This window comes from Diadema antillarum, unplaced genomic scaffold (genome assembly GCF_040938485.1).
Source record: "Diadema antillarum isolate AM-2024a unplaced genomic scaffold, OU_Dant_1.0 scf00000014, whole genome shotgun sequence".
Taxonomy (NCBI): domain Eukaryota; kingdom Metazoa; phylum Echinodermata; class Echinoidea; order Diadematoida; family Diadematidae; genus Diadema; species Diadema antillarum.
Window position 1 is genome coordinate 2,428,516 of NW_027270903.1, and position 123,535 is coordinate 2,552,050.

General features: G+C 38.5%; 2 protein-coding genes across 2 annotated transcripts in view; one reads left to right on the forward strand and one right to left on the reverse strand.

The window, feature by feature from the left end:
- Window positions 1-3,992, forward strand: part of LOC139721846 (thiol S-methyltransferase TMT1A-like) — a 6,770-nt gene extending 2,778 nt beyond the window's left edge. Inside the window, exon 2 of the mRNA XM_071633168.1 lies at window positions 3,756-3,992. Within this exon, the coding sequence (XP_071489269.1) occupies window positions 3,756-3,992 (237 nt within the window). The remainder of the gene's footprint in view (window positions 1-3,755) is intronic.
- Window positions 3,993-30,628: 26,636 nt separating this feature from the next.
- On the reverse strand, window positions 30,629-108,449 carry LOC139723317 (alpha-N-acetylgalactosaminide alpha-2,6-sialyltransferase 5-like). Its single transcript, XM_071634580.1, has 6 exons — window positions 108,206-108,449; window positions 87,956-88,079; window positions 63,818-64,225; window positions 57,785-58,206; window positions 41,134-41,241; window positions 30,629-33,269 (listed from the first exon to the last, which is right to left on the reverse strand). Exons 2-6 carry the CDS (start codon window positions 87,989-87,991, stop codon window positions 32,945-32,947), a joined length of 1,299 nt encoding a protein of 432 aa, XP_071490681.1. The 5' UTR covers window positions 87,992-88,079; window positions 108,206-108,449; the 3' UTR covers window positions 30,629-32,944.
- Window positions 108,450-123,535: the final 15,086 nt, after the last annotated feature.

Genomic DNA, 123,535 nt, shown 5'->3' on the forward strand with positions numbered 1-123,535 from the left:
CCTACGAAACCCCTTACCATTCTCCCTCTGTGATTGGTGCATCAGCCAGTGTAATTGGAAATTAACTGTGAATGAACAAGTGTCATGAAATTACATTATGTACGTATCATAAAATTTTAGTATTCCTCAGCGACTGTTGTTAAGGACCGAGTCTTCTTTTTATCTGAAGCTCGTGAGTGCCACCCCCCCCCCCCCCCCCCCCGAGAAGACGACAATTTCTCATCTTCTTAATTTTGTGTCTGATTTCCTTCTTGCTTTAAAGGGAAGTTGAGTGGCAATTTATGTATTGCAGGTTCATGGGAGACTTGCAAGGCCACAACATCATTGTGTCATCTAACTTATGATCCTAGAGTCATGAAAACATTAGATTCTGAAAAATCTAAAATGACAATGTGTAGATCTGTTAATTTTATGCCACATTGCAATGAAACCTTTGTCATGTGGGTTGTCTATGTTGTTGCTCAGGTAATAGCTGGTTGGATAAGGAATCTAAACTTTCTGGACTGTGAAATGAATCAAGTCTTGGCAGGCAACAAGAATGATGAAGTTTTTGTGTGACAGTATTCAGTGAATGCTCTCAATAATACATGATTCTTATTTTTCACATCATTCATAGATTGCTGAATTGGGTTCAGTTCAACACAATGTGGTCGGCTAATAGAATTTGGCAGCTTTTTGGTTCACAAAAAAGTGAAGATCAATATAATTGTTCTCAGATTATCAGGCTGGTTGCATTTGTAAAAATGCATCCAGTAAATTTGCACATACATGTACATGGAGTGTTTGTCTGACTGCAGAGATGAAATGCTGCAGGTATCATAAAAAAAAAGAGGAAAATTTAGACAGGAGTTAAAGTCTATGTAGTAGTCTCTGTCAACAGGCTCTTCATTGATTATCATTAATGTACATTGTGATGGTCTATGAAGAAGGGAAAAAAAAAAACACATTGCATCTTAACAGTCAGCAAAACTTAGGAACCAGGTACCAAGCAAGGGTACTGATGGCAGTCTGTGCATACATTTTACATGTAGTCTGCATAAATAGCCATGATATGGAAAATTCACACAATGAGTAGCTATATAGACAGAGACTCCAACTCTCCCGTTTTCGACGGGAGATCTCCCGCCGAAAATCAATTTTTGCAAAATCTCTCGTTCTCCCGCTTGAGAGTTAATTTCTCCAGCCCTGGCTCTTTGTCTCCTGTTGGAAAGGATTTCTCACTTATTTCTATCGTATGTCACGTATGTTGAAAAAATAAGCCTTAGATAGCACCAGAGAGCATCTAGAACCCTGGGGATTTCATGCTTCGCACACATCAACTTGGAATCTCCCGTTTGCTAGGGCTTTCAGGCGGGAGAATCTCCAGAGCAGAAGGTGCTTTGGGTTGGAGTCTCTGTATAGATGCTGAGCCATTCTTTTAGCAAATCACATCAGAGCCACAGAAGAAGTGAGAGTCTGAGACATTATGAAAGTTTAAACAAGATATGGAACTGCACTATGAAGAGGTCTGATTTGTAGCAAAGAAAAGTCCAGCTTTAATGATTTAGTTTTTAAAAACAGTAATTTTCTGTGTTGTTTGAAGGTTTGCATGGTGAAGTAAATGAGGAAGAAAGATTTGCGGTGACACCATGTGTATGTAGTCCTTAATCGGATCGCTGTTTGGCAGAAGAGCCTAGAAAGAGGAGAAACGAAGAGGGAAGCGACATATGGGGGTTGTGAGGAGGGCAGAAAGTGAAGAGTGGGAGACAGTAATGGGCTAGAGGTTGAAGTTGCACTAGTGGACACGGTAGAGAAAGGAACACAGAGAGTGGTAAGGAAGAATAGTGTGAGAATCAAGTAGGATGTTCGGACATCGTTAGAAGGGGAAAGATGAAATAGAAGGGAAGAGGAAGAGGAAGGAGTTGAATGTTGGAGAATCATGGAGATAGGAGAGAGCAGTAAAGATTCATCAAACCAAGAGAAGAAAAACGAAGTCGGCGAACAGTGTGACTATGGAATGCGGAATCAATGGAGAAAGGACGATTTTCTGTTGTCTTCGAAATCATATGTGAACACCATAATCTAAGTGAGGGTAATTTGCATCAAGTTAGCCATGACTTCAGTGGGCAAGTCTGATTTATGGATTTATGCCCCCCCCCCCCCCCCCCGATGTTGTAACAACCAGTTCATGTGTGCCCACAAAATACTGATGTCAATACTTGTGAACGCACTGTGAATGGCATGCATTGGTTATTTCTTTTATCTTTTATAATATTGTTTATGATCTTTCTGTTTAAATGGATTGAGGGAATGCGGCAGTATTGTTGTGTGGATACAACGATTTGTTTCAAAGTTTAGGAATTTAAGTTTTGATGCCACCATTGCTGGATGAGGAGATCATCAGATTTCATGACGTCAGATATGGGCAACATTATAGAAAAGACATGAAGAGATTTCAATTTTCATTTTTATGGCGTGATGTGAAAGCAATTTTTTTTCAGAAAACATTGCAAATTATATTACCCTTAAAATTGCAGTATCAAGAGGAGGGAAAGTGTACTTTTCATGAAAAAATAGAACTTTGCAAAATTCTCTGTGCATTTTCTTCCTATCATTGTCCTTGCATGACATCACAAACTGGTTTCTCTGCATTTTCTTTCTATTGATGCCTGTGCACGACATCACAAACTGTTTTAGTTTTCTCATCCAATGACAGGGGCACCAAAACTTTTAAAATTCGTAAGTTTTGAATGGATTGCCGATTTTTCTCAAACTTCACAAATGTACAGTTGGCAGCAGAATTATTCAACCCCCTTGCATTATGGATGCTCTGGCAAACTGAATATTTAACATTAATTACTATTACTAAATCATACAAATGGTGAACAGAAAGCTTATTACAAATGCTAAACCCGATCAATAATCTTTGATTTGCATATTTATTAGAAGGATAGTTAGAAACTTTGATCATTCATGCATGAAGAGATACGGTCCAGTGAGCACATTATGATCATTTTAGACCTTTCTGTGATCACTGAAGCATGACTTGTTATGGTCTGATGATCACAATTAATTTGTTTTGTTTTTATGGATTTTAAATAATATCTTGCCATTCTGTACACAACTCTTAGCATTTCAATGGGTTATATTCATTTTGACATGACTTAAACTTTGAATTATTAATATCATGGCTAAACCTCTGTACAAACTCTATGGTGGCAACTTTTACTAGAAATTAGTTCATTTAAATATTTTTGTACAATGAAAAATACCAATTGAAGTATTAAGAATCCTAAATCAAATTCAGTCATATTGTGTCAATTATCAAAACATTTAGTGAACAAACCATGTTCAATGAAGTATTTCACGTTTCGCTTTGGTGATTACCGAAAGGACTGAAAATGACCACAAATGTGCTCACTTGACCATATTTCTTTATGCATGAATGCTCAAAGTTTGTAACTAGAATGCAGATCAAAGGCTACTGATCTGTTATTTACTTGTAACAAACTATCTGATCACCGTTTGATGATTTAGTAATAATCTACCGTTATAATGTAATTCATTATGCCAGAGTGTTCAAAATACAAGAAAGGGGTTGAATAATTTTGCTACCAACTGTATTTTACTAAATTTGCTGCATTGACTGATGTCAATCCACAAATGTGTGGGATTCATTTCCTTTTAGATACATGCATTGCACATGTTGCAAACTGGTCTGTTGTGATTACAGTAGATGTAAACACTTTTTCCAATCTTGTTTGCTCCAATCTCAGGGTGGCAGGTTCTACTTCATTGACCACACCGCGTCCGACCCCGGTGACCTCTGGTGTCGTTTCATGCAAGCGGTCATGGGATCCTACGTGCAGTTTGTCGCCCACTGCTCTCTCACCCGAAAGCCCTGGATTGCCATCGACCGGGTAGGATTCTCCAAGGTGTGCTACACTAGGCAGAAAATCAAGGCCCTTCCAGCTATCTTCAAATATCACGTCTATGGCTACGCAGTGAAATAGTGCCCCCTCGGCAACCTCTGGCATGAAATCGTCATTAGGGCAATTGCAGGTGACTGAGCAGTACATTGTGAGGGCGATATTTTATGACCCTGCAACAACGAGGGCAGCAGACATCAGTTCTTCATCTGCATCACTTGAATATTTTTGGTTTACTGCCTGTGCTGTGTAGTTTTATGAGTGCCATGTCAATTCATTAATACAAGAAGTGGCCTGAAGGCATTCTCAATGCAAGCAAAATGTACAACTCTTAGCAAATCAGAATAGAAAGTGCACATGGGTCAAATTTTTTTTTTTTTTTTTCAGTGTAGTAAAAAGATGCCATCCCCTCTGACTGAAATATGTGGTGCTTTTGCTTTCAATGCATATAGTCTTTTGTAAAGAGATATTTTAATTTTTTTTTGTTCTTTCTTTTTAAAGAATACATTGATGCTATTGGGTATGATACAAAGCTAAAATGCAAGATTTTGAATTTTTTTTTCTTCACAAGTTAGTGTTTGTTATATAATTTGTCATTGATCTTGATAATGCGGGTGATATGACAGCTCCTGAACAGTTTCCTGTCAGTATGTATACTGCCCTCTTCCACTTCATGTAAAATGCCAGGTGTCTATCTGGGCCCTCCCACCTGAGATTTAAGTCCACTAATCCAACCACAAAGAGGATTAAAATGTGATTAAAGTTGTAAGCCTCACAGGTTGAATAGGATAAGACCTTCAGACAGTAAAGAAACCTTGTTTGTACCTCTTTGTTCCACTACAGTGGTTTGGTCCTGATTTACTGGGAAATCCTGTTCCCTTTGTCCACACTAGATGGCAGCACACTTTGTAGGGCTTGATTCCAGTGCTCTCTGCTGAGTGATTGGCAGGGTGTTCTGATTAACGAGTAGTGTGGCAAAATTAGCATCATGTTCCTCTCAAAGCAATCAGCTCCAGTGGCGGCTGAGAAACCAGACACCAGCAGGAATTAAACAGGAGCATGTCGGTGAATGCGCAACATGAAATGAAATTGCACACTGACCCGACATGTACCCTTCAACGCGATGACAAGATGTCTTGCGTGGAATCCATTTGATACTTCCGAAATGAAGCACAGCCATGCTGCTGTCCTGTATTTCCAGCAAATCCAGGGTCTGGTTTTGACAAAGCACTTGACAGCAAGTGTGCCTTGCAACATTAATTTTGGAGGCAACAAGATGACAGCTGAGAGACAACAAAATGGCTTTTGGTAGTTTTGGTCATTGCCATGGCAACCACAGTCATTTTAGATAACAGCAACTGCAAGCCCCTGGATAAAGAGTGGCTTAGGGTGAATTATGCAAACCAACTGGTTATATCGTGATTACTTCAAGGAAATGGATTAAAAGTTCCTGAATACATGAGTTGAAAGAATTCACTTATTCCTGCCATCACATATGATTTACCAGCAAACAGTTTAAAAATCGATAGATTACTGTTTTGTTTATTCATGTAAAAGAGAAAGAAAAGGGGAAATTGGGCACTTGTGAGGCTATGACATCTCTACATGTCATTTGCATAAGTGGTCTTTAATTGTGTCACTGTGTATGAAAAAAAGATGAACATGAAACTAATTTCAACTTATTCATGCAAAAATGTTACTTCAATTGCTCAGGTAAGGGTGTGTATACAAATGTATGTATTCGTTTTCACCTAGCTTTCAGAGAACATTACAAGCTATTGCAATGCTTTTTAATCACAGGAAACTGATGGCTAAAGTGTTGTCCCTAGCTGTAGAGCCTCATATTGCCTACCTACCTACTGTGTAATGCAGTAATGAACATGGGCTATGAGACACAGGAGTTCATTGATTATCATACCAGGTATGGGTACTACCGTACCTGTTCAGATTATTAAGAATACAATTAGCCTTGAAGTGTATTAAGGTAAATGCAAATAAAAGTTACATATTAATGTCATTACATGTTGTAATGCTTTGAGCTACACAGTGAATCTATTATGATGATGATTATTATCACACCTACTGTCTTTGTTATTGTTATAATTATACTACTACTACTACTACTACGAATTGGATCATCATCATCATCATTATTAATATTGTGCATTTGGAAACTATACATGAGGTATGTCATCAGTGTATTACATTTTTAAAGGGGAGAAAATGTGTCTGTACTTGGCAAAGTTCAGCACAACTTTAGGCATAAGCAAAAGAGACTAGTGAAACAAATTACTCATACCAATAGCCTATAGATGTATTACGACTGCACGCCCCCAAACGTGTGTGTCACACGCCGCACTCTTTGACAGCGCTCCAGATCAAGCAGAAATACATGTGTGACCAGATTTGCCAGTATCAAATGACTGATGCCATCAACGGGGGAACACTTAATGAAGATTACTCTCTTTTCAAGGTTAATTGCATACTCAGAGAGCTCAATCTTGTAGTCTGGTAATTTTGACACATGTTCCTCGGTATACTGCACCGGCGTATGCCTACATAGAAGCGACAATGTTCCATCAAATCGTGACTGCAATCAAAGCATTTCTTTGAGCTATTAGAAAGGTTTTTGTTGAAAGGAAGACTGGAATATTAATTTAACCTGGTGGCCTATGTATTAAGTCTATGGGGATTTCAGAATTCAGAATGGAGTGGGTTAAAATCACCAACTTGAATCCACTTGACATGATATAGTTGCAATGTCTGTCTAGATAATGAGGTATTTAGCCTTGCTGGATACATTATGTTTATTAAAATCTGCAAAAACATGTTTTGACTTTGTCATTATCCAGTTATGCTGGCAATTGCAAGTGTACCATTTGAACATGGAATTAAAACTGAATTGTACCCTATGGATTTTCAGTAACAGGAGTCTTTTTTTTTTCCTGATGTATTCTTGATACACTTTACACATGCCAAAAACTTGCATTGCAATATACCCTGGTAATGAAATTATGTGATATTATGTGTTTATATGTCTTACCATTAATGCAGATATCTTGCTAACTACAACTTTCACAGTGTATGTACTTTTCTTTCATTCTGTCTTTATATATTATGACAATCAGTCATAGTGAGAAAGTTTTAATTTGCCTTCATTATAAGGGAACATTTGTTTTCACATCTCAAAATGTATACACAGAGACCTTGTTTGCTGGGTTGTTATAAAAAAAACAAAAACACCCAAAACCCCAAAAACCTTGAGCATCAATGCAATACTTGTCATAGACACCATCGCTCCCAAGTAGTGTTGATATATTATTATTATTTTTTTTTTTAACTTCCTTTATCATATTATCCTTGTAATGTTTTATCGTGAAAGTGTAACCAATGCGATCTATTTTTCTGTTGTGTATTTGTGGTTCCCTTGCTCAATACACGCTCAATATCAGTGACAAAGATTTGTGCAAGAGTATCTTGTGTATTCCTACATGCATTGTTGTGTATCTCAGACTATCGCAAGCATAATTATCTTTTGTTCTGGTGTTCCTACAAAATTAATCTGAGTGTGTTACAAGATTATCTTGTTGATTCCTACAAATCTCAGAGCATCATTCAAATGTCTTGTTTGCTGCGACAAATCTCAGAGCATTAGAAGAATATCTTGTGTATTCCTACAAATCTCAGAGTATTACAAGTATATCTTGTGTATTCCTACATATCTCAGAGTACTGTAGAATGAGGAATGTTAGCGTGCATTTTGATTTCGCGAATTTTGCGAGGGGCAAGATTCACAAAATCAAAATGCACGTGAAAGTTCTTGTCTTCACCATATGCATTGAATGTTAGAGGCAATTTGCAAAAATGTCATGCCGCAAAAAAGGTTGTCGGCTCCAATTCGCGAAAATTTCATGCTGCGAAAATATCGTGATTTACAGTATTGCAGTTTAATATCTTGTCCATATTCATACAAATCTCAGAGTGTTCCTGTAAAACAAGGAATGTTCACATGCATTTTAATTTCGCGAATTTCACAAGGGCCAAGATTTACGGATTTAAAATGCACACAAAAGATCTTGTCTACACTACATATGCATTGAATGTTAGAGGCAACTCATGAAAATTTCATGCTGCAAATAAGGCCGTTGGCTCCCATTCACAAAAATGTCACAAAAATATTGTATTTTACAGTATTTCCTCATCAAATGCAAATATTATCTCAGTCTGGGTTAAGTGCATTTTCTACTATAGTTTTTAATTAGCTTTCACTAATTATGACAGTATTCACTTTTGTCATTCCATAACTACATTTGTATGTCCGATTTATGATGCAACACGATAACCTCTCATTTTGTACATTTTAGTGTGCCTTCAAATTTCTTCTTGTATTTGCGTGCTGTATTTCAAGTCCTGGAGACTTTCAAGCTTTACATGGAGAGGTTTCAGATTTACACAGGAATTTGTTTTGTACACGAGTGTAGAAACATTTTTCATGCAAATCTTGTTAAGTTTGCAAGCTTGAGAGCAAACTTTTAGTTCTTATTCCTCAGACAATATTTTGCAAATCACTGTTGGCCAACCCCTGGCAGAGGCATTTTCCAATCGAAGTTGGGGTCAGCCTGAATAGGTGACCTCTAATACCCCTTTCATAAACTCAATAATGCGGATAATATCCACATCATTTGGTCGTAAAATCGGAGCGGGGGAAGAATTATCCGCTTTTTTTCGACCCTTCTATTAGCTGCGTAATAGCAGCATCGGGACCAGATTTGGAGTTTATATTTGTGAACGCACAAATAATGCAGATAATTGCCGGGGTGCGGTCAAAACGTCACCTGTCTTTCCCGCAGGAGGGACGTGTGTAGTCACCATGACGATTATCCGCCATTTCAGGACGGGCGCTCGTAAAAATAATGCGGATAATTTTCAGAGTTTGTGAACGCATTTTTTATTGAAATGTCCGCATTATTCTTAGGCGGATAATTGGAGGATGAGTTTATGAAAGGGGTACAAAACATGAGTCATGAAATATGGTCAAACCTGCCTTAGCGGCCACCTGCCTATAGCAGCCACCTACCATATATAGCCATTGAACCCCCCCCCCCCCCCACCCCCGAAAAGTGAAGTTGGAGGCCTTGTATGTAGCAGCCACCTGTCAAATGCAGCAAGCAGCCACCAATTTTTTATCCCACGGTAGATTTAACCTGTGTATGATAGCGGCCACAAATCCATATGGATCTGTAGCCGAGTCGATAATGCAGCATGCTTTTATTCAGCATGTTTTTCGTCTTGTAGCTGTGTTGGTCATAACTATGTATGGCGAAGAGTTCAAAGATTGCCACTGCTTCACTCTACCCCCATGCAGGCACAGTACTGCATGCATGAAAAGCTTGCTCGTTGTATGCACACTCGTATGCAATAACAGCATTGATCAATGCGTGAAACACATGCATATTTACTGTTACATGTAAGTGCGCATAATACATGTATGTGGTACATGTGAAATGTCAGAGAACTTGTCTTTACAGGCCACCTGTCTACAATGGTCACTCTTTTTGTCTCCCTTGCGTGGCTGCTATGCAGGGCTGCACACTAACCCATTATTTCTACTCAAATACAACACAAGACACAACAGTGCATAAAACATTTATGCCTAGTACAGTGGTAGTTACAAGTTATGCTCATTTTTTATGCCTCCGCCACGAAGTGGTGCCGGAGGCATTATGTTTTCGGGTTGTCCGTCCGTCCGTCCGTCCTTCCGTCCTTCCGTCCGTCCTTCCGTCCGTCCGTCCGTCCTTCCGTCCGTCTGTAATGAATTTTGTGGACAGGGTAACTACCAAAACCTTTTGAGGTATCCTAATGAAACTTGGCATGTATGTGTATTAGGGGGTGAAGTTGTGCCTATCAACTTTTGGGTGCACATGCTCAAGGTCAAAGGTCAAAAGGTCAAGGTCAAATGCTCAAAATTTTACAATTTCCCCCATATCTATGCAATGCCTGAAGATATTTTCTTGAAACTTAGTGTATACATGTACTACCCAATTAAGATTCTCTGGTGAAAGTTTGGGGTCATGAGGTCAAAAGGTCAAGTAAAATGTTAAAATTTCACTTTTTTCTCTGTATCTTGGAAATTGTTCAAGGTATCTTCATGGAACATAGTGTATATGCATCTACTGACTGGCAGTGGTTATCTAGGGAATTTAGGGTTCATGGGGTCAAAGGTCAGGGGTCAAAGGTCAAGGGCAATACTTCAAAATCGTACTATTTTCCTTATATTTATGCAATGCCAGCAGGATATTTTTTTTTTTGACTTGATGTATGCATGTCTAACCCAATAGAGATTCTCTGGGATTTTTTTTTTGCCAAGAAGGTCAAAGGTCAAAAGGTCAAACATCAAGTGAAAGTGCTGAACTTACTTTTTTCTCCATATCTCGGAAGTGGCTCAAGTTATCTTGAAACTTAGTACATGCTGAATTTATGTATGTTCTGCCTGACAGTGCTTCTCTTATAAATCAAAGGCCAGATGAAAATGATAACAATTTACTGTTCAATACAGAAATTGCGCTTTTTATGCCTCTGCCACGAAGTGGTGCCGGAGGCATTATGTTTTCGGGTAGTCCGTCCGTACGTACGTCCGTACGTACGTCTGTACGTCCGTACGTCCGTACGTCCGTCCGCTTTCGTTTACGCGATAACTTGAGTAATATTGACTTGAATTCTACCAAACTTGGTCCAAGTATAAAGTATGATGGGGCAATTAGTTGATCTGATTTTGGGTGAAATCCGCCAAAGGTCAAGGTCAAAGGTCAAGGTCAAATCATGAAATTGTATCCGTTTACGCGATAACTCAAGACTGGATCAAGCAAATTTCACCAAACCGTGTCGGAGGATGGTGTATGATGGAACAATTACTTGATTAGTTTTTTAGTGAAATCGAACTGAGGTCAAAGGTCAAAGATCAAGGTCAAATCCTGAAATTTATCTGTTTACGTGATAACTCAAAACTGGATGAAGCAGCTTTCACCAAACTTGGTCCAAGGATGATGTATGATGGGACAATTAGCCGAGTAGATTTTAGTCACATTGGCAAGAGGTCAAAGGCCAAAAGGTCAAGGTCAAATGCTAAAAATGTTGCTATTTCCCCACTATCTATGCAATGCCCTAAGGTATTTTCTTGAAACTTGGTGTAGACATGTACTACTGCATAGAGATTCTCCAGAGAGTTTCATGTCATAAGATCAAAGGTCAAAAGGTCAAAGGTTAGGTGAAAATGTTGTAATATCACTTTCCTCACAAATGGTTCAATGTATCTTCATGGAACTTGGTACATACGCATGTACTGACTGGCAGAGATTATCTAGGGAATTTAGGGTTCATAGGTCAATAATCATGGGGTCAAAGGTCAAGGTCAACTCCTCAATATTTTACTATTTCCCTCATACACTAGTATATGAAATGCTTGCATTATTAGTTTTCAAACTTAATATATATACATGCATTACCGAATGGAGATTCTCCAGGAAATTTCCAGCCAGAATGTCAAAGGTGAAGGGTCAAAGGCCAGATTTCGATGCCCCCCCCCCCAAAAAAAAAAAAAAAAAAAATCTATTTTGTACTGTAATTACACTCTTTCTTCATACCTTGGAAATTACTCAATGCATAAACTTATAAAAGGGTCTGTCAGAATTCAAGTAAAAATTCTTAATTCCCCAAATATGTGTACCTGCACTCTTTGACAATTATAGCAAACCCAGTTCAAGGAAAATGAACATTCAAGTCATTTCTGACAAACCTGTCATATTTCTTTTTTTTTTTGCCAGTTATGTGAAACTGTCATGGATCACACATTGTGAAGACATTGTACTATACCCCTATTGGGAGAATCATGCATTATGGCGGAGGCATCAGTCGCCATAGCGACATTTCTAGTTTGTTATATATTTCAACCTGCCAGAAAGAATGATTGTCGGTTTGCCCAAGCTTTCGGAGCCGATTAGCCCTTGGTGTACAGTTGGTTCACGTGCTTGGAATCAAAATAAAGTGGCGAGCAGTGTGTTTTTGTAAATAGGAAAAGCTCTTATGTTATTAGAGATATAAATTAATTACAGCTGTATATCAATCACATGATAGGTTTTTCCCATGTATTACACATTTCTTTTCAGCCCTGTTGCAAACAAACTGTGATATGCCAAAGTCCCCTACCAGTCCATTGTGTCAACAGTATTAAAGGAGACCTCCAAATGATTTTTAGACTTTTGCATTTGAACATCTATAAATTGGTTATATATACTGGGCACAGAGTTTTGAATTGTGTAGTGATTGGGATGAGGAAAAAGAATGTCATCTAAATTCATAACAAATCACAATGAACAAGAATGCATGATTGGGTACTGAAGGAAGTAGAACACTGAAGAGAGCACACAAAAATTCTACACAGTTGCAGAGACTCCAACCCCAAGCACCTTCTGATCTGGAGATTCTCCCGCCTGAAACCCTTAGCAAACGGGAGACTCCAACTTGATGTGTGCGAAGCGCGAAATTCCCAGGGTTCTAGATTCTCTCTGGTGCTATCTAAGGCTTATTTTTTCAACATACGGTAGAAATAAGTAAGAAATCCTTTCCAACGGGAGACAATGAGCCAGGGCGGGAGAAATTAAATCTCAAGCGGGAGAACGGGAGATTTTGCAAAAATGGGTTTTCTGCGGGAGATCTCCCGTCGAAAACGGGAGAGTTGGAGTCTCTGCAGTTGAACTTGTTAAGCAAGTGGTATTGTAGTAGAATTGCTTTGCTGCATTTACTGGAATGTGTGAACCTCTTATGTCATCATTCTTGTTCAGTGTATTTTATTTTTGATTTTTTTTGGTTGTTAATTGTTTCTTTTTTTTTTCAGAGTATTGGTTTATCAGCTCAAAGACCTCAAATTCCACAAATCTGTACAATTAGGCACTATCGATTTTTGTACTGCCTGATGTGAAATTGTATAAATTGTCTGAAATGCCCCTTTTCTGTGTTTGTCAGTGTTGTGCGTCTGCCATACAGTGACACAGTGGCATTTGTATTAGATGATTCCATTAATTATGAAACATTAAAGCTTCTGCAGGTAACAACACACATCACAGAGTTAGGTATGTGTATGATATCACAAGCTTTCAATGGTGGTTCAAAAATATGCACATGCATAGGGTAACAGAATTTGTCATCTGGTGGTATTAAAATTCTTGGCTTTTTAGATGTATTTTGAAGAAACAAGGAATTTGGTGAAGCCTAGAGATTGATTCTTTTCATTCACTGCATTACAGAACTGCTTTCTTTTTTTTTTCTTTTTTGCTCTTTTTCCACTTGTGTATGTAAAAAAATAAGAATGAAAGATATGCAGTGGTTTCTGTTGCTGTGGAAGGGTAGGGAGGTTGGATAGATACCCACCTCCCTTGGAAGAGGAGGGTCACATGTATTTGAGTACAATGGTGTACAGATTTGTAATTAGCCATTGAGCTACATTATGGATTTACTGGGAAACGTTTCTTTGTGCAGCTACTGTGTTACTTAGCCATTGAAGTGTACTTTTCATAATACTGTATACGCTCTTATTTTCGCGTACAGATATTTTCGCGAATGACGAGGCCATAGACATTTTCACAAGATATTGTTTTCGTGAATATTCGAGACGCTTAGGCCGACGCTTACGTTAATGCACTATTAAAAGGGCGCATGGAGACATTTTCGTGTGTTGTTAAATATGCGATCCAACTGTGATTCGCAAAATTCGCGAAAATAACAGCTTATACAGTATAGACGGATAATTGTGTGTGTCGTGACATAAAGATTGATAATGTATTGCTTTGCAGTTCTGCAAGAGTGAAAATTTGGATGCGATAACTTTTTTGTTTTTTGGTTTTTGGTGGGGTAAAGATGAATTTCCCACATATTTAGTTGTGTGGACGGTCATGACCATGGAGGGATCACTTTAAGCATCTCACCGCTACCACAGTGATTAAGGTCCTTGGCATTGCATACTACAATGAAATGTAACAAGTCCACATTAAAAATCATGCGTAAATTATGTAAATGTTCAGCCTCAGAGACGTCAACTCTCCTGCTTAGAGGCCATTTTAGCAATTTCCCCTGCACTCCTGGTTTCGCTGTATTTCTTTTGCTTAAAATGAGGCTTTCTCATGCTCAAGTTCTGTATTTTGTCATATCATGTTAAAAAATACATGTAAGGTTAAGATAGCACCAGAGAGCATCTGTAACCATGGACAGAAAAATCTGTCTTTCCAGAGGAGTCTTTTTCTAGCTAGTTTTTTTGACATTTACGGCTCTCCTCTGTAAAGGAGGGGATTCCAGTGAAGCCAGATGTAGTCTCCATGGAACATATCCCCGACGACAAGATACAGACCGATCTTTCGGTCAACTACATGTATAACCTGATCTTCCAGAATACAAGTGACGCACAGTTCTGAGTGCGTCAGTCGGAATTGTGTGCATAAGGTAACTATGGAATGCTTAACCCATGAGGCGAAGCCGAGTGGGTTTAGGCTAAATTCCATAGTTACCGCATGCACACTTTATTCCGCCTGAGGCATGAAAAGACATGTGTGTCATCTGTGTTATAGAATGGGTAATTTTCTTGCCAAAAACCCATTTTTCTATCGTGTTACCCAATTACAAATTTACTTGATGCATTTCCTTTTGGCTTGCCATAAACGAGAGCCCGAAAACCATGCATCAGTTTTTACTGGACACATGGCTTTTCTTCAGAACCATGCATCCCGTAAAAACTGATGCATGATTGTTTTAGCCAATAGGCGTCTCGTACTGAGTGCGCGAACTCTTGCTTAGTGCGCGAACCTTTGTTACAAGTGCGTGTACTCTTACTACAAGTGCGCGATAACATGTTTACCACTGTGACTCCGCGTGCGGCCAGTACGAAATCAACACATAGCTCTCGACCAATGAGATCGCAGGATTCCCGCTACCCATTCTATAACGGACCCTAGACCCTAATCGCAAGGGACATTTTGCTCTATTGATGTGCGCTGTGCGCAAATAATATTGTGCGCTGTGCGCAGCGCACATATGCATGTTCAGAGTCTCCAGTTTGCTAAGGGGCAAGAGAATCTCCGATTTAAGGCATGGTTAGGGTTGGAGTCTTTGTAGCTTATAACCCGAAACCTAGCAGTGAAATATATGTGCATAACTTAAGCTCACGTTCAAGCAAAAAATTGAACACTTGTATTTTTGCACTAGTTCTGTGTTATACAAAAAACATGAAAATTTCCACAAAAAAAAAAACCACAACGCTTTACAGTATTTGAGTTTGGATTGGTCTGTTTGCTTGATGTGTGCATGCATAAAACAGCAGTCTGCTATGCAGTGGTGTAACTTCGCTCTCCAAAACGACTCAGCTCTAGTGTAGTAGTGTGTTCGTGTCAAGTGGCTGAGAACAATCATTGTGAATTGCTGATGTGTTGTTATGTATGCACACTGGATTGCATTTTGGATTATGAATTTGTACAGTAGGAATTGGCTTCCCCCTATCATACACTAGACATGTTGTGCTGATCGAGCTATGCGTTATTCATCCCCATTAATCATTAATGTGCTGGCCCAGCCTTCCTCACCCTTAGATTATGCCGTGAAGAGAGCCCATGAAGAAGACCTCTCTATATCCATATTTTGCGACAAGATTTGCAATCGTGGCTGTACATTGTACATACACACTGTAGTTGCAGTTACCATAGAAATGGCAGTACAGCTGGCTGACCGTTGCCCAGCTCACAGGTTGAAAGCTGCAGTAACTATGTGTTGCCATGGCTGTAAATATCTGAAGAGTGTTATCGTAAAATGAGCTAACTCCATTCTTGTTAAGTTGAGATATTTGTGATTAAAGGTACTTAAAAAACAAAGAAGATATGGGATATTTTTATTCATAACTTGTAGAATATTCCTTGTTATGTTTCAAGTGACATATTACAGGAAATGTTTTATTTTGCTCTATCAGATGATGGACTTGCTTTGAAATGTTTAAAAATGGTGCTTAGCCCATTTTGCAATAAAACCCTTCACATATGCACAAACTACACAGTGCTGGGTGGACATTTTGAGAGGTGGAAGACACGTACTGTAAAAGTGGAAATTTTTGCGGTGTTGTAATTTTCGCGCATTTTGCGCAACCAAAAACTAGCGCGAAAATAAAAGCACGCGAATATTTTGGCTTGCCATTATGTTCCTGTGCGTGATGTCTTGATTCCGCGGAATGAAAAACGCGCGAAACTCTTCTTACCGGGCCAAGCGTGAAAAATTAGTCGCGCGAAAATATCCACTTTTACAGTAGTCCAGTGAGTTGATCCAAGGGAGAACTTCCGCAGAATGTCAACTTGCATAAGTAAAGCAGAACTTCTAACTCTTCCAAGGCCTCTCTCTAACCTCACTGCTTGATCTCATACTTTAAAGGGATTATGTAGGTTTGGTTTAGATGGGACTTCAGGTTTCCAACTTTTTTGTGAGATAATGAGAGATTTTATGAACTCTGAAAGAGCATAATAATTCTAAGAGGCTCTAATTCAAAGTTCATGTGATAAAAATTGGATTTGAAATGGTCAAGATATCCAAAAGCGACAAGGTCCTATGATAAAGGGTGGGTCCCACCTTTTATTAGGATCATTTTGCTTTATTTTGTTTGTGGATATCTCAGCCCTTTCAAAATTGATTTTCATCAAGTAAACTTTTAATTCCTCTTGAATTGTGTGCTCTTTCATATTTCATAAGAGGTTTGTCATTATCTAACAACAACAGCAATAACAAAAAATTCTGAAAGCTGAAGCCCCAACTTAACTGAAATTACAGTGTGTCAAGAAGGTATGGTCTATACCTACATGAGTGGATTAAGGTCATGATGTTTGATTCAGTAAATATATCAAGAGATTTGCTATCTAGGGGGAAATAGAAAGTAAACATACGACCCTGTGTAGTATACAATCATGCTTCATTTGGAATGCCAAACCATTTCCATTCCTGTAGGAATGGGGAATTTGTGTGTCTGTACTGCTTATGCCAAAGCTAGCGTAACGAGTAGGATTAGTTTTAAGGAAAAAAATTGTAGTTATTGGTAGGCTTGTGTCTGTTATTGTATATTTTGTCCAATGTGATTGTGCAAGCTGATTGGGTCTACCATGGACTCGTGTTGATGATGTTTTGAATAAAAAAAAAAGGAAAATTGAAACTGCAATGTTGGCATTCACTTGTTGCCTTTAGTATGTGTGAGCATGTGTATTAACTGATGGTATAGTATTGGTTGAGGTGATGATTCAGCTTTTAACGTTTTGGAAGATACTTAGAAACCATTCTATGACATGTTGAAGAGACCTATTAAAAGTTACAATTTCATGAATATTGTTTTTTCAAATGGCTGAGATATCCCCCCCCCCCCAAAAAAAAAGTAAAATGAAGTGATCCTGCATGATAAAAGGGGGTCCCACTCTTTATAAGGATTGCTTTGTTTTGGATATCTCGGCAATTTCAAAACCAATTTTCATCTAATAAGCTTTGAATTCCTCTTTAGAATTATATGCTCTTTTATATTTCATAAGACGTTCTCATTATCTAAAAAAAGAAAAAGTTGGAAACCTTAAGCCCCATCTAAGCCAAAACTATACCACACCTTTAACCATCTGTGACCTTTGAATGCTGATTGGCAAAGGAAAGCCTCATAGCATTGTATTATACTGTCCAAAGTCCCTGGCACAGAAAGGGTTAAGATATACTGTAAAACATGATATATTCACGGCATGAATTTTTCGCGAATTGGAGCCGACAGCCTTTTTCGTGGCATGAAATTTTCGCGAAATGCCACTGGCGTTTAATGCGTATAGTATAAACAAGGACTTTCACGTGCATTTTAATTTCGCGAATCTTGGCGCTCGCGAAATTTGCAAAATTAAAATGCACGCGAAAATTCCTCGTTTTACAGAAGATACAGTAATCACACAATTGGACTACTGTTAACCTCACAGACTTGTACCTTAATGTCAGAAAGGTCAAAAATTACTTATCTTCAGAGCAAAATAAAAGTGAATATTTTTTCTTGTTTGTATATTCTCTCCTTGAAATATATTCAATATTTGGTTATCTCATTGGGAAATTCTGAGCCCCATCTAAAGTGAACAAAAGTGATTTCTAATTAAGAACATCAATTTAGTGCGTCGAATGAGTTGAAGCAAATTGGACATACTTGTACAAGGAGAGAGAAGTTTGTTCAAAGTTATATATATGTATATATATATATATATATATGTGTATAAATGTATATATATTATATGTGTGTGTGTATATATATATAACCAAAAAACGGTTTCATGCTGTCAATACCAACGGTTTATTTTAAATCACTTGACAAAGGGCAGGGAGCTTGAATATTTGTGTCGAAAATAAACTGTGGGTATTGACAGCATGATACCTTTCTTGGTTCTGTTTTTGATTATTATTGTACCAACACGGGGACTACAAATTACTCAACATACAGTGTAATTTATGGAGAGAGAGAGAAAAAAAAAATTATATATAATGGTGTGGATTAACTACTGGTTGATGGTTGGCCATATCACTATCATGTAACTAATGCAGTGAGGATGGAAATATTGCGGAGAGTTACATCAATGTCAAGTAACTAATACCATAAAATTTGACTGGTGGCTAATGTGGCTAGAATGAAATATGTACAAAAGGAGACCTCCGGATGATTTTCAGACTTACATGTGAACAACTATAATCAGTCATCCTGAGTACAGAGTTTCACAATTTATAGTATTTGGGATGAGGAATAAGAATGTTTTCAAAATTTATAACAAATTGCAATGAACAAGGATGATGACATGGCAGCCTCACCATAAGAATGCATGAGTTCGGGCTCAAGGAAGCAGAGCAAAAGAAGGCGGCATGCATAGATTTTACACCGGTGAACTTGTTATAAGCAAGCGGTATTGTAATGGAATTACACCGTTACATTTCTGAAATACATGTATGAGGCTCCTATGTCATCAACATTGTTCAATGTAATCTGTTTAAGATATTTCGGAGTATTGGTTTCTCTGCTCAAGGTCCACAATAAATTCCACAAATCTATACATGTAGTTGTCGATGTATGTACTACATGATGTGAAATTATGAAAATCATCTCGAGTGCCCCTTTAATGTAGACCAATACAACATATATTGCCTCATCTAACGTAATATTAAACTTGATGGTCCTTTTGGAGTTACATCTTCTCCCCTGGACAATATTTTCTTTTAGCACTGCAGGCTTTAACAAATTCTCGGGGGGGGGGGGGGGGGGGGGGGGGAGGGGGATATAATTCTTGTGGCAACATCAAGTACATGTATATTACACCTCTAAAAAGGTAATGCATGTATCTGAATACTATTTACATATCTTATGACCCCCCCCCCAAAAAAAAAAAAAAAAACACCCAATGATAAACATCAGCTTTCAACTCGTATTGTAGAATTCATATCATCAGAATCATGTACAAATACAAAAAATTATATAACACCTAGATAGATCCTTGTCATTTGATTGGTTGTTTGCTATTGATCATTTGGCCCATTTTGTTATTATGTCATCATTCATGCAATTGTGGCTCCATCTACTGTGCTATCTTGGATCCATACGATTTGCTCCATTGCACATTAGCCGAGGGCCCGGCACACTACGCATATAAAACGCTTGTGTTTGCAGTTTGTATGCGACAGCGCGCTAGCGTAAAGCGCTCAGTGAGCACTCTCTCGCTCGATCTCAGATCCCGCAGCTTCTCTCTTGTTTCTAAATTCATAAAACATCAAATGACAAGGATCTCTTTTAGGTGTTATATAAAACAAATAATAAATGTTTTTCATTCGTGCAATGGACAGAATATTTCACTCGGTGAAAGATGAAATTATTGATCCCTTCAACTCGGCTTCACCTCGGTGAATGGATCATTTCATCTTTCACCTCATGAAATATTCTGTCCATTGCACTGTAAACATTCATTATTTGTATACTATATATATATATATATATATATATCCCTGAAATGTGTCAAGGTATTCAAGAACTGAGGACCTCCTTTGTGAATGCGCTCAAACACACACACTCAATCACACACACTATCTGCCAACCATGTCACTCAACTAATAAATAATAACACACGAAGATCCATGTGTACAGATACATTATTTACCTTTTTTTTTTTATTCAAATCATGGCTGAATATGTTTTCACTCCCGTCAAGTCCATAATAAACAACAAAGCTTTATTTGTAACATTTACATTGTGTCCTTTCTAGTATGACCAGTAGTTTAATTACAAATATTCTAGTGCATGTCGAAATGAACGACATCTAAAACTTGTCAAAAACGGAAAGAGTATAAAATGTACTTAAGCATTTGTACGTGAACACTAGTCAAACGAATCTTTGTGGATCTGATCTGAAATGAAAAGTGTGAGAAAATGTCATAAGCACATGTTTTCTTGGTGTGGTAATTTTGCGCTAGGTGATACCAATGCAAAAATCAAAACATGCAAATACGTATTTACGCTTACTATGAAATTTGTTGTGAACATCCAATCTTACGTAAACTGTGTCGCAAGTCAGCAATGTGAATAAATGTAAACTTCATCTTTCTACACTGAGTGCCAAAAAAAAAAAAATCAACTGCATAAAAATGTCTCACACAGCTCTTTGTCATGACACTTTCATGTGAAGTCAATCGAAGACTTGGACTGTTTTATCCAAAAGTAATCTTGAGATTGGAAATGAAGGGGGTAGCGGGGTCAGAAGTCATACATATTACACAACTCATATATGGTGTAATACACGCAATGAAACAAATTGGGTAACACTTCATTCTGTTTCCGCAAATTCTCTGCAAAGAGGGGCAAATCATCATCAAAGACCTTCTGTCTCTAATGTTTTTGTTTTGAACTAACTGGAACCTGCACTCTGGAAATACATGTTTGCTTCTGTACAAGGCTATCACTACACTGATGAACAAAGAAATGAATAAAATGGTCAGCTGTTTCACCACATTTTATGGAAAAGCAATAAGATCACTGTCCCTTCTTGATAAATTAAATTTTCCTCCAAGAGCAAAACAACACAAAATATTTCAGCCTTTCCAAAATACAAAATAGCTTACTCCATAAATATACAAATTGCATTCATTTGAAATTCAAGGGCTAAGAACAAAACTACAACACCGAATGAAAAGGAACATTGTGGTTGAATAAGACAATCCACACTGCCACTGGTCTGATAGAGTAATGCACATTTTCAACTGCAGACGATGCTATGAAAAGTAGGGCATAGTCGTGCAAGTCGTTCACTGCAGTTATAGACAAAAAAAAAAATAATAATGTTGATACACTTCACCTTCCAAATCAATCATATGTTAAAACCTTGTCTCTGAGACAGAGGATGTTAGTCTACATTACAGACCAAATGACATTTTTACCAACTGCCATGGAAATTAAAACTACTGTGAACAGAGAGAGAAGAAGGGGAGTATTCATACTGCAGTGAAGGAAACAAAATAAACAGAGCAGGTGAAGTACCACATACACAAACCATGATAGATGTGTCACAATAATAATACTGTGATATTGTGGGAAACGGCAGTATTGGGTCTGGAATATGAGACCAAGCAACACTCGCATATCAGCAGCACATACAAGACAACTATTATGTGAGCAACAGAGCTGCATGCAAGCACACATTTACACATATAGATGCAAAGCTGCATGTACAAACGCAGGTGGGTTTTCTTCAATTACCAAGCTTACCATACACCACAGCATCTCTGATATAATGATTCACACATACAAACATACACCAAGGCTCGACAGAAATCCGTTTGTCTGGTAGCCCCTTTGGGCCACTAAGAACTATAAATCTGAAATTTTTGTGGCCCGAACAAGATATGTAGTGGTCTGAAATAAAAGCAAAAGCAACAATCCATTTTGAATCTTAGATGCTTGATTGTGCCACTAAATGAGAAATCTGGTTGCCCGACACCCATTTTAGTGGCCCCGGGCCACAACTAATGTTGAGCCCTGCATACACATACAGTCTCATAACACTTTTTTTTTTTTTTTTTTTTAAACCAGGAATGTGTCGAGACTCTGCATGACATTTTCAGTATCAAATTATATACAGATAATATGTAGGCTTGATAGTATGCCGACTACTGCCTTTACATGGTGTAAACTGGCTAAGAGTCAAGTGGTGGTTACAGGGTTGAAGAGTAGAGGAATATTAAACAAATGACATGTGTCTCCACCATTATCAGTCAGCAAGCACTTTCATTACACATTGCCAAAGCCCTGGCACAATAAAAGGATGGTACAGCTTCGGTTGAGATGGGGATATAGATCTTAACTTTTTTGCAAGACAGTTAGAAACCACTTACATGAAATATTAAAGAGCAAACAATTTTAAGAGGAATTAAAAGCTTGTTTGATTAAAGTCAGTTTTGAAATGGCCAAGATATCAACAACAACAAAAAAACCAACAAAGTAAAACAAGGTGGTCCTAATAAAAGGTGGGTCCCACCTTTATCAGGACCACCTTTGTTTTTGGATATCTCAGCCATTTCAAAACTGATTTTCAGCAAATAAGTTTTTAATTCCTCTTAGATTGTATACTCTTTAATATTTCGTATAAGTGGTTTCTAACTACCTTCCCAAAAGTTAGAACCTGAATCCCCATCTTACCAAAAACTGCATAATCCCCTTAATGTCATCACGTTAGATAGGCCAGCAGGGTAATAAAAAAAAGAAGAAAAGAAAACATTTTTCTTGTACAAAGCCAGATAAATTTTGCATGACCCTGGATGTGATATCTGCTGAAATCTCAAACTCAATCTTTGGTGTCGGTTGAAGGAATTATTACTTAAACACTCATGCTTCATGTTTCAGTCTCCCGCAAAGGCAATGGCATGCTATAAAATGCCGCTGCCACTTTGGGGAGATTGCTCATGCTACATGAAAGAAAACTAAGCAAAAATCTTTACTTTTTTCAAAGATTTGTTTCATAAAGTCAATAGCTGTAGGCACCAGTTCATCGATACACTTTTCCACTTAAATATGAGTACCAAATACTGGTAAATACTGCTTCACAAAACAAACTTGATACTTGGCGAATGTGTGTGCCAAAATAACCCAAAATGCAAAACATCATGGAAGTAAATGATTTTGTTTTTCTGTTTTTTAAGTGCTGATTATTCAACAGAAGATAACATTAAGAATACAGACTGACTGACAGGGAAAGTTTGTCATACGTTTTAACAGGTAAATTTCGCCTGGTACTGTAACACAAGGAATGTTCATGTGCATTTTCATTTCGCAAGAGCAAAGATTCGCGAAATTAAAATGAACGCGAAAGTTCCTGTCTACGCTATATGCATTAAATGTTAGAAGCAACTCGCGAAAATTTTATGTCGCGAAAAAGGCTGTTGGCTCCAATTTGAGAAAAATTTCATGCCACGGAAATATTGTATTTTGCAGTATATCATTCTGGACAGGTTCAGGAGTGAGTTCTTTAGAGGATATGACAGAGCATCATTACATACTAAATATTTTGGACAAATTACCGAGCATTTGTATGGGATTCTATTCCATGACAACATTGTGTCCATGAGGAGATTCATGTACAATCACGGGTCTCCTAGAAATTTAAATCACTATTTGCCACAGAAATGATTTCTAAATGGTGAAAATTAAAAAGAAAGCTTAAAAATTCACATATAATCTCATTGACATGGTATCAGTGGGTCAGCTCTATGGAAATCAGTTCACAATGTCATATGCCGACTTCATGCAATCGCAGGACTTGGGAGGATTAACAAAGCGAGTTTGTTTTTCGATTCAGGGATGATTTGTCCACTGTCTTCCTGCCCACACTAACAGAGTGAGAAGGAAAAAGATCACATTAACCATTCCCTCTGATATAACCTCCTTACAGTGTCCTATTTTTGAATAATGGATACATAAATACATACAATACACTGATGATACATTTAGACACAAAAACATGCACATAATAATAAGTGATACAAGAGAGAGTGTAAATAAAATCACATTCAGTTCATCAAATGAAGACATGTAGACACATCTTCATCATCATTGGGTTAATTCCTCCTTCCTGCAAACTCCCTTCCCACTAATAATGATGAGAATTTCCACCAACCCTGAATGAAATATTAATATATATCAGTGAATCTAAGTATACATTATCATGCAATCTGGACCATGCACAGAAGTGTACCTTATCATCACGCTCAACATAAAGCCCTGGTACATTGTAGGGGACAATAGCTATTTTGAGCCATATGGTTATATTCTTTTGACTGGTTGCATAAGACAATGTCATAATTTCTTTTGACCTTTAGTGTACGAGCAGAGCTCATATAATAAATGGCCACAGACCAGAAACTTGATATACTGTACATCAACATAGTTTAGAGTAAATGGAGTTGGTCCGATAATTTTTTTTTTTTCAAAAGTCACATGACTTATGGATAATTTACTGGATTTCATACCAGGGATATTGTGATTTGGCTGTTTATCATACTGCGCTTCATCTTCGACGACCAGTACTCATTAACTCATTAAAATTAACAAAGTCCACTTCCAGAGCATCCAGCACTCTGCTGTACAACAGGCCTCTTTTCCCTCGCTTCAACACAACTCCTAAGAGATGCAGGGCGAACCCGGTCTGAGGCAGGACACTCTTGTGAACATGCAATGATACAGTGCTGGCAATCCATCTCTAAACATGTCTAGCAGATTGCATATTACCAGAATTTTCCTTTCTTGGGTGATAAAGTTATAGGAGTCTGGGAAATCACAAATATTTAATACAGCAGAAGCAAGGATGTAGCATCTGTCTGCCTGTACGGGGTACCTACCAACATTTCGATTCTGTCTTGGCCCATGGAATTATACTGCTCATGTTTACCAGATTACATAATAGTACTATTCGAACCAGCACAGATCACATTGGCATCATATCATAGCCTGCAAAGACAACAACTTCGCTGAATAAATATGAACACATTTTGTTTGTCTCTTATCTGCTTCACACTGCGGGGTCGCAAAATGTTTTCAAGTCTAGCCTATCATACGACTCCATGATGCACAGATGTTTTCTTTCAAATCATTCGATTAATGGTATCATTTTGTACAGCACTTTGCAATAAATAGCAGGATGGATGATCGAGAAGAAATATTACGCACTTACATTGTACATTTGCAATTATTAGAGGTTGAGATTACGATACAGATACAGGGAATGTGGTTATAACAGCTGTAAGACGATATAAATACAGAGTATTGGGTAGTAATACATGACAATTTTTACACATACAATGAAAACATTACAGCCACTGTGACCAGACAGAAAAGAGTGAACAAGTAATATGGCAAACATACACCAAAGTGAAAGTGTTTCTTGCACACAGGTGTCTCACCTATGTATGCAAGTGTTGTGAATTGGCATAATGATCCTAAAAAAGCTCAAACATCTTTAACTGGAAAGGAAAAGGAAATTTCAGTGACTGCTAACAAGATTGTGACATTCTCGACTAGTTTGACGTAATCCAATACGACATAAGCAATCATTTGCTTGTTATCTTTAATCCATGCACATTGCAGTATGAGATATTATGTCTGCTCGATAAAAAGTCATTTCAGTTTCTTTTGTTTTGTAAGCTTTTTGTAAGCTTTCTTATTCCAGAATAGCTCTTGCATGGCTTCTTCAACTTTTATATAATTATGTAGACATGGCCACACTTTTCAATGGTTGGCAGGAGTAGCTTCATAAATCTACATTATAACGATGGTCACTTTACTATGTGTAACTGGTATCTTGCAACACACATCTCAAAAATGATGCGTAGATCAAAAATTTGTTGATACCCGACATTCGCTTGGCAAAGTATAAGTACATTTGGTATTCACAATTGGCTGGACTTTCCTCAGGAGTGTATGATTTTGTTTGCTTGCTTTTAATAATTTTGAACAAATGCAGCAAAGGATCTTGCAATACAGAGTGTACATCATGCAATGTATTTACAGATACAATATGTTGATGCATTATGAGCGATTCATACAATTTTAGAAAAAAAAAAATGTGTCTTCTTTAAATTTCACCATGCCTGTAAACACATGTGTATGTACGTATGTGTGTTGCACATGAATGTAAGTAATGCAAGCAGAGGAAACATAACGCATTGTTACAAAATGCCACTGTCACTGTATACACTGTTTAGGATGTTTAACCCTAAAAAGGCCGGGGGGGGGGGGTTGAATCAACCCCCCCTCGACGTTTTTCGCGACTACTCCGCCGCGCGAAATTTTTTGACCGCGCCGTTCGCTGACTTTTTACTTTCAAGTCTCGCGCATCAAGTCTTTGCGAAAATCGTGCATACCGTTACGACGCTGCATGACGTTTTATACATGCCTGTCAGACCGAAAATGGCTCAAAAACGTGATTTTGTGTATAAAGTCTATGCAAATGGAGTTTTCTCTTCTTATTCATAAAGATATGATTATTTTCACTTTTATAGGCTGAAACTAATCAATTTTAGCATAATCATGCTTGATATAGGTTCTGTCATAAATTTTGCGAAAAAAAAAATAAAACAGAAGGTCGAAAAAACAAGGAAATACATAAGAAATTCATAAAATAGAATACATAAGAAATTGATTTGGATACCAAATTTTTTTTTCAAGTACATTGTTAGGAATGCTGCACAGAATGTCTTCACCAAAAATTAGGATTCTAGGAGCTTTAATTTCTGATTTAGAGCAAAATGTATGATTTTATGCATATATTAGCATAATTAATTATTATGACAAAAATTTCCATTTCTTTTTGTATAGCTTGGTAGATTACGCCGCAGGTAATACACGTGCCAAATTTCATGGCGATTGCGCAATCGATGGCCGAGATCTCAGGGGGGGGGGGGGTTGAATCAACCCCTCCCCGGCCACAGAACACCCAAAAAAGCCCGGCCTGGTTAGGGTTAAATGAAAGAGACACCTTCCAGCAAAACACATCATGATGTCTTTCCACCGGTAATAGAGATTTAAGATAGTGCATCCAAAATATTGAAAGCAAAGCTGCGTGCAGATGAGGCATGGTGACATTTAAATGTGGTTCCCTATAGAGATGCCCAGAATTGGTGAGCTTGAGTTGGGGGTTCTCTTTGCAGACATCAAGCAAATGAGCACAACTTAAAAACAAAAGAACAAATTTTACTTTTACAATACAGGTTGCAGGATATGAGCTGACATGACGAGTTACCACTGACCATAACTGTTGACAGAATTTACTTCGGGAGTACACGTGAGTAGGAAAATTTTTGAGAGGACTGATACAAGAGTACTGCACAGCTCCACAGCTGCGATGAAACATAACGTGCAAGCTAGCTCACGCTGACATAAATTCCATAGGCCCAAATGTCATATCTTCATATCACATTAAACAGGACATGAAGATAAAATGTATCAACAAGTTTACCTTCATATTACTATGATGGCCATGCGAATTACATTTACAGACAGTTTGGCCAAAAAATCATGATGTCCTTCCCCCATAAACTCTCTTCTTGAAACAGTGTATAGAGCAGGCCTGTGTGCTGGAAGTATCTACGCCTGACATGTTGCTGACTATAGAGGGCTCTGTTTCCCACACCAGGGTACAACTAACACGAGCCCCCTCTGCTGTTCTCTCTTCCCAATGACGCATGGCTGGCTGAAGTCAGGAATGTGGTTGTGCAGAAGAGGTATGAGGAAACTGAACTGCCCTCAAATTAACAGATCATTTATAACCCTCCCCCCCCCCCCAACAAATGGAAAGACAATGAAAGAAAAAACAAAACACACAAACAAATCTCAGTAATGACCACCTTTGTTCTAGAACTGGAGCACAACATATTTATCAGACACAGTACTACAAAAGCCTCTCTCCCCAACTCGCCCCACTGGGCAACTTCTGTTCAATGCATGTGACGGGTAAGCGTCTCTGTGGCTAATCTGTACAAAACGCAGTGTTTGTTGAAACAGGCAAATTGGTTTGTCGGCCTTGTTGAACAAAAAGTACAGTATAACGGATGGTGATTATGACAAATTGTCCTTGTAACATACAAAACATCGAGGCCTACCATACACTGCTTGAATGTTCTGTCTGTACTGCTATTAGGAATGAGAGGATTAGAAAGTTACAGGTAATTCGCTATATATGCAACTTTCTATGCTTGGATAAACACTGGTTCCGAAGAACACAAAACCAGCATGTATTCCCTTCCGGATAATGAATCTGGCCTTCTTTAGGAACATTAAGTTTCAAAAGAATGATAGCATAGTGCATACACATACAAAAAGGACAAGAACTGGATATTAAAGTGTCACACGTAAACTATAAACATAATATCACATGTACACAAAGCAGTCTTTAATGAGGGTAAGAAAAGGTTGTTGATTTAGTCTCGAGAGACATATATACATTTTCAGAGTGGGTGATAATAATATCAAATCCTGTGGCTAATAAGATAGCAGAAATAGATTTCTTTAGGTGTGCAACTGTCAGGTCAACCATTTCCTGGTATCATTCAAACTACTGATCCAGCACACTGTTTTACGCAAACGTTTTACGCAACAGGCCCCTGATGTCTTCTGCTGGCTCTGTCCCACATGCAATGCCAATATCATATCTTATCCCCAAGGATGATGATCCTATTCAGATTCTTCTTCTATTTCAAATATGGGTTTAACTGCGTACGCTTCTATTAGCTGGAAAACAATGCATATCAACGCCTGCATTAACCCTAACAGTGCCTTGCTCGACAATTGATACACATGCCGGAGTACTTCCTTTGCCTATTGGTACAGATGTCTGGAAATGAACTGTCAATAAATAGAGATTACCTAATCACCTTAATCCCTTTTCTGTCACTTCATAAGGCCTTCCTCCTCAACAGAGGCACATTGCTATACCTCTGTGGGCTTACAAACTAGGTCAACTAACTACAACTACATCAACTTTGGGCGGATGAGTAAATGCTGATGAAAAAGGCTGGCACACACTATAAAGCTAAGTACCTGGAACACAGGGTTAAGAGGCAGAGAGTTTTCCACTCGCGTATTTGAATTTTGATTTTTTTTTTTCTTTTACGCTGATACAGTACATGATGACATCGTGTAAGCCGAGGTGAAAAAAAGGACCATGTTACAAAAAGGCAGCATGCATTTCTTCCGATACCCTCAAACCATGTTGTGTCATATAATTTCGCTTCTGTTGAAGCTACCCAATTGTACATTATGCTCACATTTGGAAAGCTGTGTCAGTACGCTTACTTTTAATGGATATTACGCCCCTGGTCAAACTTTACATCCCTAGAAGTTCACTGTCATTCAGCAAAGGACAGCATTTTGGAAACAGAGTGGGATATTCCACAACCAATTGCGAAATTTAGTCTTTAGCCAGCGGTTCTTTGAAATGAAATACTACCACTATATACTGATATTTGAAGTACACATCCTTGTAAATTCACCTACCAGTCGGTCTACTTCTTACATCTACTCAATATTTGAACACCTGTACTCGAGATGACACATTTTTACTCATCTGCAGACTATCTACATTTATGACTTTCTGACTTTCTAACTACTGGCCTCTGAAGACAAAGTCTAATTTGCAAATCACTTTTCACCCACAAAATCTAAGTCTACAAAATGACAGTAATCAAGAAACGTTTTGCCTGAATCTAAAATGTCACTATATTTCACTCAAACTGCTGGTTACGACTGTTTCCCACGTATATGTGCAAAGATCCCTTATTTACAACAAGTATTACAAAGTTCATTACAAATGTCATTCTGCATCATCCATGTCATATGATTCGCCACTCCATTTCTGAAGAAGAAAATGATTCTTCTGTTTTCAATATTACCATTTCACCAATGCACAAAAGCGTCTCTTTTTTTCTTCATTTTTTAAAATGTTGGTATTATCTTGATTTAGAATCATGCTTATGGTATTACAAAGCTAATGTGACCAAATGTGAAAGTGCTTTTATACAGCCTGAGAATCCAAAGTTGGCAAACTATAGATCAGTGGTTTTAGGCATCAGTCATGCTAAGTATATGTAAGTTGTGATACTTTTTATAGAACCCAAATAGCGTATGAAATCTCTGAATGTGCAAAAAATAAAAAAAAAGGAGAAAAAAAGAAAAGAAAATGGAGTGAGCTGTTGCACGACGTAAACTCTGTGGTTGACAATTGAAAAAATAGAACCATTAATTGGATCACATAACACACCTTTCCCCCAAATTTGTGTTTGGCAAAGTAAAGGAAGAAAAACAATGCAACCTCCAATGTATTTTCCTAAAGGTGCAATGCTGATCTGTTCTAGGTGACTATGAATACCTTGAATATTTTCTAGAATATTCTCTTTTTCTCTTGAAAAGGTCTGTAGTTACAGAGTATGTATCTCACTTCTCCTGCCCCCCCCCCCCAAAAAAAAAGAATGGCTACCATCACACATGGGTTTTCACATAATGTGATGCATACCTTGATACAAAATACATGTACTTACAATCACAAAAACATACATGATAGGTTTATTTAGTCAACTACCACTTAGAACACGACATAGTCATAGAGAGAGAGAGAGAGAGAAAGAAAGAGAGAGAGAGAGAGAGAGAGAGAGAGAGAGAAGGAGACAGTGAGAATATACGGAGTTCTAATACCTGTATAACAAGAATATATATCTTGGCATTAAAACTTGGCAAGTAATCTTATATGTGTCTCCCTCGACACCTGCTTTCCTCCTGCCTGTGCCTATTGAAAAAAAAAATAACATTGGCAAACGTAACAAAATTCTACCACATTCCTATGACAATGAAACAATCCCTTTACTCTTCACTCTTCCTAGGAATCTGCCCAATGAACATCTCCTTTACATTCACTGACACAAAGCCCTCCTTCCTCAAATGTGCCCCCTAAATCTGAATTCAATACCAACCTCAACTTCCAACATTCAATGTGAATCAGGCAATTTTCTCAGCTAGCAGCTTTTAACAAATTAATGCTATCGTGTACCGTACATAGGAAAAAAAAAAAAAAGTTGAATTATTCACATCGGCATGTACTTGGTACGGTGCGCATTCCATGGATTGGAATGTTAACATCTCTGTGGATATCTGAAAAGACTCGGGAACCACTGAAGTGGCCGTCATGGTCTTTGATACACACAGCAATCTTACAATACAAGCGAGGCATCATGCCCATGCCCTAAATATATGTGCTGGCAGACAAGTTTGTTGATGATTTTGCACCCGGCAAAGAAGGAGAGCAGCACCACCATCCTATGTTGCCAACGTTGCTGCAACTGTTGCTACAACTGTTGCTTTGATCCGAGTCTTCAAAGTTTTCCAGCTTCTGGCTACCTTGCTTCCCCACAAACTTAGGGGACATGACTGACTTGTATTATGCTCTGAAAACTAAACAGGAAAATGGACAAAATATTGACTTCCGAAACACAGAGCCTCAAAATGTGCCTTTAATGTGACACAACCTTACTGAAGGATTTTACTGGAAGTGAAAAAGGTTTGAGATCTTTATACAATCTCTTGAAATTCATTACATCATATACATATATTCTTAGAAGAAATTTATACAATTCTTTGAAATGCTTTCAATCTGTACAATTACTTCAAATCATGTGGACAGCATCAACAGCATAATGAATATGGTGCTTTTTCATCAATTTTTTTTTTATGTTTCTTTTAAAAAACAAGACCCATAGTTTATTGCTTGTGCAGACTTCAGTTGATGTATGTCGGCATCAAATTTACAAGGAAGTGCACACTTTACCTACATCCATGACAGTATCAGCCATTTCCTTTAAGAATTTTTTTTATCCCCCCCATAAGGTGTCAATGTCAGAACTATCGGCTCTTAAATGTCTTGTTTCTGACATACAAGACCACAAAGTTGTGAATTGGAGTTACCGACTTCTCAATATCTGGGTCTCCGTTGCAACATCACAAATCGATTAATCCCGTGAAAGGAGTGGGTCTGTCCCGGGGGACTGAGGGAAATGCTCACTGTGCTTCTGGAGTGGAAGATATTGTACCCATTTCCCTTCCTCCCCGAAACGACGACAATTTTGGCATGCTAGAAGCCTGGAGAGCTCTGAACAGCACATACATTGGCAGGGCAGAGACTATTTTCTTCAGCACCTACACGACTACACACACGGCAACATCTCATCAAAGCATATCATATTCATTGCTCTCTCACTGATTTACACATATATGTATATACAAAAAAAAAATCCAACAACAATCACTGAACGCTGTCCATTATCTACAGCTGCACGGATCTGTGACGCTGATCCTTATCTATGCCGTGCTACGCTTCCCCCTCCCTCCCTTTCCCTTAAGTATTGAAAGCTTCGTTGCTGGAACTCCCTTCTCTGCGGACAGAGGATGCTTCCCCGCCCCACACATCGCCCTCTTCTCACGCCGCTCCTCCTGGTTGGCAGTTGCACGCAACAGATGGCTAGGGCTGAAGTTGACGTCCACGCTCGTCGCCGCGTTGCACGGACAGCAGACCACAGCATGTCAACCTGGACGGATAGCTCCTGCAGCGAGGGGTGAATATCATCATCCTTGTTTTTTTTTCCCCCGCCATATTCTTCTCTCATCTCTGTCCCTCAACCCAGGCTGGCTCAAAGCAGCAGGTGCCGCGAACACACGATGGGTTGACCATCTTCCCACGTGCACGCTTCCAAATATGCACGCTATATTTCATACCATGACACTTTGCAAACACGCATTGCTTTCCACAGTGTTGTTCACTTAGATTCGCTGTGTCATCGTGGTGCTGGCACAACTGAATTTGTTAAAAAGTTACAATTCAACACACAAAATGAGAAAGATACCATCGGCGATAGAATTCTGAACGGGACCTATCTACTGTGAATCACTTGCGTCAATGCACCAAGGGGTAGAAAATTCCGGCAAAGTGGAAGTAGAGCTTCCACAGGGGATGTCTCGAAAAGAGTCGGTTGTTGGCTATGTGATAGCGCAATAGGAATGGAGTCCGCAACGTGTCGCTGACACTGTACGGCCTAGGTGTCCACTGGGGATGGTGGAAGTGGATGTTGTAGATGTGCGACCAGCGGGCGAAGACGGCCTTCTCCGTGATGAAGAGGTGGCCGCTGGACAGCCGGACTTCGCTGGTGTGGTAGTAGGAGCACTCCGGCTTGGAGAGTGGGTCGTAGTAGTGGTAAGGCACCTTTTCTAATGGGTGATCCCTGAAGGAGATGGTGGTGAAATGGGGTAAGAGAAAGAAAAGATTAAAAGCTACGATTAATTCCACACTGTTTGGAAACAAAAATACATTCGATAGTCTGGACTAGTGGTCTGAAATCATCTCCCAAATGCTTTGCAGCATTAGGGTTATCAATGAGAAGATTAAAGAAACATTTGCTCTTTCCAGAGCTCGTACTGAATACACCACATGCTATCAAACCAGTCACTTTTATGTGCATGAAACTTCTGTAAATTCTTTCGAGGAGCCAAGATTCGCAAAAGTAAAATGTGTGCCAAAGTTTTTGTCTATACAGCAAACTGAATGCAAGCGGCAATTCGTGAAAGTTTCATGCCACGAAAACAGCTATCTGCGTTAATTTGCAAACGCTTCATGCCACAAATGTTCTGGCTTTACGGTATCTATCATCATGCTTCCATTTTCATAAATTTCACAGGTAATTTGATATTCAGTTGATCTTTTAAGAACGGGTATTGAATAAACCACATACATGCATTATATGTCAACATGTTTTGTTAGTTTCATATTCCAAAGAAGTCAACTGATACGTATTAATAGAAATTAAGACCGTGCCAAAATAAATTGTGCCTTCCATTAAACACAAATGCCAAGCACCTGAAAAACAACTCCAAAGCAGGAAATCACTAACTGTTGCTTCTTGAAAAGCAATTTAACATTTATTCTCTGTCTTACATGCGTATGCTGTGTGGTTTTAATTTCCGTATTCTGCCACTGGTGAAATTGTCTCCCATGTCTTGGTTTGGGAAATATCACGATCATTCAATAAATGGAGTACACAATATTCCATGACAAGTTGTATGTCATTAGCTGAGAACCAGCGGAGTATTCAATATTGTTAAAAACCTTAAAGTTTTCAATTAATTCCACCAAAATCAAAATTGGGATTCCCCCCCACTCCATAATATGCAGAACAAAGTATGTCTCTTCATGGACAATACAAACATCGTGACCAGGCATGCATTAACAGTCAATCTTGATTACGAATGTTCTTTATGCTTGATTTTACACTCATGGGAAAGTATTGGTAAGGTGGATTCCTTATACTCCGTTTTTCCAATGCTTGTGGCCACATAAATTCATAAATATGTGGGGGTGCATACACCACAGCTGCTATCAGCCTTCATATCTCATTTCACACGTGTGCAGTAAAAGAAGTCCTCACGAGCACTCTTGCCATTTGGGAGACGTCCCAAGAATGTCAAAAACTGAAAGACCAGACGCCGTGATTGCAGAGTAAATTATAGAGGGACCATCATAATGTCAACAAATATTCCCTTATCAGTACCACCCACACAGTCCCCTTCTATTAGGATATGATGAAGACAGGGTAAATATGGCTAGAGCAGTTGGCAAAGGTAGATGCAGAGAAAAAGAGACAGAGAAATTTAATAAATACTTTATATGATTTATAAGAGTGTGTGTATCGTATATATGGCTACATATATATCTTTCATGTACATATATGTACAGGACTTGACACTTTAACATTTCTCTCAGGTGGGCCGTTTGGGTCACTGAAATCTTTGAATTTGAAATTATGGTGCCTCCCCCTCCCCCCCCCCCCCAAAAAAAAAGAATTATGTAGTGGTCCAAAATAAAAGGAAATACAAAATCTAATATGGACTTTTCAGTTGCCAAACGGGCCACAAAAAAATAACCTCTTTACAAATTTGGTAGCCCGACATGAATTTTTAGTGGCCGCGGTCCATCAGGCCACTGCTAATGATGAGCCCTGATAGATTTGTTGAGAGAGAGAGAGAGTAAGACTGCAAGAAATATGATATTCTTAAGTAGGAAACTTGACGGCTCATTGCTACTCGAAATTACCCAAGTAATCCACAATCCACAATGGCAGGTTGATGCAGTAGGGTGCACAGTACAATGTACAACTACGGTGTTGGCTTAATATTGAGATGACCTTAAATATCTATGACGGCACTTGTGGCCTACATGAATAATGAGCATACGGTATTAGGCTGAATCACAATACAGCCTTGCATTTTTATGTTCATGCATAGAATATCAAAGTAATCCACGCTTTCCTCTCAGTGCCAGTCTAGCCTGACAATGTGTTTACTGTCTTAAAGCATACATGGGATCTAAACGTCGGCCATCGAGCAAATACCAAAGTCCAGAACGGATATCTTTCGCTCATGCATAAATAAGTAACATGATTTTCAAATAAAGCAACAACAAAAATATGCAAAGGCCGACCCAACCCATGGCTGGTACACAACCTCTATTATATGCATATGATTCATACATCCCGCTATAGCTTTAACATAGCCTGAATGCATGAATACATTTACTCTGTACTGCACTATCATGCCATAACACAGTGATAATCATTTTCCAACTATTCTCTCATAGAAATATTATATTTGAACTGTGATATGTCATTTCATTTCATTTATTGTCACCTTGCTATGCAAGCAATCATAATGCAATAAAGTGACAATTTGCTAAATTTTCCAAGCAGTTTTCTGAAAACTACACTTGTGCTCTATCATTGTGCAATTCAAAATTCACCAGGAAGGAGAGATTATTGTGTGTGAAATGTAAGTGGAAGGGAAAGCAAAGTTTTACTAAACTTTGTACTTTTTTTATAGGCAAATGCCCGCATTATTACCATGGTACACACAACTTCAAATATGTACAATATCATTAAGGTTTTGACCCAAGGGGTCATATAAAGCAGTACCTGCAATACTGCATCATTCCTACTGTGACACTTTGTTCTCATACCATTCTCTTCTTCCATAACTTGCTGAACACTGATTTTAATAGACGCTGCAAGGAGGTACTGTAAGCGCCGAATATTTTGCAAGGTTTTTATTTTCGCGAATTTCGTGAGTCAGGTGCTATGCGCGAAATTGAAGACACGCGAAAATATCGATCAGATCCCGATGTGGATGTGACGTACGCGTGTACACTTCTCCATTCAGCACGGGACTCCACGATCGAGAATTTAACCACTCGCAAAATCGTCGGGAAATCCAGATTCGTGAAAATTTAGACTCGCGAAATATATGGCGTATACAGTACTAGGCGAGCTAGTACCTGTTAGTACCTCTTCACAGTAGATCACACTAAACTGAAAGTTCCAAGCTGATGACAATTCTCACAAACCATGACTAATATATATATGCAAATCCAGAGTCCACATTTGATGAGGGGAATATTATTTGCACGAAAATATTATCTGCATTACTGACCTTATCATGGAGATTTCGAATAACAGCACAGTTTCTATAGACAGCAAACACTTGACAAGACCCGAACCAATGGAATTTAATTTAATTCTTCTTTGATGGTCAATAGTCTCGGAAAAAAATAATTCCAAGAGCTATAAATCATAGGTTTATTACATGGCAAACAAACTGTGCCATATCTTCAAGCTGCACCTTGAACAGTGACGGACTTGGAGTTTTTCTAGTCTTTGTAAGTTCTGTTCAGTTTTTTTATTCAGTTCATCTTCCTTCTCCATTTGCAACAAAGAACTGGTACCTCATTTGCTGAAAATATTTGAGCAAAGTTGAATGGCACTGTATGACTAAATCACCTCTAACACTTCACTGTTGCATTATATCTCAAAATATCTGCCATTTACATTGTACCTACTGCAATGCTATGTGATAACGATATGTACCAGGTATATACAGTACGGCAGAAATATATTCCGAAAAATTTGATCCTCTGGTAAATATGCAAAGTATGCTCTATTTATCGTTGTCATGGGTTTCCTCTTCTCTTGTATCTACCGCTAGTTTTCTACCCTCCTGTAAAGCCAGAAATTTTCATGTGCGCGTTAGTTTGGCAAATAACATGAGCCAAGATTCACAAAATTAAAATGCATGCTAATGTTCTTGTCTCCACTGCATGCATAGAATGCCAGTGGCAATCTGCAAAATTTTCATGCCGCGAAAAAGGCTGTCAGCACCAATTCGCAAAAATTTCATGAAGTGAAAATATCTTGCTATAAAGTATCTCTCTTTCATTTTGTTTCAAGCACACTCAAGATACAATTGACAATAAAATATGAGTGATCAGTTTGCAAATACCCATATGTAATATGGGACATTTTTGGTGCATTATGCACTGACTACGCACATCTCCTTACAACATGTTCTGGAAGCCAATCTAACTTTCGTGGAATGCTCTCGCTAACGGTCACATCTACTGGTATTTTGAGCTCGAATTTGACATTTTGGGGGCTCTTGCGATGCCAGAAGTCATCATCTTCTCATCTTGTTGAGGGTTGGAAAATATTACGTGGAGATCTTGTGAGAGCAGGGAGGACACTGTTAAAGCCCAGAGCCCAGATGCAATCGCCCTTGATGCTCTCATTTTGTGTCTGGTACACAGAGCACAGGGTTTCCACTACCTCTGATCAGAAAACATTCCCAAGGTTGGCTGTGGGATGGCAGACATCCCTGACAGAAGCTGGCTCCTCCCACATCACTTCTCTGTGTGAATAAAGATGGGAGGTTGACTCTGTGTGCGTGCTTGCCATGTGGTGGCCAGCCATGTGTTCGGGATGCCAGCCATGTGTTCGGGATGCCAGGGAGGCATTACTGGTGTGCGATATTACGATACTGGTGGTATTCGTGGCAGAGGCATCACTGGTGTGTAATACAACAGGGTGTTCAGACGCAAACAATTTATACGTCTGAACGCTGACTAACGAAATGATGTATAACAAAATGACAGTCAGAGCATCGTTTCGAACTAGAACTCGATAACGAATCAGCATTCCATCATGTTCATAGGTGTCTGAACGTACGTGTATGGTGACCATAGAACGGTATAACTAGGCGGGGCTTAATGTGAGCGAGGACGAAAGATGACCCTATTCCTCTCACTAGTGGCGACATCATGACCATAACAACATGCGCAGAGGAAAACTGTGCATCTATATGACGTTTTCCAGAATGGTTGAGATTAGCGTTTGAAAGGTCTGTCACCTGTACGATGATTCTTTATACAACGTTTCGTTATCAAGTTTTGGTATAAACTGGCTTACATCTGAACAGAGAATAAGGATACTGATAGCATTAGTGGCAAACACATGCCAGAGAATGCACCACCAAGGAACAGAGGGGCCTCCTCTTTGGGTAATGATTGTGTGGGTTCCACCATTTGAAACGGAGGAATGAGAGAAGAAAAGTGAAACACTTTTCTGTATGTTTGCTATGGCTTCCTCAGCAAAGCAAATATGTGGATAAATCACGCAAGGGTAACTCATAGCAATTTGGTTCACACAACAGTCCTAATCTCAAAGACTAAAGTGTGTATCTCATTGGCTTGAGACTGGGTGACGACCTGATGGTGACTCCAGTCTCACTGATCCTGAAGTGGAGGCAGAGACATCTCTGCGATGTCCCCTGGAGCCTAGCTTGGGGTCCATTTCACAGGAAGATCTTATGAGAGACATTTTGCTCATAAGACACAATTTACAAGAGACATCATGAAATGGATTTCACTTCTCTCTGAAAGCCTCTCACGGCTACATAAGAGTGACTTTGGCCATTTTTGAGATTTATGTAAAGACTTTTATGTCATGACTTCATGAAACAAACCCCTGGTCTCTGGGGAGTTGTGTGAGAATGGAACATATTCATTTTTTTTTTCAGAGACTTTTTCCAGCCTCCCAGATGCTCTTTGAGACATCTCCGCGACATCTCTAGTCGCGACCAAGTCAAGAGATGGTAGTTGCCTGTGAAATGATGCATGAATTCAAGTACCTCCATAAAAACACACATATTTTTTTTTCCCCTGGCAGAAACGCAAAGGTATTATGAGTACAAATAATACATACACTGTACAACATCTTACACTCATGAGAATTTCTGATGTTGGTTTCTGGTTTTGATATTTATTAGCTTTTATTTTTTTAATTTTTTTATTTATTTATTTATTTTTTTTTTTTTGGGGGGGGAAGGGGAATGGGTAGGGATTTAGATGGAGCAGGGAAGGAAAGAGGGTGTACGTACACTGTATGTATTGGGTGGTTTTTTTGCGGGGGGGGGGTGGGGTGGGATGGGGCTAGAAGCTGCTGGGCTGGGAGACAAGAAGAATAGGGAGATGGGGAGGATATGAGGATGTAATCAAGTAGCTGGGGTGATTATATCAGGCTACATTTGCGTAAATGTCACACTGCCACATCAAACGAAGAGCACAAATGAGTCACTCTTAAGATCCTGCCCGCATATCTAATCACGTTTAACACAGATACAATACATTTTCATCTAATCTCCTGCGCAGCCCTCTAACGATGCTCTTCCTGAGTCTACCAGGAATCCGAGGGCAAAGCCTCCCACTACTGTTCATCATGTTCTGAAATATTCAGAGCTGCGGCCCCTCACACCGCCGTCTGAAGACGCGGAGAGAGAGAGAGCGTGCTGAAAATGCGACGGTGCAACATGATGTCACGGCGGGGTCATCAAAAATTAATTTGGTGGATTGGACTTGGCGAGCAATAGCGCGGAGTTAACTCTGCGCTGCGCAAGCACTCTGCATACAGAGCGTAAGCTGTTGTTGACTGAAATGCAATTATCTCTCTTCTGGCTACATGTATACCTTATAATACTTCACAACCTCAAAGGACAACTTGACAACTTAGCAAAAGGACATTGCCAACATTTTTCACCTCCTTGTTTTTGTTAGTGTGTCAGAGTTGAAGGCACTGCACTATAGAGATCATAAATAATAGTGCACATCGGTTGGCTTCAATGCATAAACATCAGTCCAATTAAGATACTAACATATCAATAGCAACAACCCCCTCCTCCCCTCCCCCCCCCCCCCCCCCCCATAGAAAAAAACAAACAAACCCAACAACATTGTAATGGTGGCCTGTTCATATCTAACTTATCATGTTTAGAAGCTGGTGACCAAAACTGCAATTAAAACATGACACATCTAACGGACGTATGGGGAAAAGAGCAACTTAGATAACTTTTATCATGTCAAGCAAGTGACAGGAACTGGAAATGTCTGTGCCAACACAAGGAGGAAAAGCAATTAATTGAGAACAAATTGGACGTGCCTCTAGAAAAAGGACAGGGTCATTGCACTCTGACGCCAGATGATTATGCAAATATGGCAATGTCACTTTCCCGACTTCTGAAGTATTCATAATTATTGTAAAGTGCCGAGTAGACTGCATTTTATTGGCACTATCAACACTGCACAGAGAGAATACACATCTTCGGTTTACCTTTCTATGCCATATTTAATCAAACTTTAAAACATTCTCCACAGATTACATTTGCCATTAAAAGTGGGTTAAAGCGATCTCATTTACTATAAAAGTTGATTTTTTTTTATACGATTGATTTTCACACCAACCCTTCAGTGTGAATCAGTGAACTTCAGTCATTTCTAAGTATGTCAATCATAATGTTTACTAGTTAGTGTTTTCCTAATACTCATGGAACTGAGCATTCAATTCACAAATTATTAAACTGATCCAAACACTGGTCAAGACTACACTGGACACTATAGAAGCAGTAGCAGCCACAGCAGCAGTAGCAGCAGCAGCAATAAGTGACAGAACAAAAAGCAGTGTGATGATATTAGATAATAATAATTACATCAACAGTGACACTACTGAAAATGTCCAATGATGCGGACATCCACTTGTTCTAATAAAACACATTAAACGATTCTTTAGGAGGATATTCAGAAGCCAATTTCACACTATCATTTTCATGAATTGTACAGAAATAATGTGCTAAATACATTGTAAATGTTGAGAATTGGTTTTCAGTCATAATACGGTGAATCTTTACCTCGATATCGAGTATCAATTACTATATACTTACTTGCAATAATCTTCGCTGACCATGCCATAGACATTAATTTCGTCACACACGTCCATAGCAAGCAACATTGTGTACCACCCCGTTGATAACCAAGTTCTTGCTTGTCTCCTGCAAGTTAGAAACAGACAGAAAAGATTCAAATTAATGCATTTTTTTGTTGAGTTGCTTTCTAATGCAACTGAGTCCAGTCCGAGTATGCATGCTAACATTTTTTGTTACCACATGGCTGCAACCAAAACAGTGAATACAGTACTCTCCGCTTAATCGGGTAGTGTCTAGCAGAGCATTTTTTTTACCCGATTAAGCGGAGTAACCAATTAACCAGAAAGCATGTTAATCCTTTCACTACGCAGATACCACATACTACATGTAATCACACACCTCTCTGTGTCAGACACACAGCATGGTATGTCACTTACAGCCACAGCTCATCTAAAGTCACGCAACAGCCTTAGTTTAAGTATCTGCAGTGTAATTTTGCAAACATCAGCAATCTGCTTGCAGCCCCCGAGTCCTCATCAAGCCACATGAGGGTTATACGACATGCAAAAATGCGTCTACTTGTACCAGTCATACGGCGAATCCGTCGTACACTGCACATTATCATGTTCAATCATGAACCTATTAGCTCTCTACTGACTTTCAGTACCTCACAGTTTCTTAATAATTTATATTTACACAAATTTTAAAGGGTTTCTGCAGGAAACTATGGTAATATATCAGGTTAATCTGGAAAATTCCTACCTGCTTATCCGAAATGCCTACCCGATTATCCGGTAAATATATCATGCATCGGGAACTGTTTTTCACTTTTTAAGTCAATTAAGCAGAGTACCCGATTAAGCAGTACCTGATTATGCGGAGAGCACTGTACTGTAAAACCAGAAACATTCACGAATTGAAGCCGACACCCTTTTTGGCAGCATGAAACTCTTGTGAACTGGTGAATGGGATTCAATGCATTGTGTATTATAGACAAAAACTTTGCTGTTCATTTGAATTTTGCGAATCTTTGCGAATCTTGGCTCCTTGCAAAATTTGTGAAAATATCTGGTTTTACAGTTATTGGTGTTAATACGACAATGCATCTGTATGTGAATGTAGGGCAATTTGTCAATCAGTTGCAATAAAAACAAAGAAGATATGAGACTAGACTCTATGTATGAAGAAATACACAAGAACTCTGAGTGACCACAAGAAGGTTTTAAAGCAACAAAGCTCCTTTGACAGTTGAACTTCTTTTGATATTCACTTGCTAATGACAGTGAACTTCAAGTCTGTTGCATCAGGCACTGAAGGGCGACGGTACAAGAATGTATGAAATTTCTAAATTGTAACAGTTGATGAAAAAAAGGGGAAGTACCCCTCAAACGAAATCTCCACCTTTCCTGAATTTAGTGCAAATAGACGAATCAACAATGGCTTCACTCACATAATACTACACTGAACACAATGTTGTTGTTTTTTCCAGTTTTGTTTTGTGCAAAATGGACAAGAGTTTCAACTGCTTTGAAAGACATATGTTCTTCATGACTCTACTAGGTGGATCAAAAGAAGATAGTCAATACACAGCAAATCAAAGGACATGTATATGTGACCCGCTACAACAAAATGGTCCTAAAGTCGCGCACGGTCGAAGCCATGAAAATCGAGTTTGAAGTTAGAGCATCAAAATTGGTCAAACCTTACGATTTTCTGAATTTGACATATTATTAGAGTCTGACATGTCTTCTATCATCTGTCGAAATTTTGAAGCAAAATGACGAAAGGAAAGACCAAAAAATAGCGTTTTTCTGGGCCATGTTTTTTGGCGTTTCAACGAAGCAGAAACTGGTTCGAGCATTTGGATTGAGAGCCACACATAGGCTCCGCCCCTAACAACGACCAGAGTGATCTCATTGGTCAGTTTGCTGCTTGCCGCTAACCGAAGCGTGAAGCTCGCACACTGCCCAGTCGACTGGTGCGTGCGGGCGGGTTGCGCTATGCCTCGCCGCTTCTCCTGACATCCTGGTCACTGATTGGTCGGTGAGGAGACCGCCGACGCTGTGTTTGAATGAGCATTTCAGGGGGTTGCTAGGGCTTAACTTCTATTGTCCGGAGGTGAATACTGACTTGCGTGTCTCTTGATTGTGATTGCGTCGCAAGGAGAACTCTTAGGGCGCTTTTCTCGAAACAGTGATTTCCAAGACGTCTTGACATGCTCTCTTTTAAACATCGATATCTCCGCAGCCGATTATTTTTATAAGACGTGTTATATATCAATTTAAAGCAGAAAGATTAGGGAATTGTGTCATGCAATTTTCAAATAATCGACCTCGCCCGACTTTAGGATCATTTTGTTGTAGCGGGTCACATATGTTGTACGTATGTACTTTATACAGTGCACAGTAAACTACGTATGAATGTACACTCTGTAGTACAATTGTGATTTACACTCTTAAAAATGTGGAAACTATTTCCAATTATTTTACTAGTAAATCTTTCACTGATCGATTTAAGCATGACAATATCCCGTCAAGAGCTTGATTTTAAGATTTTTAAGATTTCAAATTTCAGTTATTTCTGAAGTGAACAAAAGCTTATTCAATCCAACTCCAATAGCTCCTGTCACAAAGGTATAACTTATAGTGGTATAGAGAATCTATTTCATGCCTAAATCTGACACTTTTTGCATCTTATTTTATACTATCTACTATTTACAGCACGAGTGAAGGTTCTCTCAAACCACTGCTGGTCTCAAGGGTGGCTACACAAATTTACAAAGTATGCATCGCAAAATCCACGACCAGCATGCAATGGCATACGTGTATAAAAATAAACTTTCAATCCTACACAGATGGGAAATGACACAAAAATGGCTCGTTTTTATCTCTTCCAACTCTGACCTTCAGAAATATGGATGAGTTTGTTTGCACCCATCAGACATAGTTGCAATCAACTGTCGCGGATCCAAACACAGCCATTTGATCATCTAGCAGGTTTACCAACATGGGCTTTGATAGTGACGGAAGAGCACTGCTATGGGTGATCCGAACAAACAAGTCTGGGTGGAAAGTGAAAACATGGGGCATCTGTCTTTTTGCATTGCTCTTCACACTGTTGTTTAGAGTCTTTCCATTTTCAGACATGATATCAAAGGGTCATGGCCTGATCAGGAAAGCCTTTTCTGTTCTTGTTTTTTTTTATCTACCAGTTTGTCTGAACATGGCTTTGATATCAGCTTGTGCATGAATACCACACGTCTAACTCGTTAATGTTGTTCCATTGTAAGAGTTTAAGGGGCACTTCATACAATGCTCATCGAATTTGATTTTCCAGTGCCACGCCAATTACTAAATTTTGATGGAAGATTTTTTTCTATTTGTTTGTCACAGGTCACAAGTCACTGTTAAAGATTTCAAGTATTTTTAAACCTTTTTAAAGTAAATCAATGAACTGATGAAGTCATTGCTTCATGACTTATTTTGCATATGATATCTTTCAAAAAGAATACAATACTGTCTTCTCAAACAACTGTTCATTATATCAAGATATTCGCACACTTAAAAGTTTACATTATGTATCGGTATGATTTTGCACTCATCCCTATGATAGAGAAAAAAAAAAGGAAAGGTGGGCTATAATTCTCATCACAAAAGATAAAATGGTAATTAATTTTGAAATATCACATGAAAAAATATGTGATTTGTGGTAAAAAGAAAAGTTTCACTTTGGGTACCAATATGTACTGAGCCAATGTTTGATTAAATTTTGAAGCATGCCGCTTCCTCATCGCTGTCAAATCTCTCGAATTTTCACCAATTTACATGCTTCATTCAATTAATGTTTATGTGTAGACATTAACGGCATGGAACTGCCGCTTTGGTTCAGTTCCAGTATGGCTTTTACAGCGAGAACTGAAAAGAAAATCCTTGAATCTTCCATTTTCTTTCTTTGTGTCCCAATATTTACCTTGGGTTTCCATCTGACAAGCCCATACTAGTACTACAACACCACACCCACAAATGGCATAGTGTATTATGCCCACCGATGTATTGTTTGAGTTGTCATTTTTTATCAAGAACCTCCACAATGTTCGGCCTGTCAGCAGGTGTAGTTGCTCCACACCCAACCTGTCACTCTGAAAGTCTTATCAAGTCAATGAGCATTGAATTTTTGATTTGCTTTCAACAAGTTTTCTTAGATCCTATGCTATCTGATGATATGTGATCATTATGCTGTACTTCCCCTCTTTATCTAGGACCCAAGACAGGGCCACACACTAACCCACTTTTTTCTATTGGTCTGACCTGTCTGACGGACCAGTAGGTTCCCAGTTCTTCCATTTTTTACTGGTCCATTCCTGAAAAAGTTAGTGGTCCGACAGTGATTTCTACTGGTCCTGGACCGTCGGACCAGTGCCAATATGGAGCCTTGCCTCAGACAGAAACTGGAAGAAACCTACTGGCCACTACGTGAAGTTTTGATGCTATCAGCTTTGTACTTCAGATGCAGTCAAGTATGTTAGAAATAATGTCTAATTCATGACAGTGACATGCTTCATAACAATAAAAGTTTTGGATTTCAAAATTTTCTCAGACTTTGAAATTTATACAGGAGGTAGTTAAAGACCCCCTAGCATGAGGATTCATGGAGTGGGAAGGTGGAACGGGTTCGTCCCACAAGACTGACACCCATGAGTCATACAGCCCACGAGTTTGACACTAGGTAAAAACAGCCCATGAGTTCAACAGATACAACACAGGGTTTAATGTGTTGGTCTCGTGGGCCTTGCTTGCTTAGTCTCGAACTCATGAGCCGTATGACTCATGGGCTATATAACTCGTAGGCTGTATGACGCATGGGTGTCGGTCTCATGACGTGCACCTGGTGGACCCTGTTCAGGTATATTCAAGCATCCCTTCAAACGGATGGCACAGTTTCAGTTGAGATAGGGCTTCAGGATTTCAACTCTTTTTGATGATGATTATTTGAGATAATGAGAAACCTCTCGTGAAATTGGAAAGAGCATGTTATTCTAAGAGGAATTCAAAGTTTATTTGATTGAAACTGGTTGTGAAATGGCTGCAATATCCGAATCAAAGTGATCGTAATAAAAGGTGGGACCCACTTTTATTAGGATCGCTTTGCTTCACTTTGTTTTGGGATATCTCAGCCGTTTCAAAACCAACTTTCACCAAAAAAATTAAGAACTTTGAATTCTTTTTAGAACCATATGCTCTTTAGCATTTCATAAAATGGTTTTTAAGTATTTCACACACACAAAAAAGAATTAAAAGCTGAATCCTCACCTCAACCAATACTACAGTGTATACCACTTTAACTAATGTGTACAGCTTTATCACTATCTGTACACACACAGCCTAAGAACCTTGACTGGGGGTGACCATAACCGTTGAGCATGCGCTTCGATGCACACATTCACCACCACTGGCTGGCGGACCCTATTCATTGTTTCTAAATAAGTCTTTGATTCTTTGCTCATTCGAGTCGCGGTTCTAATTGCTCGACTCATACGTCAGCAATGTTGACAATCTGCAGAAGGTATATAAACAACAGAAAAGTAACACTATAACATATATACAAGTTCCTCTAGTTTCAAATGTATCCCGATGGTCGGCGAATGAAGATCAATTCAACAGGATCACCCACATTTCCCCATGCTACTGGGCCTTTAAGCTTTAAACATTTTAACATTTAAGTTTCTTTTTTTTTAAAGCAAACAGCCATGTGTACTAATTTCTCAACCAAAACATCTCGTTTTGTATTTTTCTCAGCTTTTGATGCCTGCAAGGTCAGCAAGGTAAAGTAATAACCAGTAATACAAGGCAGAGAAGGGGGGGGGGGGGGGGGAGAGAAATAAATATCTAGCACAGACTTCGCTAATCGTTCAATCTACGTCAGAACTCGTTGTCAACAAACACGACCACACCCAAACAAAGTAATGTTGAATTGTGAATTGTGGATAGAAAAATAAAAGTGTCTCATAGACACACAATCAACATACCTATGTCCATTAACACTAAAAGAGATGAAATTTTCAAAAACATGTACGTAAAAAATTAAATGTATGACATCAGTTATGGATCACACCGATCTATACGTTGATCCTCTCTCTGCCGGCATTTCCATCCATCTACAACGCACTAACAATTGTATGTGGCATGAAAGTCAGTGTGTTACATGGAAAAGTCCTCTGGTAGACCTGAAAAAAGTCCCAGGTCATTGTGCTGTCTGAAATCACTGGGGTACAATGTAGGAAGATGTGAGCAGGAAATAACATGTGTAGGTCTTTTGTTTGATTTCAATACAGGCGTCTTGTCTCAGTGACTATGGAAATAACGAGAGAAAAACAACAACAATAACAGCCTTCTGTCACAGGGTCTTAAAATTATGTAATAATTGATTGCTTACCACACAGATGGCATTAAGTCTGGTTTCACATGATTACAATTTTCAAGGTTTTGATGGATTATGAGATTAAAATACATGTTATCTGTTTTGTGGTTTTTTTATTTTGTCTTACTTCGTGTAACTTGGGTAAAGCAAAATTGTAACGCTTTTGTAGTCTGTGCGGCTCAGAATACTTCTGCTAACAGAAAGGAATCATTGATAGCATAAACTCAATGGAATAAATTGTGCACCACTGAAAAAATGAAAATAGACTGTAAAAACATAGAGACTTTTAAGCTTACAGTCCAAGGAGCTATCTTTTCTCAAACCCCCCCCCCCCCAAAAAAAAAAAAATATATATATATATAATATGTATATAATCTATATGAAAAAAAAAAAGAATTATGAAGATTCCCTCTAGAAAAAAAGATTCTTAGCTGAGGAATTCTTATAAGAGTTTTACTAGCATACATCTCAGAAAAATGTTCCAGTACAAAATCCTAAGGTCTCTTTCAAGCAAAAACTTAATGAATAAATACATAACTAAATCAATTGATAAATAAATGAATAAAAAGGCATATAAATAGAATGAAAATAAATGACTGCAAAAATAAATAAATAAATGACAAGAAAGTCACCCTGGTAAGCCTCATATAAAGACAGATTACTGGCACACATTAAATGGTGACAGATGATGGTTTGAAAGGTGTGTACAGCACATGCTACCCTGCCAACATGCATGTACTCTGATAAGGGAGGTGGGAAGAGAGGGTTAGGGTTAGGGTTAGCCCACCTCCCTGCTCTGATCATCACCTACGTGTACAATACACCCACTCTATGTCTTGGGGAATTCTTTAACATCATCATGTCCTCAATGTTTCATTGCACGCTGGTCCCAAAGGACAAACTTTGCATACTTAGACCATTTGTGTAATATCTACAAAGACTAATCAATCTTGCATAGAGGACTCAGCTGTAGCATAGCTTGTCCTCAAGACTTCAAAGTGATTTATTTTTCCATTATGATTATTTTTCATAGATGAAGCATGAAAGACATACTACGCACAATATTCAATTAACACTGTTGTTCCATTCCAGATTTTTTGAACAACACCCAATGTATGAAAACTGCTGAATCCTACCATGTCAGGGCTTGACATCAGCGGTGGCCCGATGGCCACGGGCCACTAAAAACTGATGTCTGGCTACCAAATTTCCATAACGACTATCTTTTGGTTGCCCTAACGGGCAGCTAAAATTCAAAAGAGATTTTTCTTTTTCCTTTTATTTTGGGTCACTACATTTATTTTTCAGGCCACCAATATTTCAAATTCAAAGATTTTAGGTGCCCAAACTGGCCACTTTTCAACTGTTTGGCAAGAGGAAATCAAATTTCTTACTGGTACCTAAGATATGACCACAGTTCAGCTACATTTTGTATTAAAAAAAAAGCCTCCCAGTTTCAGCATGTCTTTGTCCAGAGTCTCTTTCCAACAGAATAACTGATGTCATTAGGCTCACTACAAGCACTTTTTTTTTCTTTCCTACAAATTGTACTGTACATGTTCATCCAGTCTATCAGTCCGCCATGATTAAAGTAAAAGGACAGGGTGTTAGAGACACCCTTATCATCCATGCTCCCTACAATCATGACTACAATGCAAATTTTTCTGCTGAGAGCACGTTTTGTTGCGACAAAGCTTTTAGAGATCAGATGCAGCCTCATCCACTAGATGCATGTACAGAGCAAGGTGTGCTCACTCGTGGCACAGATTCACAATTTGTTGAATGTAATCCTAAACACAGCTCTCTGAGAACATCCACGCCAACATGATTTCCATCACTCTATTCTTGTCCCTATTCTTCGTGCATACTATTCACCGCCCAACTCGTTCCACGTTAGGTACACCCAGTTTTCTTTTGTCCCTCTACAATGTGCATCTCCTTCTTGATCTCACATCTTCTCCCAGCCTGTTCCAAAGGTCAGGTCTATCAAACGGTGAATTTCAGGATCGCATCGTATTGATTTATTTATGACATCCGCGTGCTATATCCAGATCCCGCCGGGGGAGACATGGATTATTATTTGATGTCACGATCACAACACCGAGCACAGTCACTTGACAATGCCACCAAACGATCTGCTGCTTTTAATCACGAGTATACATGACTTTCATAATATCACATAATACACTTGCCCAAGTACAAATGATAACTCAATTTGGACTATTATGACATAACTGATCTCGATAAATATATTGAATTGCTATTCCATACCAAATCTTATCACATTACAGACCTGTATGAGCATAAAGAGATGGAAAGAATGATAAAAGCTCATACCAAAACTGGAGATACATACACTGTACATCGGTACAATAAAGATAGTGACTGTAATATTGGTTGCAATCATATTCAAACAGATCAAGAATACATACATGTATATGTATTAGGCTATGGCAGCATCACCTCATCTGTATTTGTGATTTACACAAGTGGCTGCTAAATAACTGTTCTGTGAAAATATGTAAAACAAACAAGAACAACAACAAAAAATTCATAATGTATTGGGTCCAATTTTGATGAAACCCTGACCTACACACCATGCTGCTTGGTTGATTCTATTCTGTTCATTAGGTCCAATTTTGCAAAGACAACGAGGGAAAATTTATCAGGTCACAATATTTCTCCCATTACCATGATGCTGTCACAGTGAAGAAAGGGCTTAAGTAACAAGGAAAGCAAAGGAAAAAAAAATAGAGCAGCCACAGAAGCTGCATTATACATGATACCTACATGTATCTGCCCTACAGTAAGCATTTATTACTCCCTAGTATTCCTCAAATCTCCCTCAACATGTCATTTCCTTCATGTTCTTACGACCATAGTATCAATCATTTAATAACATCTACAAATGTACATACATTCAGGTATGTAAATACAAGATGTTTGCATCTTTAAAATTGTATGCACAGCTTGTACAGTATGTTTATCCTGGACATAAACTTTAAAGGTCATAATATCCCTTTTGCTTTAAGATTAATGTCTCTCAATATTGTGTATGACATCTTATGGTATTCCACCACAGGCTTTTAAAAGAAGTAAAATGAAAAACTCACCCATGTCACTTGAGAATATGCTCCCCTTTTGCAACAAGAATAATGGACCTTGGAATTTTGGGGTCCGAATGAATTAATTGGCATTTTTGTATTCCCTCTCCACAAAAAGAAGTTTCCAGTTCGATTATTCGGTGGAAAGGTCTTGATTACCTATACCCGTACAATATACCAGCTTATGAAAGGGAATCTAATATTCCAAGGTTGCAAAAGGGACACATGAACTTCAAGGCTGCAAATATCTAGCAGAAAAGAAAGAAAGAATAATAAAAAAAAAGAGGATAGTGTGCAATGAGGAAGAGAAAGGTAAAATTCTGCCAAAATGTGAGCTTTCATGCGAAACATAGCACAATAGTGACAGGCAACATTCGCTTTATCATACACTTTGCTCCAGTTTCGGGGGGGGGGGGGAGGGGGTGTTAGACTATATGAGGATACCCTGTAAAGATATTATTAGGGGGAAAAAAATGAAAAGACAGAAAAAGAAACAGACAGACAGACAGATAGACAGATGGAAGAAGGAATTGTGCGTTGAACTTGAACAGATCAATCCAAAAGACAAATCTATTCCAAAGCTTTGATCTTCTCATAACTCACAGTCACATTATTCTGCCATATGGTTGTATTGTTAGCATATCATGCACATTGCCTAAACATACGGTATGTGGGAAAATGCCGTATGTTCACAAATATGCGTACCCTGTTCTATGTACTGCACGGAGGAAGTGTGGGAATGAATTTTATAGCATCAACATTTGCACACAGACTGAACCTGATGCTGACAAGCATTGGTTTCTGGAGAAGGTGGCAGAGAAGAATGATACGATTTATTTGCCTACTTTCTGGCAGTAAACATAGAAATAATACAGTCAGTATCACTAATGCCCACACATTCTTTATCCTTTAAAGCCATAATTTGCATAAAAGCATCTCAGTTAGCTTGCCAATAGATGCAAGCATTATCAAATGTCAAATAAAGCTGACTACCAAACAGTAAATGAAATATTATGAAATACATTTAAGACATGTCAGCTTGAAGATGACTTTAAAGGCATAATTTACCATTTGCAGATGAAACAAAAACCCAGCATTAGTGATTTAAAATAGTTCTGAAATGTGAGTTTGGGATGGAAACAACCACTGTAAAAATTTGAATCCATATAATTGATGGTAAAAAGAATTTCAAAGTACACAAAATGTGAACAATAATTATTTAAGAATGTTTCCAGACCAAACCGTCTACAGTAATGGTTGAATGGGAAAATACTGATATCTCCATATATTCTAGGCCTTATTGTGAAAATCTTACATGGTAGGGTGTTTGGTGATACAATGGACCTACACATATACATCAAATGTGATATCTTGAACATTTTTTAAATCACTGCTCCCAAAGGTAAACAAGACCTTTAAAATGCTGTCAACACGATGACTGATACACACTAAATCATGCCACCTTTATGACAGCTTTGGTGGTTGGTTTGGTGCAGGATTTTTTGATACTATTCCCTCTTTTTTTCAGGGGGGGGGGGATAACATGTGGTTAAGAAAATGGCGAGCCTAAAAATCTAGTATAACCTTTAAAGCTTGAGTATTACCAACAAAGTTATGCTCGGAAGCGATTTTCTGGGAGGGGCAAGATTTCCAACCTCAGTGGACATGTTAGGAGAATTTAGTGTACTCATTCATAAGGCAGCTTGCCTAAGTAGGCACCAGTGGTGTGCAGTGAGGGAGAAACACCTTGATTTCGTTGTAATCTGCCAAAGACAAGAGTGCTGCCCCACAAATCATTTTTTTTCTTTTTTTGAGATAATATGTATCTTGGCTGCCCTGCCCACCAGAGGTGCGTTCACACTGCATTGTATCTTCCACAGCACTGTTCATGACGATTCTCTTTGTGACAATCAATGATACCAACACTGCAATATTTTTTTTTTTTCAGGATTACCAATGCCTTCAGACTAAAACATGTACTGATACAGTATGCTATCTTAACAGACAGAGATAAAGATTCAAAATCACGGAAACCCAATATAAAGACATGTCAAACAAAAATTTAGAACCAAACTATTCTTGCTTCAAAATTACTATTCCTTTTTAATCTAACATTTGGAAAAAGTGGACAAAAACACACACACACTTAATACTGTACATGGTTAAAAGGAAAGAACAACTGGCAGGTCTGCATTAGTGATACTGTGTACACCAACTTCAATGCAAGGGGTATGTTTTATAGAGATGTTTACAATTACTGTAAATTGCAATGAGTGTAGTTACCATGGCAACAATCTAAATGCTTACATCCTGTTGGTTTTTCCTGGCTGCTACCATACTGTACACACACACACATACACACTCACAATTGCAGCTCGTAAATAATCGCACACCATATCACAAAATGGGCCATAAAATATGCATGTTAAGAGTAATTTGTAAGCCCAGTGGGTGGTTGGGTCACACATGCGAGAGTAAATTATCTAGCACAATGCCAGTGATCAAAATATCTGCCTCTGAATTTGACCAACTGATTAAATTCCTCCCGCAATACGTTGGTCAGTTTTCTTTAGAAAATCAGGAAATAAAGAGCAGTTGCCTACTATCTTCCAAAAGATTGCTCTGTGGTACCATCTGGTCCAATACATACATTGTACATCCAAGGAACAATGTTTGAAAGTCATATTTAGAGAAAGACGATTATAAAACTTGTTATAAAATGTTGAAACTACATAAAAATCCACATTCATTCCAACTGTGTTTAAATACACCTGTGCAAAAACATCTACAAATGTAGCACTTGGCAGAAAGACCTCTTTAGCAGACCTATAGATCATTTTTAACCTGTTGAAGATGAGTCATGAGAATACTCGTACAGGTGTCTGTGGGAAATGCATGTTGTAGCAAAATCAGTCCGTTCTCTATGGGTTAAAATGAAAAGCCAACTTAAGAACAGGAAGTGATCCCACGGTGATCTTGCCTTTATAGTGTTGATATGAGACATGTAGATGAATGTGAATATATACATGTATGTGTGTGTATGTGTGTGTGTGTGTGTGTGTGTGTGTGTGTGCGTGTGTGTATTTTTTTTGATTGAGTGGTTGTGTGTAAGAAGTAAAATAGTGAAACTGTAATGGGTAGGGGTGGGAAGGAAAGGATAGGTAACTATGTAGGGGTGAAGTGTTTTGTTCGTTTTTTGTTTTTTGGTAATTATAGTAAAGCAGTATATGGTCAGGAAGGGTAGTTAGGTCAGCTAGGGAGAACTGTTTTGGGGCCGGATGGGTTCTACTTTAGATATGATATACTTCCATTTTTTTTTCCCTTCGGTAATTGCTATACTTTTGCCATCTTTATTTAGTTATATTGAAACATGAAAATGTTTAAGTTCTTCTTTTTTTTAAAAGAATTATTCTCTTATGTTGTACAACTTTTGTACAGTAATCCCAAAGTAAATTGATCTTTTTCTTTTAATCATTTGATTGGAAGTGAATGAATATCATTTGAAAAAAAAAAGTGGTGGGCATCCCTTACATAAATGTCCTCTCTATACATTACATTTTGTGGAGTCCAAGTGTATTCTCGGTAATAAAACAGTGCCTTATGACAAGCCATCACAAACCAACATTATGCAAAATCATGTCTTGTCCAAGTCAACTAGACAGAGAAGATCACCTACCTAGAGTAAAGATTTATTGAAGACTTTTACGATATTTGACAGTGATATACCAGGATATCAAACTATGTACCCCGATACACACTACGTGTGGGTGGGGGTATAATAAATCAGGATTTATTAAATGCCATATACTGTTAAAGTGGAAATTTTCGCGGTGTTAAAATTTTCGCGCATTTCGCGCAACCAGAAACTAGAGCGAAAATAAAAGCACGCGACTATTTTTGCTTGCCATGTGTTCCTGTGCATGATGTCTTGATTTCGCGGAATTAAATACACGCGAAACTCTTCTCACCCGGCCAAGCGCGAAAAATTAGTCGCGCGAAAATATCCACTCTTACAGTACCGCATACTGGAAATCCCTTGTAGCTGCAATACCAAAATAAACCTACAAAGCACAAAACAATAATTAATGTAAACATATTGCTGGAGACAACATATGATAGACATCACACTTTAGCAGCAAAAGCACAAGTTCGAATGAATAACAATAGCCTTGAAATATTCCAACACTATTCATGCCCGGTTAGGATCATCGAAAGCTTTGTCTCTCTTGATTACAACGATCCTTTCAACAATGTCCTTTGTTGTCTGTCTGTACAGTACGTGACATTCATTTCAAGGCAAAGCTTTGCTATGGTTCTGGTTGTTCTGCTTGTTCATTATATTTCAAGGGCTGAGTACTGTATGTTACCCTCTCCCACTTTTAGGTAACAGATCCTTGAAGGACAAGACAAAGAAATTAAGTGTTTTTTTAAACACCCACCAAGTCCTTGAAGAATTTGCAATTGAAATTATCCTTTTGTTATCATCAAAATGGGCATCTCTGATTTTCAATGCACATCTACACATACATTGTATAAGGGCAATTCTGTGGTTAGTTACCATACATTTAACTTAAGCAAATTTACATATTTGCTTTTTGTTTCATGTCACAATCATGTTACATGTTTACCCTTTACAGGTTTTATGATACTGAAAAGAATGAATACAACAAATATTTGAGTTGCCATGGTAATTTACAAGATCGCTCAGTAATGTTACAAAAAGGGACATCAGAAAAAGAAACAATGTTTAAGGACAAAAAGTTTGCTTTCACTTTAATAAATGTAAGATACTTCTTCAAACAAAGTGTCACATCATTTTCAATAACAGCATCATGACAAATGTTCCAGCAAATATCATAAGCAGTTTGACCCATAATATTTTAGCTAGACTCCCAAAACATGGTAAAAGTATGTGACGTTTGTCCAGATTAACTCTGCATGTCCTTTTGCCCCTTTTTAATTGATCAAATATCACATGACCTCTGGAATATTGAAATGTATTCATCTTTTTCCCTAACATTGGTTTTGAGATCTCTCAAAAATCAATGAAATTTGAAATACCTTTTTTGATTTTTGAACATCCATGGCATTAGGTATTACCTAAATCAAAGACTGACATAAGGAGGCACATTTCTTTTACTGATGTCATGTCCTAATTATGGAATAAAATCAAAACAGGTGGCATAAATTTGCCAATTTAAGAAACAGAAAATGTCTTTCTTCTACAATGCACTACCAAATTGAAGAATCACCTGAAATTGTTAGCAGTTTAGTAAGCTTTTGAAACGTGTGTGTGTGTGTGTGTAAACATACCATCTTTTAAAAGGTTTTTTTTTTTTTAGGTTTTGATTAATTTTGCCTCTTTTTTTGTCACGCAAAGTTGTAATCAATACACCACCATAATCTTCAAACTCCATCCCACCCCCTTTGATATGCGGTGTCATGCAATCCTACTGTAGACATGGCACTCTGTCTGCGGGTCTTGAGAACAATCGGGCGTTGAGAAAACACAGACATTATTGACCTACTTAGCTTGATAGTATGGTAATGCTGAGGGTAAATTTCCTGTTACAAAGACGCAGGCTACTTAATAGACTTAGGCTAGAGAGACTGGTCAGCACTGAGCTTGGACAGTAGAGGAACATGTGGCTTACAGCAGATGTTTTTGAAGTTTAAAATGATGCAAGCAAGAGAAGCAGAGGATTGTTAGGGGTAAAAGCACAATGGGATGAAAATGCTATTGAAACCAAAACCGATAATGCAGACAAACAAGCTAATCTGTCCAGCTAGCCTACTAAAGCTCACTTCCTTTAAGGATTCTCTATCATACTCTTGTTATCTGGGGCTGGGGGAACCCCCTTTATTGGGGAATTTGGTCCTCGACTATTTGTTTAAGCAACTGGAATACCAGGAAAGACTACAGTTTTATTTGATGAGTACGAAAGACTGCGATGCCAAATAATTTATTTCTCGCTATTCAAACTACCTACAGCAACATCACTAACATGTGACGTGAGACAAAGTGGAAATCATCTTGACCTTCCGAGATAAGATTGGCCAACAATGCCATTGATTCCTTTACCTATTCTTCGAAGCGACTCAAAAGTCATAAAACCTTGCCCCACTACAACCGCCTCACGATCGACCAAATAATGCAAGGCTGCTGTTGCGAAGAAAGATTGAACCTGTTGCCTTGCCCATGTTTGCTGTAGAGATGTGACTCCTGAACTGGCTTTGCAAGATGTCACTGCTTATCAATTCAGGGCCTCACACATGGACGCGAGTATCAAGTTTCGGGATGAAAAGCTAGAAGGATGATCAGGAGAATTTCTTATGAGAAACCCTGTGTAGCGTTCCTGATCAGCAGTTGCTGTATAGCTCATAAAAGACAACAAATATAGAAAATTCTAAATACTTGTGGATAAAGGTATATGGATATGTCCATCTTGACTGCTGAATGTAGTATAGAAGAGTTACAGAAGAAATCCATCCCAAAAATGAATAAACTCCAAAGAAAGAGAAAAACATTCCCTACAGAATTTTCAAAAAAAGACAAAATCAGATAAAAAATATGGAAGACGTGACATTGTGAAATTTCATTTTTTTTGAAAAACATTTCTTGACCACTCCTCATGAATATTGTAATAAGCAAGTTGATGATGTCATGCCCTCACAATTTTTAATGTATGTTATACAATGTACATGAAATTCAGAAAAATTTTAATTTTTTAGCTAATACAGGTAAACGCATATTCCCACACCAAAATTTATTTCATTTTTGGTAGTTTTAAGGCAAGCTTTATATAATACAGCTGAAATATTAGTTTTTGTCATTTCTGCAAATGAAATGAATAAGAAATTGTGAGAGCATGACATCTTCAACTTGATTATTTGAAAGTTTATAACAATTGGTCAAGAAGTTTTCCCCAAAAATGTTGAAATTTCAGAATGTTCTTCAGAAACTTCCTTATTTTGTATCCAATTTTCATCATTTTGGCACTGTTCTGCAGGGAAATTGTTTCTCTTTCTTATGAAATCAATTAAATTTTGGAGTGGATATCTTCTTTAATAACAAGACATGCATGTAATTAGTACTGCTGATAATAACAGCACATGAAAGGAAAAAAAAAATCGGACTAATACTGTACCTTGTGAGATCTGTCTCCTGATGGAAGAGCTTTTCGGCAAATTTCATTTTTTGCGGCGTGAACATCACAAAATCCACCTTGGGGTATTTCTCCATGAGTTTCATGACCAGCGCATACTCTCCGACTTGGTCGGCATCAATGTCCGTCAGGTAAGACCAGTGGATGAAAACTTTTTCTGATGACCGATTGGAGAACATCTGGTCCTGCAAGTCCTTCTGGTGGGCAAAGACTCGCCCCAGATTTCTGTGCCCGATCACCCGGGCTGTAGTCCTTGTGCCCACATCGGCTTCAAAGCCCTTGGTGGGCGCATCGTTCATGCGAATCACGCATTCATTCTTGTCGATTTCGGGCCCAGCCCCGCGTCCCAAGAGCTGGCCAGAGCTGGAAACTATTGCACATCGTTTACAGTGGTACGACAGGCTCTGCACGGTCACAGGCAGGAAGGGGAAAGGAAAAGAAATACAGAAAATTTGACAGTACATGAAAAAATTGTTGATATACATACGATGAGCCAGCCGAATATATACAACATACATTATGTATGGTATGTAATACACCCTTTCCAGATAAACAAATAAAAAAGCTCAAGTGGGAAGATACATACCGTACAATATGTTGCAAATGTTTCCATCAGATGGAACTGACCCCCCCCAAAAAAAAAAAAAAAAAAATCAAATAAAGGAATCTTAAAAAAAAGTTGAGATGAATGTTGCAATAACTGCACAATGTTACATGAGAAGCACAAGGGCATAAACTCCACATATACTACTGTATGTTCGACCTTCTTGATCTCAACTGGCAATACTTCCCTTTGACTTACAATGATTTCAGTCTCAGGTCCAAGCTTTCTCTATGCAGATTTAAACAACACTAACTAATGTGACATTAAATTGATAAGTAAAGTGCATTGTACTCGGGTATGAGATGTTACCATCTACTCTACATGTTAACAGTACTTGATTATCTTTTGAATTTCAGTCTACTTCAGCATTCTCAACGAAACTATGGAATGACACTCATGTTCTAACTTCCTTTCATACACAGACATATCATTTCATCCAGTCTCATACCTTAGGAAACTACAACAACTGTATCACATTGCAGCCAAAAGATATTCTACATGTATGTACTAAGTGTGTTTCTCTCCCAATTACAACAATAAACAATAAAGTACTTTTGAGATGCGTGAGAAAGGAAGCCGAGGCCCTGTGTTCCCAACAGATGCACTGTTACCCCAAGCTGATGATAATGTTGACTACAATAACACAGTCAATAGTCGATGGCAGAGAAGCTGGATATGGCCGTATGACAAAGAATGACTGTGCAAGAGATGAATCATTGTTTTGACTAATTCTCCATGTGAAACATTTATCACATAAAGTTGGTGAAGAGAGGGAGATTATGTGATACATGTATAGCAGGGAGGCTGAGGTACGCGGAGGGAGTCGAGCGTGTGAAAACCCCGGCGAGGTATGCGCCTGACTTCACAATGAAGAGATCCGCTGTTGCTGGCAAGCCACATAATCATAATGCATTTATCACACATTGCCAACCACTCATAGAAAAAAATACCACATCATCCTTCAAGTCCCTCTCAAGAAGATGTTGTTTTTGTGTGTGTTTCTCTTCCCTTTCACTTCACATAACGTTGAAGTCTCAAAGAAACAATGCCTACGACAAGCACCACCTCCACCAGCATTCTAAACTGCTCTGTGCAAAACATTTTCACTTGTCATATTTCTGTGACCTGTACACATATGAATTTTTGTTTGTGAGCCAAATCAGACAACTCGTGAGTAAGACACAAGACCAGTCGATGTATTCAGCACATCTCTGGAACATTTCCTGTAGGTAGTTATTTCTCACTCCTATGATCAATATGTGCTCACAGCCAACTAGTATTGTCCTACAATGTGGCCAACTGTTGATGTATTGACAAAATGAGTGGAGTCCAGGCCATGCAAGTACTGCAGAAGGCCCCTACTTCCTCATTTGGTAGATTTGTTCTGTTTAACCCATTGCATGCTTCGAGAGTCAATTGGCACAGATAAGTCCATAGCATTGTACACACTGTCCAATGTCTCTGGCTGAGAAAGGGTTAAAACTTAATACACACACACACACACACACACACACACACACACACATACACACACGCAAAGAACTTTAATATTGCAATTTCCATGCCAGTGGGTGTTAATGTTGCGTGATAATTTGGCTGATCAGGCAATAATGGCGTCAATCATCTGACAGTCCTGATGGGCAATTCCGCAGTTAGGTGGACATGACATGGATAAAAGAAATGTGCCTCTTTATCTTACTCTTTAATCTAGGTATCAACTAATGTCATGGATGTTCACCAATCATTAAGGTTTATCAAATTCAGTAGGTTTTATCTTTCGTATTGATTGATTTCGCGAGATCTAAAACCATCATTTAAAATGTACATGTGGGACTGGGGATGCTGAAATTCACTTAAATGCAAATTACAGTGGGTTCCTTTGAAATTTTTTCCTCAAAGTTTTGCTAAAGGGTAAAAGATAAATACATTTAAATACTCCAGAAGTCATGTGACATTTTGTCAATTACAAAAGGGTGAAATGACCTGCGGAATTACTCCGGACAAATGTAACGTTACTAACCGTAACGTTACTAACCATGCTTTTGGGGGTCTAGCTAAGAAATTATTGGTCGAACTGCTAAAAAACATTGTGTGAACATTTGTCATGATGCAATAATTGAAATTAATGCAACACTTTGTTTGAAGTAACTTGAATTTTTGCACACTTTTTGTTTCAAGACATTGATTTTTTTGTCATGTCCTTTTTTCGTAACGTTACTAACCAGCCCTTTAAGTTGCCATAGCAATGCTATTATTTCTTGGATTGTATTCATTCTTTTCTGTATCATAAACCTGGGAATGATGAACATGTTTTTGACATAATTTTGGCTTGAAATGAATAAATGGTAATTTAGTAGTAAAAACAAATATCTAAATTTGTTCAAATGTAACGTTACTAACCGCGGAATTGCCCTGATATATTTCTACTATGCATGTACAGTTGTATTATCTTCATTTAGAACTTCTGTTGAATACCAGTGTTCCACTCAGAACTGCAAAACAGGAAAACCTTGTTGCTTTTATGGTAAGAAGGGGTGCAAACCAATCTTTCACTGTCTCACATAACTGTAGGGTAAACATGGATCATACACAACTTTGTACAAACATGCATATAGATGATCTGTGTGTGCATTTCCCAGTGAAGACCAAATACAAAAGTGTTGCTGGAGCAGGATGAAAACTTCTTCTAACCACCCTAACCACGGACTTCCTCGAAACTATCATTGCATCACATTAAAGATGATATAAAGTTTTGGTACCTCAAAAGTTTCCCTGAGTTCCTTGTCTTAGTTGTGTTTCATGTTAAAGTACCTTTCATATAACTAACACTGTGAGACTTACTCGCCCCAAAGTGCTCCCATGTCTTTCATGCAATAATGGTTTTGTACAATACGTGTATATTGATTGTCGCGGTACTGCGTCGAGTCAAACTAACGGCTCGTTCGAATTTTTTAGAGCCCTCTCTGCTCTGGTACGAAACCATTATTGCATGATTACTAAGACATGGGAGCACTTTGGTAAGTCTAACAGTGTTAGTTATATGAAAGGTACTTTAACCTGAAACACAAACTATTAGGTCAAGGAAACTCAGGGAAACTTTTGAGGTACCAAAACTTTATATTATCTTTAATTCTTTGTGGACCCAAAATTAAGAGAGACATAAAGTCAACAGAAGTGCAGATCAAAAAAGCAAGTTAACTACATTAACAGCTTCATGTCAGAGTCCGAAGTAATCTACAGTTTAGCTTGTTTCAAACTGTCACATGCCTGCCACTCCATCGTGGATCAACCAGATTCCAAGGACATAGTCCTTTCTTGTGAGATTTCCACCAAATTTAATCCATTGCTAACTTGGGACATCAGCGTAGAATGGGTCATATACCTTTAGTAGTTTTGCAGTCTTCTCGCCCACAGATGAAGAGTGGAACACATCCAGAATTCTGGGCCTATTTTCCCTAAAGCTCTAGAGACTCTTTTAGTCTTTCTATAATGATTATGCAGTTTCTCACATTACTAGCCATCTACGACTGGTATTAAAACTAAATGTTATAAAATATCTTGTCAATTCCTTGTTGCTTGCATGGACAATATTATGAATGTGTCTTTGTCATATAAAGCATATACCTGTAAATGTCATTGTAATATGGCTGAATGAATTTACCATGTATATGTATCACACCAAACATGTGACTCACTCTACTACAGGAAGACTGGAATCATGCTATTAAAATGTGACTGATGTAAACATCAATTATAAATGTAATTTCCAATATGCCATCTCTGACCACAGTGATATAGATCTCTTTTCCATTGGATTAATTAGTTTCACTGACAAACAAGCCTATCACTCATCCATAATTTGATAAATTAATGTGTGTGTTTACATTTTCAGTTCCTTTCTTGTTTTGCTTTTAAATATTTTTTCTTTCTTTTAGTGGTGATTCAATTGGCAACCGTACCTCACTGTAAGTTCCCCCTCTTCTTCATTTCTCTTCTCTCTCATTTCCATTCTAATCTAAAAGAAGATGGTACTAAAAACATGACATGTGTAAATTACTTCCTCAATCTATCTTTTGGTTTGGCAGTCAGACATTACAGTACCCAAAGATTTTTTTTTTTTATTATTATTATTACTATCATTATTTTTTTTTTTAAACTGTGTGACAGTCCAGAATCTTTTTTTCACTCTTGGGTGCCATTGACATATGAATTACTTTTCCAAGTTGCTATAATATGGCACCGTATTTATCCAAGTCAACTGTCGCGACAAATAGGTTGATGAAATGGTTTACTTCCTGGAATTGATATATGTACATCCACTTGCACCAAGGAGGTTCAAGAGACGGAGTTTCAACTTGGCTGTAATTATTCAAACAGTTGTCAGTTTTCTATGGATGCTCAGAAGAATTCTCCTGATCCTCGCAATTGATGCCACCATCTTTCTCAGCAATCTGTTTATTTATCATATGAGATGAAACTTCACCTAATGATATCAAAGTATGTAAAACAGATGTCAATCCTATCCAAAAATATGTGCAAAAATATAAATGTGAGCTGTATGTTCTGAAAGTGTTTGAGATCTGGAAAGACGATTTTATCACTTCAGTGACTAATGAAACTGATAGTAAAGTATTCTTTATAAAGTGATCAGACACAGCCACAGCCAGCTGAGTAATTTTGGTTTTCTTTTCTGCAATATTTGTGCAATTTCTTTTCACACATCCCTGGTCTTTACCATTATGTACCATTGATTTTTTTTATATAAAAGTATGCATTGTGAAAAGTAATTACCATCATAAAAACATATCTTCCTTTTGAAATGAGACATGGATCCATTGTCTTCCTATCTGTGGGGCAGATCCAGTTTGGCACATACTTCCAAATATTTCGGAGCGGTGGCATAAAACATGGGATCAAAGGAAATATTAGACTGTTGTGACGCCATCTCTTGAACCTCCATGCTTATACCTCTTCCTACTTCCCAATATGGGGGATTGCTGGCAACTCCGTTCACTAATTGCTTGATCAATGGCTCTTGTTGCATATTTGATTGGAAACAATGCAATTTGAAACTTGTATCTGAACAATAGCATAATTTCTTTCCCTTATCCTATGTGTTTGTCTTTCCCCAGGCACAGTACAATAAAGTATACTTGCACTTGCCAGAATAGGCTGGGGTCCTAACATTTCCCTTCTCTTACCGTTTTGCCAGCTGTCTTGATCAAGCATACACATTGATTTGAAGCGGCCATCAATGTATATCTTGGCATTATCTATTAGTGTGGAAAGAAGTTTCCGCACACTTGCAGATATGCATCAAATTTACAAAAATCTGTCTAAAAGAGGTCACACACTATTGCTAATAAACTGGAAATAAAAGAGAAAAACTTGTTTCACAGTGCAATACATACCCTGTTATCAGCAAAGTGTCTGTAGTCGTTTTTGGACAATACTTTTGTCTTCTTGACCATATCCCCCTTGGCGATGTCGCGCCAGTTGATTTTCGGCGGGTGTTGCCGGGCCGCCGTCTGCGCTTCCACCTGTCTCTGCAGCTCATCAGCCTTATCCTGGAGCTGGAGGATCTCGCGGGAGACATTGCGTCTGGCACCCTCGGGCTGCTGCAGGGAGAGCTGCGACTGGGCCGGCTGCCGTTGGCTGGCAGTGACGGCGGCAGCCGCCGAGGCGAGCGAGGCGTTGTTCGCTAGCACCTTGAACTGGGGGGAAGTGCTGGCTCTATAGGTGCCATCGTAGTACAGGCTCAGGCACACAAAACAGGTCAGCGTGTAGCAGAGGGTGAAGGCAAGTATTCTGTGTGGTCTCTGTACAAAGAAAACAACAAAACAAACATGAAATTCAAAACCATTAATTTTGTTATTCCAGACAGAAAACCAAATTTTATGGAGAACAAACATTTGCATCCATAAAACCCAAATATATGAACAAATAGCAAAATGATAGAAACTCATAGCACACTTTACAGGACAAGTAAAAGGTGTAGTTCATGTATCGCACGCACATTCATTTTAAGAATATCATCCATGACAATGCACATTCCTATGAAAGAAAGTCTTCTTCCATGAGAAGGGAATGGCTTATCACAACCCAGGCCCGGAATATCCGTGATTATGATGACTTTCAGCTTATCATTTAATCATTTGAATTTGAATATTGAAAGTGTAGAGGTGTATTCAGTTAAAACAATATACAGCTAGGGACTACAGCTAACACATTTAATCTTCTCATCAAAACAAGGTCATTTTATGCAGTCGAAAGAAGGAAATTTCCTATACAGCAAGTAGTGAAAAAGATATTAGCAAGATAAAGAGCTACACTCTGACAACTGTTGTCATATCCCCCTACATCTTCCCAAATTTTTAACATGTGAATGCATGAACCTGTTACAGGGTACTACAGTTTTGCTTGGCTCTGTACATTGTGTGGTACACTCCTCAAGTGAACCCCAAAATAGACATCATTGTACTGAGCCTCGCAGAGAGGGGGTGGGTAGCCTCTTTTATAGGCCATTTAGGCCTCACGCTCCTAATTCAACTCGCGCATTGCCTACCGGGAAGGCAGTACAAAGATGAGGTAATGTTATTTTTTACCAAAAAAATCATTAAAAATCAGTCAAGTAGAAAATTGCCACTTTTGGTAGTGTTTGACATTGCTTGAGGACAGGAGCTTCTGCAGGTTATAAAGAAGTTGAATGAATCAGGGTTTTTGTATTTTTAATGATTTTTTATTGATGTATGAGGTAATTTGCTATTTTTATCATTTTTGAGAGTGACTGGATGACTAGTCTCGTATGGAGGCTCTTAACTTTTTTTAGAGCTGGACAACATCCCAAAATATGTTGTTTGCTTGAAAGCAGAGAAAATTTCCCTTCATCTACTTCAATTTAATAAAATTCTATGATTCGATTGATTTTTCATGATTCATGGAATATGCTGCATTTAACACAGGTTTATATGGGAGCCCGGAAAAGGAGCGTGAGGCCTATACTGTGAGACTGGTAGGCAGTGGGCATGAGAGTCGTCTGCTAGAATGCGATGTTCTCGCCAGCAAACGGCGTGCAGAGTGTACGGGAAGGTTCCCGGGGTTACTGCCATGGTACCTGCTAGCTTAAATTCGGAAATATTCTTTAAGGGGTAAGTCAGACCACTAGTAAACAAGTGTAGTCCTATTTCTAAGGTAGCCCTTGCCCTCAACTCTTACCATAGAACTAAAATTGAATCCATTGCCGACCCAAAGTTAGATTTCAGCCCCAAATCAGATTCTAACCCCAAATTTAACTCTAACATTAGCTTTTAAAACCCTTACCCTATTCAAACCCAAACCCAAACCCTAACCCAACTCTAACCATAGCCCTAAAGTTGAATCCATTGCCGACCCAAAGTTAGATATCAGCCCCAAATCAGATTCTAACCCCAAATTTAACCCTAGCTGTTAAAACCCTAACCCTAAAACCCTATTAACCCTAACCCTAACCTAACCCTAACTAACCCTAACCCTAACTAACCCTAACTAGCCCTAACTAGCCCTAACTAGCCCTAACCCAAACCCTAACCCTAACCTAACCCTAACCCTAATCCAAACCATAGCCCTAAATGCCAACCCAAAGTAAGATTTCAGCCCAAAATCAGATTCTAACCCCAAATTTAACCCTAGCTGCCTAGTAATATGAACAAGGCTCAAATTTAACCCAGTCTAAGCTAGTGTAGAACTATAACGTTAGTCTAAAGTTAGACCGAGTATGGTAACTTACGCCCTAGCCCTCACCCTGCCTAGCTTCCCCTCGTCCTAACTGTGGGCCTATAAATATATCCTTAAGTTTACCTGTACACCTCAAAACTAGCACCCAGTGACAGTGTAACTGTATTATTTTCACTTTTACTGTGAAAATGGAGAGCTATGTGTGTAAAAACTGTGATGGACGTGCTTGGTCCCATGCAGACAGTGGTTTTTTGTGTGGGAAGTTTCCTTGCTGTACGAATTCATGTTCACCCACCAGCCATGTGCCATTTATTCACCACTCATGGTCTACACATTCACTCCATTGCATTTCATTCTAACAACGAACTCAGCATCATTCTCTCAGAAAAATGTAGCAGGACTATCAGTTTTCAAAGTGTCATAGTCATTTACTGACATTTAATGACTAATTAGTAATATATCTGTGTTGCAGGTTGTCATACACAATATTCTGGTCCTGGATCTGAGGGAGCCAGCAGGTTTGTTCATGAACGTTTTCATACAACAGTGTTTGTTTGTTTGTTTGTTTGTTTGTTTGTTTGTTTGTTTGTTTCTTTCTTTCTTTCTTTCTTTCTTTCTTTCTTTCTTTGTTGTTGTTTTTTGAGGGGGGGGGTGTTTTATGGCGACAAGCAAGAAGATTTGGATATGAATGCGGAAGAGTGGAGCAAACATTATTCCAAACAGTTAGAAATTAAGATGGACAAGAGTGCGGGTGATGATCCAGTGGTATGCTGGCTTACAGGCCGAGTCAATAAGGCTGTGACCATGTAAATGTGTTGGAATAATAATACTGGAGAACAGTGAATAAAGAACACTTGCATTCTGACTCCAGATCAAAGCAGTCAAGCATCTCACTAACCCCACAAAACATAAAATGTATAAACCTGTACTCATGCTCTCTGTTGTTGCCCTTATGTAGGGCCATTCTGTAGGCATGTCCTGGAACCCCCCCCCCCCACATTTCCCATCCTATCTTATTCTATCCTTCATATTCTAACCTCTGTGAACTCTAATCCCTACCTTATATCGAGTTTTACAGTGATATATATTTTAAAAGTACATCATAGTATATTTATGGCCTGGTGGTGGGCTCAAATGCTCCATGGAACAGTGAAATTGAACTTCCCTTTCTTGCTCATTGAACTTAAATATTTACCTTGATATAATATGAATAATTATTTTGATATTTTGGGAGGTTTTCAGGGTATCCAGCATTTAAACCTTCAAATTGGACTGAATGAATGTCATTGAATTATTGTCTATTTGGGCCCTACATCCAATTTCACCGAACCCAAGGTATAATGCCAGCAAGGGTGCATTGATTGGATTTCAGTACATGGTGCATTGTAGCTTGATGGGGTCCACTCTGCTGAAAACAAGCATGAAATGTAGAAAGTTTTATATCGTTGTAGTCGGAATTAATATCTCTACAAGATGAAAGCGTTCAAAAAGTGTTTGGAAGCACTTGACTGCTCTATAGGCCTCACGCTCCTAATTCAACTCGCGCATTGCCTACCGGGAAGGCAGTACAAAGATGAGGTAATGTTATTTTTTACCAAAAAAATCATTAAAAATCAGTCAAGTAGAAAATTGCCACTTTTGGTAGTGTTTGACATTGCTTGAGGACAGGAGCTTCTGCAGGTTATAAAGAAGTTGAATGAATCAGGGTTTTTGTATTTTTAATGATTTTTTATTGATGTATGAGGTAATTTGCTATTTTTATCATTTTTGAGAGTGACTGGATGACTAGTCTCGTATGGAGGCTCTTAACTTTTTTTAGAGCTGGACAACATCCCAAAATATGTTGTTTGCTTGAAAGCAGAGAAAATTTCCCTTCATCTACTTCAATTTAATAAAATTCTATGATTCGATTGATTTTTCATGATTCATGGAATATGCTGCATTTAACACAGGTTTATATGGGAGCCCGGAAAAGGAGCGTGAGGCCTATAATGCATCGCGGAATCCTCATTGATGATAACGGTGGGGGATTCCCACCAACTGCTTTTCATTTTCAAAGACACTACAATATGTATATAAGCTTCATTAAGGTTCCGGTCCTGCAAGAATTTTCTTGAACATTTGTGATTGTGTGAACAGACAATGTTAATACAATTACAAATACACATACATTGTGTCATGAAGCCATGGTTGAGCCTAGAGATAGGTTTACGATCCTCATCATTGTACATCATATGCTTCAATACTGCTGGTCTACAGAACCAGCAAGATATGAATGGGCACACACTTGATCACTACAAATACAAGACAAAAAGGAAAATCACAAGCAGGGATTAATAATTTTAAATTCATCTGTGAAATCATCTAGTTCTGGGGAACTGTGTTTATGCCAGATGGAATGAATGATACAGTTCCCACTCATCTCAGTAATTTCCCAGGCTTCCCTGCCAGGAGCTGACTGCAAGTTTCATAATTGGTCCAACCTCCTGCCAACATCTTCCCCACCTCTGTACCCCCAAGGACTTCTTTATCAGTGGACAGACATACAGCTCATTGGACACCACAACTAGGATGAGAAGTAAACACGCTGAGATATCGGAGATGACAGCAAGGTATGCTCAGGGTGACAAGGTGAATTACACCCGCTCCCTGAGTAACACCGCGTGCTGCACCACCCAACTGGGAGGAGAAGGAGGATGATGAGGATGATGATGATGATGGGACAGCATCTGGACTGGGGGGGGGGGGGGGGGGGGGAAGAGATGAGATGGCAAAACCATCTAGTCCCAGCAGCCATAACTTGCCTCATGAGCTCAGCCCCCGCAGGGCACGGACGATGGGATGCTGTCACGAGAGCCCCTATCTCTCGCAACAAAATAAATGCAAAATGCATCAAGCCCCTTGAGTCTATTACGGAGGCAAGCGGTTTACATATCTTATGCAGCCAGCACACACTATGCCCCAGCGTCTCTTCCCAGAACCCACTTGAAAGAGCAAGGAGAGGAGAGAGATACACTTAATGAATAGATGCTGGCTGGCTGGCCGGCTGGTTGGCTGGCTGGCAACGTGGACCTCTCACCCTAGTGCAAGGCTGAGTGAGCTGGGGCACAAAAAGAGGAGAGGCACTGTAGCAGAAGGAAATACAGGGAGAAACAGAACTAGAAATATCCCAAAGGTGATTAATAACTCTGCCCTACCACTAATGCCTTGTGAGAATAATGAGGCCAATGACGTGCATAACACACTTCTGTACTAATACTCTGCCTGCATGATGAAGATTTAGATGGAACAACTGCTATTACACATCACTAAACTAAAGGAAAAACTACAAGGTCATAGTCATATACAGTACACACAGTCACTGTACAGTGTACAAATGTCAAGTCACAAACCATCGCCCTGTTGTAGCATGAAAGTCAAGATCAAACATGAGTCAGCACATCAAACATATGTTTCTGAATACTCAGTTCTGACTGGCTGACACTTTACATTTGTTTGATTTTCTAAGCATTTGTTTGATTTTCTATGCAACAACACCTGGAACTCCACTGCAATAAAAGGTGAATGTGATGAACTTATTCATTGAGTCCTATGTTGTATTTGAATCGTCTTTAGTCAATGCAGATCTCTACACAGTTGTACTCATATAAGCCTATTCACAGACTAGCAGCAAGTATGATTGCTTTTCCTAGCTGCACTTTACAGAAGAACCATCAAGAAACATTGTCATATATGGTAATAGTTTGATACTTCAATACTATCTCAGGACATTGTCTTGTCGATTCTTTTCTTTTCTTCTATTTTTTTTTTTGCAAACAGGAAATTAAAATCTCACCCTTGTCATGTGTTCATCATCACACAAGGTGAAACAAAACTACAACAGTATCAAAATTCAAAAGGTAGTTTTTGATTTCTTGAAATCAGCAAATACCTTCAAGGGCATATTGCTAGAAATGGAGGATGTACTTCACTGGTGTGGCTTCTGCATGAGTCAGAACCACAAGACCTGCACTTCACATTGAAATAATATTTAAAGCAGATTTTTACACCATTACCACATATTCTTGGAATCATGTTTGTTTGTTTTTGTTTTATTAAATCTAATACAATCATTGATCAAGCTTGGGAGCAGGGTAGTGAATATAAACACTTTTTTCCTACATTTATGGCTGATGGGGACTCTCACACAAAAAAAAAATCCACTGGTACATTAAATGTCACTGATACATGACACTGATATTACTTGTGAGCATTCATTCAATGATGTACTATGATTTGAGCACGATTGGATTTCAGGGAAACGGTGTCACACTTCAAGAAATATGAATAGATATTATGTAAGTACCATAAACTGACGGAAACAGACACAGGAAAGGGACGGGAAGTGGGGTTCATGACACCGCAGGCTCTACCGGACTGTTAATGTTTAGAGCAGCTATATATTCGACTAGAATTAGATGGAGAATGAATTATGCCTTGAAGACTTCTATTCCTTCACCCCAGGGTGACTGCAATGCCCCCACACCTTTGATGGATTCCACTGCTCGAGGAATGTAACCAAATTGTCAAGCTCAATCATTCTGACGGCTTACGGAGAGCGTGTATCCGCGAGGTGGCATCTCCGAGAAATTGTCCACGCTTCAGTGAGGCAGTATACAGGAACCATCGATTTTGAGACCGACGCAAGGAACAGAGACGGGACAGTGATGTATGGCATTGCCTCACACTATCACTGTCAGTATCACCTTGAGGTAATACACTTAACACTTTAAAGCCAAGTGCTGTTTATCATTTGAAAAAACAACAGCTTTAGTGCTTCAAAATAGTTCTTAAATGTGAGTTAGAGATAGAAACAACCAACGTAAAAATCTTTATCACTATAATCGATGTTATTAAAGTATTGTTAAAATATACAAACTGTGAACAATAGTTTTATTGAAATTGTTTCTAGAATAAACCGTCTACAGTTTTGGTTTATTGAGAAAATCTATGATATCTCCTTACATTTGTGGCTTTATTGCCATATTTTTATATGGTAGGACGTTTTGTGATACAAATGATGCATCAAATGTGATAAATCGAACATATTCAAATCACTGTTCCCAATGTTAAACAGTGGCTTTAAGCAATTGTGAACGTTTACCTTTATCCTAGTATCCACACATACACAAACTGATGTGAAAAATATCCACTCATTTCTGTTAACAGAGCCATGGAAGTCTTTATGCCAACTAACGACACTGTTTATATCATTTAAACACTAATTGCGTGCCTTTCCCACAAATTATGCTGATCATACAGTTGGAAAGTGTTAATGACGAATAGGGCAATATAACAAAGTTGGCTGTGTGACGCATTTACACTCATACAACAGAGCAGGGAAAAACTGGCAAAATGCAGCATGAAAAGTGGCTATCTCATTATCATACTTCATGGTAATAAAAAAAGGTGAAACAAAAAATGTCCTGTCTTCCTCCAGAAGCATTAAGACTATACCCTTTCATAATTGCATTGCAGAAATCAATTTAGTAAATCACACTCAGTAAAAGCTTCTAAACAAATTCTAAGCAAAACAAGCAAAACAAGCAAAACAAAAAACAACACACATTGCATGCCATTAGGTATTCCACACACACACACATGTACACGTACACAAATGAACAGGTCCATTAGGATGCAATGTACAGTAATACTGTTAATGTGGAAATTTTCAGTGTTGAAATTTTTGCGCATTTCGCGCAACCAGAAACTAGCGCGTAAATAAAAGCACACAAATATTTTTGCTTGCCATATGTTCCAGTAGTTGACGTCTTGATTCCGCAGAATTAAAAACATGCGAAACTCTTCTTACCCGGCTGAGCGTGAAAAATTAGTTGCGCGAAAATATCCGCTTTTACAGTAACTTATCACATACTTTCATGACATCATAACATCCACGCTTCTCAAATATTCAAAGACAGAGGAAACAAGACAGGACCTTACAACAGCCGTTATTATCACAACAGACATTATATAAATGCATTTCTGTTGTACTTGAAAAGGTGCATTTATCAACTCACTTCTGGTGCAGAATTAATGTTTCCATACAGTTTTCATTATGGGGTTAGAAATGTGTTTCTGAAACGCCCAAAAAAGTGTGATCGCATATAATGCGTTTGAGCCAGAAACATGAGTGTGGAGAGTTGATAAACTCAAAGTCGTTCTGAAACACGTTTATAGCTCGAACCTGCCCACACCAATCACTGCCAAGAAGACGTCTCTGCTCCTCAAGCCAAACTGCACAATGGAGCTGCGCAGTGACGAGGCCTCCCAATCAACTCACAAATGAGTCGATGAATGCAACAACTCGAGATACGTGATCTGAAAGGCGTTTGCACACACTTTTTGATAGTGGGTAGTGAAACACATTTCAAACATTGGAAAGTGAATCGATGCAGCCAAAGTGATTGCTTTTAACCAGGAATGTATGTGTGTCATAGACGCTTGGCTTTATAGAGAAATATACACAGATGACAAGAGGCCTACCTTCATGGATAACTTCATGTCTTTACACTCCTTGACAACGCAGAACACTGCACAAAGGACTGTGTCCACTCACTTCAAGCAGAATGGGCAAAATGTGCAGATGCGAAACACTGAGAGGATAATATCTGGTAAGAGAACAGACTCACATGACGCACATTGTTGAAACAATGAGGTACAGACTGAACATCCTGTTTGTTCGGGGAAGCGCTAGAAAACGAATATAATATGAGATGAAGCCATCCAGTTTATGAAGACATACTGTACACGTCAGCAGTCAGTGATGCATACAGTAGGACTTGAGACAAACACTTGAATGACAAGAAAGTCTCCAACAAGAGGACGCCCAGGGTCAAATTATGGCTTCTTCATTTTTCATGGGTCTTCTTGATTACTTGGCTGTAGGCCTATATCTATGAAAACACAATTTTGCTCATCGATAATGAAGTCAGTCCAGTTTGGCGAATTATAGAGATTTTCTCATGTTGGACATAAGTGACCTGTGTTTGCACAATCCTCCCATCTGTGCAGATTGATGCAAGCACCGTAATGCACCAAGTGGTAGACCAACTGACCTCTGTAAGACCAACTGACCACTGTTAACACAGCCAACATACAACTCTGTATCATCCACATGATCGGAGGTCAAGGTCATCTTGGAGGTGACTCATGCTGGTCAACAAATGTCATTAGGACACCCATGTAGATCCAAGAGATAATAACTCAATGAAATACAAACAATACAATCATTTAGCCTCATAAGAAGGTAAAGGTCATAGTACCTCTGCCCTGTGATGCAGTCACAATACAAACACAGCAGTCTGCATGTGAAGATCGGAGTAAATATTAAGTCCTTGATCAAGGCATGCTATCTCAATTGGACACAAATGCAACCCCTCCTCCCCTATTGATTTGGTGTAATTTATAGACTATGAGGACAAATTGGAGCATTACTGAGGAAACTAAATCTTTGGCAATCTATAAATTTGAAGAAATATAAAATCAGCAATATTTTGTATCATGATATTGACCGTGAGAATCTCCACTTTGTTGCAGCGTGCGTGGCATATTTTGTCCACGTACCTGATCAACCTTACCATGCTTCATCCACTCCTGTGTGAGGTTAATAAATGATTAAAACAAGATATCCAGGGTTCCCGCACTCACCTGAGTATTGTGAGTTCACTTACCAGGTATTCCTGTGGACTATAATAGCACCTTTGAAAAAAGACAAGAGACCCGCGGGTCTAGCGCTCACCTGAGTATCGCAAGTTCACCTTTCACGCAGTCACTAATCTAAATCATTCACAGCTCTACCAAAATTTGACCAGGCATTCTCAAGTAGAAGATGAAAATGTGCAATATCAAGGGCCCATTTTTTTAAGATTCCTCAATTTGGGGGGATTGGGGCCCCCTGGGGCCCTCTGGGTGGGGCATGGTGCCCATTTTGATAAATTGAGATATTGACCCCTAGGGATGCTACCTGCCAAGTTTGACAAAAATCCATCATGAGGTTTTCAGGAAGAAGATGAAAATGTACAATTCAGGCCCCCATTTGGACCCTTCCAACCAACCCCCCCCCCCTCCCCCCCCCCCCCCTACCCAAGAGGGGCACCCCTGGATCTCCTATGAACAAACTTGTAGTATTATCTCAGCTCTACAACTTTTGATTCTAGAGAAGATTTATAAAGATTCCTTCATTTGGGGGGTTTGGGACCCCTGGGGGCCCCCTGGGTGTGCCATGGTGCCCATTTTAACAAATTGAGATCCTAACCCCCTAGGGATGCTACCTGCCAAGTTTGGTGAAAATGGGTCATGGGGTTCTCAAGAAGAAGATAAAAATGTACAATTTAGGCCCCATTAGGACCCCTCCTCACCCCCTCCCCTGGGTCCCAAGGGGGCACCCCTGATTCTGCCATGAACAAACTTGAAACTACAGTCATCAATGTACTAACTCATAGTATTAACTTAGCTCTATCACTTCTGGTTCTAGAGAAGAAGATTTTTGCGGATTCCTTCATTTTGGGGGGTTTGGGCCCCCCTGGGGACCCCTGGGTGGGGCATGGTGCCCATTTTAACAAATTGAGTTCTTAACCCCCTAGGGATGCTACCTGCCAAGTTTGGTGAAAATGGGTCATGGGGTTCTCAAGAAGAAGATGAAAATGTACAATTTAGGCCCCATTAGAACCCTTCCCCACCCCCCTCCCCTGGGTCCCAAAGGGGGGCACCCCTGATTCTGCCATGAACAAACTTGAAACTACAGTCATCAATGTACTAACTCATAGTATTAACTTTAATAGCTCTATCACTTCTGGTTCTAGAGAAGAAGATTTTTACAGATTCCTTAATTTTGGGGGGTTTGGGCCCCCCTGGGGGCCCCCTGGGTGGGGCATGGTGCCCATTTTAACAAATTGAGTTCCTAACCCCCTAGGGATGCTACCTGCCAAGTTTGATGAAAATCGGTCCTGGGGTTTTCAAGAAGAAGATGAAAATGTAAAAAGTTTACGCACGACGGACGACGGACGACGGACGACGCACGACGCACGACGCACGACGCAAGACGGACGCCGGACGAAGGGCGATCGCAATAGCTCACTTGAGCCTTTGGCTCAGGTGAGCTAAAAAAACTAGGGGGGGGGGCATGGTGTCCATGAGTTTATTGTATCTACATCACCTGGGCAATAATACCTGCAAAGTTTGTAGAAAATTTGACCATACATTGTCAAAAATAAGATAAAAATGTGAAAACTGGCTCCCAATTCGTACCCAGCCCCAACGGGGACTACTCCTGGCCAGTGGATCTGCCATGAACCAGCTTCAATGTACACTCACTAATACTTTAATAGAGTATGTGTATTTCTGGTTTACAAAATTCTATTTTCCAATATGAGATTCTCTACATTGGGGGTTCTGAAGTCCCCTGGAAACTCCCAGGGGGTGGGGTACCCTTTGGGCCACGCCTTGGAAATAATGCACATTGATTTTGAATTGCATTCACAAACTCCTAAGCCTGGACACGATGGGTACATCATGTAGATACCTGGAGTAGGTAATCTGTCAAAATTGTGCAGATTGTGCTGCTCCCACTCCAATTTTACAACCAAGGTAGAAAGCAAAAAGGGGTATGAGAAGCTGTTTTTCAACCCTCACATGGAAGGAGATACTGCTGACAAACATCTGCACTGTTTAGAGATCTACAAAATTTTCTGAATATTTGGTAGGGCTAGTTAATAAGGTCTAAAACTCCTGGATAGGGACAGAAAATTTGGTTTATCCTGACTGTTTGGATGACTCCCATCATCAGCTACGCCTGTCGTCACCAGCACTAAATATTTTAATCACCTGAAACATTCTATATGCTCCACAGACCAAAACATAATGCTGACGCATCAGCCATAATTTCAGCCATAAAAAGCATGAGCACTTAGGGCTAAAATTTTAACGACTGACGTCAACAAAAATGATTAACTAATTTCCAAATTTCTGAAAGACTGTATCCAACCAATAGTAATACTGTAATGTGGCTGAAACCAGAACAAGGCACCATGCTGCATATTTTAAATATTACAGCAACAGAAGACTGCTAAATTGGTGAAACCAAGAAGATGCAAATATGTATCACATGTACGTCATTGTATAAGTTTCCTCAAGAAAACTATATGAAAATTACTTTAATATTCTGTTGAATCTAGACAGAAATTCTGTAAAACTTCGGAGGGACTATGACAGTAGTAGAAAAGAAACCTGAAGTACTTGAAATTGCATTCGTTTGTATTTTTTTTTTACCCAAAAAAATCATTCTTAAATGAACTTCAGTGGATATTGGTGAAGCTTGCAAAAATGTTTCCCTACAGCAATGTACTGTAAAACATGATATATTCGTGGCATGAAATTTTTCGCGAATTGGAGCTGACGGGCCTTTTTTGCAGCATGAAATTTTTGCGAACTGCCACTGGCATTCAATGCATACAGTGTAGACAAGAACTTTCGCATGAATTTTAATTTCGCGAATCTTGGCACTCGCGAAATTTGCGAAATCAAAATTTTACAGTACTCTCCCTTTCCTAAGTGCAGGGAGGTAGCTACATGTAGTAATATGTACAACCACATTATGTTTATCAATGCAGTAGCTTTGGCTCCAATATTTTGCTGTTTCTTCTGTTTTCCATGACGGAAAAAAATAAAAAATGTGACGAAATTTTACTAATGAATTTGTACTTGAATAAACATAATGACCTCTGATGCAAAGGTAAACAGCGTACTATTAAAACCAAATATCGCTATTAGCATTACCAGTATCTTCAGAGGGTTGCAACACTTTGTTACAGAGAGTTTGTACTAAGGTCTTTCTGCATTCATTGGCCTGAAGTTGTTCACATACTTTTTTTTTAGCCCCAAAAATTATGCTTACAAATTGTACATAATGTACACATGTACATTGTACATCACTACACTCCAATGTACAGGTGTGCATGTAACCAACAAACTGTACAGCGGATTGAATGACCACAAGTACACTTTGTACCACACTGTTTTCCTCTAGTAAGGAGTGTTACTTGGTTACAATACCTCTCATGCACATATCAATTTCAGTTCTGTCTTCCTTGTAGCTTGTCAAGAGGTAAATGTAAGTATAGATCTGTCATTTATCTAGATACAAGCACCAATGCCAGAAAATGGAAAGCTACACTGTACATTGCAACTGACATGAAATTCTATCACAGCTATCAGCTGAAGGATGTGAAACAGCTTTGAGTATGTTTTATAAAGCACTACTTGTATGTAAACCCAGAATTTCCTACTAAAATTATAAAATCGCTTTTCAACCCACTTCTGAACTATCAAAAGAAAAAGTACTTATATTTCCCCTCACTCTCTAGAAAAGCATGGATATCAATTGTGAATACTCTTTTTAACAAATGTGCGAACATGTTTACCCGATATGCCACCTTAAATGTACATTATGTACTTGCAACAGGGCTATTAATGACATCCATCCCTTGGACATATGGAGTGTCTGGTTAATATCAAGCCTGTGTCTGTACTTTATACCTGGATGCAGGAGAGTGTCACATTTCCAAGCAGTCAAAGAGAAAAATTAGAAGAGCAAACAGGACACATGCTGTACTTACAGTACACTGCAAATTATGCTAGCTTCCAGGAGATTGACTCAAGAAACACTACACCATGTACAGCCGTAACATCTGCACGTTTAAAACAAAACCATGATGGCCAGCAGCAAGGATCCCTTCCTTCTGAAAAATCTTGCATAGTTTGCATTACAGATATCATAAGAAATTTCCATTACAGGGATGATCTATTCTGGGAATTGGAAATTACTGCTGGAGGCTTCAGTGAAATATTATCTGAAAATGTGTACCAGCATTTCCAAACAATAGCTCCATGTAATGTCGACTACACTTGAAGTTGGTATCTCTTTCAAAGTTTCAGTAAATCATAAAATCTACAACTGTTGTAGATTTTATGATTTACTCTTTTTTTTTTTTTTTTTCTTTTTTTTTTGGGGGGGGGGGGGGAGGAGGGCATGGAATGCAGGTTTGATCATAAATCTTCAAGATTGTAGACATCTTGGAGATAGCCCTGATGCATATCATAGGTATCGCCCATGCTGCTGCCAATAACTTGAATATATGAAAGAATAAACATACAGTGTACACTGTGTATACTCTCATATTAGACCTGTATCTAATATACATTGCTATGAACATCATAGTGATCAGATCTTAAGTGCACACTTAATTACAAAGATTGTACAATCATTTCAAATTTGCAGTGGCACGGAAATTCACACTTGTACACATTAGTTTTACAAGTACCTTAAAGTGATGGTCCAGTTTGGGTTGAGATGGGGTGTGAGGTTTCTAATGTTTTACGATAAATGAGAAACTTCTTATAAAATATGAACGAGCATACGTACACTTTTTGTAATCATAAGAGGAATTAAAGTTTATTCAATGAAAATTGGTTTTGAAATGGCTGACATATATAAAAAAAAAAGGCAATCCTAATAAAGCTAAGACCCACCTTTTATTAGGATCACTTTGTTTTATTTCAGATATCAGGTGGTTTCTAAATATCTCGCAAAAAGTTGAATTTACTGGTCCTGTCTTTTTTTTTTTCTTAACGAGACCCGACAGCTGATGTCATCACATTTTTCAACAGGTCATGTCAGATGAGAAAATTTGGCAATTCCTGTAAAGTTACTGACCCGACAAAGATTTTTACCATTCTGGGACCATCAAACCGGTGCCATCGATAAGCATTGTAATAGCCATGAGATTATGGGCAAGTCCAAGATAAGGTCCCCTCAGAAGGCAAAATTTCATCTTCACTCAATATTGACATGTTTGGTATCATTTTGAAGCTTATGAGTTGAAGTTTTGATTTCCATGGAGGAAAAAATGATATTATGTAAATTTATGCAAATTTCAAGGGCTTCATTTGCATAAATGTGAAACACAGCGTTACGTATGGGACATTTATAAAAATTCATATTAATTCAAAGGAAAGCAAATGATATTTGATTTATATGTGGACATAAGAAGTTCATCACATAGTTTAACTTGGTATGAAAATTTAGGGATTATGCAAATGATTATGCAAATTAGCTCGTGTCCTATCATGAGATGTCCCATACGTAACAAAATGAGGTCATTTTTTTAGGTTTTTTCTGAAATTGCTAAGGTTATTTTAATGCCCTTTTGGAAAGTTCTAATTTATTGTTTAGAGAAATTAAATACCAGAGAAAAAAGAAAAAAAAGTAAAAGAAACATTTTTTATTAGGCATTGAAATAATGTTACGTATGGGACAAATGCGTTACGTATGGGACATCCTCATACATATTGCATGTGAATGCATGTAGCTAGCTGGGAAGGTCTCTCAGTACACAAATGGTCAATCATCCTGAAGAAAGCATCCCAACATTGTAGCTACTTTTTGAGTTATAGACACTTGAAACAATACATGAACTTGACTGAACAATTTTCAGAAAGGGAAAGGGGAAAATGGCAAAATACACAATGAAAAATCAGCATTAAAGGAATGGTATAGTTTTTTGTAGAAATGAGGATTCAGTTTTCAACATTTAATGAGATGATTGGAAACCAATTATATGAATTACTTGAGAGCATACAATCTTAAGACTAGAGGAATTCACAGTTTATTTATAGAGTTCCAATTTGTGATATATATTTTAAAAAAATAAAGTAAAATGATTTTTTATTTATTGCAAGTGATACACAAATTGTCCTTATTCAGTTTTCAATAGTAGCCACAACAAAATTCATGGGTATACATACTGAGGTGTGACTCGAATCAATGACCTGACTGCTAGACAGACATCATACACATTGTATCTACTCGATCACTGGGGTTCCATGCAGCAGGTATTGCTTATTTATTAAACTTGATATTTCTTGTGTCAAGTTGATTTTTATTGAAATTGAATGGCAAACTGCCCTTCATCATAGGAAGTAAACACTTTAAACTATTCAATTTTTCAGTAGTAACTATCCTGATAAAAATAGGGCATACATGTATATACTAAGGTTGGTCATAAAAATATAGAATATGATTAAATGTGATTATGATGGTAAATATCTGGGGAATATTGTTCCCTTGTCAATCTGGATCAGTATTTGAGTAATTTCAATTGATTCCACCTCAATAATTCTGCAAAAATTTGTTTATGGGTATTTTGCAAAATTATTTTGCAAAATACCCATAAACATGGTTCTCCACACACTAAACGAATGGGGGACAAAGGGCATGCATACCCAGGTTGGTCATAAATATATAAAAATATGATTGAATATGATTATGATAGTGAATATTTGGAAAATATTGTTTCCTTGACAATCTGGATCAGTATTTGAGTAGTTTCAACTGATTTTACTTCAATAATTATGCAAAATACCCATAAACATGGTTCTTCACACACTAAATGAATGAGGGACAAACTGTCCCATACGTAACTGTCCCATACGTAACGCGTCATGTCTGTCTTTAATTAGAACCTGTAATTAGAGCTTTTTGCCTAATGACATGAAACTTACCTGTGATAATCTTGAGTGTTGTGACTTTCATCACAGTGAGTTACAAGTTGTAGAATGATATACTTTCAGAGAGTTTTGAGGTTGAAAAAAATGTTCAAAAAAACAAAATTTTTCTGGTCCCATACGTAACGGCACATATTTTCTCTTCTAGAATATAATTGTCAAGGTCATTTTTCTCAATTTTTTACATGATTATACTTCTCCTAGATATCAATCACCATGATGAAGTTCAATATGATCAAAGGCCATTAACACTATTTTTCAGGTCATAAAAGTCTCTGAATGTCCCATACGTAACGTGCGCGTTATCTTGGACTTGCCCTTATATGCTGGTGAGTCTGAAAATCTATAAATGAAGTCCTTCAAAAATTTCTTTGTCACATGTAAATCTATTCCACTGATATTGGTAATGTCGGGGCTACAAAACTGTACATATCAGAATAATCAGTCATTACACATACTGAAATAATATGTAGAACCATTACTATTTCATACTGGCTGGAATCATGTTTAACAAATTCTTGTTACAGCACCTATTTCAATTGCCAAACAGTTCACAGTTTCACTCTATCCTTCAAAGAGATGATCTGATTCAGTGGAACTTAATCCATGTGATGACGCATACATACCCTAGCATATTTGTACGAGACTAAAACCAGTTTATGAGCACATGGGTTATTTTGGTTGGTTGCACATGATGTACATGCACAACCGTTGGGCACATTGATCACATCACAGAGTATCATCAAACAGTACAGTTGCATCTACAACCGTGTACATACTGATTAACAGTCTTGAAAAAAATCACATGATGCATGTAACAGATTCTGATTGTGACATAAACATTATTTTGAGATCATCACGTGCATGCATTCAATGACAAGAATTTTGACTTTGCAGGTACTATCAAGCAGCTAACTGCTCAGTAAAGGTAGACGCACTATCTGCCTATTAAAAGTTGTTTGCCCTCCCTTCCCCCGCCTTGACTGAATGTAAACAAGATCAACAGTCAAGATGTCTCCGTTTTGTACAAACAGTTTGCATTCATTGGACACAAGCTGACAGTCTAAAGGTGACGTCATCATTTTTTTAATAGCAAATGTCCTCATTTTCTTTACAACTGTCAGTTTGTTTGTATGTTTGTTTGTTTGTGTGTTGTTGTTGTTGTTGTTTTTTTTTTGAGGGGGGGGGGAATGGCTGCTACAGCTATGCAAATCCCATGATTTCAGGCCTTCAATATTTGCTAACTATCAAGTACATGTTTGGTTGACAGTAATGAATCAGATATAGGCCCTACTACGCAGAGGCACATAGAATTACTATTTGATCTCAGCAGCAGGCATTCCCACACTTGTGTACTGTAAGGCAAGAAATTTTTGCAGCATGTACATTTTTCATTGTAATTATACCACCCCAAATTTGAGTCAACAGCTTTTTTAGCGCAATGTAAACATTTTTGCAAATTGCCACTACACCGGCATTCAAATAGGTCCTACATGTGTATAGTGTCTCCAGACAAGAACTTTCGTGTGCATTTTAATTTCACAAATCTTGACTCTCGCTAAAATTCATGAAATCAAGATGTGTGCAAACATTTGGAATGTTTGTCCGCATTTCCTGGTTTTACAGTTACCTACAGTTCATTGTACATTCTACCAGCTGTTTGCATCTTGTAGTGTTTTACATCCATACATGTAGTCAGTACAGAGTTTGTACTTCTTAGTGATTGCAACACTCATGTGAATGCCACAATGTACTATTATCAATAAGACATTCACTGAAAAAACTGAAAGGAGGGAAAATATTAATACAATTAGAAAAATTGTGGCAATACTGATCATTACACAAATTTCATCTGCAGATCTTCCTCTGTCATGCCTTACTCTGTCATGCCTTAGTCTATCTTCTTTTATTCTAATGTGTCAAATTTCTTCAGGTGGTGTCCCACACTTGTGTACGCAACATGTGATGTTTTTCCTCTCTAGTATTAAAGTCAGTATTGAAATGCTGTATTAATGAAAGGGAAATTCAACGTTGTACATGTACCGGTACGTACCTGCAGCATCTGTACAAGTTTGGATTCTGGCTGAGGCCTGTCAGAGCATTCCAACAAAAAATCATCATGAAGTAGAGAATTCATATCGATGCAAATTCAAGAGCGACTTTGCCACCTGCCTGTCATGCTTGCCAGATGTTTGGCAACGAGTGGTGGTAACAGATTTCAGCGAAACACATCATTACATACTGTACCAGTGTGAAAAACTTGTTCTATAAATACATATTTTGTACAGTGTACATGGCAGTTTCACTTTCACGGAGGAAAGATCAACAAAAAGGTCCATTTTAAAAATCTGCAGCTTCCTTCCTTCCACTTAAAATGTTGAAGAAAAGCAAGAAAGGTGACTGGATTTATCGAGGGTCGCCTTCCTGGTTGCTCAGTGATGTGCGTTTAAACCAACGGTGCATTTTGAACAATGCTACCCTTGAAGGAATAATCCATTTCTCAGCCATTACTCAGTCACTAGAAAATCACAGTACGGTCCTGCGACATAGCCATCATTTTCTGTTCTTCTCCCCACAGCAGTGACACTGCAGGCATGAAGATGTATTTCACATTATATCTCTCTTCAAATGAGGACACATGGAACGCTTGGGAGGCAAGTAGAGTATTTCCACCAGTGCTTGAATAATATATCCACATTAGCTGGGCATAGCAATACACACGACCTCATCAATGCGGGAAATTGCTGTTATCAATCGCCATCAGACCATCAGTAACCTGCATCCAAAGTTGATATCAAAATAATATATCAAAATTGGTGAATCTGAATTTGAATCCACCGTAACCCGGCGCTGGCACAACATGAGAGTATGCCATTGATGAAAAGGGGATTGGACTGTATCCTTGTTTTTGAGCAGTTTTAAAAGGAGGGCGTCAGTATATTGAGGTCATGCGTAAACTCATGGTGCACCGGAGAGATGCTGCTTTGAAAAAGTCGCCGACTGACAGAGCGATTACCACACTCCCCTCTGCACACGAACTGAGGAAGCAGAATCACACACAGCTGCCAAGAGATCATGAAAACGCCTAAACGGCCTCAAGGAAGAGAGTGGTGGCTGCAGAGACAGAACAAGTGCAGGTATCACTAATGGCAGCGTCAGAGACTGCCGGGGCGTTTTTCTGTACCACGTGCTCGTGACATCGGCAGAAAGAGAGAGTGCCTGAGCAGCTCTTTTGCCGCATAATTTATCACCAGTCTCGGGCACGAAGCGTTTGCACACGGAGCTGCAGATATCCCTCGCTCTGAAAAAAAAAAAAAGAGCGATCTGCACACTTTTTCACGCAGCAAATGAAATTGACAACTACCCGGTATTATGTTTCTCCCACTTCACTATTTTTAGCTGTTGCTATTACTGGTTGTCGTGTAACAGATCTATGTCTGTATGCCCTGAATTTTCATGACGGCATAATGATGACGAAAAGCTCCTCTCATTTTCATACAATCCTGGCTGAAGTCACTATTTACAGTTACTCAGTGTTAATTATCTTATACCTCGGAGGAGGGGAGAGGCAGGGATAGGCAGACACAGCAAACATACAGTGCCCAAGGAATAATTTTCCTGGTATCGCATCACAATTTGTTATGCATTTTTACACCACTGCTACACAAACTAACTTTTGTGTAGCAGTTGTCTTTCATACATGTAGAAGTGTACAGGATATCACTGAAGATATTTTTCACCAGCTGAAATTGCTAATCAAATTTGAGTTCGAAAATTATTCCCTGAGTGCCTTTTAATTTTAGTAAGAAATCATAATGCAGCATAATTATACTGGTTTGTACAGGTGTATCTCACTTCCAGGTGATTTGATCTGTCATCAGTCTGTTTCATGCTGCAATCATTTCAAAAGTTTGATGAAGATATGTGTACAAATGAGAATTATTCAACTTCCTCTCATGGGGAAACCCGTTGTATCCTGAGAATGTGTACAGTGACTGAACACTGTACTACAGCGTACCGTACATTTGTACGTACAGCTGTATGTACATGTGCACCTGCACAGTGTTCATAATTGGACTCCAGGAACCTGACAAAATTGTTTGACAAGAAGCACGAGAATTATTAGCAAATTTTCACTGAAATTAAATGTTTATAGCACTGCTGCACATTAACCCATTTTTTCTACCGGTCCGAACTGTCTCAGACCAGTAGGCACCCAGTTTTTCAATTTTTACTGGGTAATTCCTGAAAAATTTACTAGCCCGACAGTGATTTTTTACTGGTCCTGGACCGTCAAACCAGTGCCAGTGTGCAGCGTTGTTTATGGGCCACACAGAGAATAAACATAATTCACTTTTACATGATATCTGCTAAAACATAAAGATTTCAATTAAGTTCATCAATTGGATGTGTAGCAAAAATAAACAAATCCTTTGGACAGCATAGAAATTAAATTATATTGTACAAAGTGTATGCATGTACACTAATTGTAATGCTACATGTATAGTGGCAGTTTATTCTAGAAACAGTTATCAATAAAACTAGTGTACTGTATGTATTGTTCACATTTTGTATTTATAACAATATAATAATATTGATTAACTTTGTCATGTATTAGGTGTCTTTATCCCTAACTCCCATTTTACATCTATTTTGAAGCACTCCTACTTTTTTATTTTCATCTGCAAATGTTTGACAGTTGTACATATTTGTGCCAGGGAGGTGAGAACCCACCTCCCTGTTTATACCATGCTAATAATGAAGTATTGTAAGGAGTGGTTTCTACATGTACTACACTGTACATGTATGTGCACTGATCTGGTTCAGTGGTGAATTTCTCTCACACAGGTGGCCATGGGTGAAATTATATACCAGGTATCACATTGTGATGTCCCTAGGTTGGTGTCTGGTACCCTTACGTGACTGTATGCACTGTTACCTGCTCGTTACCATGACTACAATAATGATATGAATGAACTCACGCATACACAACAAATTCTTATACAGTATCTCCACTGACTCAAGACAATATGGATGGACCATGCCCTATCCTGAATCCACCTTTTTATAGTTTCCAAGGCAGCTCAGCTGACAGATGCTTTCCTTGAAAGAGGACAAATGCAGACTATTCCACATAAGCATGAAATTTACATTTCTGATGCTTTTGCATCATGTACATTTTGTAGGCATCAAGTATGGATAATTGTGCTGTGACTTTGACAATCTACTCTATTTTCTTTTATATCATGTAAACTCATCATGCAATTGCAAGGAAGATTACTGGATAAACATGACAAACTGACAAACAAACATGCATGTCGACTGCAATTACAGCACAACTGTACGGTACAATGTAGGCCTACAAGTGTATATCATCAGCCATGTACATGTACAGCTTAAATACTTTCATGGCTTCAAAATTACATACCCTCCTCTACCTACACACTAATAAAAATCAAATGCTTCCAGATAGCCAAATGAGAATTTATAGCCTTAAATAAGGAAATCTATCTTCAGCATTTATAGGTCAATCAACATGATATTCCTGTGAGCATCGTGGGCAACACCGCACATTCACACGAGGGAAAGAAATGCTTTGAAAGTGGCATATTGTGCTTGCACCTGTGATTGTAGCGTGAGAGGTAAATTCAGTTACAGGTTTTTGAAATGATGCCATCATTGAGAAGAATGGGTTCACATTGGTCTAGTGTGATTACCAGGCATTGTACTCTGTGTCTGCACTGCACTCGTTCTAGTCGCCTTGGATTCGATAAACAAACAAGCTGCCAAGCGTGCTTAGCATTCTATGCCATGTGTCTCAGGGCTGGGGATGGGGGGAAATCCTGGCATGTCGTGCGATACTACTGGATATTTATACCTTTATCTATGTCATCTGCAGGGCAGGTCACAAAACTTTTCGATGCAGCACTAATGTCTTGGCCAAATTTGCTTGCACTGACCAGCACAGACGAATAATTGTAAATAAGGACGTGCATACACTGTAACATGTAGGCCTTCCTCTTCCTCAGACTCAGAGTACCAGGCAAGTCTAGCCCAGATGTGTCCTTCACTCCCCGTTGCCTGGCTCACAGACTGTATGTTTGTATTCAGCAGTAAGAATAAGAAGCTGCCAAACTGCTGTTTAATCCCACTTCTGTATCTGCTGTGGATTCAGAGTTTATTCAAAGTCTATGTACAGTGTAGTTGGTCTGCCTTCTGTGCTTTGGCACCTAGACCAAAGCCTTTCTAGCAGTTATTGTTGAATATTGGTTGTCTCTCAAATCTCGACACAGCTTGTTCTTTCAGGTCTGATTAACAACAGCTAACATGGAAACAGCATAAACATAATCTACTGTAAATTTGTCATTACAAAAATAAAATAAAAATACTAAAAGTAATGATAACTAATAATGTGGTTTGTGGATGGAAGTTTCACTGCAAGGGAGGGAGCGACATTATCTTATTGGAAAGTGATCCAAGGCTGCTGTGAATAAACCAAGAATTACAGGCACAAAAGGCACACCGCTCCCAACACCAATTACACTGTTGTACATTAGCTGCAATATTCTGCATCAGTAGTACATTGTACCTAAAATGAAAAAGAAAAGATGAGTGGGGACATTGTACCTACTAATTACATTAGAGCACAAATTGTATAGGCATGGCCAAATCACAGCTCTGGCACAACAATGACAAACTGTATGCTAACAATTAATGTGTACATGAGGAGGGTAAAGTGTTATGATTCAATCCATTGAAAACCGTGTGGTGTGCATACAATGTACGTATAAGAGAAGAAGAGAGAAATCTACAGTACCTTAATTAAAGGAGGTGCCGTTCTTCCCAAAACATTCAATGTTAGTTTATGAGTAGGCCTATTGATTGAAATATTGATCAAAATTGCACTGCTGGTGTTGGCACTTTTGCATATTAAAGACAATTAGATTTGGATCATGTGGTTTGTTATGGACTCAAATGGCACATCATACATTATGCGTCAAACAGCACTTAAATTTGAAGCATCAATCAACGCTCCGGTAAACATTCTCATTAACATTCTTAAAACACACACAATGAAGTTGAATAACACGAAATAAACAAGAATTTAAATGTGTGACATGTAAAAAATAGCAGGCCAACTGCAACTTTAGGTAGATGTTTGTGTGCACACATATACCACATATTATATAAATATATCATCAACAAATAACTGTATACCAAGGTAGTCTTCTTACCAGACACTTGTGTAATTTGTATCTCAGATGATCCATAGCTTGGTGAAACTCCCTAGACACTATCGGCCTCCATGAGGGCTGTCCTCTAAAACTACCGACCCACTGCCGTCATGTGACTAGATTCCTGTAATTTCCGAAAGAGCAAACAGGAAAAGTAAGAGCAAGGCACAAGTCAATACCATAGACTTGTATGTGGTATGGGTATGAACAAGCAAAATAATAGAATCTCAAATGAAAATGTGCACATTTACATTGTATTTTATATTCCATTCTCTATACACAGAACTGTATCTACAATCAATCACATTATGGAATTTTTTTGACAGGATAATTCTTCAATATCTTATTGTCTACAAGGTTTGATGACTCACTCTGAATCACACACACACACACAAATCGGGAATATACATGTAGGCCTACCCAGTGGATGACAACACAACTTCACAAAGAACTCATATTCATACAAATGTAAATAGAAAGATAAATTCATACAAATGTAAATAGAAAGATAAACAGAGATACTGTAATTGATACAGTTTGTAGACCTTAGATAGACAGATACATTGTAGATTTGCATAAAGCATATGGATTTCAAAAAACGACAGAAAACTACAGGTCAAACAGACAATGTCAATAATGACAGAAGCATTGAGGAAAGCATTTATGTATTATAATTGAAAGCTCTTCCATTTTCTGCACAAGAATTCCCATACTGTAGCTCATGAGGAAGATTTATGACAAAAGAGTGCATGAATTTAGCAGCAGCAATAAAACCACATGAAATGACTTCAGAAAAAAGATTTAGGGTCAAGAAACACAAACACATTGTAGGAGATTCAGTTGGGGTGGGGGTGGGGTGGGAAAGGAGAGGGGGTAGGGGATAGGTTGAGAATATTGGGGAAGCAGTACAGAGGCTAAAATTATGGTAATTTATGTGCCACATCATACTGTAGGCATTGGGGGACACAGAATACACCCTTGCCCCAGGCTCTGCCACATGCATACTTCATGCTGGCTGACTGTGCAAGAAGCCTGTATGCATGGAGGACATGTACAAGTTGTAATTCTGCTCTCTTCATACAAACATGATAGCAGACACTCAGCATGAGTCACAAATGACACCCAATACAGTTTAATTCCCACACTCGACTACAGCACCCCACCCCTTTTGATACAGTCTGTCTCTCCATCTGTCTGTCTCTTTCTCTTTTCTTTCCTTTGTCTTTTTTTTTCCTTCTTCTGGTTGGCTCTCCTTTCTTGCTTTCATCTTTGCCCTGAATGTGCTAAATCCCCTTCTCTTTTCACATTATCGAATTGTTGAATTTATTTTTCCCCATAATCACTGCAATACATTAAAGATAATGTGCCTGAAGACAATGTCAAACTACAGGCTTTTATTTTTTGGTTTTTCCTCAGAAGTACTGAGATCTAGTTAAATTTCACTGTTACAATATCACTCTCGTTTTGATGCAAAGCCTACAGGCCAATAATTTAAACAAACTTCACCCTAACAAGCTAGACCTAGTAATACGGTCATTTCGCAGCATGATATTGTATGTATACAATACTTTGTGCCAAAACGTTTTTCTGTTATACTCATGTCCATTGAAAATTAGCATTTCAGGTGTAAATGTACACACTTGTATAGCATAGGCACATAACTTGTGTACATTTGTAGGCCTACACATGTAGGCCTACAGTGTACATGTACACCTGAACCTACAAGTTACGTGGTAGGCCTACAGGGTGCACCATGTGCATTGCTGCATGATGAAGAAATACATTGTACATGTAGGCCTACCACTTGAATTTCTGCATCGGATAGATAACATATTACACAAAATTCCTCATCAGTTACCAGGCATTCGTAAGCAGGCCCACATATCAAAGACAGCAACTAAAGGCACGGTCAAACTGGCAATAGATTGTGAAGTTTAACCGCAAACTTCCAGCGAAACTTCCCACTCTAACTAGGGATATTTCCCTCACCACCATCAAACTTCTCAATTTGTTTGCGGGCAGTGTGTCCTAAGGGCTTAAGGCCAAGGCTACTGTCATGTACAGATGTGCATTGTTACGTCACAATCACTAGTCATCGCAAGGCGCGCTCATTCTTCTTTTTTGTGCCCGCGCACCAATGACCCAAACTTAGCGATCTTAAACTTTTTGACCTTTTGCCAGTCTGACCGCGCCTCAAATAGAGCTTATGATCTAGTCTGGACCTCTTCATTACAATTTAGAAGAGTGAGACAAACAAAATCCTCTAATGAATGCCGATTTTGCCTGTATTCTATGAAGAAAGAGGATTAACACCCCCATATCAATGAAACACATCATCCACTATAAACAAGATACTATTATGCATGACAGGCTCTCTGAACCCCCAGAGGTTTTTGCTGTGACGTATAATGCCTGAATGATCAACCACTTCCATCTTAGACACAGAATAGGGGACAATGCCCTATCCTACTTTTTCTGCTTTGATGAACAAAATAAATAAATAAAGTTCTTGCCTCCTACTTCACAAATTCGCACAAAATTCTAAGAAGATACAGCTTGGTCACGAGGAATTTCTACTGGTTAAAGCATTACTAACCCACTTTGAAATGCAATTCCACAAACTCCGGCTTAATAGCATATTGCAGCAGCACCGTGATATTCTAAGAATATTGGGTTGTGGATGGTATTCTAAGCAATGCCCTTATTGTATGAAGCACATGTTTAATATTGACCAAGGAATGAGTAGAAATCCACGCTCTATGTTACCCTAGTCCGATAGCCCAGGAATGTCTTATGGACAGTTAATACTCAATCAAAAATATATGATACATGTACTGTATGTAGAATGTGGAAGCATGCTCAATCGAAACAGGGAGGTGCTAGAGAAGGAGAGACAATTACTGTTCTCCTTTGAAGTCATGCGCGGCACCGCCGAGAAGTCATGCGTTAAACTACAGGTATTACCCATGTGCTCTGACAAAAGAGAGCATCAATAATCGGTACTAGTGCTCTCACATCTAGAAATACTTGCCCCTACTGCAATTCGCTCTCTCTCTCTTTCAATGTGATGGCAACGATGAATTTGTGTATCTTAAGTTGGAGCAGCAAATCAAAATGCAGTGCAAAACTGAAACACACTTTAGCAGAGTACTTTATTTGAAAGATCAAAATATCCCAGATTAAAAGATAGAAAACTAACATGCGGAAATGTGCGCATTATAGAAAAATATTAGGTTTGTAAGAGGGCCTAATTTTCATTTCATTTCGATCTGCGCATTATGAAGAATCTAGAAATACATGTTTATGATATTGAATTCTTTCCTAAACTATTCTAAATCAATTCGAGTATTTCATTTAGAATTTTACGGTGAAATAAAGCTTGTAATTCAACGAAAGGTGAAGTGCGTTCTTCGTCTCCGAACTTCTCTTGCAACTAGAGCGGTGCCGAACATGACTGAAAAGCGTGGTGGAATGCTAGACATCCCATTGTAACACCTTGAACCCAAACATGTGTTTGCATGAATCTAAGAAGAGTTGCCACTCCATCTCTGTAACACCTCCCTGATCGAAACAACATCATGAAATCTTTTTGAAGTTTGGCATTGAACTATTCACAAAGAGGTGCAGGTATGCCAGTTATAACAGTTTGAGAGAGAGGACCATCTCCAAGAAGCTGGTTTGTACACCGAATGAAAAGACCTGAAATTTGATACTGCCAGGGCCTGAATTCTGGCTTTTGCCTGGAAATGGGTATCCCTCAAGGCGATGTTATCAGTTCACAATTTCCCCTTGATTTGCGTGGGGAAAAACAAAACAAAAACAAAACAAACATACTTTTCAGATCCATGACTCAGGAACTATGACCCTTCCTCACTAAAAGTCATCATTTCTAGGTAACCATAGCACAGCGTCACAACAGATGTGTGTGGGTGGATGAGACATTCAGAGGCCACTGAAGCTACAGATATCAACCAGCTCTTTGCAAAAAGAAAAATTTTGGTATTCCATGACACTTTCTTACATCTGATTTTCTCAAGACCTCTACTAATCTGTGTGTTTAATTCAATTCTGCTTCTTACAGCCAGTTTGGACATGGTGCACAATTGCAAAATAAGCATGTGACAGTATGCAAACAAGCATGATTGTGCCGCTGCGAGGAATACTATGCTGTAGTGTCAACCGACAGTATTAGTACAATGTAGGTCAACTGTGAGGCACGCAGACATTATCATACAGACAGGGGATTCCAAGAAGGCGTGTCCTTACTTCTATCTCCTTGACCCCAACCCGTCCCCCTCTCTCTCTCTCTCTCCCATGGGTTTTACACCTTGACCTTTTTTACTGTATCGATAAGGCTCGAATAATTCAATGATTCTCTACAACCATGCTCTACAGAGCACAAAGGTTTGCTTTCCATGCTTTGCTGGGCACATACATGTATCCACTGACTGTACAACAAATGAAATGTTCTGCAACTTCACTGGATGGTTCCGTGACTATAATGCAGGGTCCAAACTGCTCCAAACTTGGTAAAGAAATGTTCTTACATAGGAGGTCTAGCATTGTTCCTCTTTTCTTTCCTCCTTTTCCTGTCCCTCAGTGATATCCTGTTTTATGTGCTTACAATGTAAAGTCAAGATTTAGTCTAAACCTGTGAAATATCTCAAATAGGGAAATTGCACCACTTCATAATTCCCACTCATTAAATCTCCTGTCCACACAGTAGTAGCTGGCAACTTTGCAGCAAAAGCTACACTTATTAAAATGCTTTGATGCTAAATACAATTACAGTGTAACAATACTTTCACAGAAAAATAACGACATTTTGCACAATAGAATTGCTTCAATTTTCCAGATCTATCCAGGTGGCAGAACAGAGTGACATTGTGGTTCTCTGCGACAAGGAACAAATAACGTCTGTCTGTGTGTACACTCAATTGTATTCTTATTTGACACTTAACCTCGGTGCAGCTTCACTTCCTCCCCTTGTATGAGATTCGGCATAATACCGTGTGTGCCAAATCGCTTCCCTTGGCTATGATGAACATTGGCAGTACTTTGGCAGTCTTTTAAAATAGGAAAATTCAATCTAAAAAAGACTTCTATCACAAAGCAATATATCTAATCACAATAAAACTGAAACATCTGAACACTGCACAAATTCTACGTACAGCTGTACATGACAATGGGAACAAAAAATCTAAGTAAATTAAACATGAATAGAATTTTACAATGCAATTTTACTATATATGTATACATTGTAGAATGAATGGCATATTGTCACAGAATCAGACTGCACACCTTTGTGAGAAAAATCCAGTTTTCACATTTTTTTAAATCCCAACTTAGCTTTTTTAATGACAGGGCCTATGCATGTAAACTACATGTATCTGTATGTTTTTGTTTGTGTGTGTGTGCGTTTAGTAGAGACAGTACAATTGTACTACAATGTACATGCAAAATTGTTGGCATAATTACTGATACACCTACACATGATGAAATGCAATTCACTGAGGAGGGGGAGGCCGGGAGGGGATAAAATAAAAATCCAGCTTTTCCATACCATGTAGGCCCTACATGTAATTCCCACCAGTTCCCACTGAAATCCACAACAATGGACTGACACGCCACAGGGCATGTGGGTGTATGGAACAAAAGAGGAAAGATGCCATCGATCTAGAAAAGTCACCACACAGCTGAAAGACAAGGTCAACACAAGGTTATTTGACTGTACTGTACTGCACAGGAGAAAATCACTGAATGAACTGTCTACTGTATGATGTCACTATTGTGCATCCATGGACAGTTCCCCTTTCTAAGGCGTCTATATCCCGGTTGAACAAACTATTCTGTATGACTGGCACTGTCAGAGCTAGTGGCTGTCAGCCTTTCGAAAATGACTTCATGATTTGTACATACACTTGTACACACCTGTTGCACAGCATGTAGTGAACTGTCCTGCGGTTAATTGGGTTCAGCATACATGTACATGTACTGTGAGTTAGGGTCACATGTTATTCAGCGTAATCTTGGAAGTTTTAAACTTCAATGATTTTATAGCTTGCAGTTTTAAACTATGACGCGCCTCCATACAACACCTTACAACGATTGTACGTATCTTTAAAATTAAATGTTCAAGGAGAGCCCAACTTGGTGATTAAACCACAGGACCGGAAGAAATACATACACACAGTGCTAGGCATAAACCTGGGGGGTGTTTCATCAACGTCTGTCAGCGCTGACAATTTCAGCAAAATCCTTGGTTTTGATTGGCTGAGATGCTCTGGTCACTGACTGTTACTATGGTGATTCAAGTTGTCAGCGCTGACAAACGTTGATGAAACACCCCCCTGTTCATGTTAATGATGCAGTAGTGTACAGCACATGCTGGATTCTGACCTGGAAGCTACAAAGGGGGTACTAAAGGTGCTCATGGAGAGGTCGAGCGACCTTTCGAGTTTGTTGGTTTTTAATACAATATTGATGTCACTAGAACTATGATGCATCACATCCTACAGTACCACAACAATTGTTGAATTTGAACAATGTGTCACTTTGTGTCTTTGTGTGTGCGAATGTATGACAGCACTTCAAACTGAGTGCTGAACAGGACTACACCGGACTGTATTAAATGTATGTGCACCTTAATACCTCGGTTCTGACACACTGCGTTGCCATGAAAAAAGGTGTACTTTTAAATGTACAGGTTTTTTGCATGGGTGTGAGCACTGTACTTTAAAAATGAAACAGTCTCGCTACACGCTCCCTTGCTTCCTGGTCTACTGCTTATCTCACAAGGCCGACAGCCCAGGCAGGAGAGAGATCAGCCAACCGGGAAATGACCCATCCCTGCCCACTATTAACAATGATAGGCATCATGGTGTGATGTAACTGGTGTCCGACACCATTTGTATGTATACCTTAAAGGACAAGTTCACCTTCATAAACATAAGGATTGAGAAAATGCAACAATATTAGTAGAACACATCAGGGAAAGTTTGAGGAAAATTGGACAATCGATGCAAAAGTTATGAATTTTTTAAATTTTTGCGTTGGAAGCGCTGGATGAGGAGACTACTACAGCTTGTGAGTCATATGCGTACAACAGTATAAAGAAAATGTAAAAGAAAATTCAACATATTTTCACTTTTTTCGCATAATAAAAGAGCACTTGACTTGCCTCTTTCTAAAGGCAGGGGGAATAATATTACCCATAACATTTGTCGGTAACGAGTCAGGGGAATGTGTACTTTTTTCAAAAGATGGAATTTTGTGAAATTCTCTTTATATTTTCCTTATATTGTTGTACGCATGTGACATCTAAGTTATTCATACACTGCAGTAGTCTTCTCATCCAGCGGTTACTGCACAAAAACTTCAAAAATTCATAACTTTTGAACGGATTGTCTGATTTTCCTCAAACTTTCACTGATGTGTTCTACTAATATTGCTACATTCTCTCAATCCTTATGTTTATGAAGGTGAACTTGTCCTTTAAGGTTAGCCACAAAGTTCTTCACAGCGTCATACCCAGGTGTTTGGGCCTCTTTTGAATGACGTTCAATTGTTGCTATACAGCATTGTATGACTACTGTTGCATGAGAAGTGGTAAACTGTGAACACAATAAAAAGACGTAAGAAATATAAAGATAAATTAAGGTCTTTTTCATCTCATCTCCAGTATGTTTAAAAAATGATTCCCTTTTTCATACGGCCGTGAAAAAACAAAATTGACAAAAGACTAACTGCAAAATATGCCTGAAACTCATCTCTTAACTTCTTCCTCAAGGGTATAGTAAACTGGCATCAAAGAAAGTGTATGAGTTTGAATGACTCAACACATCCCTGTATCACTTGCAGGGCCTACATGTAGTATAATCATTGTGGATTTTTTCTCCAAGGTTGTTAATTTGTGAAAGTTTTATACTGCAAAAAGGCTGTCAGCTGGAATAAAAAAAAAATGTATGCCACAATTTTTCTGGTTTTACCATATTGTTCGGCAGCCCACAATAAAAAATTGAAACATGTGACCTTCAGTGCGAGAACAGAGGACAATGATCTGAGGATATGACACACTATCACATTGTAGGTCATGGTTTCCTATAAACTAGCTACCGGCATTGCCCTTTTCTAGTCTAATCCAGTCACTATTGTACATTGTGACAGGGCAAATACCAGCCAAATTTGACCTGGTTTGATCGTACAGCAGAGAAGAACTGTGCTCCTACAAGTGTCTGTCTAATTGCACATCAGCCTCCCCCTTCTCTCACAATATTGTTTACTCAGTTAAGTGGCAAAACAACTCTAAACACAAAAACAAAACTCAGCCAAGAAATTGCCACAATGCATACAGTGTAGTCCATTCAGTGTTGTATTTCAACTCTGGAATCTTACAGTGCACCTTGTACATAATGTATAATCTGTACACGTACAGTAGGACACAGGCAATTTGCCATATCTTTCTGGACGCATTGCAAATCATACTTGTGAGTACATTGTACTTCACATCAATTACAATACACCGAGTTTTGTACACACTGTGCATGCATGTTCTCTGTACAACCATATTTAGGCCTACAGGTACAGCGTATGTGTACTTGTACACTGTAACACAAATTACTGATCTTTTCTCTCTGGTGAGAGTGCATTCAAACATTGATCAGTGAAAAGAGGTCAACTTTGGAGACTGACACTCTCTTCTGAAATGCCCATTTCCTAAATGGACTTACGCTTACGTCGAGCACATTAAAGCTGGTAATCACTTTAGACTGCTTTTACTGGAACACAGTGCATCTTTGGAACCCCTCCCACCTCTCCCCCGCAATTTACCATGAGCATCTTCTAGAAGATGTACAGACTACAGTCTATAGTACAGCAGCTGCCATTTTGCATGGTGTCAGAGAAACTGCACCTCGACAAGAGTGCACGTACAGGTACATGTACATCACCAACAGCTACAATGTGTACACTACATTTTATCACCATTAAGTACAATTATTATACATGTACTGTACATTTGTACATGATGCAGAATGTACCATGGTATGCTCTGAATGTGTAGGGCCTACAAACTGTGTACATACATGTAGTATCTCTCATATCTCCATATTGACACACACATTGATGGATCGGTCTTGATACTGCATCATGTGGGTACGGTTTTGAAGTGGCAATTGGTGTTTTTTAGTCCATACAAACATTTTTGCCCCTTGGCATTTTGATACCTAGTGCCAGTAGACAGTTCTATGTCTACATTGTACATGTACCTACAAAGCTGTGCATTTGTATGGTGTACACTATTCAAATAATAAAGGTACCGCTTGTACAAAATTAAATCAATTCATCTGGACTTCCTGTTTTAATTCCAAGACCAGTTTCTTGTTCTCAGAATTAAAACAGTACCTGGTAAGTCCAGATGAATCGTTCTCGGAATTAAGGAGGAAGTCTACATGAATTGATTTAATTTTGCACCGTTTTTGAACGTTACCTGGATGAATCAGAACTAATACACCAATGGACATGGTGTACATGTACATGTATGTACACTTGTCACTGTATGACAGCATGGAGAATACAGCATCCAGTGTACCGAAGACTAGCTACCAACACAGCTGCATGTGCCCTACAGGTTACAGCACAGTTTGTGATATGTGGAACATGACGCTACAGTGACACACAATTTCATCTGCTATCCATAAGGTGTGTGCTGTTACATGAACCACTCCCTCTGCTACAACTGTACAATTGTACATCAAGTCCTGTCTGTTATCTATACATACACTCAGCTGTGAATTGTTGTATGTACAAAGGTATGTATTTTGTACACTGTTCATTATTAACACACTACAAACATACATTGTAGGTGTAGGCCCTTCAACTCCTGGTAGAGTGGTACTGTAAGCATGACTCCTTGTTTTAGAAATTCGGTCAAGGGCATGCACAAGTATGGCACATTCTTCAAAGTTTAAATGAACTCTGGGTAGCCATCGTTATCATTGTATAAAAGGCATTTTCGGATTTTTTGTTTGTTTTTTTAGAGAGAAAGAGGTCCATCTTCCTTGATGACGCATTACTTACAGTTGTAGGTACACTATTGTGAGACCTTGCCAAAATTGAATTTTCAATGGCTGGAATTATATCTTGCAAATTTAAACATGATTGCAAATGGTTGCTACAATGTAGAAGCCATACATGTATTACACCTAATGTATGATGCTGAAAATCGATTCTCACTGCCCAATCAGAAGTTCAAGCAATCATATGATACATGTAAGCAAAACTTGTGAGTATTTAGAGTAAACAACTGGAATTTACGATGTTACTTTTTTGTTGAAGAAAAGTGATGCAATGTACAATGTATGCATGTACAATGTAGCCTATACATTATGTTCATACAACACTACTGTCTATAAGGTTGTGTAATAATAGCAAAGTGAAGGCATTTTGGGTTTGAGACAGTTTTGTAAGACTAATGTTTTACACGTAAACACCTACTGGCACTGGTACTGGTTTTAATAACTGCTCTAGCCTTTGAAGCGCAACAGTGTACACTGTAGGAAGTTAGTTTGTGTAGCAGGGCTGAATGAATTTCACTTTGTCAGTCCCACTTTAAATATACTAAGAGGAAATTTCTGAGACAAGTACATGTACAACTGCTGAAAAAAAAAAAAGTCTCAAGGACTCTCAAAGGTGTAGGCAGACATACAATTTGTAGGCCCTACATTTTTGTCTCAGCAAAATGTTCTGGGAAGATGGGTGCATAGTGATAGAGACATCTGACGGGATCAAGAGGATTTCCTGCTTCAGGTGGAGGGGGAGATTCCAAAGAAAGATGTAAAGTGTTTGCATCCAATGCAATGCTGCGACTTGTGTTCCCTTTGTCTGTTCATGTGATGTGAGTGCGCTGTCTATTAAAGTAAAATGACTTGATCGCAAATGGGATTTGCCTAAAAGCACTGCCCACTTTAGTTAATAAATACAGCAAAGCATTTCATGTGAGTAGCATGTCTAAGTGTAGGCCTACTGTATGCCAAAAGTCGCTGCACCACTAGCATCGTACAGAAACATGTTTAAAAGCAACTCAGGTTGTGAAATAAAAAGGCAACATGCACGTAAATTATATATAAAAATGTACATGTACACATGTAGGCGCGTTGTAATGCTGCACTAGAAGGGGAAATAAGACTTGCAGTTGTTGTAAGTTACTACAATATATTCAATTACACTGCCAAGCTACTGTAGTTTTCACACTAGTCAAAGCCAAAGATAACATACTACCTTTCCAGCTGTTGTGTTATAGAAAAACAATTTCTCTTCATTCTCAAAGCTGAATATTAGTACACAGTAGAATTCCTCCTCTCCCTAAACCTCTCGTCTATGACCTTCATCCAGGGGGGCATTTCATGAAGTATTTTGTCCGACAAGTTGTCGGACAAATTGGGCTCTCAGCCAATCAGATGCAAGGATTTCAATAGCTTGTAACAGTTCGTTAGAAAAATATCCGACCAAAATGTTTCATGAAATGCCCCCCTGCTTTCCACTTTACAGTCAGGTTTTGTTTCCTGTTATAACGACCAATGCATTACGGTACTCAATCAGTGCATAATGAAATATAACACCTACAGACAGTAATACGATCTTACGATGCAAACTGTCGTAACTGCAAAACGGAAAGTATGCAAAATATGAATGGTATACAGTTGTAATTGACCTTACAAAACAAAGGTTTACACTACACCTGTACAGTAATCCCCATGAGAAAGTGCAGTATGTGTTTTATGTTCTGGCCACTCCTACAAAGATAACGTACAGTAGGAACCCAATGTACTTACTGTATTACAGTGGTATCAATTCTCTAAAACCCCACTGCTCTGTTAGACATTGTATAATACATTGCAAATGTGACAATGTTCCCCTGATTTCTACTACACATGATGCATTGTGTACATGTACTTGTGCAGACACATGTCTGCATCAAACAATACACTAGATGTGGCTGACAGCACACATCACTTAACAGCAAGATGCGTCCTTCTTGCAGGAAGGCGTCCCTGCTTCTTGAGATACAGTTGTATCCTCCAAGTCCCCAGGGGCTGGGTAAGGGAGCATGATAGTCAAGGGATGGGCCACTGACTTTATCTATATATGTATAGACCTTGCCACACAAAGGACTGAGAAGATGCGCAAACACCAGTACCGGCAGATGACAATGCTGTCAAAACTACAAAGCAACAAACAGTCCTCCGTTCAGGAGCATTTTATCCAGCATTCGTTCAATAGCTTCTTCATACAGTGTACGAGTACATTGCACCATACATACTGTTCATGTGCAACATGGCTGGCAGTGTGAATATCTATCATTGAAATCAATGCACAGAATTCAGCCAGCATGCAGACATCACAAGAAGAATACTGTATGTACAATGTACACGTACATGTAAAATATGTACTTTATTACATCTAATCACAATTATCAAAGTTGGGGTTTGGCTTCACACAGCCTTTCAGTAATGTAATTTGAACTGTAGGTCTGCGATATATTTTTACTGGGGAAAAAGAAAATCGTATTGACAAGTAGCGTAGGCTATCCCTAAAGATAATAGTAGAAAAGAAAATGTTCTGAAGAACATCATTTTCTATGATTTCAAAATACCACAATACCAATTCTCCCTATCCCACATATGAATGCAAACATTTCATCGCTAGCAGTCAAATCCGTACGCAGGCTGTACACTACATGCAAATAATGAATGCAGTGATCTTACGTACCCACACGCGTCATGGGGAGGTTAAGCAGGGTCACATTTTCGCTGTTTAATTGTGCACTTCTGGGAATGCAGAGTTACTGTGTAAAAGGCATGCGCAGAGCGTACATTTACATGTTTATGCGACAATGAGAATTACAAGGTAGTACAGTCAAAATCTATCATAACAAACACAGCTATAGCAGTGCGCATTTTATAGGCAACTCTTTTTTCCCCCATTACTTGATGTTAAATCCTGATTTTGCAATGACAAATGATCACAGAAAACTTTTTTACGATTTGTGATACAATTTGTCACTTGATATGGCAAATCTGACTGTGTTTCTATGGTGTGATTGTCATATTTTCAATATAAAGTCCTCCAAAAGAATTTGCAAAGAAATGCTGGTATTAGACACTATGTTTACTGAAGGCCTGTGCTTTTCTTTATCACAATCGCATTTTGCTGACAACTGCCACTCATGTGATACAATGTATGCTCGTAAATGTTATAATTTGTACATGTACAATGTAGAACCGTTAATACTGTGCGTCCTTCTACACACACCACTCCATATGTTTTTTCCACAATGATCTCCTTTGACTAAGCCATCCCTTCAAGTCAGTGATGGACATCCACAGCATTGGTTTGACACTGTTGCTATTTTGTTCTCAAAAGAACAACCAATCAATACTCCTAACAACACCTGAAGCCCTGCACAATTTCAATGCACACACTGAATGCCCTCTAGCGCCCCCCCCCCCCCCAAGAGCTAACCGAGAACGGAGCCAATACAGAATAGCACAATGTACACTACATGTATTATGTACAAAGAGTGTAGCTGTACATCAGAACACCCCCACAAAAGAAGCAGGAAGTCCGTTATTACTCCAATAGAGTTCAAGATAAATTTGTATCATTTAAACATAGTAGGTGGCTGTCTAAAATGCTACATGTAACAGGCCAAGATACATGTATGTACACACGTGTATGTACTTTCTGCTCCACTTTGAATATTTGTATTTCTGAATAAATGCTGATAAGCCCTGATAAGAAGTCTTCCAGAAGACTAAACAGCTTCAAGTACATATGTGTACATATCTTATGTATGTACTGTAGTCATGCATACAAAGCCAAAGTTCACATGCAGCATACACTGTACATGCATATTAGTGGAGAGATGCCCTACTTTGGCACTCATCATGGACTTTTGAAGATGCAACAGCATTGTTACTGAAACTGCACCATACCAACCTTCACTACTCAACTGAACAGTATTTCAAATAAACACTTAACTGTAGAGTTAGCCAAGAATAATCTCAAGAACATGTTGTACATCGTATTTTATATCATGCACCTGTATTTTTTTTTTAAATGTATAAATTGTAAAGAAATATGCAAGTTCTGTGAACACAGGAGCAAGAAACCAGGAGCACAAAGCAGGTGTTGTTGATTTATTTTTTCTTTCAAGCTATAAAATGAATGTAACCAAACATGATCAGCTAGGTTGATTTCTTGACACATTAAAAAAAAAACAGTTATGTGTGAGCATGTGTTTTTATAACAACTCTGACAATATACAACTAAAAGAACAGGGTTGTGGTACATTGTAAATAAATGACTAAAGTTTTTGAATGTGTCATGTTCAACACCTTGATGTGTAAGTTTGTGTTATTTCATACTTTGTCTGATTCCTTCATGTCTCAATGTTTCCATGCCTTTGTGTGCAGTTACTTTATATGTAGAATACTTTGCTTTGCAACTGTGCACAACTGTCTATTTTAAACAGCAGTTGACTCAGTATATGTACTGTATGTTCAAAAATGCATTGTTCGTGTCAAGTACCAACTGAATAATTCCTTGTCCAATGATATACTTACTGAGAAAATACTATTTGGTACAAACAGCACTTATTTGTACAGCATTGATTGGAATGCAAAGAATGCAAATACGGCATGGACAAATTACAATGAATGTCCTGCGAGTGGTGACTCACGATTGATGGTAGAACAAGTAGGGCGAAGTTTGACAGAGTTGCTTTCTGTGAATTGCTCATAAAACTGATTGTACAGCCCATGCTCAGTGATTGGTGACTGGTTCAGCTTTGGAGAAGGAAGTAGATTGTAACACTGCTTGGTACATGCATGTGCATGATACTGTACACGTGTGTACACGTACACTGTAAATTTTGTATGCTTCAAACAGTCAAGCATGGATCTTCTTTTCATCTCATATCAAATTCATAAAGTTCATCTGGGGCTGTGATATAAGCATACAATGTATTGTCAGAGTCAATCAAACTCCCTTCATATTCTATACTCCCTTCATATTCTATACAAGAGTACTGATATGAAATTATTTTGTCTCCTCCTCTGCTAATGGAGTATAATCTGACAAATTGCTTGTATACAAGTGTATGCTACATTTACAGCATGTTCCTGGCAGCCATGGCAGTCGGACAAACGTGACAGGCCGTGACTGCTGTGGATGCTGTGTTATAATTAAATTGGGTGAATGCAAGAAACATGACAGCATGTACTTGTAACAGGTCATAACAAAAATTGGAAGCGGTCCATAGTGGGACACATGAAAACTGTGTCTTACTGTATCAGATGTGCGTACTGGTACACACACCTTGTTTACGTACCAACTGCATACCAGTGATATAATTGTACGTATACAGTCTGTACACTGTATGAGCCTGTGCGTGGCATTCATGTTGGGATCAGAGTTATGTAATTTCGGCAAGGTTTTTAAATTTGTGAAAGGCACCCGACTAAAAAAAAAGGGGAAAATAAAAACTGAGAAAAATATGGGTATATGGCATTATACACTATTCTTTAATAGCATTTGCGTGCTTCTATTTTCCAGCTTTCATCAACTGTATGATAAAATTGATTCTTACTAGATATTACAAGTTGGGTAATTTGAAACATATTTTCAGCTAAGCTCTAGTATCACTGATAAAACAGAATTACAATTCTAAATTCCGCATGCATTTCCAGTTGACTGCTTTTTACAAAGCACACTGTGAGTGCACATACACACAATTGTACTTGCTCACTACACTGTGAAACTGGTTTCATTTCTTTACTGTGGACAAATAGGTATTTGTATTGAGTGATCCTTTTACCCAATACAGAAAAAGGAGATTAATGGGGCTACAAACATATGCACACAATAACTGTCCACTCTTAATTTTCTGGCATGCTTGCATTTACCTTGAAAGATTAGATATCACCGAAGCATACCAAGCTGCTCGTATGCACAAATGAGCAGTTGGTACGCTTCATGATCTTCTGGCGTACATTGTAACTGCCTCCTTGCTCATGTCAGATACATTGTAGGTCTCTTTTCTTTTTGACTGATCAGCTAGCAAGTATTTTGGTCTTATTGTAGGAGTCTAACAAGGGTCTTTACATATATATGCTGTACTTGCATAGTTTAGCTTCTACGTTTACTTAAAAACCGTAACTTTGAAGTTTCAGAGGAAAAGGGTTCCAAGAAAAGAAATCTTCATTGACACATTGAAAACACTTGTTCTTTTTCGTTAGAGACTTACTTGAAAAATTCCCTAAGAGGTTCAAAAAAGACGTCTCTTCACCATTATAACACTTCGTCTTGGGATGGCACTTCAATCAAGATCAAAACCATAAGTAGAATCCACTGATATTTCTCATCTTCAGTTTGGGTCCCTTGTTGATGTTGACACATTTTACTGGACAAGCTAGCAATGTAAACAATGTGCAACAAGCCATTATCTGTTCATGTGCATATCTCCTTCTGGCAAGACTTCCTTTATATGTGTACATTGTATGTCCCCCTCCCCCCACTCATACAATGTTGGCCTACATGCTTGCACCCTACCACTTGCCAAATGTGTGTGAATGTGGGCATCCATGCCTAAGCTAAGGAGGGTAGGGTAGTATAGAGTGGCATAGCAACAGTTAGTTGGGGGGTGTATGGAAGTTTTTTTCTCCTTCTTTCTACCAATTCAAAAACAGCTGTGCTTAAAACTTTTCTTACTTGTACATGTACACGGAAAAAACAACATCTGATATCAGTTTCCCTGCAAAACATTTGGGTCCAGTTCTGCAAATACCGCTTTTAAATCATCATGACTTCTTTAATAGGCCTTCATGGCAATACTGTTTGCCTAGCAGAGGAAAAAATACATATTTAATTTTTTTCCCCCAAGATGATCCTGTACTATTAGTAAGTGGACGGCAGGCAATGTTTTCTGTGCCCATTAAAAAAAAAAGGGGGAAGACTTCCTTATACCCCCCTCTCCCTAATCCACCCCCCCCCCCCAGCCATTCATACTCCACCACTTGCCAAAATGTGTGTGAGTGTATGCATCCGTGCCTAAGCTAAAATGGTTCAAAGGTAGTGTACATTGTAGGGTGGTAAGGCAAACTTAGTGGGGAATAGAAGGAAGTCTTTCCCCAAAAAGAAATTGACATGCTTCGATATATAATGCAAAAAGAGTGAAATAATATATATATTTTTTCACATTTAATCTCAGATAAGGAATTTAACACTAGTTAAAATTGACTGGAATTTAGATCTTTCCTAATTGTCAGATTATTTAATACAAACGGTCGACAAAAGTGTCAATATCATCTGCATTCATGACTAGTTTGGATAGCCAGAATACTATATGTGGTTATTTTTGCGAGGGTTTAATTTTCGCAAATTTCGCGAATCACAGTTGGATCGCAAATTGAACAACACGCGAAAATGTTGCCATACACTGGAGTAACAATACATGCAAGATAGCGTTGGTGTCAATTCGTGAAATCAACATCTCGCAAAAATGTCTGTCACCTTCTAATTCGCCAAAATATCTGTACGCGAAAATAACAGTTTATACAGTATTACATATTGGAGTACACGTGTACTCGTACAACATACAGACTGTACAGACTATAGGTGTACAGATATTTCATTAAGACTAGGGTCCTACTTCCAGTACTGTACATGTACACACAAGAGAGTTAAACTCTGGACTGCTTTTGTTCTATACGTGGGACTACATGTATTAAAAGCACACTCGATGCTTGTTACCAGTTAGTTGAAAACAACAGGAAATCTCAAAGGAAGCCTCTCGAAAAGGTTAGTCTGCAATTTACTTATCGCTAAATTAGGGCTTTGATGGACATGACTGTATACCAAGATATGACTAGTTTCATACATTTTTTTTTTTTTTTTGGGGGGGGGGGGGTCAATCAGAATTGATGGGAGAGAGTACTACAGGTGCAAAGAGCTGTCTTCTGCTCCCAATTGTAAAAATGATGTAAAATGAATAATTTTGTGAGGTTTCAGGGGAGGCCGGAAACAGGGCTACGATGGAGGGCACATGTTCTGGTTTGCATCAGACACAGTGTATATCGAGACATGCATTCACTGCACACGTGCAATCTGTAGGTGCCAACATCGGAGCCTCTACTTACAATTCAATGTAATCGTGCGTACTGCCTATTTGCCTCATGCCGCAAACGGGGAGCACTCCCTGTTGCAAAATCTGATGCTTTGCCGCGACCCGGCACATAACCTGCTGCTAAGAGGGACATGCTGACTGCACATCGCCTGGCCACTCTTGACCACGCGAATCTCCATTGGTATTGAGCTTATCTTTATTAATATTATGGGTGCCCTGTGTGTTGAGTGAGTTGGGTTTGCCAGAGTCATAATTGATATTAATTAGTGATCTTATTATTTCTTCTCTATCACAGATGGAGGAAGATTTGCCACTGTTGCAGAGAGTTAATAATAATATGCGGCAAATCGGGATAGAATCTAGATTTCTAATTATAATTAGGCCGACACTATTCTACCCATCACATTTACAATAATTCATTTAGAGAAGGTACACTGTACATGTACAAGGTACAGTAACATTCAAATTTGAATCCCAAACAATGAAGGACATGTGCTCTATTTGACAAGTTTGAAAAATGTTGTCCTCTTTCATTTCACACTGGTTAAGTATCTAGAGTAGAACATCTAATTGAAAGCAGGGTATATCAGTATCAATCTGTATCACTGACCAAAGACCAGTCTGTATCTTGCTGTCGGGGATATGTTCCCAGAGATTACATTAGAACATTGCAGTAATATTTACGTCTGGCTTCATGAAATCCCCTCCTATGGATGAGGAGGAATGTAAAAGCAAAAAAAAAAAAAAAAATGATTAAAAAACCTCCTCCAGACAGACAGATTTTCTGTCACTAAGACTAGAGTCATACAAATTTACAGTGTCTTAACAACACAGTTCTGACCAGAAGTAGAACACATATCAACGATAAAAGATCTTTGATAGAACCTAAAAACCTAGTCCGTACGGACCGTAGGGCAAGACTTCCATAAGTACCCCCCGCTATGTGTCGTTATGACTGTAGGCCCTATAGCTAAGTAACGAATAAGTTTAGGTGGCTTTGTGGGATTAGGATTTGAGTTTACTCAGTTTAAGATTAGGGTTAGGGTTAGGGTTTTAGAGTTAAGGTAACACTGATCTCGGTGTCCTACTAGGGAAATGCGGACTTCAGAGCCAGAGGAAGCTCATACAAAATGTAGGTGTAATAGTACCGGTAACTGATACTAATAGTGGGGGTACAATTGTACATATGGTTGGAAGTCCTTCCGACCATAGTACAATGTAAAAAAGTATTTAACAGACGCGTATATTTTTTGGTGACCTTCGGCTTTGTCTTTGTTGTCAAAAGAATTGACACTACCAAAGTAGGGTCCGCTAGGGCTTTGACCGTTGACCGAAGAAAAATCAGTCTGTATTTTGTTGTCAGGGATATGTTCCACAGAGACTACGACTAAACACAGTGACAGAATACTACGTCTGGCTTCACAGAATCGCCTCCGGATGGAGGAGGGCCAAAAGTAAAGTAAAAGCAAGATTTAAAAAACTCCCCTGAACAAACGGAATTTTCTGTCTAGAGTTCTAGCTAGCTACTGTTAGGGCCTAATATAATTTATAATCTAACAATGTTAGATTGTCATTTTTGGAATACCAAACATAGATCTACAATAAACCAAAAAAAAAAAAAAATAAGCTGCCATCTCGTCGCACGTTGTGCTACAGTACACAGTACAAGTACAACTTTCTAAATTCTATGTAACGTTACATTTTAACATTCCGAAAATGAGCCTCCACCAAGGACCATCCCATGTCTTTCTCCATACACAGTAATTTACAACTTTAAAACAACTAGATTCTAGAATCTTTTCTACAAGCAAAATCGTCTGTTGTTTCGTTACGATACTCCATGTGCATGTCGTCAATATTTTTACTAACGTTTAGTCACCAGTCACAGCTACAGTTGCATTGACATTGCATTGCGGATGACACTGGTGCAGGGCGTGCATACTCCGCGCTGTCCTGCTAGCTGCTCCTCTCTCCGACCCAATAAATGCGACAGAATTGTCTGACAAAATGAGAAGGCAATTTGAATCCCCAAAATTACAAAATCATTCATATACACAAACTCTTACCTCATCATAAAGGAAAATCCATATAATTCCAGATGCAGTAAAGAAGAAGAAGAAGGGCGTTAATACCCTTTCCAAGCCACAACGGTAGTGTCGTGCATAGCTATTCATGCAGAGTAGTGTATTCAAAAATTGTTCATGACTTGCCCTACCAACGCCGCGCCCCGTGCCATCTCATGGTACATGGTATCCTTTACGTGTAAAGAAGGCATATCATTGTACATGCGATATAACACTGATGCACAGACGAGTACGTAGACGTATGGACGGTTACACGGGCGCTTGGCTCGGCAGCAGCAGGAGCGGTATGTGCGCCCCCATCGTCAATGCAACTTTAGTGGATGGCGGGGGGGGGGGGGGGGGGGCGGAGGGGATTGGAGGTCGTCACTGACCCTTTTCGTTTTGGACGGCCGTGTACGGACGCACAACGGAACCACGGGCTCATAAATTACCATAGCATCCTGGATCCTCCTGCTGCAATGCATCTGACCTTGCAAGAGAGCCGCGAGCCGGTCCGGCGTGTGAAAGCACGAGCTCTTTGGGGTCATATGCAAATTAGGGTGGTTCCCGAACGCCAGCAGCCGCCGCGCAGCGAAGCGGAAAAAACGCACAGCCGATTGCCATCGTCGCACGCAACGGTTGATCGATCGGACTTGGAGCGGCTTCACACACCCATGGTAACGTTGATCAGGAATCACCGGCGCAAGAGGATTCTACGGGCGCAGGGCTGTCACTGTGCTCGCGCACGGTACTCCAGAGCTTGACGAATATTCGTCACACCAAGCAGTATACCGTGACGATAGAAAGGATCGTTACTTTTTAGCATTGATTTATTATCATCTGCCACTGTTCAGTGCTTCCGAAAGTGTTATAACGCCACGATGTACAAAGAATTTATGTTGTAGGATCCATCTACGATTCACATGTCTATAAAGTTAAAAACAGCTACAACAAAAGAAAAAAAACGAATACAAAATCAAACAAACCAAAACTCAACGTCTATCAGACGGCACCACAACATAATACTTCACAGAGGCAATTTTTGGTTGGGAAAACGAACAGGCTAAAGTGTTCTTAAGTGTGATCTTTCTTTATTCTCCTCTTTTTTTTTCTTTTTTAAGCGATTCTTCACACATGCGCTCATTTCCATTATTCCAAACGCTATATCTTTCTCACACGCTACCACTTCAGGGCGGTGACATTTTATATGAACTCAAAAATTCATCGAAAAGTTTGAGTTATTCATACTCAGAAAGAGTGTCTCTCCCTCCAAAACTTTGGTCTAAAGTTAACTCTGTCCGTCATGTACGAGTTTGCAGATTAATCGCTGCCATTTAGTGCCAATGTCTATTTGGCTGCGGTTGTAAGTTGGGAGAGTCAACATGCACGAGAGATAAATCACTGAATTGCGTCAATGTTTATTCGGCCGCTATCGGATCAAAGATAAATTCAACTTAATCAAAAGACTGAACGTCATTCACAGTTCTTTTTATTTCTTTCTAAACCCAAATTCTTAGATGTCAATAACTATCATTACAGTATTTTTGAAGTTATGTTTATCATGATTAAACATTTTAATCTGAGAAGCTCCTTTCATGTAATCCTCTCTTTTCATCGAAGTTCTTTTTCTCTTTATTTACGACATGAATTTTCGAAACAATACACACTGCAAGTCCATGAACTATGGACGCTATTATATAGTCCAATAATGTTCTGGATGTGAAACAGATTTGCCTCATTTAAAGGGATCGTATAGTTTTGGTTTAGACCTAATTTCAGGTTTCTAACATTTTTTGGTGAGATAACGAGATACCTCTTATGAAATATGAAAGAGCATGTAATTCTATGAGGAATATAATGTTTCTATGATGAAAATTGGTTTTGAAATGGCTGAGATATCCAAAAAAGAGCAATTCTAATAAAGTGTGGGACCCACACTTTATTACGATTGTTTGTCTTACTTTGTTTGTGGATGTTTCAGCCATTCCAAACCCGATTTTCATCAAATAAACTTTGAATTCCTCTTAAAATGGTATGCTCTGTACTATATCATAAGTGTTTTGTTGGTATCTCACAAAAAGTTAAAAGCCCAATTCTCATCTCCACCAATACTGTACCATCCCTTTAAGTTCGTTGTTTTAGCCTTGGGTCAGTGCACACTAAAGAGTGAACGTCCACCAACGCCATGTTTATATTGACTTTACAAGAAAGTATAGCAATGTGGTAAAATCATGCAAACAAATCGAGAAAATTTAAATACAATTTAAGAAGTAATACACTTTAAATCTAAGAAGTCCCCCATCCAATTAGAGCAATATAGGCGATTAGACCTATACTTATAAGTAAATACACGACGTCAATGGCTGTATGAAATGCCAGTCAACTATAATATGAGGAGATGCCGTTTAGACTCGAGAGTTTCCCATTCGCTCTTTGGACATGAATTAAACTTATAAGAAGGAACAATTTTATGATATCCCTCACGTCAAATGAATATAGACTAAAAGTAATTTAGGAATGATAACTTTGTGAAGAGACGTATCGTTGCTGCATGAGTTTTTGTTAGGAGTTATAATGTTGTAGAATGTTCAGTGACAAGTCAAAGGGAGGTGTGAGGCGATAGCCTATACTTTTCGCTTTGTCTTATCAATATTTTTTGTTGTCATGTATAGCGACTGTGACCGAGACTGTAAAATGTCTTAGATTTAGCAATGTCTTAGCTTTTCACTTTTTTTATTGGTCCTATTTTGTTTGTTGTTCCGATTGTTTGAATTAGGTCTGCTTAATGCAGTCAACTTCCCTCCCTTTCTCTTTATCGCCACTCAGTGAGTGGTGACTTGTATATTATATTCTTACAATGTTGTATTGTTTAGACTATCATTTCTGATGCCATTGTCCTCGTCAAGCGTTTGCTTATGATGATGTCTCCTGAATTTCTGTACATCAAGAGTTGCGTAATTTGTCTTTGAACAATAGATATACTGTAATATATGTTTGCATATTAATGTATGCAAAAATAGTTTGTTTATATTCATTTTGCTTTATGTCAGAAAAATTTTCTTGATTTTTTCAATCATTTATTTGTTTTAATTGTCAGATTCAAATTATACTGTGCTCAATTAGTTCGTTCAACTGACTGTGTATTTCATTTATGTATGAAAAAGAAATTCAGAAATCAAATCAAAATCAAATCAAATCAAATCAAATCAAATCAAACTTGAACACAGACGGTATATAAGTATAATATTCTCCTCTGAATACTTTTATTTGTACAGAATGTAACATTTACTCGACGATAACACACTGTACAGCAGGAGGCTGCACGTTGGTTGAGGCATTGATTTGGATGGAAAAGACAATCATGAAGATAGCGAATGAAGGGCTTGTTCCTTCCCTTCGAAGTGCAGTTATACCATGTTTAAGTTCGTTTTACTTAGAGTATAAAAGCTGACGAACAGATTGATAAGCTTCACGGAATGAACTTTACAGATAATAGTTATTCGTTCAGACCAACTTGTTTAACCTGGTGTGTTATGACATTGTGCTCTAAGGGCGATGGTATTTTTCCGCTGAAATCTAGCACACCCCTACTGTACTCACTTTTGTCTCCTGATAAAGTTTGCACCATTCAATTGGGGGTTTTCACGTGAGATTTTCCTTCCTGTTTTGAAAATGTGTCAAAAACTGTCAAATTATCCTGATAGAAGACCTCATCGTTCTAAAGTGTTCTTCAGTTCGTAACTCCTCGGCCGTTTAAAAGCACTGTATAACTTATTTAGCTTCTTACGGACAAAGAAAGATGATGTATACAGAGGCAGATCCAGGAATTCTGCAAAGAAGGGGCGCCTTAAAAAAATTAAGGGGCCGCAAGGGCCCCCCGCATTTTTTTATCTATTTATTGTGTTTTAACAAAAAAGAAGGGGGGGGGGGTACACGCACCCGTCGCGCTCCACCTGGATCCGTGTAGAATAGTCACGTTCTCGGAAAAGACAACTGCTCATGAGCAATAATAATTATTCAATATGAAAATTCGTCGAAGATCCATGGAAACTCGTCAGAACACGCTCAGGCGCGTAAAATACAGGCGCCCCTGAAAGGCTCTCATTAATCCTCTCATAACAGGACCAACATAACAAATTGTGATCGACATTATTTACGTAAAAACAAAATGCAAAACCGCTCCAAATTCGTGTTGACTTGACAAAGTACATAAATCAAAATCAAACAAACATGACTGTATGTATAGACGTTTGATTAAAACCTTACGTAGAATATCTGTCTATAGGTCCCTGTTTCATAAAGCTGTTCGTAAAGTTACGAACGACTTACGAGCGACTGGTGATCATTTCTTGTACTGAATTATTGCAATTCTGATAAGTATAGCACATCAGAACTGATCACCAGTCGCTCGTAAGTCGTTCGTAACTTTACGAACAGCTTTATGAAACACCCCCATGATGATATTTCAATGTTCGATATACACAGTCATGATGTTGAACGAAACAGTGATCGTGGTAGCTTTTTTTCGTATTTGCATGTTATGAATTAGGTTATAATAGCCTCTTATGTCTATATAAAATTAACATCATAATAATACAATGCGCACACGTCTTCATTGAATTTCATTTTCACTTTTTCATTTTTTAAAATCCACATCTTGTCACTGCAATGTGATGAAGTTTGTGGGTTAAGGGGTTGTATAAGTTACCAGATTATATTGTGAACCGCAACTTCCGTGACGCGACGACACCTGCACATCGTCGTTGTAACCAAAATCACTTCTTTTTTTCTGAAAGCTCAGAAAGCTTGTATTTTTCTTTTTGCATTTTATATGATATGATTATTTATGTATCCAATTTTAGGATTACTTCATATACCATTCCGTCTATGAGCCTATACTATAATATTCACAAAAGACAACTAGGTTGTGGAGTTGCGTATTGGTACAGTATTAGAATAGCTCTTACCCAACGGTGTGGTAAATAATCAAAACCGATCACACAGTATGATTTCCCCTTCTTCTTTTTTTCGTCATGATGGTATATATACTATAGAGGAATTGTCTTGATACGTCTGTATGTATTTGCTGCCATAATGATCAAGTGAGTAGTCAGCACAACCCAGTATCCCTTTATCACCATTCACATCAAAAGCACGGGTTAAAGGTACTGTTCACCATTGGGAGCAGTGATTTAATAAATGTTCGAGTTATCACATTCTAGATGCATATGTGTATAGGTCAGATGTATCACAAAACATCCAACCATAATGTAAGCATTTGGCAATAAAGCCTATTATAAAAGGAGATATCACTATCTTTCTCAATAAACCGCAACTGCAGACGGTTTATTCTATAGGCAATTTTATATAACTATATATTGTTCACATTTTGTGTATACATAACAGTGGTTATACTAATGACCATTTTTACATTGGATGTTTCTATCCCTAAACATAAAGCTGGGTTTTGTGTCATCTGTAAATGGTACGTAATGCCTTTAAAGCGTGACGTGTAAGAATGTTTGACAAACATCCTTGATCGCTAGACCACAAAAGCCGCCAACGAGAGTTGGGCAATTGACTACAAAAAAGTTTTTTGACCTCCGGACGTTGGCTCGTTCCTGCATAATACGAAGATATAATAAGTAATACTGAGTATACCCAGCTGTATAATAGGTAAATCTCTCCCTATTCAGTTAAACAGAAAATATGTCCTTGATAAGGTGTGTTGCTCTGGGCGACAAGTTCTCATATTTCTCCGAAATCCTTGTGTATAAATAAACAACGTTTTGACATCATTTCCTGCTGATGATATGGGAAGAAATTGCTCGTAACTGGCACAGCAGATTAATGACGCGAAGAGGGCATGATGATAATAGGGGTTAATTCCCCATCCCCGTACCTTTGTTGATGGGTTGTTGTTGTTGTTGTTGTTGTTGTTGTTGTTGTTAAGACTTTCCATGTGTCACATTGTTTTTTAACAAAATAAAGAATATTAAACAATGATCCCTATACATCCTCCCAAAGTATAATCGTTATGTCACATCATTGCATCATACACAACAATAAAACATTTCATGGGAAGGATGCAAACATTTTCTGTTGGTTTTCATACCCCCCCCCCCCAAAAAAAAAAGAGGGGGGGGGAGAGGAATTTAATATGAAGGTTTGTGTGCAGGCAGTATTGGTTGTTTTTAGATGACGAAGTGATATTCCATCTAATATTCATGATACATTGTATGTAAAGTGCATGAAACAGATATACTGTTTGAATGAACACTTTCGTCAAGTGGAAATTCAAAATCCCAAATTTTACTGATTTCTGCCCGACTATGATAGAATTTTCACCACGTTGTTTATCTGCAGTGGTTTTGCCCTATTACAAAAGCCAACTTTGAAATAGAATTGCCCTATATACATTGAGTCCATGAGTGTTAACGTAACTAAAATGCCATGTTCTGAATGGGGTGCACGGAAGTTATCTTTTTAAGTGGACCTGAAAATTGATTTATTGTTCATTATATAGCAATTAAGGAGACACAATGCTTCCACCGAAAGTGAAATTTGATTCTCTTAAATCAGGTCATTGAAAATTCGCATTGTGTACTTTGATTTATGATGTCATTTGATTATTAATTTTATGAGTTTCATTGTACCAGGGTATACAACTTCTTTTTTTTTTTTTTTTAATGTACAGGTCTACTGATATAACATTCAGATTTGATGGGGAATTCCCGGCCAGATTAAAGTTAGTCTGAAAAGATTATGGAGTAAACTCTACTAACACAACAGTAAAAATTTGATAAAAATCGGAAGAGAATTATAGGGAAGTTCAAGTTCAAGTTCAATGGCATTTATTTCCAGCAAATATGAATATAATTTTATATAAGTACAAGTAACATGACTTTTGTGGTCAATTCGAAAATGTTGGGGCACATTTCTCATGAGAAGTACAAAAAAGCTTGTGACGAGTGTGCCCTTAATATAATGAGTATTACATTCCATATATTATCATAGTAAACATATAGAAATACAGAATCGAGGTATTATTATTATTATAGTTATTATCATTATTGTTATTATCATTATTATTATTATCATTGTTATTATTGTTATTGTTATCATTATTATTATTGTTATTGTTATCATTATTATTATTGTTATTGTTATTATTATAATTATTATTGTTGTTATTATTATTATTATTATTATTATTATTATTATTATTATTATTATTATTGCTTCGGACAAGGACAGAGACAGAAACAGAAAATGACAGAAACAAAAACAGGGACACTATATAACATTGACAGGGACATCAATTTCGACTAACATAACAATAACATGTTCTATATATATGTATAATATATGCGATGTAAAATGCTGTTGTGAAATATCTTTTTGGACATCAAAAGGTTTAACTATAATATTATATTACACGATATTCAAGATATGTTGTTATAAACTGGGTAAGCTATACGTGCGACTTCCCTTGTAAAAAAGTAAGAGATGTATCATGAGCATGGGAAATATCGAAACGTAGATTATCGTTTACTTCCTTGTTTGTTTGTTTGTTTGTTTTTTCTCGCGTATTCTGTTTTCAATGCTATTAATTCTTAGTATACGATGACGACCGTATCATCCGAAAGTGCCACATAGGGTTAGATTTCCACACCATGCATATAGGATTCATTGGTTTCATGTACAATGCCTTGACCACGACAGAGAACTCACACGTCTTAGTCATATCTATATGAGCACTAGTTCATGCATCATAATAATTATACATTATGCATTATATAATTATCATTGTGTCTACATGTTTGCTTTTCCAACATTGTGTGAGAAAACTGACTTAAATCTCTTTAACAATTTAGTACGATGAAACGATGAACATGATGAAGTAATGAAATGATGAAACGATGAAATGATTACACGATGAAATGATAAGATGATGAAACGATAAAATGATTACACGATGAAACGATGAAACGATGAAATGATGAAAAGAGGAATATTACTGTTCTAATTCATTCTCACTTTTGATGCCAAGTACTCACACCGTGATGATATTATGTCATATGCAAAGTCGTATAGGATTTCCATGATATATTACTGCAAACGCACACAGCTCCATACACGCCATAAACTCCACATAGAACTTCAGGGTCTAGACCCTGAAGTTCATACGATGTCAAGTCATGAACATTCATACATCATACAGCATCTCTGGAACTCCTCTGTTCCACGACTCCGCTACTCGGCGGGTATATACCGTGATCATTATTTTATGATCAAACATCGTGTTTAATGAATGATATCAAATTTCCGTATGTATTATCGTGCAAACATGCGACTCTACAATATAACTCCACAATTACCATTAATTCACTTCAAGAGTCTCGATCTCCACAGCTCCACAATTCCCGTACTGATGATGCCTAAAAATTTTACATAATTCATATGTACTTGCATATATACATATTCATATACTTCTCAGCTCATTCAAATTCATATGCTATATAGGTCATCTTGAAGCTCCGCTGCTCCACAATTTGCTATTGATGATACATATTTTAATCCTACATACGTTACTGTTATAATAAATACACATTTGAATATTCGTATCATATCCGTATCATCGTGTAAAAGTATATGACTCCATGAGAACATAATCATACACTCCACAATTATATAGCCATGTAATCCATTTCAACGACAACAACAACAACAACAACAACAACAACAACAACAACATAAGTGTAACTCTCCATAGCTCCACAATTCACTATCAAAAGTGCTTAATCCCATATCACGTTACTGTCACTCCCATTCACACGTTAATCATCTCCAGGCCATACAATACACATTTGCATATACACCGTGTATAAATACATTCCATATTATCATCGTGCAAAATCATACGACTCCACAACATACACTCCACACAAGCCATACAATTGGTTGCAAAAGAGTCACTCTCCACAACTCCACAGCTCAAACATAATTCGTATTTACATCATAACATTTTAATATTTATAAAACATATTCCGGAATTAAGCTCATAAATATTCATGTGCGAGGTCATCTTGGAGCTCCACTGCTCCACAATTCACAATTGATAATGCTTATTTATTCGTACATAACGGTCATACGCATTTGCATAATTATATTCGCATCAACCTTACGTGCAAACATACACGACTCCACAACAAACACTCCTCACTAGTCATGTTGCAAGAGAGTCACTCTCCACAGCTCCATCCACAGCCCAAACATAATTCATATGATATTTACATAAATGCATAACCATACGTATTCATGAATTACGCTCATTCACATTCATATGCTAGGTCATCTTGGAGCTCCACAGTTTCACAATTCACGATTGATAATGTTTATATACGTTACTGTAATACGCATTTGCATGATATTGTCATAATAACCTTTCGTATCAACGTAGGGGAGGGGAGGCGCACCGGGTGCCTCCCTGTATCTATTTATTTACTTTTTAGGGAAAAATAGAAGAACTAAAATGAAACAAGGCAAGTGCCAAATTGTGTCTCGCCCATTCACGTAGAAGAAATTAATGTTTTCTAACTCCCGGAAGTTCATTGACCCGCCTGTGACCTTTGACCTTGTGGTGATCTTCAACTCCCCAAGGGACATTTACCATCCAAGTTCGGTCACAAAAGGGATCAAAAGTTATAAGCCATAATCGAAAAGCGCCATAAAAACTTAACATTGGGCCCTAAAAGTTCGTTGACCCCTGTCTGTGACCTTTGACCTTATGATGACCTTCAACTCCCTAAGGGACATTTACCATCCAAATTTGGTCACAAACGGACAAAGGGATCAAAAGTTATGAGCCATAATCGAAACGCGCCGTAAAAACCTAATATTGGGCGTTATAGCGTATTTTGCCTCGAGATTTTGTATAATATTGCATTATAAATTAATATTTCATGAGATTATTATAATTTTGTATTTATATAATATGTAATCTTCTACTCTTTTTCTTTCTTTTCTATACCTCTTTATAACTGGTCCCCATGGAAGACCAGCGGCACCAGAAAAGTGCAGCTGATTATGTGTACGATGGGCTATCCAGCCGTTATCTTTATAATCCTACATTCTATTCTTTTTCAAATATCGATGATGTGTCACACTATTCATTGCTATATGTATGTATGTTTCATTTTATGCATGATGTATCATTTTCCTTGTACCTTATGTTGTCTTTTTTATGTATGTTTATGACGGAAATCAAACAAACAAACAAACAAACAAAGTTCATTGACCTCTACCTGTGACATTTGACCTTGAGGTGCCCTTCATGTTTGGTAAAAAAATGTGAAACTTTGTATAACCACTCTTCCCTCCAAGTTTGATTGAAATTGAAGTCCTTAGTAGAGAGTTATTCAAGTTTTTGTAGCGTCACGGACGGACGGACACGTTGGGCTCGACACAAATGAAAGCCCCCCCCCCCACCCCACAGTACACCAGAAAATTGCGCGCGCTGAAGTTTTTTTTTTGCCCCCCCCCCCCCCACCCCTTACATAATTCCTGGATCCGCCACTGATGACTCCCATCCCATCTGATGAGACAAACCATGGTGTGATTTCCTTGGAACACAACTCCAACTAATTCTTATGCTCAAATTTAAAAAATGGCGGCAAATGTGAACAGTGCGACGGGTAGTGGACTTCGATCCAATCATGCCTATAGTCCAATGCTTTCTCCCTCTTTGCATACAGACAAGCAGCAAAACTATTTTGCAAACGTTCTACGAAATGATGACGGTATAACATAATTATATCAATAACTATATTGTGCGTTGATATGGAGTCAGTTGAATAAACATTATCGGGCTGTGAGTGCATAAAAAGGAGACCCAAAGTCCATATTTGCTTGGTGGGCGCGCGTGAACCCTGCGTCAGAACGGAAAAATGTAAGATTGATCTCATTTCATTTGACGTCTGTTAAGATTGTATAGGCCTATTTGTCCCACTATAGATCACAGAATGATATTACAGTTTAATTACATCAAAAATCGCCTATTTATATTACAATGTTTCATTACGACTGTTCACCATGCTCTGAAGAGAATGTCTCGTAACGCCTTGACCATCCCTTTTTCAACATGACCACGGTATAGCATCAGAAATTTTCGCAATTTTTTTCCCACAATTATACATGTACTATTCTATGGCTGTGTACAATGTTTTGTTTAATAGAAAGGGACCTTGATATTAACCCTATAAAGCCCAAGCTATTCTGACCCCTTCCAGGCCCAAGGGGGGGGGGGGGGGCACATTGTGCCCCCCTATATAACTTCTTTATTATTCTATGATGTATGACCGTCATATTTAGCACATGGGTAAAGCAACTCATACTCCACATGACCCAACATTTGAAATTTCTCAAGGTCATCCACTGAGGGCGCTATTTACCAAAATATAAAGAAATACATAGGAAATACGCTAAAATCGTGTTTTTTTCTTTTTATTTCTTTATCCCCAGTATATACAGTATGTTTCTATTATATATCAATCATTTTCATATTTACCACAAGGGAAAAGCAAGTCAACCATCACAATTTGTTATGGTTGCAATTTCAAGGTCAACATGTGGGTGCATGCACCATTCATTACAATATAAAGAAATATATGAAACCTATGATGTATTGCTTGGAATGGGTATTGGTATCACATTTCATATTTCTAAAATGTTGAAATTTTGAGTTTGCAGATTAATAATATGATAAACATATGATAATACAGGCAAAACTTGAGTGATGATAACACAAAATAAAAGGATATTCTTTGGAAAATGCTGTATTTTCGATTATTTCTATTATATCTATTGTTTGATGCCTACCATATAAAAATAAAGGAAATAATAAGAAGAACATTTCAGGGTAATTCACAATCATAATTACTTCACATTTTGGTCCTTCAGCAAATTACAACCAAGAAAACCCCGATTTCATCCATTATTATATTGTTAACTGAAATTGGAACAGAAAATCATGCAAAATCTGACGAACATGGTTGTGAGTTTACGGTTGCCATGGCAACCTGCAATATCGGACATAGCTAAATTATATATCAAAATGTTTGCAATACGATTTTAGGAAAAGTCACCAAATTTGGTTGAAATCGAGTAAAGGGTGTAGGAGTGGCAAACGAAAATATGGTAGGGAGGCACAATGTGCCCCCCCCCCCTTGCGCTTTAGAGGTTTAGAAATGCACCCATCCATGCACTGGTGTCTTAGCCACAAGCATTCCAATGTAAATTTGCCACATAGACTACATTTCACCTCTCGTTATTATGTATTCAAACACGCCTTATTTGTACAATGAGCAAAATAAAAAGGAGAGCTATCTGGTGTGACGTATATCGCTTCCCCTGTACCTTTTATCTGATGCTAAGCGCCCCCCCCCCCCCCCCCCCCTTAGCCCCACCGTTGGTCCGGGGCTAAGCAAAATTTTACAAGTGTAAAAAGCCCTTTCTTGTATTAATTCTTTTCACTGAATATCATGAACGCGACCGAACCCGAGCGAGGGGAGCGAGCGAGGGGGGGGGGGGGGGGGGGGGGAGGGCGTGGGAGGGGGTGACCCCCCTCCCACGGTGAGAACTTTTTGCATTTTGACGTTGCAAATGGTGCAATTTGATGCATGTTTTTGCGCGTTTTATCGACGTGAAACAGTAACACTTGTTTAAGGTAGCAGTATATTTTGATGTAGGTTATCATTGAACAATTTGTCTATAAAATGGTATCATTTAAATAATCTTCTTGTATTAATTCTTTTCACTGAATATCATGAACGCGACTGAACCCGAGCGAGCGGAGCGAGCGAAGGGGGAGGGGGAGGGTGTGGGAGGGGGGTTTCCCCCTCCCATGGTGAGAACTTTTTGCATTTTGATGTTGCAAATGGTGCAATTTGATGCATGTTTTTGCGCGTTTTATCGACGTGAAACAGTCCCACTTGTTTAAGGTTGCAATATATTTTAGTGTAGATTATTATTGAACAATTTGCCTATAAAATGGTATCATTTAAATAATCTTCTTGTATTAAACAATTCTTACACTGAATATCATGAACGCTGTCTGTTCAGCAATCAAACAGAAAAAGCACAGGGTGTAGATAGGGGCATATCCCCTCCCACACGAAGGTGATTTTGCGTTTTCAGACCTGAAATTCAGCGATCATGTGTAAATTTTTGGTGCAATACTTTTTCATCGAAGTGAAATCACGGAATTTAGCTCTTATTCCGAATGTACACCATCTGTATGTATAAAGTCTAGTGAGGTAGAGCTTAGGGGAAGGGGGATTCCCCCTCCCGCTCGCGGAGTTTTTGCGTTTTTAGAATTGAAATAAAGCGATCTGGGTATAGCCACAGTCTTTTTCTATGCATGGCGGAAGGGGGGGGGGGGGGGAGGGGCGGGCGAGCAGGGAGAAGGCGTGGGCGAGTGTTATCTCCACCCTTCTCTTCCGATGGAGCTTTTGCCTTTTTAAGGTTGAAATTGAGATATCTCGCATACGCATATTTGATGGAACCAACATTTGGGAAATCAAAAAAAAAAAAAAAATGATGGGGCGGGGGGACTGAGGGAGGAAAGGGTCGATTAAAAGGGGAAATTCCCCTTATACATGAGGGAACCTTGAGTTTTTCGGAATATAAGTGATAAGTCTTGTGCACTCAGAATTATTCATATTTTTTTTTAAATCTAAAGAGTGTACTAAGCTAGGGAAAGAGGCACAGAGGGGGAGGGTTTGGGAGGGGGATACCCCCTCCCAAGCACGAGAAATTTTGCATATTTTGAATTGAAATTCAACGATCTGGTGCACACTTTGAGTGAAATATTCAAAAAATATCTTATTTGATGAAAGGTTCAAAAGGAGACCCGCTTCATGTGCATGCATACAATATACACGCATTTTTTTTTCCGCCTCCCAAATCCCCGGTCCAAATCTTAGGGGGGGCGACCGCCCCCATCGCCCCCCCCCCCCCTGGCTACGCCAGTGCTTTCGAAGGTTTGCTATTCCAAAACACACACACTCCCTCATCTAGAGGTTCAAATGTCTAAAAATGAAAAAAAGGTTCGTTTATCCATTTTTTTTTTTGGGGGGGGGGGGAGGGGCATTATTCCGATGGTTCGTTAACCAAGGTTCGTGATTCCCAGGTATGAAAAAATAAAAACGCTCTTTATTCCAAAGCAGCAGTAGTGTCTCATAAAATAATCACTAAGAGAGAGAGAGAGAGAGAGAGAGAGAGAGAGAGAGGGAGGGGAGGGGGAAAGAAATCACAAAGTCCATCATGTTCATGAATTTCCCAAAGTTCCGTCCTTATACATTCTTCAAGGCGATAAGCGGTGGGTACAAACCTTAAGCCCCACCGTCATAAAAGAAAAAAAAAACCAACCTTCTGCGGCCCCTGCAAAGGTTCGTTAGTGCGCACTTTTTTATCATTTTCGAACGAACCTTACATATTTTGGTTTTGAATAAACGAACCTCACTTCATTTTCGGATTAACAAAGCTTCGGAAAAACGAAATTTATTTTGTTTCGGATTATAACCTAATAAACCTTGGAAATAACAAACCTTATTATCTCCGGAATAATGAACCTTCGGAATAACACCACAAAATGTTCGGATTAACGAACCCTATTTCACTTTCGGATCAACGAACATTATATAGAAACTAGGAATTTAGTGCTTCGGAATAACGAACCTTCAGAATAACGAACCCCCTGTTATCATTTTCAGATTTACAAACCTTTGGAATAACGAACATCACCCAAATTGAGTAAGGTGATGACGACATTGCCGTACCACTCTCCCATTGCATTGAGTGATATAAACATTATGGACATTCTTCTGTCAATGATTCAAGCAAACTCCCCTCTAAAAAGCAATCGTTACTTATTCAGTGCAAATAACTTTAGCACTATTACACATTAATTACAAAAAAAAAATACAGCACAATTCATTCTCTTTCATGTGGAAAAAAAATGATTTGGGTATCTGCAGGTCAATGGAGGAGACCTAGTGAGTCAAAATAATAGCTTACCTTTCTACAAGTATACTAATCGTATAATCGATACTTGAGATGATGATGGCAGTGCCTCACAAGTCTCCCATACTTTGACTATACCCTCAAACGATAGAGAGAGGCACAAGAAGAGGCTTGTCTTCTTCAGAACTCGCACTGAGAGGGACGTTTTTCCCCCAAAACGGCCATCCGCCTGCGGAAGCACCTATGTATATCGTGAACTCGACATAAAGATCAAAGATGTCACTTTCAGCTAGCCATGCTAGGGCAGAA

Coding starts and splice junctions, on each gene's coding strand:
- LOC139723317 (XM_071634580.1), bottom strand. CDS start 87,991: ATGGATCATCTGAGATACAAATTACACAAGTGTCTG. Junction 64,226..87,955: donor ACAAATTACACAAGTGTCTG/GTAAGAAGACTA, acceptor TTCTTTGTACAG/AGACCACACAGAATACTTGC. Junction 33,270..41,133: donor GTCAGCGAAGATTATTGCAA/GTAAGTATATAG, acceptor CATCTCCTTCAG/GGATCACCCATTAGAAAAGG.